This window comes from Vigna unguiculata, chromosome 2 (assembly GCF_037176805.1).
Source record: "Vigna unguiculata cultivar grain cowpea cultivar isolate G323 ecotype 2 chromosome 2, ASM3717680v1, whole genome shotgun sequence".
NCBI lineage: Eukaryota > Viridiplantae > Streptophyta > Magnoliopsida > Fabales > Fabaceae > Vigna > Vigna unguiculata.
In genome coordinates, this window is record NC_140793.1 from 34,667,877 (window position 1) to 34,807,257 (window position 139,381).

The window sequence follows — 139,381 nt, forward strand, 5'->3', positions numbered from 1 at the left end:
GGAGGTGAAAATGAAACAAGTGTTGACATGGGTTGCGAATGAAGAGTGAAAATTTTGGTGGAAGTTAATTTTTGAGTTTTTGTTGATCTACCATAATTAATGGATTTGAAAGTGAAGGTGGCCCCAAGTGCAATACCATGTTTGCCTGCATAAGTTTCGACGAACATACATAAATATAGAAAGATTGTGAGAGGATATTGGACCCACCACGAAACCAAAGCATTTCTGGTGGTTGAGAAAATATTAACATGGCGAATGATGATGCACACACACACCACAACTTTACTTTATATCTCATACTGCTTCTAATATTATTCATCTCAACCCATCATTCCATTTCCATAAGAGTCGAACCACACTAGAAAAAGAATACGCCAATGATGCGACGCTGAATATAATGATAAGAAGATCTTCAAAAAAATTCAATGCAAAGATTTTAGTTCTAGATTCCTAAGCATTTTAAAGGAGAGCATCCAATGTATATATCTCACGGAAACTTTTCTCATCACCAAACGCTTTTCTCCATCCATTCTTCGTATTTTCTTTTCCCCCATAACCTTACCTTAGTCTACCTACCTCCCATCTTCTCTTTTTTTATGTTCTCTTCTCCTACATGTACCTCTGTCTGCGCTTTAAATGTAAATAATTCAAATGTTAAATGATAAAAAAAAATTAAATAAAATAAATTTGAGGAGAAATTCTCTTTAGTAAAGAAAATGTGATAGATGACTATCTCCTAAAACTTCAAGTGGTATGAATTTGAGAACAATTTTCTTCAAGAAGAAAAATATGAAAGATGACTATCTCATAAACATATATAAGAAGAATTTGAGAAAAAACATTTGCAATTCAAAGAATGTATAACAAGGTCAAAAATCAAAACATATCTCATTAAAACCTGGAAACTTACAATGTTTCACTAGAAAATAAACTCAAAGAACGGGAAGATTATAAACATATTTGAAAAATAATTTTTAAAAAAAGTAATTTATGTTTCTATATTTTTGGACTTTGACTTTTCTTGTGAAGATTATATATATTCGTATGTTTTTATGTTTTTTTTTTTTAGAGTTTCAAGGTTTTTTCTGACTTACGTAGACACTTTTAGTTATATATTAAATTTTATTTACTGAAAATATTTTCCTAATCCTTGACTTACTTAGTATAAAAAAAACGTTAATGAAGCAATTTGAGCAGTGATAAATAGTAAAAATTATATTTTTGAAATAAAAAGAAAAAAGTCACACCGACAGACAGTGGAGGGTGAGTTGAAGAATGGGTTGAATTGAGTGAAGAATACAAGTGACTAGAAACTAATAATGAAAGCAACGTTGGAGAATGGTAGTTGTTTATGAGGAAGAAACAAAAAGATATAAGGGCTGGAAATGGTGGTATGTAGTGGATCTTATATTTTGCAGAAGGATAGTGAAAGAGTATGAGGTTGGCATGGAATAGAATATGAAATAAAATGAGAGAGATGGATTTGATATATGCAAGTTGAACAAAATGTTGCAAATTTGCAGTGGAGAGAGTAGTCTTCCATTTTGTCCCCTTCAATAGTTGACTATGGTCGGCCATGTTACCATTTTTGCTCTTAAAATAAGACCCTTCATCTCACAAAGCCAAACCAAATCTCAATTTTATTTTTCTGTAAAATTGATTCAAATAGATAAATTTTGTTATAAATGTAAAATATATTAATAAGGGTTAAATATGTTTTTGTCCCTTAATTTTCAGTGAATTTTGGAATTAGTCAATTTCAAAATTTTGAACCAATTTAGTCTTTCATCTTTCGAAATACGTGAATTTAGTCCTTTTAATCAAATTTTGTATGTTTCGTGTGTATTTCAGGATTGTATTTGAGTTGTTTATATTGTTTGACACAATTTTGCTTTAATGTTAAGTCAAATATTATTATGAAACACGCTTGAAATTTTAAATAAACCTAACAAAATTTGATTTAAATAACTAAATCCACGTATTTTGAAATATGAAGGACTAAATTGGTCTAAAGTTTTGAAATAGACTAATACCAAAATTCAATGAAACTTAAGGGACAAAAACATATTTAACCATATTAATAATTTAGTTTAGAGATATTTTTATTTATTAGTCTTAGAGAAACGAAAAAAAATATTTTGTATTTTACTTTGCTTGCAAAGAGGAAAGAAATGGATAAATTATGGTTATGGCTATACAAAAATTTTGTTTGGATATGTAATTTTATTTAAAATAATATTTTTGAGGAATTATTTTATAGTAAAAAGTTAAGTTAATACGAAAGAATTAAAACAATAAAAAACGTTAAGTTTTTCTAATTTAAAAAATAAAAACATAATTATGTTAAGTGATACTTAAATTAGTATGACGTGATTACAAAATTGAAGAACATATTTTATTTTGTCAGCACGTGATGAATCCTCCTTAAAATTGAAGAACATATTTTATTTTGTCAGCACGTGATGAATCCTCCTTTTCTCCTCCACTATTTTTAAAATAAAGAAAAAGAACAAAATTCAAGCTTCGCGTGTAAGATTTTACCCTTCTTTTCTACAAAAATTAGTATATAAATAATATGCGTAAATAAAAGTGTGCATTTATTGATTATAAATTTGGAAGATGAAGGTGAGTGTGTGCGTTTATCAGTTTCCACTACTAGTCCAAACAAAGGAGTAGGTATCCTAATACAAAATCAAGATAAATATAATTTTAAGGGCTACTGAAATAATTAATTTTAAAATTGAGGTTAATAAATACTTTTTTATAAAGAAAACAGTTAAAATATTTAATAATAATAATAATAATAATAATAGAAAAATAAGGTTACTTATAGAGAGTACATTTAAAACACATATTATGTAGTTTAAAATCAACTTATATTTACACTCTGTGGCATATGTTGATTAAAATGTTTTAATTTATGAAAAACAAATTTGTCAGAATTATAAATATTAAAAGTATCAATATCTATAACATAGTTTACTCACTTCAGTAGATGAGTACGAATGAAAAGAGCTGCAAATGAGAAAGTAGGATTTTGTTTGATAATTTGTCAGAATTTAACAAGTTAGGTTAGTGTTTTTAATTTGTCCGCTTGTGGTCTAACAATTAAATTAAAATTTATTTTAAGAAAAATATTATATTGTTTTGAATATACATATATACAATAATATTTTAATTTAAATCATTCACATTTATTAATTAAATTTTAATAATTATAGTAGATTAATTTAGCATATAAAATTATTAATTATTTTAAATTTTTTATTAAATATATTGATTAATTAAAATTTTAGAATATATTTATATAATTATATGTATTTTTAAAATCTATGTACAAATAAAAATAATTTTAAAAACAAAAAAAAAACTTAAAAAATAGTAAAATGTATTGATTTTCAATCCATTTTCACTGTAATGGATCAACTCGTTTTTGTCAATCTTTGAAAAGTGAAAAGTCAGCATGAATAAAAAAAAGAGTTAGACTAACTCATGATTTTTTACACTCATTAGAAGAGGCTAACACCCTTTTCCGATTTAAATGTTCTCTTGGTTAAGAAACATGGTATGGTATATGAAGTTTAGTCACTAAACAAAAAATATATATATTTACGAATTTAAAAAAATGTTAAATGGTACAAATATGATAATATCTAATTTTTCCAAATGCGAGGACGATGATAAGTACGTAAATAATTATACATTTATTTTTTTTATATAATTTCATTTAATAATACATCAGAATTGTTTATAAGATAAATATTTAATTATTTTTATTTATTTTATTTATTATTTCTTTATATCATGTAGAAACGTTATTTGGATGATTTTTTATATAGTTATATTTTTAACTTATCGTTTACAATTTTATAAACACAATTCATCTACTTCATTATTTTTTTTATTACCATCTAATGTGGATTGAAATTTAAAAGATAAAATTTAAGTTATTATTAATTTAATCTTTATTTTTATGAGATTTCATTAGTGTATAATAATTTTATTAAAGTATGAAAAATAATCAATTTCACTAAAATTTAGAAAAATAAAGTGTAAATACATTTAAAATATTTTTAAACTTGAATATATTTTTTTTAACTTTGTTTTCTTAATGTTTATAAAAATGATAAATATTTTGGTTCTCGTATTAAATTTTATGTAATCTTTGAAAAACATTTAATATTGAAAAAACAAATTGTCATATTTAAAATGTATATAATTATAAATATTTGATATTAGAAAAATAAGAATACTCTTATTTATATTGATTATTTGATAAATAACGATTACTTAGTATTTTTATTTTCTTAATAAAATTCAATTAGTTAATATTAAAATAGTAAAAAGTACACGTGCAGATAAAAATAAAGAAAACAAAAATTTTACACTTAATATATGGATCATTAAGTATGTAGATGAAATTTTTCTTTGAAAATAAATAAACATAATAAAATGCGTTCCTGTTTCTCCAATGTGACAACTACTCTCTTAATATTAAACTTAACATGAAATTTAAAAACTCTGTGACTAGAATTTTAGTATTAAAATTAACCTAACATAGTATATAAGTTTTGGTCTACGCAAACAAAAAGACTAATATAGATATTTGGGCACTTTAAGATTGGAGCCCATGTGAAGATCTAGAAAAAGCTACACAGCCCAGCTCAGGGTCAGAGGCCCAACTCCATTGCCCAGAAGCTACATAGCCGAAATTCCCAAACTTAACAAAACACCAAACAATTAATAATAATAATAATAATAATAATAATAATAATAATAATAATAATAATAAGTGGCCTCACACAGCTTGTGGGAGCTGTCTCTTCATTTTATTCATTAAATTAATTAACAGAATTTACAAGTAAATAGAAAAAAAAAAAAAACACAGTCACAATCCAGCAGTTTAAACACAGAGGCCTTTTTCTTCTTCTTCATAATCTAATTAAGTCATTATTGATAATCCAACCTGCATAAACGGTGTTATATATATATATATATATATATATATATAACACTCTACGACAATGTATGACAACATATGATGCAGTACCTCATTAAACTCACTCAAATCATAACAACTGAGCTAATATAAATCATTTATTTAAAATATATCAACACACTATAAAATGTATAAATGTTCCAGCTAATCAATCACAAGCTTTTGATGATTCGTATAAATATTTTATTTTTAATTTATATTTCTTCAATTTAAAAACATCTGTCCAACTAAGATCTGTATAAGCACACTTTAATTAGGTTATAAGCATATCTTCATGGTACTTGTAATGAAATTCTCAACTTAAAGAAACCAAATCTTGAAAAAGATAATAAATGTGATCTAACTTGCCAAATTTCTTTAATTTATGAAAAAACTTATATATGAAATTCCTTGTTTAGAAAAACAATACAACTGTTCAAATAAAGCTAAATAATTTTTATTTAAAACATAATTATATAAAAGTATGAATGTTTTGAAAATTTATTATCATTAAAGTAAGATTGAATTTGTATTTTTAAGTGAAAATTATAAAAATTATAATCTTTTAAAGGAATACATGTGGGAGATGCTTTTCTACCAAAGCGAATTGAACCAACCAATGATTACAAAAAGGTAACTGCATCGATGCATTGATTCTGATCAAATAAATCCAAACATGATAAATCTTTTGATGAAGCATTTATAATTTATTAAATAAATGTATCTTCCCATAAGAACGAAAGAGCAGCAGCGAGGATCATTCTGCATTACTGTGAGAAACGTGATGCTCTGATTCATTGAAAACCTCAAAAGCAAGGCATGACAGTAAAATCAATTATGTCCAGCACTTCCCCGCTTCTCACCTCGCGCCACGTGGCAGTGATCGGTGCCGGCGCCACCGGTCTTGTGGCGGCACGCGAGCTCCGACGAGAGGGGCACCGGGTGGTGGTTTTCGAGCGAGGAGACCAAGTTGGAGGCACGTGGGTGTACACTCCGGAGGTTGAATCGGATCCGGTAGGTTTGGACCCCAAGCGGAGCATTGTCCACTCGAGCCTCTACGATTCGCTCCGAACCAATCTGCCTCGGGAGAGCATGGGTTTCCGAGATTACCCTTTCAAGAAGAGGGAGGAGAAAGGGAGGGATTCTAGAAGGTTCCCCGGTCACAGAGAGGTTTTGAGGTATTTGCAAGATTTCGCAGCTCGTTTTGAAATCGATGAATTGGTGCGGTTCGGGACGGAAGTGGTGTTCGCAGGATTGGATAAGGGTGGAAAGTGGAGGGTGACGTCAGCATCACGGAATAGTGATCCTGTGGACGAGATTTACGACGCCGTTATCGTTTGCAACGGACATTATGTTCAGCCTCGTCTTCCTGATATCCCTGGTTCTTTCTCTTTCCGTCATTATTATTTACTATAATACTCACATTCCATTTTTCTATTTTTAAGAAAAATAGAAATATACTATAAAACATCATGTTACGTTAAACTGCAGAATACTAATGTATGCACATAATATATATACTTTTGTAGTTTTTTTTTTTTCTTCATTTTACAGTGTAGAATCTTTACAGGGATTAACGTGTGGCCAGGAAAGCAGCTTCATAGCCATAATTATAGAAGACCTGAGCCATATCAAGATAAAGTATGTGCTGTATTAATTCTTTCTTCGATTCTAAATGTCTCTGTGTTATGCATATCTGAAAGATTGTTTTTTCTTTTCTATAATTTTCGTTTAATACTTTCTACTTCCTCTAAAGTTTAGTTTTTTGTGTTTATATTTTTTGTATGTCATTTATGTATGTCCAAATTTTTAGATAATACTTTGGTTTGATGATAGCATATATGGATGTGTGTGCTAAGAAATGTAAAGAAAATTTGCGGTATTTCCATAAAAAATATCTTTCTCTCAAATAATGCAATTTGTATGGAAATAAATTTAATTTCACAATTTATTGAAGGTCAATTAAATAAAACACTTGGATCTTTTAAAAAGAATTAGGGGACGTGGATTGTGACACATTATTTAGATTTTTTTTAGATAAAAATGATTGATAGTTCTTTTTTGTAATTTATGAGAGATTTAATTTAATTTTTCTTTCTTTTACATTTTTAAAAATTTGTTTTTTACATGACCTTATTTTAAAAAGTAAAAAACTCTTTAAAGTATAAAAGTATCTAAGACTATTTTTAAAAAATATAAAAAATAAATGATAAGTATTTATTTTTCTTAATATTTAATTTTTATTATTAATTGAATGATCAAATTATCATATATTTTTATTTTATTATAATTATTAAACTATTCACAGACTCAGGAAAAAAAAATGACAAATATTAAACTTTAGATAAAGTGGTCAGTTTTGGACAAATATTTAAAACTAGAAAAAACATATTTAATCCTAACGAAAGGTACTAAATATTTTGATGTGGTATGACTAAGTTGGTTTGTTTGGGGTTGGGCAGGTGGTAGTTCTAATTGGTAACTCTTCGAGTGGGGTTGATATCTCTCGAGATATCGCAACGGTTGCTAAAGAAGTTCACATTGCAGCTTGGTCTCTCCAAGAAGATAAGCTAGGAAAGGTGTCTGGCCATCAAAACATGTGGCTTCATTCTATGGTGAGAATGGGATTACTTTCTTGTTAATGGCCACAACTGTTCTCTAAAATGATAATCTATGCAGGTTGACAGTGTTCATGAAAATGGTACAGTGCTTTTTCAAGATGGAAATGCAGTTGCTGCTGACTTCATCATACATTGCACAGGGTACTATCATACTATATCAGTATTCTCTATAAATGTTTTGGTTATTGTTCTCCCAAATAATCTTCAAAGTAGAAATCATACCTCTGTTCCTTTTCCAGATATAACTTTGATTTTCCTTTTCTTGAAACCAACGGGGAGGTGACTGTTGATGACAACCGTGTAGGACCACTCTACAAGCATGTTTTTCCACCAGCCTTGGCTCCATGGCTTTCATTTGTTGGGTTGCCTTGGAAGGTTGTTCCTCATGTCCATGGCTCTTCTTTATTATCGTCCTTTCCTTGAAAGAAAAATCTCAAACCTGTTTATTTTTTCATAAATTGCTTTAATAATAATGCATTTATGTCAGCAGATTGTTCCATTCCCTATGTTCGAGTTGCAGAGCAAGTGGATCGCTGGAGTTTTGTCTAACCGCATTGCACTTCCTTCAAAAGAGGAGATGGTAGAAGATATTCAAGCTTTTTACTCGTCGCTTGAAGCCTCTGGCACACCTAAGCGTCACACTCATAACATGGCGCTTCTTCAGGTGCCTTTTTTAACCTTCTTTCCGGCTATTGCCTTTTATCTTAGATATCTTAATCTGAGTTTAAGGAAACTATCGAGTTATAACATTAATCATTTTTTAAAATTTTTTTGGAGTTTTCCATTTATGATTAGTTATTTTTTTTAAGGTTGCGATTATGTTTTCTTGATCCAATCTTTAATTAGGATTTAAAAACGAATAAGAACTTCTGATTATAAGGAAATGTTTAAGATTGATTTATAGATCTGTCTTGGTACCGAAAGTATCGTGGTTGTCAGAAAAATATTTACGAACATGTGAGTGAAAAGTCTTTCAGTGTAGTCGACAAAATCTCAATACACAAGATCTCACATGTGTTTGGAATTGTATATTACAGTGGGAATACAATGATTGGATTGCGGATCAGTGTGGATTTCCTTATTTTGAAGAATGGAGAAAGCAAATGTACCTCGCCACAGGTAAGAGCAGGGCCTTGCGACCCGAGTCTTACCGTGACGAGTGGGAGGATGATGATTTGGTTCAGCAAGCTGAACATGATTTTGCCAATTATCTGATCTGATGTTTGTGACATGTCCTTAGCCAAGTAAAAAATAATGGGCTCTGCTCCTGATTCATTTCTCACGAATAATTATTGTAAAATCAACTTCAGGGCGTAATTTTTAAGGGTAGAAAAAATTATGACAGTGATTACACAATTACGTGTTCGGAACGCTTTTACAAATTCATCCATTAATAGCATGTGATGGAAATGTTATCACTAGTTATTTCATCTGATAATAGCTACGTGGCATGCATTACTAGTTAAACTATAAATCGTGCACCAAACTTGAAACAGCTTTTTTCTCATTTCTTTTCCCTAAATTTAACCTGTCCAAACAAAAACAAGTATCTACTTTATAACATAGAACAGCTTTTGACGTCCATAGTGCAGACATAAGTTTGGTTCCGTTTCCCCAAGGTGCGGCGAACTTCTATCTTTGAACATGGTGGAACTTGGCCAATTACACCATATCAGAATACCATAAAGTCATCAGAAAATAGTACACATGATATGTAATATCCAGCTGGGAATGTTTTTGTTCTTCCCGCGACAGAATTAGCAGAATCGCATGTCAAAAAACCAAACAGCTTCTTCAGAATATCCCATGAATAGCCCTTTTAACCTTAACCAAACAATTTCGTCGATGTATCAGACTACTGACTTCTACTTTTCCTCAGACGATGGATTTACAGATTGCCTTTGACGTGGTTTCTCTGAGGTATGATGCATATCTTTCTTTGACTCAAATGAGTTCCTTCTTTGCGGTTTAGTTGGTCCTTCCTCTGTGAAGAGATGGCTATATTTTGCCAGTACCTTCTCTTTCTCTTTAACTAAGCCTAACATCTCATATGCATTTGCCACTTTCTGAATGATAGTTTTATCCCGCGGTTTTCGATCAAAAGCTTCCAGCCCCTTGAAAAGCTTTTCACAAGCAAAGGAAAATGAAGAGAAGGTTAACTGTTAGTTAATTTAACTACAAGTATATGCAACTGTCGAACAGGATGCAAACAATACCTCTGATGTTACTACAATATGCATGCTGACAACCTCAGTCCACGAAAACTAATATAAGTATGTTACTTGATTTTTTTTTCCTCACAAGAAATGAACGGGTAAAGTAATCTTTGCTGTTCATCCAATCTATATTCAAATAATAATAATAATAATTTATTAATGACAGACAAGTTTTTGTATTATCCTCCGTGATGACTATTCAACTTTTCAAACTCCTTCATAATTTCCGTCCAGATTCTACCGGTTAACATTTTGAAGAAAAAATGGAAAGTACAATGCTACACATAAAACTCCAAATGAAGATTATCAGAAACAAAAATTGTATGGATACTGCAAATGATCATTTTGTATTATTTAAGCTCTCATTACTTATAGCTTATAACCCTTTTCAAGGAATGAAGATCATTTATGTCTTGCTACTGAGAGATTTATCCCATAAAAAAATCAAGAAAAGCATACACCAAAATTGTGGACATTTTAGAAGGGAACACATTGCAGATTAATATTAGCATACAATAACAGATTTGTTCTGAAGTCAGGTACATAGATTAATCCACAACATTGGAATGAAATCTATCAAATATCCAAATTTCCAATTCCATTTCGACAGAAGAATGTTCAGAAGTATCACACAGCCAAGCGAAGAAACATATTGGAAAATTATACGAATGACATATCACTAATTGGAAACATAAGAAATGTCGTAAATAATGAAATCTAACCTTAACAAGATCTTCCAGCATGTTGTTTCGGTAATATACAGATATCATGACATGACATAATTGCCAAGGAACTGAATGCAAATCAGAACCAATTTTCATTTCCCAGAATTTGTGGGCTTCTTCCACTCTATGGTCCATATCTAAAGCTCGTATCAGTTGACCATACGTTCCCATTGTCGTCCCCTGCCCTTTGCTCAGCATCCATTTAATTACCTTGGATAGGATATTAAACAACCCGAGTAATTTACTAACAGTGCTACCGAGGTAAACTAAAATTCAACCCTGGACTTTTCCTTTTCTCCCTAATGTTAAAAGTATTCCCAGACATCTTTTTTTGACTCAAAATTCACAAAAAAATCCTAAACTAACATGCTTACAGATCATACCAAAATCAAATAAACTACAAAAAGTTATATAACTTTATCAATAAAAGAAAGAAATCAACAAATGGACAAAATTTAATACTTAAAGAATCAGACTACAAAAATCTTCAACAAGCACAAAGAAATAGCTCGTCATGTAAATATTAAGTGAACTTTACAAAAATTGATAGCTTCATAACATGCTCTCATTTTTTTAAGCACCAAACAACCAACAGAATCACAAGAAAAGAAAGGCACATAGGTTTTTTTGGACAAAACTTCTCAGTAAAGACTTATAGAAGAAAATAAAATAAAATGGTAGATGAATTACAGTTTTCTCATAAGTTAAAATGACTGTCTCACGCAGATTAATTGGTCAGATATCAAATAGGCAACTTGAACCACTAACAGACATAGTTCATATTGACAAAGATAATGCATAAAAGAAGAAGAGAAAGTAGATAGTAGTGCTACCTGCACAACCCTATGCCACTGCTGCTCCTTCTCAAGGGAATTCAATATTCTTTTCAATGAGGCGACGGGGAAGTTTTGCTCCCACGCAACCCATGCATCAAGAGCACCATAAACAGCCTCCTTACTGTCGTTGAGTTCAAGAAGCTGCATTATTATTATTATTATTAAAAAAACAAATTCAGTGTCACTAACCTGGTTTAAACCTTAAAACACCAACTATACATAAATCTATTATCATGATTATATACTTACTGTAGAGTAAAGATATTTGTTCTTATCTTTTCGGGATACGTTTTCCCCAATATAACTCCTCGGAACTACGGTGTCAGGAGGGTCATATTCTGTCTGCGAGGAGGGAAGTTAATTGGATTTATATAACGGTAACGGCATTAAGCATGGGCGGTAACAAACTATGAACGACGAACAGAGACAAACCTGTTGCAAACTCGATGGAGGAGGCGACACTTGAGTTTGACAACAATGACGGTGCTGAACCTTCACATCACTTACTTTAATTTCATTCAATCTACCAACCTGATGAACGAAGTCACGCTAAAGAAAATGGAGGCGATTCCGAAAAGCGATGAGATAGAGAGAGAAAGAGAGACTCACGAGATGAGAGATTCGAGGTGACCTTAACCTCCACATGGTGCTTCGCGGTGGTGACGGACTCAACCAACTGAAACCGCCTTTCTCTCCTTCCTCCTCTCCTTTCTTCCTCCGCGCACTCCGGCCCTAATTCATTTGGCCCATTCCACATTTTTGGGTAACCAAAGATTATAAAAAGAAAAAAAAAAGCACTAAAAATTTTTCAGAAAGATTTGATGGGGTGCAAGAAGAAATTTGATGGGAATTTGAGTATTTTCAATTATAATCTGATCTTTAATAAATTTGATGTATTTATTGATTTTTTATTTGTTATTGAATATTTTTTTAATTGAATAATATGATTGTTATATTATTCAGCTATTTTAATTAATATCTCATTTTAATATATTAATAAATATGAGATCGTGTTATTAATATTCAAAATACACTTCTCGTGTTCTCTTGTTATTTGCTAAAAACTATACAATTATGTCTATTTTTTAAGTAAGTTTCACTCTAACTTAATTGTCATAATAAACTTTAAACGGTATAACATTTTACACTTTAATTTTCTCAAAATTTTATTGTTTTAATAAAAAATTATAGGTTTAAATATTATTTTGAGGTATATATTTAAAATAATTACAAAAATACATATTTTTGTCTGTTTATTTATAAATTTAACTAATTCCACTAATAAATAAATTATTTTTATCAAAATTTAAACTCAATTAACAATATATTTCATATCTTTTAACTTAATTTTTTTATTTAAAACAATTTCATAAATTAAATAATATTTCTAATATTAAAATATTTATATATATATATATATATATATATATTAAATTAATTTTATTTTTAGTCCATGTAAGATGTTCAATAAACTCATTTCACGTTTGTTTATAAAGTGGGATTTTCACTTGTAAATTGGTCTCAGCGAGAGAATATGAGACTTCCACCATAACTTCTATAAAAGTTTTAAATATTCACAAAGTCATAACATTCTCAAGTTTCGATGAATAATAAGGGGACTGCGTATAAATTGCATAACTCATAAGGAAGTCAAGAACAGAGAGACCAAGTAATAAAAAAAATGTTCTATAAATTGACAGCATTATAAAAAATATCTCTGGCTGTTTTTGATTCAAAAGAATAATCTGTTGGAGGATATGTTGTTAGTACAGTGGAGATCGATGAGGAACACCCTTTCTCCGGTTCACCATGGTGTACCAAATCTCTGGCACCAGGTCAACACTGCCACGTTTCTTTTTGAGTGAATCATTCACACTCTCTGCCACACTTGTTGACCCAGAAACTGTGGGTGAGTCTAGTTCTGAATCTGTTGTGATTTGGCTATCTTCAATTTGCTGCGCGTTCTCCCTGCTTCGTTCTTTGTCGAGCAGCACAGAGAATTCATACTTGTTGCAAGTTCCCTCCATGGTTGTGCTTTCAGTAATCAGTAGAAGATGTTGCTGCACCTGCTACAATGATCACGTGTCCAAATCAAGACCACCCAATTAGCATCAAAATATGAAAAGTGAAGACTTGAATTTTGTAATTTGTTTGAATAACACAAAAATTGAACCTTGCAAGACAGAGAGCAGAAGATGTAAGGGTCTTGGAGGTTACGGTCACACGTGATGCAAAGATTGCTAGAGCCTCTGTGAGAACGAGTGTGAGGCCTCTGTTTCAAAAACACAACCTTGGTTTTATTTGTTGTGTACGGCTGTTTATTCATCATGAATTCAGAAAGAGTTAGAATAACTATATCTATACTATGTTTTATAACATTCTGGCTTTTTCTTACTTGAACAAGGGAACAGTTCAACACTGTTTCAGCATCACCAAGCCGCAATACATCATAGTACATGTATCTTCGTATCTGACACAGGAAACACAATCCTGGGTTAAGAAAATCAATGTTTTTTTTTTCCTTTTTACGTGTAAGCAAAAATTGTTTTGCACCTGAAGAAAGACGTGCGAGCGGTGAAAGGGTAAACAGTGGAGGCAAATGCTGGTGCAGCAATCTAAACAAAAAACGTTTTTCTCATTCTTTTTTACAGAGCCATGACTCAAACAGCGAGTGAAAAATTTCTCCTCCTTCAGAATGAGAAGCCAATTAGGAACTGAGTTGAACCCAGCCTGAGCATCAAACAGCAAACACTGTAATAAACAACAAAGACTATAATAAAAATGATTAGAAACTATAGAAGAAAAAAAATTACCATCTTAAGTTGTTGAAGTGTGAGGCATGATGAATGATAGGAACATGATAAGTGTAAGGCATGGGTTTGGCATCCATATATAAGAGTGTGAGACCGATTTTTTTGGGTAAAAGGTTTAGATTGAAGGATGTTAAGTTTTGAGGAGGGTTGGTTGTTAATTTTGTTCAGATGCGGATGGTGAAATAACATGGCCAACTTTCCGCAATTTTAGACCATAATAGTACAGTTCCGTGTTGAACGTTGCAGGCACAAGGCCAGTGGCAACGCGTTGATATTATGTAGGGTTTGCATAGCTATGCCGTTTGTGAGAGTGACAAAGAGACATAAGGCAAAAATCACGCTTCCTTTATCTTCATTAATCTCAATTCATGCTAATGAAAAAGGGTCGACTTGGAAGATTTTTAGATTGAATTCTACCAACGAAATTCTGCAGCTAATGCGCTTGTATAGTATAAATCAATTAGGATCAAACAATTCAATGATTTGTATGCAATTTTTCTATACCTTGTCGATCAAATATTTATAACCAGGTATCATGAGTGTTACACAAATATTTGTAGACAAAAATAGAAATATATTCAAAACTTCAAAAATCCCACATTCTGTAATTATATGCGTGCGTGTTGGAACAGAAAAAAAATGTTTCCGATAGGCTATTCTGTTCATGGTAGATTGATTCAATTACCTATCTTCTCACTTTAGTGTATTCCAGTTACTAAAGTGCTAGAACTAATGCAAACTTTTAATCATGATGTGTTGTTATACAGCTGTTTTACCTTTGTATTATTATAGTTCACAGTTATTTTTATTTAACTATTAGGGTTTTGCCATGTATGTATATGAATGGGATTATGAACAGATATGAAAGAGAAGGAGAAAAATAGGTTTTTATGTAAAACTGGATTGGTTTGAATACGTAATTGATAATTGTAAAATAGGTAGTTGATTTTTTTTTAAAACTAGGTAAAGTCATCGGAACTCATGACAATACTCAAATTCAAATCATCATGAGTATAATTGATTTTTTTTTGTTATTTTGCAATAAAGTCGTCAGAACTCTTATACTGATATTAAAAAAAATACAAAACTGAATAGTCATTAGTCCTAATGATTTGAGTTTCCTGATATATGAAGATCGATAAGAGTTCTGACGATTTCACTTTTACAGGAAAAAAAAAGTAAATGGACCACACTTATTAAAACTTTATTCTGAATTTAGTATATAAGTCACCTTTTTTTCTTTATAAGTATTTTTTTTTTCTATAAATATATTTTAGTTTTAATTGTATCAAATATTTTAATCTCCACAATTAAAATCTTTTTTAATCTCTATAGTTATATTACTTTTTACTTTTATCTTGTTACCATCACATGCTTCTTACTTTTGATGAAATAAAAATTATCTAGACAAGTGCCTAGTGTGTATATCTCTCACTCTATCGTTTTTTTTTTTCTTTTTTTCACACATCAAACTTTTTTTTTTATATTCGTCATCACAAAATAATCTATGGGCCCGCGATAGGTTTGGACATTTTGTATGTGTGGGCCAATCGCCAGATCTACTTCTCGGGTAACGGTCATGGATTTATTGTTGTACAAAACTCAAAATTAAATGAATCTGTTTATAAATTGATGGGCCCATAAAATAGAACCGAATATTTTTCTTCTCCTCCAACATGCTTCCCAGGTTAAAAATAATAAATTACAAGAGTCCATGAATGCACAGTTAAACAGTATAGCGATTTTTACAAATACTCGTCCGTAAATTTTCATAAAATAATTGCATTGGTCACTCGTTATTATCATTTCTTTTTGGTATGTTTCAGGTTAAATTATATTAGCAAGTTTGTTTCAAGCATAATTCAACAATAATTTCTTTTACGCACTAGAAATATTAAATATAAAACTAGATATTTGTAAATAATAAAACAAATAAACTTAATAAATAATAAATTTTGATATCATATTAAAAAATTAATTTTAAATCTAATTTCATATCAAAAAATTGTTTTATAAAAGGATATTTACATGGATTTATAAATACGAAATCTCTAACAAATTAATAATAAACTTTAAATATATACATATAAAAGATTTTAGCACTCAATCAAGTTTTTTTTAATAAAATAATATTAACCTACAAACGCGTCTAGGATGTCAACGGAGTATGTAGGATACAAGTAGTAGCATCCGCTGGATAAATATCCATCCCATACCCGTATTCATGTCTGTCGGGTATCTGTTATGCAGATACACGCATAATTTTTTAATATTTTCGGGTACTCGCGGGTATTTATAAAAAAAAAATATTTAACAACATATTTTAATCGTAAATTCAAATAAAATACAATACATAACATTCATAATTTTTAAATAAAGTCCAAAAAAGCCATTAAAATAATGTTGAATGACCGTGTACAAAGAAATGAATTAAAAAAAAATTGATAAAAAAATAACTTATTCAAATCAATATATTAATATTTTAATCATGTTTTTTTTTAATTTAAATTATAGTATAACAAATACAAATATCCAAGAGTACGAATACTATGACATTCATATCTGTCTTGTTAACATGTGGGTATCAAAACTATCTCTACCGATTACTCACAAATATCTATTCCCTACCCATTACGAATTTTATCCACGAATACAAATTTTTTTCACATCTATAAATGTAGCCATGTTTGTTGTTATTTATGTTAAATCAAACAATTACCACTAAAAAATATTATAGTTTTTGTTGTCAGTAATAAACGTTCGATCTTACATGTTATTTGTTAATGTACGGCCACATATTTTTAATGCACTACTTCTTGAAAAGAAGAGAGAGTATATAACATGAATTAATTCAGTTCAAAACAAATCGTTTTCCAATTTTTTATTGTACGCCCTTTTTTATTAATTTTAAGTTAGTAATAGTAAAATGAAAAACTTATTGGAGTGAAATTTACTTTATCCGCTGCATGCAGCATGGTGAAGAAAGTAATTCTGGTATATTAATTTGCGTTTTTAGTCGAGGAACGTTCCATAACTTCAATGACGTTAACGTGGTGGTGGTTGGTTATCACATGCAGAAAAATTATGCAAACCAAACCAATGATGATGATACTTCTAAAAAAATTGCTTTTGGAGACACCAATGGGACATTGAAGCACTGAAACAGTATTTAATTAATTAATTTATTACAATACCTTGCATATATTTAAATAATGTGTATTATAAAAATATCCTATCAACTCTATAAAATAAATTTATAAGAAAAGGTTTATAGACAGTAATATTTTATATTTTTAGTGTATGTATAGTGTGCATGGAAAGAATGATGCAAGAGCAATAGTTTGTTAGGGTTTGGCACCCTGTCTTACATAATTTTGCTGGTTTGAGTATGTTTTATGAGACACGTAACCACCTTTGGTATTGAATATGATGCTGAAACATGACTTCATAATAAGGAACATTACGCAACCCACTCCAACAATATTCTGTACTACTCCATCAAATAAAGGATATATAATGAAGATTCTTTTCTACATTTCTATCAAAATCTAATGTAAGTTTTCAATTTCTACACTAAAATATTTTTAGTTGTTAATGTCCTTAGAACACCAATTAACAACAGTTTTTCAAAAGTTAATTAATTAATTTATTAAAAACATTGATTGATAATAGAAGCTTTTGGTTCAGAAGTTCCGGGTATGAAAAATCAAAAAGTATTTTTAAGGCTATTAAGAGATAGATAAAAGAAAAACAGGCTTTAAATTTTATATTATTATAATAAATTTCGATTTTTTTTCAGTTGAATTTTCATTAATTTTTTTTTTGTTTATTTGATACTAAAAAATTTTAAAATTTTTCAGTTGATTTAATTTTGTTTTAATTGGTGATGTGCTTTTTCATCATCTTACTTCTTTATCTTTTTTCTGTTAATAATTGTGAGATTCTATAATAAATATTAACAAGAAAACAATCACATCATCTAAATTGTAACAAGATTAAATGATAAAATTTAGGGTTAAATATGTTTTTGGTCCCTCAAGTTTGAGCGAAATTTGGGTTTAGTCTCTCATTAAAACTTTTGACCAATTTAGTCCTTCATCTTCTAAAATGCGTGAATTTAGTCCTTTTAACCAAATTTTGTTAAGTTTATCTGACATTTTAAGCACATTTCATGATAGTATTTAAATTATTTATACTGTTTGATACATTTTTGCTTCAATGTTAACTTAAATACTATCATGAAATGCGCTCGAAACGTCAGATAAACTTAACAAAATTTGGTTAAAAGGATTAAATTCACGCATTTTGAAAGATGAATGACTAAATTGGTCAAAAGTTTTGATGAGGGACTAATTCCAAATTTCGCTGAAACTTGAGGACCAAAAACATATTTAACCCTAAAATTTATACAAATTTTGAATACTCAATACATAATAAATTTAATAAAAATTTACTTAAAATTACATAAATTTATAAAAAATTTGAAACTTAATCAAATAAAAATAACAATAAAATAAAATAGAAATTTCTCCACCAAGGCATGACATTCATCTCCATCATGTACCCATATATGCAAATGAATGATGTCAGGACTATTAGATGAAAGTGTACGTGTCAACTTATTAAAACTTATAAATATATTATGAAACCAATGTTTTTATGGTTTGAAAAAAACATAAAGAACAATTACTCTCCTCCACTCATCTATCTATCTATTGTCTCAAGCATGTCTTTGAATAAACAATTTAATTAATTCTCTCTGCTTTTCTTTTAATAAATTACGCATACGTTTATTAATATTTTTTTCTGAAAATTATAAAGACATCATAAGACATTTATTTTTATCTAAATGATTTAATTATCTCTCACAAGGTTAACTATTAAATTCTCAATTTCCAACAATTTTAGACTTTTCCTCCGCGTTGAGGTTAATTATATACTTTACCTATAATTTGTAGGAATCTGATGAATATACTGATAATTAAATCTTTTCAATAATTGAAAACCATGGATAGTTACATGATTGAAATTATTAGCCTTTATGATAATGTTTTAAAACTCACATCTAGGACCAAATTTATTGATTAATAATATAAAAAAAAAACTTATATTAGTAATATAATAACAGCTCATTCTTTGTAGACATAACGATTTAAAGTGAGGAATAAATTAAGTTAAAAATTGGTAATCTTAATTTATTTTTCCCTGCTCTTGTTTGACTATTTTTTGAGCATAAGTGTAATTTCTGAACAGAAACACAAGTTTATAATTTAAATAAAAAAATAATTATCAGATAAATCGGCGGTGATTCATTGTACGAGAGATTATAATATATGAAAATCTTTATATAATGAAATGACGAGTGGAATCTTCCATAACACACGCCATACTGCACGCAATTCATCAGAATTCGGTGGTAATAAGAATGTTATGTTCCACCACCAAACATCATATCTCTTATAAGCGACAAATGTTGTTGAATTAATCGAATTACTATAAACAACAAAACTGATTGAGTGAAGTAAAGCATTAATGTCAAAATGATTTGTTACTCTTGAAGTTAACATTTAATTTACAGACAAAGTAGATACAAAAATAATAACTGATTAACAAAATTTCTAATGTTTTCTATACAATAATATATTATAATAAAATATCAATTAGTCATAAGATAAGGTAGACTTAGATTCAATTCTTGAACACATAAACTTTAAATCGATTTTGAAATGTTTCATCCATCTTTGAGAATCAGTTCAGACTCTGCATGATCGATACAATAAAGGAATTATAGATATAAAAACTAGGTAAAGTAGTTAGAATCTGTCAACTGCATTTATTACATTCTAACTTAGATTAAACATTGACTTGAGCGTTACAATGTTTTTCCGAAAAATCTAACAACCCAAAAAAAAACCGGAAGGTTCAAGACGAAAGACAAATTCATAAAAATATAAAAAAGACTTCATAGCCGGGATAAAGGTAGTATAGAGCCTTGCAACTACATTAATAATATTAAAAATTCAAGCTTAACAAAAAGAACACAAAGAAAGTCCCCATAATGATGGTGCATAATGACATAAGCGAAGGGTTTTATTGGTGTGTATGGGAGTTCTGTTTGATTAGTTTTGTTTCGTTGTCAATAATGAAACATTATTGAGGGATAGATGGGGCCGAAGCATTAGCAGCCTCACAAGAAAAAGAGAAAGTCTCGCACAGCGTCACCTATAAAGATTGAAAAAAAGCCAATAGGTTGTTTATGTGTGGTGTAAAACCTTCATAAAAATATTTGGTAAATAGGAAAGCCACGCCGATCTGTGATGGCAAATGCATTATTGTATGCAGTTGAAAAGTGACTGCGAAGATGAGCAATAATATATGTTCAAAACAATCATATGGAGGAACCTGATTGCCATGCTAGATGCTCAATGTTGGACTTGGATTTGGAATCATACAGAATAAAATAAGCATGATTAACAACTCTTATGATTGTTTAGTGAATTAGATGACAATTATTACTAATAAATTATAAACCTGATGATGCCATCTACCAAATTTTCTGAGGTGGCGCCCATGCTTCCTACAATACAAGTGTTTGATAGTAAAATCTAGTTTTCTTGTGTTGATTATCTTAAGTATCCAAGTGTGAGTCTAAGTCTCACATTAGGTAGAAATAAGAAAGTTTAACACTATATAAAAATAAAACCCATAAACTCATGGTTTTGAGTTGAGAGTGATGTTAATTTTTTATGTAAGTGGACTCAGGTCTCATTAATGTTTGTTCTCTCCAGCAAAACTTTCTCTCTAAACCTAATAGAGTACACTCCGATCAAATTAAATCAAAGTTTGAAATATTAACAAATTTTAATATTATATTTAATAATAAATTTTTATATGTCAAGAATGTAGGTTATGTGTGGATAATTGGGGATGTTTTACATGAGGTAGGTCTATTGTTATTTCTAAGTTTTCATTTTTCATTGTTTGTAAGAGAATTATTTCTCCACTTTTTAATATCATTGGCACACGTTATCATAATCAAGCAGGGGAAACAATATTGGCTTTACTGTCCGTCTTTGAGTTAACGTTCATAACTTCAATGACGTTTAAATGACGTGGTTTATATATTTGGGGCATTGTACAGATATATTGTTATTTAATTATCAATAATGTTGGTTTCTTTTACATTAATCAATAATGTTGGTAAAGGTTTTATAATAATGATGTAACTTTATGTTTATTACTGAAAAAAACAGTCCGGACAAAAAATATATGTTCAGAAAAAAATTAAATTCTAATTCTTATCTACAAATTATGAACTTCATTAAACAGGTAATTTATTTTATAAATAAAAAACAATTTGGTTAAGATTGTAAATAAATTTTATTCTTTTAATATTAACATATTGTACTTTGTTTATGAATTATAATTTTGATTAACTAATAATCACATGAATGTAGTCTGTGTAATATTACTAGTAAAGTGTTAGAGCGATACTCCCTTCTAGAATGTAGTTCAAGGAATAACGATTGCCTAAATCTTATGAGAACGAAAGAGACTAAAAGGAAAGCAAAGAGAAAGAAAAAATAAATCTTAATATAGGAGGAAAAGAGAGAAAAATTGTGTTGTGTATATTTAAAAAAGATAAATTATTATATTTTTATTAACTTATTTATATTATGTTATTTTATTTTTTCCTTTACGGAATCAAATTGAGAAATGATTTATTTTTCATATTTAAAGATTAAGTTTCTGTTTGTTTCAATGTATTCATCGTTAAGAAGTGATTGTGATTGTTAAGAAGTGAGCAAGAACAAGAATATTTCCACGAATCAATATTAAAATTACTAGATGGTCAATCTTTTCTTTGTTGCAGAATGCTAACTAGTGCTCTTAATTAGGACACATGCTCAGGAATAATTAATGTGCATTGGTATCATTATTTTTACATTGAAAACTGAAATAATTAAATACAGTAATTAAAATAGTATAAACGCATATAACAAATTTTATAGAGACAAAAATATTCTTTTGAACTTTTAGATAATAACTTTTTGATACAAAACAAAGACTTTTGAATTTTTAAGGTCTCTACTAAAAAAAAGGGGTTAATTATGTTTTTCGTCCCCCACCTATTGCTAATTTTTGGTTTTAGTCCCTCACCTAACGTTTGCACTATTTCAGTCCTTGACGTTTTGAATTGGATGGAATTAGTCCTTAATTTTAAACTTCGTTAATTTCAATTGATACCTGTCAAACGGAATGGCACGGATCCGGTTCTCAGTTGACTTAAAAGTGACAAAAACCAACACGTGGGCTCCACCACCTTATGCATTCACGGATGACCTTAATGGAAAGAGAAAAGAGAGAGAAAGATTCTAAAAGAAGTAGGATAATACCCACACATTCAACACTTCATCATAGTACACATGCAAACCACAACTTCACGTGAAATAAAATAAGGAAGAAAGAGAAAAGAATTATAAGAACCCACTCTCCTCCTACAAAGTGAAGAAAACTAAACCAACCCATGCAATTCTCCAATAACAAAACCAAATCATACTGCCCGAAAGGAATCCGTGAATTCCATTGCACCCCATGAACATGCCCTCTGCAGTTTATTATAAAAAGGTAAGCCAAAAGAGGAAAAAAAATAAAATAAAAGAACCACCGCATGAACCCATGCAAACCAAATCATATTGCTGCACCATGAACCCACTTCTGCACCATGAACCCGCTGCTGCACCGTGTATATTCATGAACACTGCACGTCACCGAGTCGTCAGCAGCCACTCCTCCGAAAACGCAACCCTCACACAGGCGGCCACTATCCACGTCTGCACCAACTCTGCAAGGTTCCTCTCCAGCAGCTGCAGTCTCGTGCGAACACACCACATTTCTTCTTATTCAACGTTACATCACCTAAGAAACCCCAAACAACAAGAAAAGTGTCAGGTTTTACAGAGGGGGTTTCACCGGGGAGAACAACACCAATGAGACCTGAGCCCAACCACATAAGGCATTGACACCACTCTCAACCCAAAACCTTAAGGCAATGGGTTTATGGGTCTTTATTCTTATATAGTGCTCTACTTTCTCATTTCTAACCATCGGCTCTGATACCACTTGTCAGGTTTTACAGAGGGGGTTTCACTGGGGAGAACAACACCAATGAGACATGAGCCCAACCACATAAGGCATTGACACCACTCTCAACCCAAAACCTTAAGGCAATGAGTTTATGGGTCTTTATTCTTATATAGTGCTCTACTTTCTCATTTCTGGTCAATGTGGGACTTAGACTCACACTTGTATTCCTAACAAAAAGAATGTACCCCACAACCCACTCTACCACTGTGATGCCAACAACTCAGTGAAAAAAACTGTTGCAGCGTGATCTATGGAAAACTGCACCCAGAACCCATGACAGTACACATATAGCACACCACAAACCAGACCAAACACAAAAACAAACAACAATGGTACAGGTTTATGCATCAAAAAATAAAACACAACACCACCATACGGGAATAACTCATTACACTCAATACAAGTTCAAAACCATGTACCAACCAATACAAAACAAGGAGAAGAAAGCAGGTCTCCTCCGTGCTTACTTCCTCGTGTTTTTTTCCTAGGCACCACGGCTTCCACGTTAGCCAGAGTCGTCTGTCACACATTACATGCATACACTGACACAGGAACACTGAAAACACAGAGAGAGATGGAGAGAATGTGGTGTGAGGGACCATCATTTTAACAAAACTTGTTTTACTTTATTACTTGCTTTGAAGCCAGAACTGAACTACTAATACTGTGTTTCTGTTCAGATTTATTCATGTCTCTTCATATTCTTCCCTTACCATTGTCTTTCTTCATTACACTTCGCTACATTATATAAAGTCTCTCAAGGTTTAAAAATTAAATCTTTTGTCAATTTTTGTTCTGGTCTGCTTGATTTTGTTTTGCTCATTTTAATTTTATTTATTTTATTTTTTTGTTGTTTTGTGTGTGTTTAGCTGAACATGTGCAATGATCATTGAAGCAGGAAACACCACTTATTTCTTAGAAATTAGAGCCAATGTTCTACTGCTTCTGTGGTTCTTCTTTTGATTCATACATGTTTTGTGTTGTGGCAGGTGCTGAGCTTTAAAGGAGGGACAAAGCTGCAACGTGGCTAGCAAAGGAAAAGGTGTGGTTGTTGAAATTAACGATGATACCAACCTATTAAAGATGCAGTCACGCCCTTCATAAGCCAGAAATTTCCGGTATTCAACATTGGTAAAAGAAATTACTTAACCCCCTTCTCCATTTTTCAATTTCCATTCTCCCAATCATACAATAGAACCCAACACGCAACATCCATTTAAAATTCCAACACCAACACCAACACAACACAACACTAGAAAAACAGAGTCCATGACCAATGAACCCATCATCACTCTTCACTATCAACAATCAATAACCACACAAGGAGAGAATCAGTAAAGAGAGAAGGGTGTTCTTCAGTTGTGAAATCTCCAACGAGGGAGTTGGTGGCAGACGACGCTGGCTAACATGGACGTTGTGGTGGCTGGGAAAAGAGCACACGGAAGTAAGCACGAAGGAGGCAAACCCTCGCCTAAAAGAGAGAAATCGAAGGAGGAGACCCCGCTGCCAACGCCGGCGAGGCACGCCTGTGGTGGGTGTTGCGGTGATTGTCTGTGGTGGTCATAGACTTTGAAGAAGAAGGCAAACCCTCACACGTTACCAAAAAATAATCATATGCAAAAAAAAATTAAGTCAACTGAGAACTGGATTCGTGCAATTCCGTTTGACAGGTGTCAATTGAAATTAACGGAGTTTAAAATTGAGGACTAATTCCATCCAATTCAAAACGTCAAAAAACATAATTAACCCAAAAAAAAAAAATAATCAATGAAGTTTTAAATTGACACTTTAATTATTATTATTTTATGTAAGATTTTTAGATATTTGACATTATTTTTTTTGTTGATTTTTCTGTTAATTTAAACTTTTTTGTGTTGTTTTTTTTTTTGTAAAATTTTTAGATGTTTAATACTTTTTTTTGTTTGTTTTTATGTTTATTTAAACTTTCTTATGTTTAATTATATTTACTTTTTAACAACATTAAAATATAGTTATTTTATTATTTAATTGATTTTTAACATTTATTTGTAACATTAAATAAAATATTAAAAATACATGTATAATATTTATAGACATTTTTATCCTTTAAATAAAATAAAATTGTATTAATAGTTATTATGTCCTCAAATATTAAAAACACATATATAATATTTATATAGATATTTTTATCTTTCTTTTAATCCGAACAATATCATCTCTTCGAATTTATTCATTAGTTTTCTCTCAAATCTTCTTTTTGATGCAAACACAACCTAAAAAATTATTCAATGATGTGAACATTTTATGTTTGCCCACCTAGATTCCAACATTTATTGTCAACTTTTTTAATGAAACAAAATTGAAAACATTTTCTTAACATATTTTGATATACTTGTTAGTGGGAGGAAGAGTAGAATCATGATTGTGTATCAATAAAGAACTTTCCAGTTGCTTTTATATTATTCTGAAGAAATTATTTTTATTTTCATAATCACAAAATTCCCGAGATAATAATAATAATAATTTTCTGTTGCTAACAAAATAATTATAATATATTTTGTTTTCTGAAATATAATCATGTTTGTGAGCTTTTGTTATTAACGAAATCAATAAGAAAGATTGCTAGTAAATCATAAAAATAAAATCACAATGTCATATATACACATTATATACTTTTATATTTCTTTTATTTAAATTTTATTTTTTAATAATTTTTTATATAATAATAATTTATTGATAAATTTCAGAATTTTAATCTAACTAAAATGTCAAAATTCATAAAACTTTATTTCTTATTCCAAATATATTTTATATCGATTACATTTAAAGTAATAAAGTAATAATATAATAATATTATATTTAAAACTGTTTATTTGTTTAATTTAATTAATATTTTAATAAAAGTAAACAGCTCATATTCACTCATTAAAGTACAGTAAATAAATTGTTAATTAACTAATAATTACATATTAAATAAAATATATATTTTTTAATTATTAGTAACATACACGTGTCACATGTTAATAAAAAATAACAAACTACAGAAGACAAAAAAAAAAAATAAAACACTGTATATGTATAAGTATAGATAAGGTTCGAAAATATCGTTTATATCAATTGTCTATAACCTATATGTTAATTAATAAATGAAACATATTAATATTCATTCAATGAATATTATCATATATATTTCTCAATTCAAATTATTGTTATAAAATACGTAACAAATATTAAATTATAATATACGGGGTTCATCAAAATAATAATTATATGAGAAAAATATAAATATGATAAATAAGACATACCGTAATTATCAACAGTGATCAATTTAAAAGTAGAGAATTTTTAAACTAGCTAAAAAATTGCCAAATTAAATTATGCAGTTATATTTGTATATCTATATATAAATATATATTAATATAATTGGAGACGTTTTAACAATAAGGGCTGAGAATATGGAAGAATAAGAAGATTAGTGTACAAATGATGCATATTTTGATATTCCATTTTAGCGAAAATAACAGATTAATTATTTGAATCTTTTGTATTTAATATTAAATCAGACAAACTATATGTCAATAAAATAAATTATTCTAAAAATTAAATTTTTATAATATATTGTTGTATCTCGTACTTTATTTTTTAAATCTAATAGTTTTAAATTTAAAAAAAATAATCTTTTTTCTTATACTTTATTTTATAAGTTAATGTTTTAGAAACAAATATATTTAAAATCACGTTTTTTTTTTTTAATTCTTGCATCTTTTTTGTATTTCACTCCTAAGGATAAAAAAATTATATGTATTTATAGTTCTTGATAAAGATATGATGATATTATTTGTACAAACGGACGAAATACTTATCAATTATCTAATTAGTAATTATTATCCAATAATAATATTTAAATAAATAATCAATTATTTTATTTTAAAAAATAAAGTTTAATAACGTTGTTTGTTATCTTTAATATATCTCTATCGTTTATCAATAAGGAATACCTTAATAAAAATAAAAGATAACATATAACCAACTGATACATAAAACAATAGAGATTTGTATATATAGTATATAAAAGAAGGATTGAAGCACTATTCACATCATAATTTCCATCGTGTGCTCAACTTCACACACAACAGTTCAAAGAGATTGAAGAATCATCTGGGGCTTCACTATTTGGGTAAGACCATCCTGTGTATGTTTTTTTTTTTTCTGTAAACTGTGTCCATAGCTTCTAACAATGGTGAAAAATACAGCGTAGAAGAAGAATTCATGCTTGATTTGATTTAGGTCATGCTATATTATCCATAGAAAAATTTATTTATGTTTCGAATTCGAGTTTTTCTCAGAAGTAATTGTTATCTTGATTAGGTCAATTAACATTGTTCCATCATGTCTAATTGCTCTAGATCATTCGATAGTGAAGACTGTTATGTTTACTAACATTGAAAATAAAATAGGAAAAAAAAAGCGGGAGGCAGTATCTGTACTCAATTATTTTGTTAAAATAGTAAACTGTTTTGGCTCTATTCAAGTCCATCCTGGCAGAAAAACCCTTATAAATATTGCCATGTCATCTGTGAAAAATGCATCTCAAAATTTTCTGATTAAGTTTACAATTTGTGCAGTTTTGTGTTTTGACCAGTTCCTGGTTTCTCCTTTGGTCTCTGGTTACCCAAGCAAGCATAGAAATTCTTCCCATTACCAATGGAACGTTCCCTCTCCTCTCATTCTGAACTTCCCTGTTCCTATGTTCCTATACCCGACGGACCCTACTCTCCGGCGGAGCCTGACCCTCCAAGACACGTGGCGGCGAAAAAGGTGCTTCTCATCTCATCTGTGTTGCTGCTGCTGCTTCTGTCCTTGGTGGCCTTCAATGCCTACTACCCCCATTTTTCTGGAGACGGAGATCATGCTTCATTAGCACCAACAACGCCCAATGAATTGAAGTTCAGCCCTCACACCGTACCAAGCTCAATGTTGAAACCATTTTCACGTGGTGTGTCTTCAGGGGTGTCGGAGAAGTCTAATAACTGGATGTTGAAGAGCAGCAATGGAGAATCCTATCCTTGGAACAATAGCATGCTGTCGTGGCAGCGAACGGCTTATCACTTCCAACCTGAGAAGAATTGGATGAACGGTAACTTCCTTTTATTTCCATTGCTCCGTCTTTTCCTTTTATTTTAAGCTTTATTTCAATGTAGAGTTGAACAGAGTGTTAGTAAGTTTTATAGAATCTTGATTGGGTCTCATCTTAAATGATTATGCATAGCCATTTATGATTGAATGGTGTTTTTTTACAGTGTCATTAGTCGTTTTATTATTTTTGTTTAGCTTTTATACTAGTTATAGTAGTGATAACATTTGACGAAAAAGACATTTTAAGTTTTCAAGGAAAACCTACCAAAAATAGACGGTTATGGAAATTAATTTTATAATCCCTTTCGTTGTCATGGTTGATTGTTACAATTAACCAGATGTATTAATTTTAGAGAAGACGATAGTCAAAATAAAAAATACTGTCTGCAAAGGATTTAGTCGGCGTATTTTGTAGTTAAAATTAATAATTATTGATTAAGATTTTGATTTAATCTATACAACAAATTTAATACAAAATTAAACTAAAGTACTTTGTCCAAATTATTCTTTCAATTTGAAATTGAAAAAATTATATTAGTGTTGTTGAATGTAAAGGATACTAACTTTTTTCTTCTCTCTGTGGGTGTGGCTTCGGCTTGCTGTGCTTGGGGAACCTGGTTTGTCTGCTTCAGATCCTAATGGTAAGAGCACCCTTACATTTTCCCATTGTTTTTACCTCACTTGCTTTAATTTATAGCATGAGAAATAGAAAAAAAGAATATAACATAAAATGAGTTGTGTAATGGAGAGATGAAGACAAAATGTTGTATACTTTTGTAGTATAAACAACATGTCACTTTCTTGAACGTTTGTTAAATTCTTCTCCCTTTTCTTTAGTAGCCCAATAATTGTCCCATTTTTTATACCTTGACTTGGCAAAATTCCTAACATTATTTTATTATGTATATGTTTTTTCTATACGGTCATTGGTCAATGGCTGTTGATCTTCTTATGTGCACAAAATCTAGTAACTTTGCACAATATGGAAACAATAATTAGACTTCCAATTTCTCATAAGAAGTTAGATTTTCGCAAAACTTTGAACGAAATGGATGAACCGCAGTTCTTAATAGTACTCTCCAACAGTCTGGTTTAGAACAGCTTGTTTGTATTACAAGGCAAAGCATTACAGCTATCGTTTTAATCTTAGTTGAAATGCCTCATATTTTTAGCTAATCTTAGATTACAAGTAAACAAATTTTACTTTATATATTTACTTATCTGTTAGATGTTTGGAATTATTGAAGTTCAAAAAATGGCGTTATAATTTTCCCTGGACCACCTTTTTGACACAGTTGTTACAATTTGGTACCGATTTCAGGTCCTATGTACTACAAAGGGTGGTATCACTTCTTCTACCAATACAATCCGGAAGGTGCAGTTTGGGGTAGCATAGTTTGGGGGCATGCTGTATCAAGGGACTTGATTCACTGGCTTCACCTTCCACTTGCAATGGTGGCTGATCAATGGTATGACCAAAACGGTGTGTGGACTGGCTCTGCCACAATCTTACCTGATGGTCAAGTCATCATGCTATACACTGGTTCAACCAACGAGTCAGTGCAGGTCCAAAACCTTGCATACCCTGCAGATCCCTCTGATCCTCTCCTTGTTGATTGGATCAAATACCCTTCAAATCCAGTTCTGTTCCCTCCACCAGGCATCGACACCAAGGATTTTCGAGACCCCACCACAGCTTGGCTCACCTCAGAAGGCAAGTGGCGCATCAGTATTGGATCAAAGCTTAACAAAACTGGCATAGCCTTGCTTTATGATACCAATGACTTCAAAACCTATGAGCGTGTGGAGGGACTGCTCCGTGCTGTGCCTGGCACTGGCATGTGGGAGTGTGTTGATTTCTTCCCAGTATCCAGTGAGGGTGAAAATGGCTTGGATGCTTCAATCAATGGGGAGAATGTGAAGCATGTGGTGAAGGTTAGCTTGGATGATGATAGACATGATTACTATGCAGTGGGGACTTACGATGAGAAGAATGCCAAGTTCACACCAGATGACTTGAACAACGATGTTGGTATTGGACTCAGATATGACTACGGTATATTCTATGCATCCAAGACATTTTATGATGAGAGTAAGGGGAGGAGAGTGTTGTGGAGTTGGATTGGAGAGTCTGATAGCGAATATGCTGACGTAGCCAAAGGTTGGGCATCAATTCAGGTGTGTTAACCTAACCATGATAATTTCTCCTTTTTAAACTACTGCTGTATAAGCCAGCAATAACATTGATTGCATTTTTTTTGTATAGGGTATTCCAAGAACAGTGACACTTGATAAGAAAACTGGTAGCAGCTTACTTCAATGGCCTGTAGCAGAGGTGGAAAGTTTGAGATTGGGAAGCAATGAGTTTGAAAATTTGAAGGTGAAGCCAGGGTCAGTGGTGCCACTTGAAATTGGAACAGCTGCACAGGTTTGGGTTCATGTTAATTTTTTTGATTGACAAGTAGTTAGGAGCATGTAAAGTTGAATGTTATAATTCAATGACACGCAATTTCATCTTCCAATGCAACAGTTGGACATTATAGCTGAGTTTGAGATAGATAACAAATCCTTGGAGATGACTGCACAATCCAATAAAGAGTACGAGTGTAGCACCAGTGGTGGAGCAGCAGAACGTGGTGCCTTAGGACCATTTGGTCTTCTAGTTTTGGCTGATGATGATCTTTCTGAATACACTCCCACGTACTTTTATGTAGTTAAAGGAAGCGATGGACAACTTAAAACTTCCTTTTGCTCTGATCAATTAAGGTATTGGACTAATATTCTGTTCCAAGCTTGTAGTGGCATTGTTTGTCTCTTAACAAGAAAATGAAAGTGTGAAGTTGTGATTAAATACACTGTTGATTAAGTTACATCATGTTTTGTAGGTCTTCTCTAGCAACTGATGTTGGTAAGAAAATCTTTGGAAGCTCTGTTACAGTACTAGGAGATGAAAAATTGTCAGTGAGGATATTGGTAAGCTTTCGTGATTTTCTTGCTCAAAATTTTGCTATATGAAGATGAAGTAGATGAAGTAATGAAGTTGAATTTTTGATGTTGAAAATTAGGTGGACCATTCTGTGGTGGAAAGCTTTGCTCAAGGTGGAAGAACATGCGTTACATCTCGAGTTTATCCAACGAAAGCAATCTATGGAGCTGCTAGATTGTTTTTATTCAATAATGCTACCGAAGCCACTGTGACTGCTTCAGTTAAAGTTTGGCAAATGAATTCTGCATTCATACGCCCCTTCAACCCACAAGAAAGTAATTCAATTTAAGGGACTTAGGACTCAATAACCTTCTGTTCTACTAACCTAAAGGTTAGGGTTATTGAACAAAGGTCCACTCCTGCCTCAATTTTGTCCAAATCTTTTTTCAGTAGGCTTGATTTTGTAAAATAGTTGTGATATTTGTAAATTGTCATGGCAATGAAAGAAATATTATGGTTCTCCCTTTCAATGAAAAAGTTGCTGCACAATATTGTTTCTCATAAATGAAATACATTTTATGATTCATAATCAACCACAATTAGATGTTACTTTTTAATTACCTTAATGTGTAGATATATGTTTTATTATGAGACAAATTAAAAAAAAAAATTAAACTTATCATAAACATCTATTATGTTTTAATTATTTAAAAATAAAATGAAGCTTGTCATAACGACCAAATATTTCTACTTATTATTTTCCTAATGAGTACTCTAAACTCCTTAATCACAAACATAAAAGTTTTGGTCTAGTCCCAAATCCCATAATTTACGTGGCATTTTTTGAAAGCGGATAACGCTTGAATACGTGTGCTTCTACTTACCACTTCTCCATTCTTCTTCCACTTTCACCATGAACAATTGAACTGCGACATCTCTTCAAATCGCTTCTCCTTCCTCGTTCCTTTCGTGGACAACCACCGGTTACGATGATGGCGCTCAATTCATTGTCACCACTTTCCGTTAATTCTCTTCTCATATCTTCAAGCTCAACTTCCATGACTTCGGATTCTCATTCAAAGCCCTTTTCCGTTGCCTGCCAATTGAACTCAAACAGAGATCACTGTGAAGAAAGAAGAAAGAGTGTTGGTTGTAGTACAGTGGCTGCCAATGCAGAATCCGGGAAATGGGGGAAAGTGGTTTCGGCCACGTTGGCGGCTGCCGTTATTGCCTTCAGCTCTGACATGTCTGCCCTTGCTGATCTCAACAAATTTGAGGCTGAAATGAGAGGTGAATTTGGGATAGGATCGGCTGCACAATTTGGCTCTGCAGATCTCAGGTTGGTTTATTTCATTCCATTTTATCTTTGCGGATTCATAAATAACACTTTCGGACTAAGTTTTAGGCAACAACAAAACTGAATTGTGTTCGCTAATTGTTTTGCAGGAAAGCAGTGCATGTGAATGAAAATTTCAGGTAATTTTTTATTTCAATTGGCCATGCGTTATAAAGAAATTAGAAATGAACATCATGCAATTTTATTGTTCTCCTTCCTACATTAGCTTTATCAAATTTGTAATCATAAAAGATATAAAAGAGGAAAGGTGGAAAATAGAATAGAGTCAATAGGATTTTTCTTTTTTTTCACTTATGTTTGGTGTGGTAGACATTCATCTTTACTTATTCCTTTGGCCAATGTTCTTTTTTGTTGTTTCAATTTTACGTATAACATATAGAAAGTTTGAGTTAGCGAGACCCTGTAGTTTTCCTTTATCTAATGCAACGTTGTCAAGAAACACAAAGAAACTCTACCGATGTAGACATTCCATACTGAAGATTAGTCAGTTTTGTTATGCTTTTTTCAGCTCCATTGGTTCCTCGGGCTGATGTTTTACGGGAGGCTTTACTTTCATATAGAAGTACTTATCTGGCGACTGGGAAAGTAGCTACAATGTTTATTTCGAATTAACATTAGCAATTTTATGAAGTTCACTATTTTATGCGCACACACACACACGCGATTAAACATAGTAGAAAAGTGTTACTTCAATTAATTTGAATTGTCACTTCATAGAAGTTTATGGAATCTAATAATGTATAAATTTGGAGTCCTCTATTCATAATGATTCTGAATGACTGATACAGAAGAGCCAATTTCACAGCTGCTGATATGAGAGAATCTGATTTTAGCGGTTCAACTTTCAATGGTGCATACCTTGAGAAAGCTGTTGCATACAAGGCAAATTTTTCAGGTATAGGCTTATTGCAATATAAATTCTTCACATCATGTTTTAAATGCAATTCTAAGTTTCTGTTGAGATAAATAAAAAAAGTCTGATACTCAAGTTATCTGATTCATTCACATAATAGATTCTATTGGACCCAAGGTTGATTTCCGTTCAAAGTCATGGTTAAGCCCTGTATATGCTTGCACATCCGAAAAGTGTTTATTCCCTAAGTTAAAAAATATAACCATATATAACTGCAAAATGACATAAAGAACTCGTTTATTTTCTTTATTCAAAGATTGATGTACAAGAAATGTTAAAACATTTGCACATTTGTTTCCTTCACTTCATACATTTCCTGTACTCATGTATACCTTTTACTTTATCATTCTCATGTATCTCCTGATTTTCTTTGCAGAAAATTTCCTGTGCTTCTTGTGTGTAATTTTTGACAGTGACTCTAATTTTTAAATGTTTTCACAGGGGCCGATTTAAGTGATACATTGATGGATCGCATGGTAACTGCATCAAGTTGATTTATTTTATCTATATGTTTGATTTTCTTTTATTTTATTTTAATTTGATTTATATGTGATCTTCTTACCTTTGGTTTACAGGTTTTAAACGAAGCCAATCTCACTAATGCCATCCTCCTTAGAACAGTCCTCACACGGAGTGACCTTGGGGGTGCCATCATCGAAGGTGCTGACTTTAGTGATGCTGTGTTGGACCTTCCCCAAAAGCAGGTATGACCATTGATGTCCTATTAAAGGAATGGATCCTCTAATGTGAATTGGAAGATGATTTAATTCTCTCAAATTTAAGAATTTCCAATCCCCTCATCCCTTTCCATTCCAAAGAGTAACAAAGATCAATCCCCGCATGTTTTCTTCCATTATCACTTTCCTTTTTTATTGTTCTCAAGTGACACAAATATTCTAACATAGACTCAATCATGACCTTATAACAACAACCAGATATCTTTTTTTATCAATTCTTTTGCTACCCTTTCAAATAATAGGATCTTTGTAAAAGGATAGATAATTACTAAATCATAAATATGGTTGTAAATTTTTCGACAGATTCTTATGTTCATATGGCCCTTTTTAGTTTCTTTTCTCTCTTCCATGATCTCTCCTATGTACTGTTGTGATCGAAATGCTTTGTCAGAGCATAATTTTTATCCAAGGTGACACTGATATGACGTAGACTGTTTGATTAATTTGTATAGGCTTTATGCAAGTATGCCAGTGGCACAAATCCTGTTACAGGAGTGAGCACAAGAGTAAGCTTAGGTTGTGGAAACAAACGACGAAATGCTTATGGCTCCCCATCATCTCCCCTTTTAAGTGCTCCACCACAGAAACTGCTTGACCGAGATGGTTTCTGTGATGAAGCAACAGGACTTTGCGATGCAAAGTAGTTACTCAGAGTAATCCTTGCTACAAGGCCATAGTCGTGTAAATATATCAGAGACTATAATTGAGGTCTGTTTGCCTTTTGGACTTCTGAGAGCATACCCGCATTCATGAAATGATGCCACTTCTTGAATCTATGTTGGGTATTGTTGGCCTCTGTTTAACAAGCCAGAACCTATTTTGCAAGTCATCTTACTCCTATACTATGTAAGATCTATGGATATAAGATTATGTTTCGTCCTTTGCACATAATTTCTCATCATTTTGACGTTATGAACCTTGTAAGTCCCATTTCTTGTTTAAGTTTATCTTGCTCATGCACTCACATTCCCTCTTTAGATGCTTATATTCCCTGGAGATTAATTCCACAATTGGAATTATAGCATGCATTGGGCATCTCTTTTAAATCATTTATGATATTTAATTCCTTTATCAAATCTAGCATAGTGATTATTATCAGAAAATTGAGGTATGAAACACAATGCGAAGAGATCATCGTTAACTTTCTATAATCATCAATCAACTTTCATTCAAAACCTATAAGAGCTTGCGTCTGGTAAGACTTTTAACTTATTTGGTTATATAAAGGATTTATTTCAAAGATATTTATTCTTCAATGATTTTAATTAACAATAATAAAATCAACAAGGAATAACAATATTATTTTTAATTGATGTAATTTTTTTCATAATCATAACTTTGCATATTACATTAATTTATTTATCTAAAATACGATAAAGAAGATGGATGTAGGTAACCAAAACATTTACCAAAATTGCACAAGAAAGGAAAGATTTAAAAATCAAAATTTTAAAATAATATTTAGCTAATTAGTAATCCGATTGGTTTTAAGTTAAAAATAAATCAATTCACAAAAGGAATAATTTCAGTCAGTTAGGTTTTAGTTTAATGAAAAGTAATCAAATCAATGAATTAATATAAAGTAATTTAATGAGCATATGTGATTATTGTTTATGATATTCTCATAAGAAATAAAAAAGTACAAGTAAATTATATGTTTGTTTTTTCACTATATTTCTAATTTAATTGTCCTTTCATAAATTAATTGAACAAATTTGACTATGAACTGTTTGATTAATCCATCACAATTTAATTTATAATATTTTTAAAAAAAATAATTTTTTAACGACTAAATTTTAACAATTTTTTCTTACAACATGAAATGTCATTTTGTAAGTGATTTCTCATTTTTTTATTTTTCTATTTCTCTATATTTCTAAACCATTTAAAAGATGACATCTTAATTTGTAAAAGAAAATTATTAAAATTAGTTGTGAACATATCATTATTTTTTTTAATTACAAAATGTTTATTGAGTTTATACTCATGTAATACATGATAAAAATGTTTAGTATTGAGAAAGAGAGACAGATATAAAGAAAGAAACTATTTTTCAGAAGATATAAAAGTAAAATAAAAAAATATGACCTGCTGCATCCTCTCCTTTTGCAATTAGAGCTTCCTTAGAAGGCAAGGTCAACTCAGGGTGAAAGCAACTTTATACTACTTTAGCAAAAAACATTTTTTTTTTTTTAATGTTACAATTGCGTAAAAGCAGTTCACCATTTTTTTCTCTATTTTTGTTATTGTATCAGTCATTTTGTTCTGTATTTTCCATTCTTCCATTTTATCTTTCACCAATTTACGATGCTTTTTGGAGAATTAAACAAGCTCATGTGCGATGATACGGTTATGTTCACATATATTCACATACAGTGGTCTGTAATAAAGAAATCTCACATAAACCCCAATTATCATATTCTCACTATAACGCCGCCTCACAGTGCACATGGCCACTCCTTGTTTTGGCTATGCAATTGATTTCATCTTCTCTGGTGTGACAGAGAAGTGTACCAAGTCAAAGGATGTCAGAAAAAACACTTTTTCATACATCCTTTTTCGGCTTTTTTATAAAGATCAACTGATAAAAAATTTGTAAAAAAGAGTCGTTTGATTTTTTTTTTTTAAAATAGGTTCAAGTCGTCATGGCAGACGACATTAAAGATGAAGTCGTTCTTTACCGTGTCGATTTCTTTTTTTTTTTTCCAAAAAGTGAAACCGTGTTTTCGGAAGCCGGTTTCTATATATTTTAAAAGTGAAGTCGTCCTTGGACTTGACGACTTCACTTTTTGGTTTTTTTTTTCTTTACACATTCAGCTTTATATATATATATATATATATATATATATATATATATATATATATATATATATATATATATATATAATTATATATTATTTAGTTTTTTTTAAATATTTGTTTAAGTAAAAATATGAAAAATAGTTTTAAAAAAATTCTAAAATACTTCATCATTAAACCTTAATACAAAATTAAGAAGATAAAATGATACAAATTAAAAAAATATTAAAAAATTCTTCGATAATTATATTTGAATATTTAATTTGTTAATGTTTATTTTATTTGTGGTTTAGTTAGTCTACTAACTATCAAGTATCATTTAATAAAATACTAAATTTGTAAAATCAAACGAAGAAGTAGAGAACGTTTTGACCAAATCAGAATAAACTGGCGAAAAAATCGCCATCGAGGATGTCACTTTATTTCTCTACTGTAAACAAATATTTTAAAAAAAAACTAAATAATATATAATTAAAAAAAATTATATATATATATATATATATAAAGCTGAATGTGTAAAAAAATAAAAAATAAAAATAAAAAAAACCAAAAAGTGAAGTCGTCAGGTCCAAAGTTGACTTCACTTTCAAAATATATAGAAACCGGCTTTTCAGAGCACGGTTTCGCTTTTTGAAAAAAAAAAAAAAAGAAACCGGCACAGTAGAGGACGACTTCACCTTTAATGTCTTCTTCCACCACGACGACTTGACCCTATTTTGCAAAAAAAAATTCAACGGATCCATTTTTACAAATTCTTAGTCAAAGTGGCCCCTTTTTACAAAAAAGCCTCCTTTTTCCCTTCTTATCCTCCAGCCAAGCATGCCTACCTCTCCATTCCTCTCTTTTTGTGCAACTAAACATTCATGACTCAGACTACAGTTTAAACCTGCATTATCATTAACTTCATGCCCGCACGCCTAATCATTCTGTCCTGCCATTGCTTCAAAGCAATTTTAATTCTTCACTCCGACACATATACTTCTTGCCTTTGAAAAACCATGCATGATTACGTGCTTTAAATTAATTTTCTCTGATCCAGGTATATATATATACATATAAGCCATTTACTTTTGAAAGCACACCTCGGTGTGGTGGCACTTTCGAACGCACGGTTCTGCCTAGACCCTCTTAGGTAGCCCCAGCAACTGGTGAACCACCACAAAACTCCTCTGGTAAATATAGAAATCTTTCACTAACTAAGAGAAGCCATGTTTCACGCACAGGTACGCGTAGGTAAATAACAAAAACTAGCTGCTTTAAATATTCTTATCATGTATTTAGTTTATTGCTTCTTATAACTATTAACTGTTTATATAACAATATACCCACAAGTTCTTAGTATAATGAAACCATGTTCTCAAAATAATTTGTTTTTCTTCTTTAGTTTATGTTTACTTCCTGTGATTTGTGTGCGTTTAAACAACATTATGTTGTAGCTTATATGTGCAGAATAACTTATCACTGATTCTATACTCAAAATAAGAAAATACTTCCTCTCTTCTTTCTTTCTCTGCTCCTATTTCTCTCTATATCTCCATTTTTCACCTTCCCTCTCTATCCTGCTTTCTCTCTCTGCTCTCAAATCATTTTTCTTTTACCAAAAAAAAATGGGAAATTACTAAATAAGTTCTACTTTCAATTTTTAAAAGAACTATTTGAAGGTTAAAGAGTGTCTCACTGTCACCTCCCTAAGAGTGTTTCCTAAGTTGCCAACCCTGTTGAAAGCAAACACGTGTAAGTAGAATTTAATTTGTATGTAATATAGATGTTAAAAAGTTATACTATCAATGTATAAAAAAGAATTATTAATTTAATTATTAAAAAAGTTGATAGAATTCCTAGTACCATATGTGATGAGATGAGAGTGTGAAAAATTGTGTTAGTTTCTTATCTACTGCATTTTCAAAAATGGTGATAACGCCTAATAGCATTATTTATTTTGTTATTACTTTTCATTGTATAAAAACATTACATTATTTTTACTTTATTTTAAGTCTAAAAAATTATTTATAATGATTGAAATAAAGATGTAGTTATACAGACCGATCGTTTTATTAAACAATCCAATAACGCTAAGGGAGTGTGACTTACTTATTAATTTTTTAGCCATTTCTATGTTTTTTTGTTGGAACTATGACGAGTCTCTATATTCATTTTTGTCCTATTATAAAAGACAATCTTTTAAAGCAAATAGCCTCTTAAATTTAGATTTTCAACCTCCCTTTATGCACTTGCATGGAAGAAAAAGAGGGAGATGTTACATATTCAATGTACAGTAAAAGAAGAAAAATTGTACAAATATTCTGTTGGTTTAGATTCTTAAGCATTTCAAATTCATGCTATAGACAGAATCAATGAACGGGTTTAAAATACATTCAATCTGGAACATGTTTATGTCAGTATATATAACCTTAATATATTTGTATCACATGCAAATGCATATTCAATTAATGATGAAATCTCTAATGAGCTCATTACATCAAATCTTGCACTGTTCATTAATTGACACACTGTTATCATTAATTGACACAACTGCTAAGAATAATAGTAATACTTTAGGGTTTGTAATGTACAGAATTTTCGTTTTGTCATTGTGGAGAGTGCTACACTGTATAATTAGTATGCATCTTCTAGCTGTAAATTTTCATTTCCACAGGTCAATCTGGCAACCGGAGATGGAAGTTGAAGCACTTTCCTGACCAGTTTCTGGTTTTGTTGATCCGTTTGCTATCACCTTCATCTGTTGAGCCACACTGGAAAAGTGTTCATGGTGACTCAGCTGATTATCCACAAACTGGTCAAGAACTCGCCAATCCATAACATGGTCCATAGATTGATCATTACTAGCATAATGAAACTGTCGATGTTCTTGGGTGAGTGACGAACACTGCAATGCATTTCCATTGTTCTTGCCACCATAAGAGACAACTGGGATAAAACTCAAACCAGTCACAGATTGAGGAACCACGGGACTGTGAAGTTGTGGAAGTTGGAGGAAAGCGTCGTGAGGAATATTGAATTGCAATTCCAACTCCTTCTTGCATGGGTAAGGGTGACGATTTGGTGCATTAGGGTTAGACATTGGCATTGGAGATTCCAGTTCTTGCATGAACGAGACTTGGTCATCATACCAACATGGCGACACGTAATCCCCCATTTTCCTCGCAGTTGTCGTCCGCTTTTTGAACACTCTACACACAACCCACCCTTCTTCCTGGAAACCATTTACAGAAATTAAGAACACTAAACAATCTGGTTATTTCATTTCATTGTCTTTTTCAATCAGAGATGAAGAGAGGAATTGTTACAGAAATTAAAAGAAGGAAAATGAATTAATTACCTGAGGAGTTCCATTTTCATTGGTTTGTAGCCGATACTCATGCATGATCCAGTCAGATTTTTGTCCATTGGGTGCTCTTCCTCTGTAAAACACAAGAGTCTTTCTCATTCCAGTAAGAAAATGTTTACAGTAAATTGCTTTGTCTCTCCCTGTAGCTTTCCAGAATCCTGCTTTTGTAGCTCTATTGGTACGAGTGCCTGTTGGGTACTTCTTGTCCTTGTGGCTAAAGAAGTACCATTCATCTTCTTCATCGTTTCCAATTTTGCATAATTCTATGACACAGAGAAACACAAGTTATCAGTACGTGGTTTATGTACTAATTGTTGGAGTCGAATGATAGGGTTTATCACAACATACCTTGAAGATCCCATGGCTCGATTTTATAGAGATCGATGTCTTTTATCACATCTGGGTCAATCCTTTTAGAAGCTACTTTTTTCTTAAGGTAGTGATGAACAAGTTCTTCATCAGTGGGATGGAAACGAAATCCAGGAGGGACATGAGAAAAAGTGTTCATATCAGCTCTTGATTTAATTAACCTGCATTTGAGGGAGGAAAACTCAAAAATTAAAAGGATCACCATTTTTGTAAAAGGTGTCAAATATATATTAAAAGTTTATATTTTATAAATTGTTCAACATTCATAATAAAATTAGAAGTCTGCATTTTTCTCCAAGGTTTCTACAGATACGATAAAAGAAAGATCTCTACAAGTTAAACTTCACTAATGCTTGATAAGTTTTTATTCTTCAAAATTTTATGTAAATATTTTTTAATTTATTAAAAGATAAGTTTTTATTTTACCTTTCCAGAAGTCTTTATGAGCAATTTTGCGATGTGCTAACAATAAATACGTTACGTTTCATGTATTTATTCAGGCCTTCTATAAAGTCACAGTGCCTATATTATTTAATTAAATAAATTTGTCTTTTATCTTTGATACTTTTATTTAATATCTTAAATAAGTTTCTTAATTATTCAAAAAGATTTACCTTTAAGAAATTGAATGTGTTGTTAAAAAAATAATCAAAGAAGGTATAAACTTATGAAGGATCCAAATCAAAATTCACAGACATGGACTTGGAAATTTTGCATCAGTAACTGCAATTGTAAATCATTCTGCAACATTAGAGGCTGAAGCTTAGAAACCTAGGTTTAGTGGAAGTAAAGAAAAGATTTCAGCAACCGTTCCCTTCCTTAAATGTTTATTCGCCATTTAACTTTCAAAATACTTACTAATTTGCTCTAAATTAAGAATATATACAATACTTCAGGTGGACAAGGTGAATAAACTACCTATATATAAAAACAAGTACAGGTTATATATAAAAGGTAACACAAAAACAAAAATACAAATGATAAAAGTACAGGTTATATATGAACACGTTGATAACTTTATCTGGGAAACATTAACACTCTTTTTCGTAAAAAGACAAACTGAAATGAGTTGTAACACTTAATAGAGAAAGATAATCAAGGCGCACTTTTGTTAAATGCAATGATGCAGATGAGGCATGAACTCACAAGATCACATAGTCATGTGTGAAGAATTCAAATTTATGCAAATGAAGTGACATTTAGCATTTCACTATATATCTTCTGTTTCTGTTTTGGACTTTATTGTTGACTTGAACTAATAATTAAAATCAATTCCACCATATATTTGCATGCCCTTAATAAATTAGATACATTCGCACAATCATCTGCTATATATTGTAGATAAAGCAGGAAGGTAAATTTCCATGTTGAGCGAGACCAAGTTAAAACATGAATCAGATTAAGAACAAGAAAACACAAGTTAGAAACTTGTGCAGATCTGATGAAACCAACCTCTTTTGCAGCACGTATTGAATGTATGCTAGATTGTGGGGCGCCTTCGATGGACAATCTTTATAAGAAATATGGTGAAATCGAACGAAAAAAAGCAAAAAGGGAAAAGAAGCAGCGCTGAAAGAAAGACGAGGAAACACGAGGGTACAAGAAAAGAAGCTAGGTTGGTGGAGAGAGTAGTTAATAACGATCCTCGGAAATTGAAGTGAATCCTAAATGTTCTGCAACGAGGAAGTGTCTGAATGTTGGGTTAAAAAGGAGAGAGATGAGATGAGATCCCGAGAATCACTGAAAAAGAGAAGGAAAGGTTGAAGAATGTGAAATGGAGACGAGGTAGGGTTAAATAGAAAGCAAAAGCATAAGAAGTAAATGAAGAATCATGGAAATTAAAGTAAAAGAAAAAAACATCACTCTCAAGAGTATCTCTCTCTCCTTTCTAGATTACCGGAAAAGCTTTGAGTTCATAAAAGGTGGCGATAAAACGGCCAGAGAGATGTAAACCTCTATCTCCACCCACCACCAAGCGATGGTGACGACAAAACAATCTTTTTTTTCTCCCAAAAATAATCGATGGATACGTAACCCTAGTTCAGAACCTGAAAATTATAGATCCAATAAATCTCCAACCATAAATCACCCATATATAAAAAACTTGGAGATCATATATTTAACCTAAAAGCTTATACATTACTCACATTTAACTCACTGTAAAGCTTCGTACTAAAATTCGTAACTTAACTTTCCCCGCTCAGTGAAAAGGTGACCTTGTGTCACAAAAGTGCAAATAAATAAGTAAACGGATAAGACAACAGTTTCTACTATTAGTAATTTTTAAGGTCATGTTACTTTTGTAATATATCCTTATAGTATTTTTACTACAAAATTTATGTTAGCATTTATTTTTTGGCTTCTTGTCACTCAGGTTTTCATCAGAGAAATAATAATTATTGTTGAGTTAGAAGGATGAACCACCGCACGCGGGCTCTGGTTGTTTGCATTGCATAGTCTGCAATATTTTATGCATAAGAATTTGTGTCTGCATTCAAAAAATAAAAACAAATAATTAAAAAATATTAAAAAGCTGAATTAAAAATAAGTAAAAAAAAATAGATTAAAATATTATTATCTTTATTAAATCAGCTCTTAAAAGCTTCACAACAGGGACCATCCACCGACCTAAGGAATTCAAGTGAGACACTTCTCCATATACTGCGCGCATGTGTCTTCTAGAATATGTCATGTTTACAATCACTTTATTAAAACGCACAAAAATTTACGTATAATTTTAATTAATTAAAATAATGTTATTTTAATTTTTGAAATAATCATTACGGAATAATTATAATTTTTGAATTAATAAACGTTTTCTCTTCATTTTGATTAGTTTTGTAAATGTAAATGAATTGTGTCGTGGTGTTTTTGTTTCGCGGTGGAGAGTGAGCCCCACGGTCCCGCGTGGGGATGTTCATTATGATTAGACTCACAATGTCGCAGGGAACTCCTCGTATGTGGGATCCACTCCGTTATCCCAATTTACCAAATTTTCAATTTTCTCCACCACATATGTTTTGATTTTTTTTTCCACTCGTTTATATAGAAAGTTTCAGTAATTTACTTTTATATAATTGAAATTAAACATATTTAATATTAGTAGTTAACATTTTAAAGATATTGGAATATTAAATTATTTGGTTATTATTTTCATTTTTTATTCATTGTAACTATAAATAAATATACTCAAAATTAATAATTATTATTATTGAATGTTCGAAGTTTTAAAGTGACTGAAACTTTAAGGCGCAAACGTGTTTATCCTCTCTATGGGGCTGCTTCTCCGCCTAAAGAAATGGTAAGTCCGGTTTTAACTTGTTTAGTTTCCTCAACTGAATAGAGACGAAAAACGATATCAGTTTTTCTGTTTTTTTTTTTTTTGTATTGTTTTCTATTATGTTTTTGAAATACAAATTTTAATAATAATTTTTAATGAATTTAAAAAGAAAAAAACGCAACAAAAAAAATCTAAATTCAATAAAAGAAAATAATAAGAGGATAAAAAAATGGATTTTGCTTGCTGTGCCTATGGGACTGGCAAAGAACTGAAGCAAACATCTCATACGTGATCCAGTGTCATCTTGGCCCCACCATTCATTCATGAAAATCGGATCTTGGAAGATTTTTTTATTATAATGTTTTTTATAAAATATTGTTTTAAAATTAAATTTAGTAAAGTTTGAGCAATGAAAACATTTCATACGTATTGAAGGTGAAAGTGGGTATACATCAAAAGGAGGAGTAAATACACAAGTCATACCAGCATTGAAGTCAAAGCAATTACACGTTAAGGTTCTCTCTATGTTTCACAGAACTCACTTGTTTATAAAAGTGATTTTTAATGTTTTTAAATATTTCTTCATTAATAAAATTTGAAATCACCTTTTTTTTAGTCTTTATAAAATATATGACACCTTCCAGACTTATCCTGCTCCTGCATTGTTTATTGCTGGGGTACATGGTTGAGCATAAGAATTAACTGGGCCCAAAAAAGCCCAAGTTAGTTTACTTGGTTGCTCCTTCTCGTTGTTTTCTTTTGTTGGTTTCTTGGGCTTCTACCCTTTTATTTTTTTTGGACTGAATGTTTGGGCCTTCTGTTATTCTCAGATCACTTATTACTATGTTCACACCTCAATTTAAAAAAAAATTAAAAATATGAGTTACTCTTAAAACCTCCTCTTACACCCTTCACCCTCTTAGAATATCCATTTTATATCTGTAAGTTACATTTTTTTTCCACGTAAATAAACTTCGACTACCATGTGGACAAAATCACATAGTTGTTGCCAATTCTCCAATGCAATTATACTCTTGTGATAAACCTCCCTATGATCACAACACCATATCGTAATGCATTATAAATGAATTGTTATATATAACATAATTATGAATTTATGAATTTATTAATTTTTTTAATATCTATTTATGTTATATATACAACCCTTTACCTTATTTATGTTAATATAAAAACGTTGTACTTTTCGCATCTGAACTTCCCTGTAGTGACTGAATATTTCATATACTTTAAGTTCACAGCTCACATTCATATAAGAAAAAATAAATGAACTTAATTTATTGTTGTCTAAAAAAACATGAGGTATACAATATATTTATGTTTTTCCCTTTTTATGCAAAAATTATGCCAATATAGCAAAGTTTGATCCTACAATAAACAATAATAAAATATATTTTACTATGAATATTTCTAACTTCTAAATCAACAAAATAAGAACGTGTTTATTTTAAAAAAAATATAGGTCAAAAAAGATTTTTTAACCCAAAATAAACATTAATACAAATTTAAAAGCGACATCAAAGTTAAAACTCTAACCAACCTAGTTGTTTTTTATAACTCACCTGTTTGTTCTCAATCTGAAGCTTGAGATAAGGATATATAGAGAATTGGGATATTATTTACATGATAATTTTTTGTAATGTTTTTACGGTGATAATAAAAGTGTTAGATGATTTTCTGAATATAATTTGACATTAGAATACAAAAATACGCTTTCGAATGACTTCATTGAAAAAATCACGTTCTTTTCATAATTTTTAAGTAACTGCTAATATGTGAAATGATCTTATAAAAGGAAATGTTAGTTAATCGTAAAGAAAGACATTGGTTATACATCTATTTGAATTTACAATTATTACACACGGAATAGTTGATACCAAACAAATATTATTTTATCTCATATTCAAGAGAGTCATGATTTTAAAATTATTAATGTAAATTAATTAGATCCATTTTGTGATGTTAATTTAATTTATTTTTCTCCAATGCATGCTAGAAAAAACTTATTTGAATATATAAAATATTAAGGATAAATAATTTTTTATTTCAATACCAAAATTCAATGTATTTGTTTGTAACATTATCACATAGAAACATATCCTTAAATCATGTAATTAATAACCTTAAAAATAATAATTTGTACATGTTTAAAACCAAATCTCAAAATAAAAAACGACAGTGGTAGAAGATTCCAGAAGAAGCGTCCTCGCATCCGAGAAGTCTCTAGTCTCTCTCAGGCGCTTTACATCTCATATAACCCCTTCCCCACTCTCGACACAATCAAATTCATTCCTTTTTTCGAACCCTTAGTCACTCCTATGGCCGACGAAGCCAAAGCCAAGGGCAACGCCGCTTTCTCCTCCGGGGACTACGCCACCGCTATCCGCCACTTCTCCGACGCCATCGCCTTGGCCCCCGACAACCACGTCCTCTATTCCAACCGATCCGCCGCGTACGCGTCCCTCAAAAATTACTCCGATGCCCTAATCGATGCCAAGAAGACCGTCGAACTCAAACCTGACTGGTCCAAGGGCTACAGTCGTCTCGGCGCCGCGCATCTCGGCCTCTCCCAATATGAAGACGCTCTTTCGGCTTACAAGAAGGGCCTCGAATTCGACCCCAACAACGAGCCCCTCAGGTCCGGTTTAGCCGATGCGCAGAAGGCTCTAGCTGAGGCCTCCAGGCCCCGCTCCTCCGCCGCCAACCCCTTCGGCGATGCATTCTCAGGGCCCGAGATGTGGACCCGGCTCACCGCGGACCCCACAACTAGGGCTTACCTCCAACAGCCGGATTTCGTGAAGATGATGCAGGATATCCAGAGAGATCCTAATAAACTCAACCTGTATTTGAAGGACCAGAGAGTCATGCAAGCCATAGGGGTTTTGCTCAACGTCAAGATTCAAACCTCTCCCTCCGCCGACGTCGACATTCCTGATTCGCCCCCTCCGTCCACGTCCGAGAGGAAGAGAGCCGCGGAAGCTGAACCCGCCAAGCAACCCGAGCCTGAACCCGAACCTGAGCCCATGGAGGTGTCTGAGGAGGACAAGAGCGCGAAGCAGAAGAAGGCTGAGGCTCTGAAAGAAAAGGAAGCCGGCAATGCAGCGTATAAGAAGAAGGATTTTGACACTGCAATTCAACATTACACCAAGGCTTTGGAGTTGGATGATGAGGATATATCGTATCTTACCAACCGCGCTGCTGTGTACTTGGAAATGGGAAAGGTATGCTTTCTCTTTTTAAGTTTTTGGTTTGATTGAGTTTCTGTTGATTTATATTTGTATGGTCATTGTCCACTTTTCGAACTAATTGTTGGGTCTGGTGATCTATTGGAATGTTGTTCGACTGCTTGGCTATTGTATTTAATGAAGTTTAAAATTTGGTTGAAATGTATTGTATTTATGCATGCTATTCTTTCGAATTTTACATAGAAGAACAGTAAGTGAGAGAAATGGGATCACCTGTTGTTCAAAAGTAACGTTAGAACGATGCTGATTATTGAACGAACTTAACATTTCATTTTTTAATTGAATGTTTGGTCTTTAACTAAATTGAATAACCTCCTTTATCTAAGTACCCTCCATATTTATTGTAAAACTTGTATTTTCAATTATTGTGCTTCATGCAGTTGAAAATCGAACTGCTGAGAACCCAATTGAGATGCTCTGAATAAGAATATTTTCAGATGCGATTTCGATATCATCTTATCTATTTACGGGTTTTTGATTTTGGTACTTATATCTGTCAGTCGTATGGAATAAGGTAAAAGAACACTTCCTTTAGCAAGTGTTTTTAATTTTTTGAAAATGATTTATGGTGTGTGTGTGTGTGTAGAAACTATTGCATGCATGAATTCATCAAGCCTTCAAAATTTTAGCATAAAATTTAAAGATTACTGGGATTGTGAGATTTTGTATCCTTTTACCTACATGTGCTGGATGCTTTGGTGTGCCCAAAAACTGAACAACTCCATAATGTTTGTAACTAATGATACTTGAGATTTTGATAAGGCCATGTTTAGTACGATGCATTTAGCGGAGGAAGGTGTATAAATATTAAAGTTAGTTTTCACACTGAATATCACAATATCATTACCCAAGTTTTGCTGCTAAAACATGTATGTTGGATGGGGAATTTGGTCAAATTAGTCTTTCATTGTCATTACTGTGTCTCTGAATATCTTCGTAGGGTCTTTGATTTTATTGGAAGTACACATTAGACTACGGAGTTGTGAGAATTTAGAAAGAATTTAGGATGACCTATATTTTAGTTAGGAAAAGTGGTATCTCCCTGAAATTTACATTCTTATAACGATTCCTGGTTTCAGTATGAGGACTGTATAAAAGATTGTGACAAGGCTGTTGAAAGAGGAAGAGAGCTAAGATCAGATTTTAAAATGATAGCTAGAGCTTTGACAAGGAAAGGAACTGCCTTGGTGAAAATGGCGAAGTGCTCAAAGGATTACGATCCTGCCATTGAAACATTCCAGAAAGCACTAACCGAGCATCGCAACCCTGACACTTTGAAGAAACTTAATGAAGCTGAAAAGGCAAAAAAGGATCTGGAACAACAAGAATATTTTGATCCAAAGTTGGCTGATGAGGAGAGAGAAAAAGGTATAACGTCTTTTAGTTGATTCTCTGGGCTTTTCATTTGATTTCACCAAGCATCATATCTTCTCTTGAAAGAACTCCTATAACTACGTAACCTTTTGATTCCGTCAACTTCTTATTATATACTCTGTATTACCGGAACTGCTATGTAGGAAATGAATTCTTTAAGCAGCAGAAGTATCCCGAGGCTGTGAAGCATTACACAGAGTCTATCCGAAGAAATCCGAAAGATGCTAGGGTAATAAATCTATTTGAATATAATTAATAATACTTGTATTTAATGGAAAATGCTGGTCTTTATATGTCTAAATTGTTCAATGCCTTCAGGCCTATAGTAACAGAGCAGCATGCTATACCAAGTTGGGGGCAATGCCTGAAGGTTTAAAGGATGCAGAGAAGTGTATTGAACTTGATCCAACCTTCGTGAAGGGTTATACCAGGAAGGGTGCGGTGCAGTATTTCATGAAGGAGTATGACAAAGCTTTGGAAACATATAGGGAGGGATTGAAATATGACGCTAACAACCAGGAGTTACTTGAAGGCATTAGAACGTATGATATTGATTTACATTTCTGAATTGTGTTTTAATATTCCTGTTCTTCCATTGAATGCAAAATGTGTGGCCTAATAATCTAATATCCATATCAGTTGTATACAACAAATTAATAAGGCTAGCCGTGGAGACTTAAGTCCTGAGGAATTGAAGGAGAGACAGGTATGACATAATTGTGTACTTTATTATTAACTAAATCAACGTATCTAAAAATGATGTTAATTTTTATACTTTGTATTCTTGCAGGCAAAGGCAATGCAGGATCCAGAAATTCAGAGCATTCTCCAAGACCCTGTTATGAGACAGGTTTGATTCTTTTTTATCTTAAATATTAGATGCGTAGTTCGGTAGACGTGCTTATCAGACTTGGGTGTGTACTGTCGATGCAGGTGTTGGTTGATTTCCAGGAAAATCCTAAGGCTGCGCAGGAACATACGAAGAATCCAATGGTGATGAACAAGATCCAAAAGCTGGTCAGCGCTGGAATTGTTCAGATGAGGTAAATTTGTGGAAGAAGGGCACAGTTCTTGTGAAAGGCAATCCACAATTATGTCTTTGGGTGTGACTAGTTTAATATTTGAATAGATTTGATTGGAAAAAAGTTGGGAAATTTTGACTTTTTTTACTACGTTTTGTTTTAGTGGACTTCGTATATGATTATCAGGTACACACCATTTTAATATTTCATTTCGACATGATTTTATTTTAATTCAACCGGGAATGTGTTGTCGCTCTTTAATTTTCCATGGCTGAATCATTCTATACACAGTTATGGATGTCGGATCTTTTGGTATAACGAAATTTGAGAAAATGGTGGTAGTGAAACGTAAATTTGTTAGAAATTTCACTTATATTATTATTGACACACCCTGAATATCAGTATTAGACACAAGATGATATATTAAAAAAACATAAATTTTATATTATTTAGATATTTATATAGAGTATTTAAGTGAGAAACAACCTTTATGTTTTGTTTGATAGATATAAAACAAAGGAAAAATAATTGTATTCACTATTAATAATTTTTATTACCATTTATTAATATGAATATCAACATTTTAATTATTTGACTTTGTAGAAAAGAAAAGAAAAACTAATCGAACATAAGTCTCACATTAGAAAATTAAAAAACACTTATTTCTCTTAATTTTCATTGTGTTATTTTTATTTTCTTTCACTTATCCACTCTACCAAATTCCATTTCTTCACACATCTATGGTTCTCCTTTTGTTCATCATTCTTTCCAAGCTGTTCTTATCATGCAAGGCAATGTTATAGAGACTAATTAACTATAAATTTCGTTATAAGATGTATGAAAGAATAAAATAGTTTCATTACATACTTTTACTTTAAATCCTTCTTTACAAACTCTTAATAATAGTAGCATTGGTTTATTCCACGAAAAAGAATAGGTGCAGTTGATAGTTAACCTTGAATAAAAGAATTTCCCAACCAATTTTGGCCTTATTTTGGACTTAGTTCATGTGGGCTTTTCTGGCCCCTTTATTTTCTTGACCTCCAAACTGCCTCTTTCTCCTCTCGCTTCTCCTTCTCCATCCTTTCCTCTCCCTCCCGTCCCTCCGGTGAAGGCCTCGTCTTTCTCATTGCTTCCTCCACCCATTTTCCGGCCTTCTCCATGGGTCTCTCTCAACTCTCCCAAGCTCAACCTCCTTCGTTGTCGAGTTCGACATTACTTTCGATCCCTTTCTCAACGACATCAACGACAATCACGTTTTTAATTTTAATTTTTTTAGAAACGAATTTTAAAATTCGTTTCATACTTTTCTAAAACGGATTTCGATGTCCGTTTCACAAATTTTAATTTTTTTTGTAAAACGGATGTCGAAATCTGTTTCAGAAAAGTCTAAAACAGATTCCGAAATCCATTTCACAACACCTTTACAAATATCATTGAGATGGTATCATTTATAAGATCACCAAAAGTTAGATGTATCTTTTTTAATGCATATTATGTCAAATTAAACAATTGCGAGTCAACAGTCACTAAAAGGATATCCACCCCAAAGAAAAAGGCTGTTTGCTTTGCCACAGCATGTTAGCTCTATCAAAATGAATACGTGTTGTTCTAGTTCTAGCTTCAATTTTTTTACTATTTTATTTTTTAATTTAATTAACATACACTTTCTGGTTATCATATATTTAAAATTCTCTAATTTTATGAATTTTTTAAATGACGTTATTTTTTATTAATTAGCCGTAAAAAATCACATTTTTAGCATCTTAAAGTTATAATCTTTAATCTATGTGCATTCTTCTTATATTTTTTCCTTCCAAAAGGAAAATTATGAAAAAATTGGCAAGCATAGCGTCATTGTTCAATCTCAAAATTACTTACCTTTATTCATTAAGCTTGGGATTTGAACATAATTGATAAACTTTGAGTAATTCATGCTTATCCGCTTCATGCAACTTTATCTTTTGCAAATTGAATTCCAAAGTTATTCTTTTCTTTCGCTTTCACAGTTTGAAATTTTGTTGGTTCTTTTCCTATAACAAAGACTGGCTAATCAAATAAAATTAAAAAACCATTCGGTAACTAACTAACCCATAATCACCAAGGCACTTAAATCGAAGCATTCGGCTTTTTGATGACGATGCAACTTTCACCTATAATGGACAACCATTAAGCACAAATCATGATAACAAATATTAACGTGGACCCGGAATAACAGGCTCTTCAAATGTGATAACTGTACTAATGTATGGCATATAATAAATAAATTTGTCATTTAAATGCGTAATTGGGAGTTTATTTTTAAACATAGGTGTATTAACAAATATATATATATATATATATATATATATATATATATATATAATTAAAGAATTAATATTTAGTTTTGAACTAAAAAAGAAAAGAGTGTGGTAATATGTTAAGATTGTGCATGGAAAAAGTTGTGGCGAGGAACTTATAACTCAAGTCGAGTGCGAAGAAAGAAAGTCAAGATTGTCCGAAGATGAAAAGAAAAATGAAAAAACGCGCTGTTGCAGAAGGAATAATGAACAATAACAAAATTTTCACTGAAACTCTTCCTGCTTCTTCATCATCACCAGATTTATCTAGAAAACAGGTTCAGTTTTTCGATCCATTCACCATACGTATATATGTGTATAATTCTACGTATATATATATATATATATATATATATATATATATATATATATATATATATATATATATATATATATATATATATATCCCCGATGTTCTTGCACGGAAAAATCTATATTACCCATATTTTATCCACATGCATTACAGGGAAACAACCTAAGACCAAATATATAGGCCTAAGGGAACAGTGTGGGTTCCAACGTTGGAAGAAAAAAGAGAAAGACAAGAAACTTAAGAAATAGTTGGAAAATGATTGGAGAAAGAAGAGATTAGGGAGAGTGAGTAGCGTGGTTGGAAGCAAAGCGATTAACCAAGGCGAGAGCATTGCTAGTGACCTGGGCAACGTGGACAACCCTCTCCGTTATATCACTCTTCACGTTTCCGTTCATGGCGGAACCGGCGAAGCCGTCGAGACAAGTGTTGTCGTCGGTTAGGGCGGCGCTAACCCATGTCTGGACGTTGCTCATGTGCCATGCGAAGTCTTCTCCCAACCCCGTTCGCCCCAACTCCCTAACCGATTGCTTCAGACGCTCCACGCTGTCACCAACGGTCTCCACACAATCTTGCACCGCTCTCCACTCCCTACCCTTCATGCCTCTCGCTTTCGACATCTTCTTCAGGAACGAAGCCGAGGATCGGGTCCTCGATATGCTCACCGACAAAGCGGTCATCGCAAGTTGCCGGTCGCTACGGTGAATGACGGCGGCGTAGGCCAACAGCGAGTGGACGCACAAAACAGGGTACCGTGTGGCCCTGCACGACGACTTCACGAACTCTGCAGGGTTAGGGTGTGAGTGTTTGGTTATGGAACATTGTGCGGTGCCACTCATGTAAATTACAAGGTTTATGAGAAACAGTGGAACAAGTTTCACTGTGGTTGCCATCTCTAACTAATGTACAAGGATGCAGATTCTGTAAGTGGAGGGTTATGTGTTGTTACATGCTCAATTTTCTTTATATATAGATGCTGGTAACTCCAAGAAATTTTCTTTTTCTTTGCGTCCCACGAAATTATGTGGCGCGCAATAGTAGTACAGGGACGTGGAGCACTTCAAATGAATGGAAATAAAAGATTGATAAAGGAAAAGAAAAGAAGAAATAGACGTGGCAAAAATAAATGCAATAGAACAATAAAATTCGGATTCTAAATAGTGCTGAAATTTACGAAATATAATTGCTAATTGCTATTTCACAAGTTAAACATATATTGTTTGAATTACAAAGATTTGTTTCCGTTAGTTTAGTATTGTAAATTTCTCGATACCTATATTCAACTTTTGTGAATAAAAGAATTTACATGCTACTTTATTGTATCAATAAGTAATTCGTGTTAGGGAGAAAAAAAAAGGTAATAAACTTAAGTTGTTAACTAATCGCATTTGTCTCCATTTGAGCCGTTAATAATTTTAACGTTTTTCTTTTAAAAATTATTAGGCTGTTTCTTTACGAATTCGAAAATTTAGAAAAACTCTTGTCGCACTACCACAGTCAAAGATTCTATTTTTTATTTTAATTTTAAAATTAAAATTCAGCTAATAAGTTTTAGTTGCATTTAGTTATGCTATGTTTGTGCAAAAGTATACAAAGCCGAAAATATTACGGAAGTAGTCAAGTTGTTTTCTCATCAATTTGTGTAGTTTGTTTTTTTCTTTTTTAACTTTGTTATTATCTAATGAAATGAAGCCAAATTGGATTCCATATCAGTTTGTACACAAATTATTTGTTCCACTAAGGAAGGCTCTTTACCGGATGAGAAGACGGGTTGATGTTAAATATACTTTCTTTTATCAAATTTTTATACGTTTTTGCAACGGATAAATTTTTAGTATTTAATAACTTTTATAGAAATTATTGTTTATATAGATTAGAAAGGAGACAATTACAATTGAACATCATATAAGAATAAAGACTCATAAATCCATAAATTTATCATCTTTGATTCTTTATCGAAAGATCTAATAATGGTATTAGAGTTTGGTTGTATGGTGACCGACTCAGACGAGTCCCTGTATCAAAAGTCTTCTTGATGGAGGGTCAGACAAGTGTGTTTTCTCGAATGACCCAACAATGGTATCAGAGCCTAGTTCGCGTGATGACCCGCTCAACGAGTCCTTAGTATCAAAAATCTTCCTAAAGGTCAGACAAGCATGTCCCATGATGTGAACACATGTGAATGGCGGGGTGATACAAGTAAGGGTTTTGAGAGAAGATTGTTACGAATCCAAGTGAGTCTAAGTCCCAGATTGAGTAAAAACAATAAAGTTGAGCACCATAAATTATTAGAATAAGATTTTGAGTTAAAAGTAATATCAATTACCTATATGTGGACTGTGAGTTGGATTCATCTTTCATTAGTTTTATATCTTTTTAGTAATCTTCTCTCAAAAGACCTAATAATCACATCATCAACATTTATTGATAGTATCTATATTACATTTCATAATCGTTAGTTTCTTAAATAAAGAATCAAATTTTTATTTTTTTAAAGAATATTAAATCTTATTATAATGAAGTGATCTATTTATAATAGTTTACTTTAATTAGTAGTTTCATTCTTATATTTTAGTTTTTAATTTTTTTACTCAATTCAACCTAATTTCTTTAAATAGAATGGAGGTAGGTCCTTTTTGTTAAGGTCGTTTAAAATGTTTTCATGCGTCAATTTAATAAATAATTTAATCTTTATAATGGTCTTTATATATTTTTCTTTTTAATTAAATATCCATATTTTTATAGAGATAGTGTTGTATCTTTCCTTAAATCAGCATTAACATCGTTATTAAGAGGTAACCATGTGAGGTAGGCAAAGTCCTCTTCTCCCACTCAAATCCCTTCTTTTTTAACAACACAATATCACTTAAATCGTCTCCTTGAAATTTAAGATAGACACATCAACTCAATTATGACTTTTGGATTCATTATCACGTTGTTGTGGACAACATTGACAAAAAATAGATAATATTACCTTTACGTAAAAAAAAATTGAATTAAAAGAAAAATATAGAAACTAAATTACTAATTAAACATTGTAGAATAACACGTGAACAAATAAAAACCTAAATATTAAAGACTAAATTACTAATTAAATCTAATAGATTTAATACAAGTTTTCAAAGTTATATCTCGTTATTAAAATTAAAATTACAATAACAATATGCCTTCCTGAGATACCATTGTGATAATGTAGTTGGAAAATAAGATTACATTGCAATATTGTATGCTAGCGATTTAATCAGTATTTTCATCTCATCTTACTAACATTGAGAGTTTATCATGTAGTCGCATTCAATGGGTAGTTTAAATAAATGCACATTCGAAAATTAAAGGAAGTAAATTTAACATTACCGACTAAATTGTACCCCGGCATTAATGATAAAATTTCACATAGAAACTAATTGTAAGTTGCCCATGTAAACCCATTTTATTGACACCAAGTACAATTGGTTCATCCACCCTTCAAGCTAGTGCAGAATCAAGATAGGAAGTTTATATTCTGGTTCTAAAATCACTTTTCATCAAAATTTCAGTGAATGATACACACAGGCCGTATTTCAAAATTTACAATTTCTTAGTTCAGATATTACAGTTGCTACCGCAACATCTCAGTTGTTTGGTACTTTTTTATTTGATACATTTATCAAAAATACAATTTTCACACAAATTAATAGAAAAGTGGGAAGAAAAGTACTATATGCACTAAACTGTCATGTACCTAATAACAGACCCCCGGAGCTTCTCCATGTATTCTGCAGCCTTTTTCTGCAACAAGGAAATTAACATGTAAATATTTTCATCACAAAGCATATCTCAATATCTTATGCACCACAGCACCACAGGTTTGATTGTGAAATTCATCATCAACACAAAATCATCCCACAATCCTAAGTCCATTAGTGGAGTTGAGGGCTTTGAATCTTATTTTTCTAGGCCTGTGGCATCAAAATGTTCCAAGAAGGGTCCTACCATATTGGTTACAATACAACCGAGTGATACTAGGATTATTTGGCCTTAATATTGGGAACTCCACTCGCAGTTTATACTAACAAATGGAAAAACATTCCGAAATTTATCGCCTACCTGATTACCCTTATGTGCATTTGCTATGTTTTCATCTAGAAGTGCCAACAAAGATCTATTAATTTCATTCTTTTCAACCATATCCAGCAACTGCATTGAAGACAAATTAGAGTGAGCATAACTTACAACAAAACCAGCAAACTTAAAGGAAAACGAACAAGACTTACAGTTGCTTGAACATCCTTTGATGTCAAGATTTTGGTTAGGCTTGCCCTGGCTTTAATGAGTTGACCTTGCATCTTATCATAGGCCTCTGCATACAAGATAGGAACAAGGAGTGAACTTACATATTTGGCAAATTCCTAAACCATCTTCTTCTTTTTTATTATTATTTACAAACCTATTCCTTCTTGTATGGCTTTCTCTAGAGCCTCTAGTTCAATCTGTCTTTCCTCCATGTGCTGCAGAACAATCGGTGTAAAATAAGCAGACACGATAATGTTTTGCACAGCTCAAACATTTTTAAAGATTGAAAAAACACTAGTTACCTCTGTTTTGTTAACAGCGAACCGAAGCTGTCCTAACTCGAATTTCAGTTGAGCAAAGAATCCCTCATCCAATCTGCAGAGTCAATAGAAATGGGTCATAAGAAAGTGATTGAGTTAAATTAAAAGGAAACAGAGGGTTAAAGATAAAGTAGGAACCGCGGTCTCATTCTCGCAATCTCAAACTCAATCTCCTGAGCTTCAGTGTCAAGAAAGTATTCAATGAGCTCTTCTGGAGTATCGGGTTCAATACGGGACTGAGAAATGCAAAAAAGAAGAAGAAAACGAATGAATAATGCAAGAATTAGAGAATAAAAACAAAAGGAAGAGGAAAGAGAAAGAAATACTTGTCGAAGGGTTTGACGGCGTTCTTTCTCTTCTTGGACTTGACGTTGGAAGGCTTCGCGGGCTTCTGCGTCTCTCTCGAGGCGTCTTCGAAATTCGAGCCCGGCGAGGTGGCCGGTTTGGGGTGGACCAAACACGCCTTCGGGGTCCTTCCTTCGCACAACAAATTTTCAAACACAAGTTGCAAGACAAGACCATAAGACATAAGAGAAGTGGTTTGGTTTAGTTACCCATCCAACGGCCAAAATTGTGGGTTTGCGCCACCTGCAGTTGCTTCTCCTGCGATAACCAGCGGCGGCACTCACACTTGTGGTAGCAAAGCCAAAGCCAAGCGTGGCCATTCAGATTGAACCTACACGTCTCTCTCTCTCTCTCTCTCTCTCTCTCTCTCTCAATAAACTCTCCACCTTGCAACTGCAACTTCCTTCCCCTTCCAAATCAAATTTGCGTTATCCTTTACAATTTCGGATAGCTCTGTAATTCAATTTGTTCCACTCTCCCTTTGTTTCTTTTTTGTCCATCTTTTGCACAAGTTTTTTTCTGTTGGGTTTTCCAGGATGGACTGGGCCATTTGGCACCCACAATATTCTTTCGTGGGTCGATAAAATACACTAATCCAATTTGCTGGATGTAGCACCTTTTGTGCATGGAACGGTTGTTCCTCAGTATTACGTTCACTCGAAGAGATTTAGTGTCGAGAGGAATTAGAAAAATATGATTTGAGGGTAAATTATACTTATAACAATAATTAATATTTCAAATTTCTAAATTATTTATCAAAAGAAAAATGAAGAAGTAAATATATTATATTTTTTTTAAAATATTTTTTTAATTTATTCATTTAAATATTGTGTATAAAATAAATTTAACTATATGATTTTATATTATTTTCAACATTAAAGGTAATTGATAATTTTGTTTTTCTTTCGATTAAATTTAATTTTTAATAAATTACATCAATCAAATCATTTATTTACTTTTCCAAACTATACTTTCAAATCTCTTAAAAAAAATAACACAAACATCATCCTCTAATTCGCTCAAATTCATCATCTCCTTCTTCTCCAAATCAGTTTTTACAAATAAAAACATCATAAGGGAACAATCGATTGCATTGAAAGTTCAAAAATCACCCTCAAATTATTTCATCGTCAGAAACAAAGATAGGGTTAAAGTGAATATGTGAGGATAAATTTGTGAATGTTTCGTAAATTTATTTCAGTGGATTTGTAAATATTTGGAAGTGAGGATTTACGAGAGTGAAGGAGTGAAGCATCCGTACATGAATGAGGATTTGAGAGAATGTCTTGGTCATGGACATATCAAAGACTAAAATAGGGGCCGAAATTAATTATGTTGGTGCTAAAATCGGTTCATTGTATTTGAAAGGAGGTTGAAATCAATTTCCATCATGTGTTGATAGCATAATTGATTCTATGATTTTTTGTTAGATCGATCGATTACCACTTGGTCAATAACTTTAATTCATAGTCAGGGCACAACTCTTTTTATTTAAGAGTGTAACAGTCCAAACACCCGATTCGATTGTGACCTAGTCCACCATGGGACAATTGATGTCACCTGCAACAATCTCTCCCTAAACAATTGTCCTACTAGAAATCTCACTCTTAGATTAATACCAATTGTCAGGAAGAAACACTTACCACTTTGTTAAAAGCTTAACTCATAGTCAGGCACAACTCACGTGGGTGCTTAGTGTTTATATTATCATAATAATTAGTATTTTATGTTAAAATACTAATAAATTTTATAATAATATACATTTAATAACTAATAACATTATTATTATTTTTAATTCAACGAACAATTAAAATTAGTTTTCCGCAAACCATATTTTATTTTAAGTTTATTACACCTACTAAAGTTTTATTCCAACTAAATATATTATATTTTCTATTAATTCTAAATTAATTGTATCTAAATAAATTTTATTTTCTATTCATTTTAGTTATTGGGAAAAAACAATTTTATATTTTAATATATTAAAATATTATTTTATTTGTCATACCAATATAATTATTCAGAAATTTATTTTCAAATCTCTTCATTTATATGTTCAAATAAGTAATACTATAATCATCTTTTTATCCTTTTAAATTCATCTGTATACCTTATCTTAAATCCTCCTTCCCATCCAAACACTTAATTTCTTCCATCCTCCTTACTCATCTGTTTCGGAAATCGTGAAGAATTGTTTTTTAGACATTGTTGAGTGAGCCAAAAGAATAAATTACACATGGTCTTGTAGAGGATATACTTGTTGTAGTGGATTCAATATCTACAGAGAGAGCTTAAAAGTTGAATTTGATTTGTACCCGCTCTGATCTCTGGAAATTCAGAATATGTTTCCCATTAATTATAGGAAAAAATTAGCAGATTACTACAGTGATTGTGTTTTAGACCTTCAAGATGATCAAAGGTCAAGTACCATTAGGCAACAAGTTGTAGGGATATGATGGGTTGCCAGGAATCAAGGAGAAAATCATTTTTTATTTTGTTTCTGGCATTATTATTAATTGGAATCTTATCAGGATTATTAATAATTTGCTTATGCGTCATTTTCAAACGTTGAAAACCCCCAATATGAGACATTTTAATTAAGCGAGGACGTGGGATCTCGTCTTGTGATTAGGGTTGAAGTGAACATGTGGAGTCCAGCGAGGCAATCATAGATTTGGAGGTATTTATAGAAGAGAATGGCGAAACCAAAAGCAGAGAAAGAAAAAGAAGAAGAAAAGGATGATTAGGGTTTGGAAATTGGTTTTGGTGTTGAGCATCACTGTAATTGGGTTTGCGAATGGACAAGGTGTGCCACCATGCCTGGGACCGCTATCTCCATGCATTGATTTCTTGAACTCCACTAAGCCACCACCTCAAACTTGCTGCAATCCAGTCAAAGAAGTGAACGCAAACCAGAATTCATGTTTCTGCGAACTTGCATTAACTCCTGGAGCACTTGAAGCTTTAGGTACCACTCTCTCTCACGCTATTCAACTTCTTCAATCTTGCGGCGTCAACTTCAAACTCACCTCCTGCAAAGGTTACTCCTTATTACTGCATTCTAATTTCCTCTTAGCTTCCAAACCTTTCTATCTTATACAACATATCAAATTTTATTTTATTTTACTTTTTTCAAAATTTCAGCACCTTTCTCTTCGGCTCCGCCTCCAGGTAAGAATTCTCTCAATTTTCTTTTTCTCATTCATCACCATCATTTTTTTTCATTTCTTCATCCATGATTTTGCAGCAACGGTGGGAGGTGATGAAGGAGGCACGAGCAGAGCTACGTTCAGTGGACTCTCCTTCGCACTGTTCTTGTGTGTTTACGCTATGTTTAATTAGGAGGATTAATTTTCGCTTCACAAAACCTTGCTTGGATTGGAGTTCATGATTAATTTCCATTCTTCATCAATACAAATCCTGCAATTACAATTTCCTTTCTTTCATGAAGTCGTCTCTCGTCATTGTTTCTAATATTACTAATTTATTCAACAACTAGTCACAATTTATTTACTAATAAGTTTAATTATTTTTTTCATTTTGAATCAGTTTCTATTTATTAATAAGAATTTAATTTAAACTATAGTTAAATAAATGTCCGAATGTCTTGATAGATATGTTAACGTGGAGGTGACAAACAAAACGCAGAGTCTCTAAATTGACGTGTGCGAATGTTTGCGGAAACGGGTTATTGTGATAATTTTATTGTTGTCTTTGTTCAACTTGGAATTTTATAAAAACCATTTAGTTGAATCTCACTTCAACTTGTTTAAGATCCAAAATTTTTAGCAGGACGGGGTTGACCCAATTTCTAAACCTTTTTTTGTATCATGTATAATTAAATCATAAAATTAAAGAGCACAAGTTAAAATTAAAATATACTTTACAATATATATATATATATATATATATATATATATATATATATATATATATATATATATAACTTTGATACAGACAAGTTTGTGTAGTGGAGATATTGTCATTTAAATTAGTAACTGAAACAAATAACAATCCAAAATTATCTAATAATTTCCGAAGATAGAGTTGTTGCGTGTGTATGTTCGATTAAATCAGCCACAGTTCAGTAATAAAAAAAATTAATTAAGTTAAATTCTCACACGTCAAATGTGTGAACAAGTTAAGATGTGCATGGTCATTTAGATCAGTTTATTTTACGAAGGTTTTTTATGTATGGTTCTTTTAATAGCTTTTTTTTTTTCAGAATACAAAGTTACTAATTAAATATCAAATATTATGATATCGTTTCAAGGATTATAAATGAACATCTTTATGACGATTTAAGATGTATAAGCACATAATTTATAGTTAGCTTTTACTAATAATGTTAAAAGGTACAATTAATACATAAAAAAAAAAGTAAATGTACTACAATGATAGAATATCAAGTGATTTTCAATTTACATAAAATATTTTTTAATATAATCTAATTATAATATAACCTCTCATACGAATAGTTAACGAAATTTAACGTCTTTGAAACTTATTTAGTATAATAAATTAAATAATTTGTTTGTGCGTGTATGTAAAAAAATGATTGGACGTACTGTATTTGTAAATTTTAATACCTTCACGATTCATTTGTTATACATGTTAATATATTTTCTAACAATTTCAAATGATTAATTTCCTAATAAAGAATTAGAAGTATGGGTGATTTAATTTTAAAAAGCAGTTAGAGATGAATTGATATAAGTTCCTATATAACTGTTATTGAGTATGATAACTGTTTATTGGTCAACTAGTTTACATTCAAACTCATACTTGATCTCAAATACGTAGCTATACTTTAGCTAAAAAGTTGCTATAATGTCACCATGCTGATTAATTATATCATCACGTCATTGAACCAAAGATTACGCCATTGAAAGTTTGAATCTCTTCATCCAAAGTCCAATCCAATTCTATCTACTGTTCCAATGTGTTGAAAAAAATTAAAAAACCTTTTCTGAGGCTCGAGCGTGCACAGCACTAATCCACGATACCCCAAAGTCACTAAAAAAGAATACCAATAGCACTCTAAATTCAACTTTTAAATAAAGTAGCCTTGTCTTGTCGATGTTCAACAACGATAAGTCCATCTGATTTGTTTATATTTTCTTAAATGTTTGTCTCAGTGAGACAGTGACGAATTCATTACTCTGATTTTGAAGTTACTTTCTCAAATACTTCAATCAAGTACACTGTTTATCATAATTTTTTACAACACCAATTCTTTTGTTAGATACTTATTAAACTTGTTTTTAAATGAGGCTTGATTGTGTTTTTACATAAATAACATGGTTATTGAATTGACTTTTTTAAAGGTTGAGAAAATAATGATACACATGCTTTTAGTTTGAATTAAATTTCTTTATAAATTTAATATATTCATATGTTTTAAATTAAAGAAAAAAAATGATATTTGTATTTTATATTTATGAGTATTTATGAATACATATTCTTAAGATGGAGACAATCCCCGATAATTTTTTATTAGGAATCAAATTCGTCACCGTGATTCTCATATAAATTGTTAGGATCTAACAGTTACCAAAAATTATAATCATTAGTTATGATGTAATTTTTTTTATTCAAAATAGAAAATAATTCAAATATTGTGATTCGATTACGATCTAATTCACTTAACGTTATAATTAATATCACCTACGATAAATAAATAAATATATATATATATATATATATAATTACTTTTTATACTAATATATTTTTTTTCCTTATTTTTTCCTCTTCTATCGTTGATGTTTGGCATCATTACACTCGGGCATCTTCCATGCAAACAAGAGTTGACAACTCAAGTGCACAACCCAACAGAGCTATTTCACCTAACTCCTATCATTAGATGCTTAATGGCTGACGAAAACCAAGTCATAATCTTTATATTAAATTTGAATTCAATTATATTTTGGTTTTAAATGTTTTATAATCAAGAGATATATAAAATAATACTATCCGACAGATAATCAATTCATGTAGTACATGTCTGATTTGCTTAAAAACTATTTACAAATATAAACGTTATATATGTATGAAAAAGAAAATCCCCATAATATTTGCAACTTGCAACTCAATCATGGAGATCTCCTTGTTTAAAAAACTTAGATGGTGGGACGAATTATGACGTAATTATAATTTTTTTCCTGTAGAAAGCTAATATAAAATTGAGTATTGTAATGTCCCACAAAACTTTCTTCATACAAAATTTAAGCTAAATCAGCCTCTCTCTTTATTTATTTTTTTTTGGAAATGAATTCTCTATTTTGATATTTCGGAATTTGCCTTCCAAATGAAAATACAATAAGCTAATGTGTACTTATTTAAAATTGCTGTATGTATGAATTAGCATAAGTATTCCTAGTTTGTGGTTAACTTTTACTAATTATCCAAACAAAGTCTAAGAACTAAATTAAATTATTATAAAGCTGAATTAAACTTTTAAAATGTTTAAAAATTTAAATTTAAGCGTATAATAATTTAAAGGAAATTAACTATTTCACGATTTGATTAATTTTAACCAAATTAAAAATTTCAAAATGTTTTTAATTTTTTAAACTACTTGTTTTTTCAAATATTAGTGACAGATATTCTATTTTAAAATACTTTTTTCAATCTTATAAAACTAAGCTAATATAATAATTCAGCACAATTCTTTTAAAAAATTAATATTTTTTTATATAATTCAGCTTAATATACATTATTGAGTTGAACTGATTATCCGTGTAAAACATGGTTATACTTTGGTACTGATTATTAACAACAAAGTCACAAAGTGACACGGAAAAGGTGGAGAGGAAGAGAAATTTGTAGTCATTACTTTTTCATTACCAACTTTCCCACCAATTGACAATGCATAGAACAGCACTAATTGTCTTTGATACACAAATCTAAGTAAATAAAAAATAAATAAAAATAGCATACTTCATATTTAAGAAAAACCAAACGGTGACACTGCCATTTTTCATATATTTATAGCTCTTTGAAGTTTTAATAGGTAATTATTGATGTAGTTTTAAATTAGTAACTATGATTTGGAGAGAACATTTCTTGGTTGTTCATTCTAACACTTTTAGAAAGAATAATGAAAAAAAAAAAAAAATAGAAGTTGGCAACTACTCCTAACCTAAGTTGAAGGTGGCATGTAATAAAATGTTATATTAAAGAGTCACATGATAGATCCAACAAAAAGGCTGTGTATACATCAAGATTAGGGTATATCATCTCCTTCGCTCAGAATTCAAGTTATTGGTGTTTTAAGCAAAATGATTTTTTTTTCTCATAGAAAACACTTGAGGTGTTTTAAGCCTTTTATAGAGAATATATACAGAATTTAAAAAAATAAAATAAAATTTAGCATTACATAGCAAAATTTTGGTGCTCTCTCTATCAAGTTCTCCAAAGAGTATATAATGTGTTTTTCGATTATAGCTAGAATAAATAATTTTAGGATCAAAATAAAGTGATTGTTATTTATTTATGTATAAATGACGGTTTTAGTTTCTGAAAGTGTGTAATGGTGTGTGTGACTTTACTTTAATCTCTGGAAAAAAGTAAAGTTATGACTAACTTGAATGTAAAAAAGTAATGAATTTGGTTTTCTCCTTAATACAGTTCCGTCGAGATTAATGTCTATGTACACGTAACATTGCTAGATGTACTTCATATGTTGCTTATACAAGTGGATATACCAAATTTTTCTTTAGTCACAAAGACAAATTTAGAGTTTTCAAGCAAAGAAAAAGGTGATATTTCTAAACATATACCAGCAACAAATTCAGGATAACTTTTTTTCACTGTAAAATGCTTCATCCTCACTATTTGGATACATACCTCAAATATTGTAAATTTAGAATTGTTCCAGCCAAGCAGTTCCACATGTTTCACATAATTTCGAGGTCGAAACGGTATAAATACTCATTCTTCTTTTTATTCTTTGATATACCTTTTAAGAATAAAATTATAATAAAACTTGTCATTACAAAACAGATAATACCTCTAATACATGATAATTTTAATAGTCTCACGCTAAAATGTATTTACTGTGTTATTTGAATGTTATTTCTTATCAGCTGAGGCATGTACAAACCAGAAAGCATTTATTTTGTTTTCAATCTTTTGTTCATTAAGTTATTAAATATTCTTCAAAAGATACCAAAGTCGTGGCTTGTAGAATGGTTCTATACTTCGACTAGGCATATTCCTTTTGTCTCTACTCTCTAACTTTCCGCAGTACTGTGCATTGATGATAGGCTAGAGAAAAGGAAGTTGGGAATTATTGCTTTGTAGCATGGGAAAAATAGAAGAAAAACAAAACTGCGGCCCCGAAACACACGAGTTCATTGTCCATTACTGAATAACAAGAAAGTTAAATATACAAAAATCTCAGTGAGTTTTTACACTAAATTTTTCAAACTAAGAGCAGCGAATTGTCTCACACGCAGCATAGATGATCGACGATTTTACTGCGTTATATCAGTCCCCTTCAACCACATCCAATTGCTACAATTTCATTTTCATCCCATCAAACGGTTATGTTGCACATGCGGACCAACCAATTGTAGCAATCATCCACACTCTATCACAATCTACCGCTAATGAGGACACGTAGACGTGGTGATGACGAAAAGGTTGAGTAAGAGTGCAATTAGGGAAGTGGTTTTGCAAAGGAAAAATCGAAAAGGATCAATCATTTTACACATTTTTTCCCTCTGGGATGCTTACATGTAGCTCTGCCTTTGGGTCACCAATTCTTGAGCATCACCCATTTTATGCAGTGAGAAAAAAACACCAGAACATCCCATATTGGTTCCCACATAGCTTTCACAACACCTAGGTGGGACCCGAAATACCCTCAGTTTTTCTGTGTCCCTTATTTGAGTGTTGTTTGGGATGCATCTTTTCTGTTTGATATAATACTCAAGCAGTAAAAGGAGAGAGCTTTATTAATATATAAAGGTGGGTGTGGGACTTTTGAGTCGTCTCAACAAGAAGCTAGTGTTGGTGACACTTTCCATTGGCTAGTTTGAAGGTTCGTATCGGTTAGTAGCAGTTGCTATGGGGAGACAACCTTGCTGTGACAAACTTGGAGTGAAGAAAGGTCCATGGACTGCTGAGGAAGACAAAAAACTGATAAACTTCATTCTCACCAATGGCCAGTGCTGTTGGCGTGCTGTTCCCAAGCTTGCTGGTCTTCGCCGTTGTGGTAAGAGTTGTCGTCTTCGCTGGACTAATTATCTCAGACCTGACTTGAAGAGAGGCCTCCTCACACAGGCAGAAGAACAACTTGTTATTGATCTCCATGCCCGTCTTGGAAACAGGTTAGTAATATTTCTTCTTTTTTCACTACCTCACCTTCAACCAACCACACTTCCTTCTATAAATTTCAACAAAAACCATTACATGCTCCGCTACCCTATCATCTCTACTGATATCCACGTAACACAGGTAACTACATTTTCAAAACACGAAGAGGTATACTAATAACTTGTAGCTTTAGCTTGGTTTCTCCTTCAAACAAGTTTAAAGTCCTAGTCTTTTCATGCATATATGTTCAAGAAGGAACTTGCATTTGAAATCATGTTTCTAAAGCTGGATACTTAAGCAAAGTGATTAATTAAAGGTTTATTATTAGTATACAGACGTACAAGGATGACACTGTAAAAGTGGAGTAAATAGTGCATGCGTGTGTGAAGTGTTTCTACAAGGTTACAAATTATTGTATGTGATGTATTTATGATATAGTTTTTCTAGTTTATACTAAAAGTGCATAAAATTTAAAGTCATAAAAGTATGATAACTTGATAGCACGAAAAAGTCAATAGACTGAGGATGATTGTTGAGTAAAGAATAATGACGTATTGTTATCAGTTAGTAGATAATTCCTCACTTGAAGCTACCTATGCGGTTTGTTTGATATGGGTACTTACCTTTGGGACTAAGAAAGAGCCGTACAATGTTGGGACTTAACTTACGGAAGGGGTCATGAGTTTTTTGGATATGCAAGTGATTGTTGTAGTTTATCTATCTCAGGTGGTCCAAGATTGCTGCCAGGTTACCAGGAAGAACAGACAACGAGATTAAGAATCACTGGAACACACACATCAAGAAAAAGCTCCTTAAGATGGGTATTGATCCTGTTACTCATGAGCCTCTCAACAAAGAAGTCACATCACAGGATAGTTCTTCCCCTGCAGAGCATTTTTCACAAGTTGATAATACTAATATCCATCAGGTTAAGGAAAACAGTGTGGCTCTCAACTTGGAAGAGAATTCCACCTCATCACCAGCAGAAAATTCTTCTGGGGAAGAATCCCTTTTGATGGATAGCATTTGCAGTGATGTGTCTTTGATGAACAGTATGTGGCTGGATGAAACTCCTCTTATGGACATGTTATGGGACAGTACACCTAAATTGGAGAATGAAAAGTTGCCAATGTGGGAGGATAATTGTCCTTGGTTGTTGGACTGCCAGGACTTTGGTATTCATGATTTTGGTTTTAATTGTTCCAGCGAGATTGAATCAAATGCACTGCAAACTCTAGACATGGACAGAAAAGGGCTTTAGAATGCAGTCCATCTAGTAAAGTGAGTTATCCTTAAGAAACAGAGCTAAAAAATATGTACTGAGATAAAATGGGAATAAATCCTCTGGTGTCCTTGTCACGTTCAAATTTTGTGTTTATATCTTTCTTGATGAATGATAAGGTCTCCTTGATTATTTGTCAAGAATGTGATACACAAAAGATTTGAACGTGATACTGTTATGTTAAAGTTTGACACAAGAGGATTAACAAAACACCATGGACTTGAATTTAGGTTCTTGGTGTTTAACTTTTATCTAGCTATTGTATTGCATAAAACTCCTGGAAGGTGTACTACAAACCTTTTCTCTTGTGAGGATAGTCACCAACCCAATCATACAAATGATTCCGAACATAATCCCCCAGATACCGCATTAAGTGGATTCTTGTAAGTTGTAAATGATGTAATCTTTTGTGTATGGTAGGCACAAGAAAATGGAAGATGGCATAATTGTGTAAGTTATTGTACATAGATGTTCAGTTTGAAAATACTGTTAAAATCTTCTTTTTACTGTGCTTATAAATTCTGCAGCAATTTTCTGATTTTCTGGTTTGTGTCAAAGATATATGGATAGACAAAAAAGATTGGGGAGATTAAAATGATGACTTTAGAATAACACTTTTGGAATTCTAATTCTAAAGAAACACAAGGGAGGAGGGCATGTTTTGTCATGCAGATGAGTGCTTTAATTTTCCTTTTGTTTTGTTTTTGTAATGTATCGATAGTGCTTCAATGCTATCATATCCACCACAAGCTGACAAATGATAACATCACCCTCTCATTGTCGCCCACTCTTCCTCACCTTTTGCTGTTTCATCACTTTACTTTCTTTAATTATGCAGCGAGGCCAATTACCTTTTCAGAAATACACCAAACTATTTTCTAAATGAAAATGTCATCATTTTGTGAATAAAACTATCAAGGATTTTTACTGAAGATGTCAGCATTGGATAAAGAAATTGCACTTTGAGGAACATTTTGATTCATTGTGCATCTTGGAACGTGGTAGTACTCCCATTAGCTTAACTTGTGAAGAAGTTAGTGGAGTTAATCATTATAACATTTTAGAAAGCAAACAACACCATTAACCCATTTCACTCTATATTTTTTTCATTCCACATTTTATGTTATCTTCCAGGATTGTTCCAGAGCTTTAGAATCGGTGGAACATTGAACACCTGTCTTATGCTACAGTCATAAGCATTTATCTTCCTGAGATTCTTGGTTTTTAAATTATATATTAATTCGACTCCCAATTAATCCAAGTCAAGTTAAAAACATCTACGTTTTGAGAGTATACAATTTCGGGAATCCAATTTCTTTCCAATCAAGTTTAAGTATACGATTTTTTCTCCAATCACTGTTCAGCCTTATGGGGGATTAGCTCCAAGCATATCGATAACATTTGGTATTTGATACATCGGACATAATTTCAGTAATACCTGATACGTGTATTTACTTCAAATTCTTTTTTTTTTTCCATGCTCCGTTGAGTTTTTGGTTATTTTCCTATTGTTCCTTATTTATTTATTTCACACATTTAAAAAAGAAATTAGAAGTAAAATAAATATAAAATAAGTAAAATATAAAACACATTAAACTTGATGATAAAATAAAATAGACGTTGAAAGTTTTATATTAACTAAAAATAAGATTTATTAACAATATAAAAGTGAGATACAAACTTATTTTACAAGTGTGGGGTTTAACATATCCTAATAAAATTGTTTAGATATTCGATTTCATGAACCGTTAATGAAACATCAACCAGTTTCTAACCCCACGTTAAAAATTAAAATGAGTACTTATTCATTTTTAAAATAAATTAGTTATACATGCTTATTTTTATTAAAAACACTTAAAAAAACTGAAACAAACCCATCTAATTTCAAAAACTACTATAAAATAAAATAAATAAAAAACATTAATCTATAAAAGGAAAAAATTTGAAACCCTCTCAAAGATAAATCCTTTAACGTTTACCCTGTTTCTAACAATTAACCTAAATGCCTCCAAAAAAAAAAATCATTAATTTGAAAAACCTGAAACTAGCATACCCTAACATTTGAAAGATCAAAGTGACAAGAATGGAGTAGTGGAGTGTGATCCAATACAATTTCCTTAATCTAACAGTTCTGACATTGTTTCCGGTTAACCAGGGACCAACAAACTACAGAACATGCTCCTAGGAGTTGTTATTATGTCTTATTCTTCCCTTTCATCTCTCCTCATCAAATTCACACTTACTGGGTCCATGCCCTTTCCCTATGACCCCTCTCTCACTACCCCCTTCAGCTTCATCATCCCAAGGACAACCATGCTGAAAATCTTGTGATTTCACCTTCATCCAATCACTCCCATTCCTAATCTTTTCACTTTCTCTCCTTTCGTTCTTCCAAGTACCCCACTTTTCCAAGTGTTGCCCACCACCAATATAGCTATATTTTTTGCCCTTTCAATTTCTTCAACTCATCAACTCCAATTTCTCAAACCTAAGGCCTCTGAGCTCCCCCTGCTATTTTGTTCCCAGCATTGAGATCCTTCGGGTAGTTTATCCCCTTCATGAGTTCAGCATCTTATCTTATCTATGTGCTTCATTGCCCCCTTTGTCCTTCGTTTTTTTATCTATTTATCCAATTTTATTTCTTTTTTTTTGTTTTCCTTTTTCCACTTTCGATGTGAACAGATTTTGTCAATTTAGGCCAATATATTGTGTTTCTTTACCTGTCATGAAATGAAGTGTCTCCTAGTAATGAATCACGAGTGGTAACCAGAAGACGAAGTTATTGATTTAATTTATTCCTTCGGGTTATTGAGCAGCTGAATGATTATTATAGAAACCCTAGGTGATGCTAAATCATTACAAGCTGATGCGAATTTATTTTTGTGTCGTAGTTATTATTGTTGTTGTTATGAAATTCAAAGTCCATTTTTTGTTTGCTAAGTTTATGTGGTCCTGGATCATGTATAATCTAAGTTGTATATAGCTAAGCTAGGGATCTTTCACATTTGACTGCGATAATGCATAGTATGCTGTGTTGTTGACGTGCTCATCTACACCAATTCTCTCCTACCACCAGGATATAGATTTAATCAATAACAGGTGGAGAATATCTTGTGAAATCTCTTTCTTTTTTTCCAAGTTAGCAAAGATATCCTATAATCCAGTGCTTCCGAATGAAAAATAGAGAATTGTTACTTTTGGAAAGGTCAAATAGGATGGAAAACGGGAATCTAATTTATCAGGCAGGTTTGCTTGAAATTGAGCAATTTTGAATTTGGAACTGAAATTAGATATAATACATTCACTGTTCAGTGGGGAGGCACTTAATTCAAACACATATGTTTAAGCAAGAACACAATTAACATGCACTACTTGCACTTTTGATCTTCTTACTATAGGCTTCTTATCAATGATTCTTCTCTTGATGTTGCTCTCTTCCTATAGTCTTCTTTATTCTTTACTGAACGAGGAAATAGACTGTGGATTGCGTGTTTTGTTTGACTATTGTAATTTTGGTTCCATAGTTTGTAGTACTGCTGAAAGTTATTGTTGATTATCCTAGAGCAAGATGAAGTTTGCTTGCTACGTGGACAGATGTTATGGTTATCGTAAGATTCTGTTATGCTGTGTTTTAATGTGTTAGATTACTTATTGATATTCTTTTGATTGTTACATTAAATCATACACCATTTTATTCACTATATCCATCTTGTTGGGCTCACTTGGTGGTGATTCGTCTTCAGTAACTTTTTAGTTCTTTCCCATGTTCATATTTTGAACTTGTTTGAACATGACAAACTTTTACAACAATCTTATTGAGTCAATCTGCATTTTAAGATAATGGTTCGTGGAAGAGATGCCTGTTGGGAACACTGTGTCCTGGTTGATGCAACTAAACAAAAGGTCAGATGTAATTATTGTCAAAGGGAATTCAGTGGAGGTGTATACAGGATGAAATTTCACTTGGCTCAAATTAAAAACAAAGATATTGTTCCATGCACCGAAGTTCCAACTGATGTACGAGACCATATTCAAAGTATATTAAGTACACCCAAGAAACCAAAAACTCCCAAGAAACATAAGGGAGATCAAGCTGCTATTTCAAATGGTCAACAGAATAGCTCGTCTGCTAGTGGTGGATTGCACCATAGCCATGGGTATAGTGGACAGAATGGTATTGCTTGTCCATCTTTATTATTTCCACTTCCTTCGCCATGTGCGCAGCCAATAGTGGATGATGGAAAAAAGCAAAAGCAGGATGATGCTGATAGAAAACTTGCCATATTTTTCTTCCAGAATTCTATTCCTTTTAGTGCTGCTAAATCAATGTATTATCAGGATATGGTGGACGCCATAGCTCAGTGTGGGTTAGGCTATAAAGCACCAACTTATGAGAAATTAAGGTCTACTCTTTTGGAAAAAGTGAAAGCTGATATTCACAATGATTATAAAAAATACAGGGATGGGTGGAAAGAAACAGGATGCACAATCTTATGTGATAACTGGTCTGATGGTAGGCTCGGATCACTTGCTGTGTTTTCTGTTGCATGCCCAAAAGGAACATTGTTCTTGAAGTCGGTTGATGTTTCAGGTCATGAAGATGACAGTACTTACTTGTTTGAGCTTTTGGAGTCAGTTGTGCTGGAAGTTGGTTTAGAAAATGTTGTTCAGGTTATGACAGATGCCAGTGCTGGTTATGTTTGTGCTGGAAGGCTTCTCACAGCGAGGTATAGTTTTTTGTTTTGGTCTCCTTGTGTTGCTTATTGTATCGATAAGATGTTAGAGGATGTTGGTAGACAAGATTGGGTTAGCACAGTCCTGGAAGATGCAAAGACAATCACAAAGTACATTTATAGTCATGCATGGATTCTGAATATAATGAGAAAGTTTACAGGTGGAAAGGAATTAATCAGACCAAAAATTACTAGATTTGTCACTGATTTCCTTTCCTTGAGATCTATAGTGATGCAGGAGGATAATTTGAAGCACATGTTTTCTCATTCAGAATGGTTGTCTTCCATGTATAGCAGACGTTCAGATGCACAAGCCATTAAGTCATTGCTATATTCGGATAGATTTTGGAAGTATGCGCATGAAGCTGTGAGTGTTTCTGAGCCACTGGTTAAACTCCTAAGGATGGTTGATGGGGACATGCCTGCTATGGGTTATATATATGAAGCAATAGAAAGTGCAAAAGTTGTGATCAAGGCCTATTATAAGGGAATCGAAGAGAAATACCTCCCAATCTGGGAAATTATTGATCGAAGATGGAACATGCAACTTCATTCATCATTACATGCTGCAGCTGCATTTCTTAATCCTTCAATTTCTTACAATCCAAACTTGAAGAAAGATTTGAGGATGAGGAATGGGTTTCAAGAAGCCATGCTGAGGTTGGCAACTACAGATAAAGATAAAATGGAAATTACCAAAGAACTTCCTACTTACATCAACGCCCAGGGTGCACTTGGGACTGACTTTGCAATCTTGGGAAGAACACTGAATGCTCCTGGTATGGCTCTTTGAAAGCATCTTGAGATGACTTTCTCTTTCCTTTTCTCATTTGAACAAGCATCTTGAGTTTTTGGTGTTTTGACATGCTTTTGCTTATGTCTAGGGGACTGGTGGACTAGTTATGGTTATGAAATTCCCACGCTTCAGAAAGCTGCAATGAGGATACTTAGCCAACCTTGTAGTTCCCTTTGGTACAGGTGGAACTGGAGTACTTTCCAAAACGTACATAACAAAAAACAGAACAGAGTGAAGCTGGAAAAGTTCAGTGATTTGGTTTTTGTGCATTGCAATCTTTGGTTAAAAACCATTTTCCAACGTAGGGAAGCAAAATGTGGGCCAATTGTCTTTGATGAAATAGATTGTAGCTGTGAATGGCCCTCTGAGATAGAATGTTTGCCCCCACTTATGGATGATTCGTGGTTGGAGGATCTTCCCCTTCAATGCAGAGGAAGTCCTTAGCACTGTGAGGTAACGACAAATTTAAGCTAATCGTGTGGTATAATTCTGTACATTTGGATAATTGTTGAAATCTGTGTATAGAAATGTACAGCCAGTGATTAAATTGATTAAGGATGGACACGATCCCTTTACCTTTACTTTCTTTCTATGATGTAACTTTCAAAGCAGTTTATTTCTGATCCGGCTTTTACTTACCAAGTATGAAGCGAATTTCTTTTGGTGCGGTTGGTAAAACGTACCAGAGGACATTCTCATAAACTTACTTTAATAGTCAGTTCAGACCAATTGATATTGATATATTTTGTTTTTGGTATGATAAAAGTTAATAATAATTTTAATATAAATATTTTATTTTATTAGTTTTGTTTAAAATATTTAATCATTAAAGTAATTGAAGATGTATATACTTTTTAATAATCGCCACGTATTTGTTAAAGTGAAAATTAATAGTGATATATAATTAATCTTAAAAAAGTTATTAAAACTTTAAATTTGTAAAGTGAAGAAAAATCTTTAAATGAATTATATATTAAACATAATTATCTGTTTGTGTTGAATTTGTGTTGAATTATCTTAACTATAACTAAAATCTAAATAAAATTAAAATTATAGTATAACGTCTGACTAATTTATTTATTTATTTTTCTAATTATCTAGAATGTTATGCGTTGCCCATTGTTTTACTTTATTTCTACTACGTTGACCAGATAAAGTCTAATCGTGCTGATTTCTATTGCATCGATGACTTTCTTGTGCACTCCGTAATTACTGCCGACAAAGGTTTTGGGGCGTAAACTTTTGAAAGAACTTTACAATTATTCATAGCAGACAGACATGTTCCATTTATTTTTCTTTTCCAAATAAACAAAAACTGAGGAGGCATGGTAGCTCTAATATTGAATTGAGTAATTATAGATAGATTCCATAGCATCACAAACGTTCTATTATCCCTTCTTACAATTTGTATTTCTATACTCGAACCGTACCATATAATTTATTACAACTATATTTTTCTCTGAGTATTTTTATACTCTAAGAAATACGGAAATTCCTTAAGTTAGAATGTTCACTCTTATGTCATGTTTTTACTTGGGTTTACACCTTGTATTTATAATCACTCTCAAAGTTATAATTAACAATTTTTTTTATTGTGCTAATTATGTTAATGTTGACTATTTGAAAAGCAATTACTCAAATAGATTTTAATTAATAGTCCAAATTCATTTTGTAATTACGATTTAAAAGTGATTAACTTTTTGCTTACATTAAGGGTGGGGTCTCTCCACCTGAATCTTCCTATAAAGTATCTTTTCTTTCCAATCTGAACTTGGAGAAGATACCTGCTTCCATGTCCATCAACTCCCATAAGCGAAAACCTGACAGTTGCATAAACTGACAGATGCATCTATTAAATGTCTGGCACCACAGGTAAAGCACTTCTGTACAATTTTCCTTTTGGATGCGCTTCCAATACGCACGACGAAGACCACCCCATTAGTATTTAATTGAAAAGTAGCTGTGATGAGTAATTAAAGAAGTTTTCATTCACAAATGCAAATGCAATGAATACATTTATTTTTTGTTTGTGGACATGGTTTATAAATATCCAAAAACTGACTATCATTGAATAATCTGTGCTCTAGGATATGACTGCAACTACAGCTGCCAGACAGAAATACTAAGATACTTCTAAGTAACTTTCGATAGTTTAATATATTTCTTCAAGGTAAAATTATAAACTGCAGTCAAAATTACTTAAAATCATGATATGCTACAAGTTATCAGATGCAGTACCAACACAGTGAAGTTTCACACCAGAGCAGAGCACTCAACACCCAAAGGGCGCCATAGAAAGCAACATACAAACGCTCCTATCAAATATCAAATATAGACTCTTGTACTCTTTTAAGTCCATATTGAAAGTCAAAATGCGAAAAGTGGTATTTACATGCTAGATTACGATATATGTTGCTTCTTAAAAAGGGGCGGCTATTTTTATGCAGTGCTTAAATCATAAAAAAAAAATTCCTACAGGATTAGTATTTCATATTAGAATAATCTCCTAATGTCATGCAATTTACAACAACTGTACATGGACTACAACACCCAAAAACGTGGCATTGTTAACACAAGATTCGTTTTCAAAGATTTGGAAGAAACGTATTAAAGGTGAAAACAGATTTTTATTGTGTTCAGGATTTCCTGTACAAAAGACTAGTTTTGCAAATACTATTGAAAACAAAAACGTTTCTTAAACCATATAAACCCTAATTAATCTTTTGGAATGCTTAAATCTATTTAGGTTATCTAAAACTTTAACCAAACCCTTCGGATACTGAATCCCAAACAAAACAAGAGCTTGGTATTCAAATCGCAGCGAATGCACACAATCAAATAAAATATAAAAGTACAGTCACGAACAAAAGACAACGGAAACCTAAAATCTTTGTAACTTAAAACAATAACTATACCATGAGAGTCAAAAAGGCTTACGAGCTGCAACAAGTAACCACAGCAGAACATACGAGGGTTGGAACAAATTGAATTAAAATCGCGAATCAATAACCCGCAATACTCACAAAAGAGAAATGAAGTGTCAGCACATATAAAAGAAACACGACACAAAATATGACACGGCAATAGCAGAAATGTAAGGCTACACAGTACTAGGTAAAACACAGAATGAGAAATTCACATAAAACTAAACTTGCAAGCAGACATGGACACAGACAAACACATGCACGCAAGGAAGAAAAATCAATCAAGTCCCAGCTCATCTTCATTTTTTCTGTTCACGAGAGTCATCAACAAAAAGTTTAGGAAGTTCTAAAATGGGCTTGAGCATCTACTTTTAACAATCGGTATTTTCCACTCCAGCATTCAATGATCAATAGCCTCATTGGAGTTTATCCTGGCATGGAGTGGACAGTTATTCAACACTACAATTATCTTTAGATACCATACAGTTCACTACTGCTATTATCTTGAAGCTCAACATTTCAGAGGTAATTATGAATTAATCGCTACAAAATTAGAGAATTTAAATATCCATTTATACAATTTAAACCCACCAATTCCTGCAAAAAGGGGTAGGGATGACGACCCACAAATCATTGTCGACTTCAAACCTAATTCAAGAAAGACATAAATGCAACAAGCATGCAGACATTTATAGTGTACGAATTTTACACGAACTGGGATTTCATTATTCGGTAAGCTTGTAGAAACGCTCGCTCAGTCTAATTCATCATTTCCCTTCGCTCGAAATCGGAACCAGGTTTGATTCATCAAGGGAGAAAGGACTAGATATAGAAATACTTGGTCTGGATTACAGCATGCATATATAAACTAACTCAAAATCAGATCTCATAATACAAATAAACCCAAACGAAATAGGGCAAATTAAATTGAGTAGCCACCGTTTCCTAAAACAACCCTCGGTTAGCCACAAACCATAAAAATAAGCACAGCACGGTTAATCGACGGGTCCACTCAGAAGCAAACACGACAGAGTAAACAGAAAAGCAGTAATACCGAAACAACGGAGAAAAGAGAGAAGAACACTCAAAAGAGATTCCTACTACTTAGCGACCATTCTGGCAATGAAATCCTCGTAGCGGATCTTGCCATCAGAGCCGACGTCGACTTCCCTGATCCACTCGTCGAACTCGGAGGGCTCCAGCTTCTCGCCGATGTTGGTGAGGATGTGTCGGAGCTCCGAAACGGAGACGAAGCCGGTGGAATCCTTGTCGAGAACCTTGAAGGCGTCACGCAGTTGGCGATCGAAGGGTTCGGGTTTCATGTGCTTGGCCATGAGATCAAGGAACCGGGGGAAGTCGAATGGTGCCGTGAGATTCTCTTCGGCTACGATGGACTTTAGTTGGGCCTGGGTCGGGTTGCCTCCGAGTGACCGCATCAGGATCCCGAGCTCCGAAGGCGCGATCCGACCGTCGCCGTCTGTGTCGAATAGAGAGAAAGCCTCTTTCATCGCAGAAACTTGCTCATCGCTCAGATCCTTACCCATCTTCGTTTTTCTGCTTTCAACCTTTCTTCTACCTTCTCTCTTCTCTTCTGAGCTACAGTGTAAGGGCTAAGACTCAAATTGAAATTGAAATTGAAAAGAAAATGTTTCTCCTGTTCCCTCTCTCCTCAGATATGATGATGATGATGATAATAATAATAATGAATGGGTCGCATCGCATCATCCCATGTTATTTTTTCCGTTTTTTAATTCGCTCAGCTTTACGACGTCGTTGTAGTCACGTAGCTTTGTAAGCAGTGTTCTCTAATTGGGCCCGTAGAAGTAAGCCCGTGTAGGACCATGGAAAACAAGGTCAAGTCCAATATTGAATTTTGTTTTAATCACTCTTTATTTGCTTATTTATAGGGTTATGAAGCTTCTGATTTTTTTAACGCAGCACCAATTTTATTTTTACCTTTTTATTTTCTTGAAAATTGGAATAGAATCAAAACGATCATTAACCAACAATTTATGGACAATGATGTTTGGTGTTTGTTTAACAGTATAAATTGTATTGACTGGTGTTGGTTTTTTATTTGGATAAAATGGAAAAGTGAAGAAAAAAAAAAGATGATAATGAAAGTGAATTATGTTTGGTTGGCATGAGAAGCATTTAAAGATTGGATTGGTAATAATGTGTGGTGAAGGAAGATGATGAGGGTAGCTAATGAAGCCCATAAAAGTGTACAAACCAAGCCTGTCAACATGAGTCCATTAGACAACTGTAATCACTAAGAAGCGCATGCTTAAAGCCCTATATTGTTATTATTATTATTATTATTATTATTTTATTTCAGTTATTTAAAAATAATTCATGTTATTATAAATATATAAAGTTGGAATGCATATGTAGTCTCATGTGGATTTGTACACACATACCTACCTTGTACTTTAATCTACTTCGCATTTGTATTACTTTAGTTTAATATCCTTTAAAATGCATTATCTTGGTTTTTATTCACAGTATATTGAACACCAAACCTGCTAAAAAATTATAATTATTTCTTAGTAGATTCAATTCTCCCGAATTGGAGGATGCAAATGTCAAATGCGTTTTATTCAAATTATTATTATTAATATTATTTTATGTTTGGTTAAAAAAAAAGAATTATTTTTATGACATTATTTAATCCTATGTTCATGTAAGACATATAACTATTTATTTTTCAGATAAACACTCCTAAAATCCTACTTAATATCATTTTTGTTATGAAATAAAGTGAATAATAGAGAGAATAATAGATAATAGAAGAAACAATAGAGAATAGAGAATAGAGAGCAACTCATCTATCTATTATTATTGATAGGAAGAGTCCTATTTATAGATACAATATGTAATCCATAAAAGAAACAAATCAACTTAGTTAATACAAATATTTATCATAAAGAGTAATGAATCATATGAGTAAATGTATCAAATCAATGGACAATCATTAATTCATAACACTCCCCCTTGAGTGTACATTGATAAAGAATGTGCCTCGTTAAAACCTTACTAGGAAAAATCCATTGGGATAAAAAACCTAGTGAAGGAAAAAGAGTACAACATTCTGTATTCTTTAATACAATATTGTTCATCACATATTCTATTTCTCCCCCTCATGTAAACTTACATCATTAAGGTGACAGAGTCCAAATTTGTGAGTCATTTGCTCAAAAGTTTTTCTTGGCAAAAACTTTACAAATAGACTTGTCATATTTTCAGATGAACGAATTTTTGGATATCTATATCATCCTTTCAATTGAACAATACACTATTGTCTTCATATATGGTTGTTGATTCCATCTTTCTCGGGGATAGTCACAAGTTTCTTGCACATGTTGAATTATAAACCTTAACCAAACATATTCACAACTTTCCTCGTAATTTTGTATGATTAGACGATGTTGCTACTATGATTTGTTTCATATACCTTCATGAAACCATTGTGCTACCACATGTGAACAAACATCTTGTTTGTGATCAACCATTGTGACATTGTAAGAATATGTAAAATAACATGCATATCCATAACCCATTGGTCTGAATCTGAATCATTTGGATGGAATAAGGTCATATTCGTAGTACCCTTAAAGTAACGAAGTATATGTTTTACTCCAAACCATTTTCTTCTTGTAGTTGAAGAATTATATCTTGCTTAACAAATTTATAGCAAATGCAATATTAGATCGAGTATAATTCGCAAGATACATTAGTGTTTCTATGACACTAAGATATGGTGCTTCTAGACCAAGAAGATCTTCATCATTTTCTTGAGGTCTAAGAATAGTCTTTATCAACATCTAACGACCTCACAACTATTGGAGTGCATAATGGACATGACTTGTCCATTTAGAACATTTTAAGCACCTTAATCATATAAGCCTCGTGATGTATAAAAATACTTTTATTTAAATACTCAATTTCTAATTTCAAACAAGACTTTGCCCTTCAAAGATCATTCATCTCAAATTCTTTCAATTGCCTTGTGAGCTCATTAGTAGTTTCAACGATGTTTATGTCATCTACATAAACAATAATTATGAAAAATTGATTTTCTAATATTTTCATATAAATACAAAGACAAAAAGGATCATTTCCATATCCTTATTTTAATAAGAACTCAATAAGATGGTTATACCACACACATCCTTGCTTTAATCAATAAAAGAGCATGTTCAATTTTATTGAATAACCCTTTTTAGAATTTGTCTTGTTGGGCAAATAAAATCCTTCAGGGATTTTCATATAAATATAATTCTCAAAAGAACCGTACGAATAGGTTATAACATCATCCATTAGATGTAAATGCAAACCTTGTTGTGCAACTAGGATAATCGAATATTGCAATGTTGTTGCATCCAATACTAGTGAACATGTTTTTTCACTAATCAATACAAGGTTTTGTGAATAACCTTGAGCAACCAATTATGCTTTGTATCTAACAATTTCATCATTTTTAATTTGATTTTTGCGCAAAAATCCATATGTACCCAATGGGTTTCACAACTTCAGGAGTGTGAACTATACGTCCAAAAACCTTTCGTTTAGCAAACAAATATAATTATGCTTCTTTGCATATTTTCATTTTGGCCAATCTTTTCTTTGCCGACAATCTTCAATGATCATTGTTTATTGATCCTCATTGTCATTCATAGCATTCATCGCTATGTTATAAGTAAAAGTTTCGTCAATGTTAACTTCCTTTTGGTTCCATATTATATGATTCATGACATAATTTATTGAGATCTCATCATTTTCAACCATTTCAGGTACCTGAGGTTCTTTTGGAACCGAACCATTAATTATGTCAAATGAATCTTTTGGGATTTCAACCTTTTCGATTAGGTTATTTTGCATATTAGCCCCCTTTCTCATTCAAGAGTTTTTATCTTTGGAACCAATAGGTCTACCACGCTTCAAACGTGTTCACATGAGTTTTTCAACCCTTTTTTTTTTCGCATCATAATAACTGATCATGTCAAACAAGACAATCATTTTGATTTGTAAACTTCTGGTTTACCATGACATGCATTTAAATTGTACTAATAAACTTGTAGTACAAACTATAAGAGAATGTTGATAATTTCTCCAATACACTTTCTTTTTCAACTCAATCATAGAGATATAAAGATATTTCATATCTTTTTCATTGTTTGTCTCAATATAATATCCATTTAGACAAATATCATTGAAACTTAATAAGTTTCTATTCAACTTCTTGGTAGAAGTATAGTAGCTCTTTTAGAGTCTTCAAATATATTTGTAGTACTATAAATAATACTAACATCGATGTCTCACATTATCAAACAAGAGAAAAATTTATTACTCTTGAGAATTGTATAAGTTGTTGCACTATCAATAAGACACATATCTTTTGGTACTAGTGCAAAACATTCGTTTTTCATATAAACGTAAATATCAATATGAGATTTTTTTTTTCAACACTCTCATAATCAATTAGGTGATCAATGCTTTCATTTGTTTTAGCAAAGAAAATAACAATATTAAGATGAGTAGCATCCATATGGCCATAATCAGAATCACCATCTTCATAAGCAAAGTGTGTTTCTATGTTCTTCTCATTATTTGTAAGATGCTCTGGTGTACAATAAGTACAACTCAAATGGCCTTTACCATCGTAATGATAATATATACCTTCATCTTTTTGTCAATATTTTCACATTTTCCTTTTCCTTTTTTTTCACATTATCGTGCCACTTCTGGTGACAAAATGTGTCTTTGAAATTTTCTTTATAACCATGTCCAAAATCAAGATCATGATCGATCATGAAAATATAAATAAAATGTTGCTGCATTCACTTCTGGAAATGGAGCAGAACCAATTTGGACAGGTTTCATGATTTTTTATCAAAAGTTCATTGCTTTGTTCAGCCATACAAAGGCATGAAAGAAATTCATAATATTGATTGCTGCATTCACTTCTGGGAATGGAGCATATTAGGCGGATTTCATGATTTTTCATCAAAAGCTTTATTGCTTTGTCCAGCCAGACATACATAGGCATGAAATAAATTCACAATATTTGTGAAATCTCTTTTCACAATATTTTTGTCATGTTGCTTAGATGCTTTATTTCTTTATTTAATGGTATCCTAATATCCATTGCATCTAAATATATTCCAACAGTTAAAATCCAATATAAGGAATTCTTCCTATCAAGGGTCACAAATCCAAATTTTGCAACATTTCGTGTGTTTAGAACTAGCACATAAAATAAAATAATTATATTAATAATAATAATAATAATCACCGTCAAAATAAAAATAAAAATAATAAGACGAAGATGAAAATTGATAAAGTTAAATAATTCTTATCACAAGAGGAAGAATATAAGGTAAAATTATAATTTGAGAAAGGATTAGAAAGAGCCTGGATTGAGACACGCATAACACTGTCGTTATAGAGAAAAAACTTTCACTAGTCCTCAATTGGTTGGAGCATCGTGTTGATAACGTGTTATGAAATAAAGTGAATAATAGAGAGAATAATAGATAATAGAAGAAACAATAGAGAATAGGGAATAGGGAGCAACTCATCTATCTATTATTATTGATAGGAAGAGTCCTATTTATAGATACAATATGTAATCCATAAAGGAAACAAATCAACTTAGTTAATACAAATATTTACCATAAAAAGTAATGAATCATATGAGTAAATGTATCAAATCAATGGACAATCATTAATTCATAACAATTTTAGAATAATTTGGCAATGTTAACATTGTAACAGCACATGGTATTAACTCCTCCATTGAATATTTTCTTAATAAATGAAAAATACCAAAATATTGACTGTATTAATGACATAAAATTCTATATCATATATTGTCATATATGTTAAGTTTTTTAATTTTCATAATAAGTATGTGCAATTTGTGAATATATATATATATATATATATATATATATAAAATTTTATTTGTCGTTGTTAACATAAAAAGTTATTTGGCAGGATATGATATGATGTTAATTTGGTGTACAAAAGCTACTAAAAATGTTGATCTAGATGGTTCCTAGAATTTATATATGTGAGTTTGAATTGTGCAAGTGTTTGCTATTTTTTCTCTCAATCAAGTCGAGAATGGTGGAAGATTGCGAGAGGCTCCACCATGCTTCCATCACAGACATCATTTTCATGTTCTTAATGGCAGCTACAGAAACAAACCAAGAGAAGACAGAGACCGTCCTCCATTACTTTTTCTTCATAAATATCATACTCACACTTATTCATGGCACAAAAATATTTCATAATGTGGAGCATTCCCAAAAATACCCTTTTACATTTCTTAAGTATGTACCAAGTAATTAAAATGTATCATATCATCAACTTAAATATAACAGAAAAATATAGAATAAAAGTCCATCTACCAACAATACAACGTAGCACTAATATATTTGTTATTTCAGAGCGGTCAAAAACGGATAATTCAATTCGATCCGATTCGATTCATCACGGACGAATTGATGATTTAGTGAATTAATCTAACTCGGCTCATTTTTTAACAGTTAAAAATATTTTAATCCAGCCCGAGCCACCATGGGTTGACGGATTAAACGGGTTGACTCATAAGTTCACTTAATTAAAAAAAATACATTTTTTCTGTTAAAACTAAATTATAATTCTAATTAAAATCTAAATAAATTTTAATACAATCCAAATACAAACCAAAATAAAAAAATACAAATTATTTATGTGTTAGCTAAAAAAACAATATGACCCAAATGTAAAACTCAATTTAATAAAAAACATTCCTTTATCTGCGGGTTAGTGAGCCAATCCAGCTCACCACGAGTTCAACTTGAATGAATCGAATTTTAGATGAATCAGGTCAAAAATCAATCTATATTAAAATTTGTAAAAAAAATTTAACCCAATCCAAACTCGTGATGAAACGTTGGCTCGTGAGTTCTAAACTATTTTAACAAATGTAATTATAAACATGTTATTATACATCTTTAAATATTATTATTTTTGTTTCTGTATTTGTAAAAAAATGTTATATATATTTATTTTAGTTTGATAAGAATTAAAAATAGGGTCTGACAAGAAAAAAGAAAAGTAACAAATTGATCTGTAGGGTATTATATGTTTGACAACCCACCCTTAGGTTGTGGTATGTGTTGATAGATGATGTTGTCAGTGTTTTTTCCATTGTGGGGTTTAACTCTTAATAAATAAATAAATAAAAATAACAGTTTAAGAAACATTTTATATTTCTCATAGTTCTCATTATTAGCCTTCATTTATCTTTTACTATATTATAAATATAAAAGTCTCGACATTAATGTGTGTTTCATCTAAAATAAAAATATTAATTATTTTATTGTGTAAATACCTTTTTTTTTATGTATCGTGTTGATCTTGTTTTCTGGAGAGAATCTTAGTGCCAGAAACAGTTGTGTTTTTGTCTCTTTGCATAACCTTGTCAAATAGTTTATTTTAGAAGAGGTTGGAATGCAGTTGAGGTTTGAAAATTGGAGAGTAGTCTAATTAATCTGTCAACTCTCTCTTTCATATAAAATTCTCTTTCAAATTAGTATTATCCAGCATTATAATTAATAAATAATTAATCACCCTTAATTTATGGAGATAGGACTAAATGACACTTAACAATCTTTCATTTTCTTCTATTTTTAAATAAAATTATATTTTTAGTATTTAAATAGATAGTCACATTTTTCTGTAATTAATTCCGGCTTCTTTTTTATATTTTATTAAAGTGGTATGTACTCTCTTTACTTTATTTGAAAATGTCAGACAATAACTTAAATAAGAAATTAAATTTTAAAAGGTTAAAAATTACAAATAAAATAAGAGAATTGAAAGTCATATCATTAAAAATATAAAATAAACAAGTGTTATTTAATAAAAACACGTTGGGATGTTTGAAAAGTATAAAATATATGAATGTAATTAGATTAAAAGAAAGTGAAAAATGGATGTACACGTTAGAATCAAATGTTAGAATCAAGAAGGTTAAAATCTTTTTTCTTCTAGTTTTTATAAAAAATTCAATTAAATATTTAATTATTTTTCTTTTCAATTCAATTAGATTTTTAATTTTTTTTTTCAATTTAATTTTTTAATTTCAAAAAATAATTTAATTAAGCTATTTTCATTAAATTAAAATTAAAATTTTTAAATTAAATCATTCTACATAAGAAACTTAAATTAAATCCTTCTTTTATTATTACTTCAGAGTTTTCTATTTTATACTTCCTTCACTGTTAGCTGTAAAGTTCCAATAATAGGTGCCAAAAGTTAGGTTAAGGGTAGGTTACTTTCCTTGACCTACAAACTCTTTAAATATGAAAACACACACATATATACACCACAAACCCAAAAACTCTTATAAAGTATATGTAATGTTTTCCTAAGTATTATTTTCTAAGAGGAAAACTTTAAAAATAAAAAAGAGAGAGAATAAGATCAACGACACAAACCATTTTTTTATTACTGTTACTCCTAATATTGCTTTGAGTTTCAAATATGAATATGATTTATATTTTTAAAATAAACTTAAATCATTTAAGTAAAATAATTTGAGATAAATAACTGTAAATATCTATGGGTGGAAATGATTTAGGTTCATAATAAAATTAAATTTGAATCACTGTATTTAATTTGATTCTTTTTCTCAATCAACCCAATGGACACGTAAACCATATTTGAATTTATTTTGATGCAGAGAAATAATAGCAGGAAATAGGGTTGAATGTTAAAAAAGTTGGATGAGGAAATAGTCAAAGGTGGTGGGGTCCGCAATACCCACATAATAATTCAGACTTTAATTAGACGATACAAAAATGTTTGAGAAACAAGGAGTGGGGATAATAATAAGTGATATCTATGATTAAAATCCTATTTCCCCCCAAAACCTTCTTCTCTTGCAACAGTCACAAAGATGATGATACAATGTGAACCCTGCTTCCCACTGTCACCAACTCATCAAAAAGTTACTAAATCACTCAATTAATTATGCACCCTTTCTCAGTATCCTTCTCCTCCATACCCTCTTTCTCCGTCTATAACCACTAACTAACAAAGTTTCACTCTAACAAGTCCACAAACAAAGCTCAAACAAGTTGACCAACAACATGTTACATTTTTTACGGCACATTTCAAAACCAAACTCAAACTTAGATTATTCAAACCAGAGATAAAAGCTCACACGCGTGTGAGTTCTCTCTCCTTCCAAAATCCACACTCAAAAACCAGATATGGAAGTTCCTCGCTTTCTTTCTCTGTTTCTTTTGATTTCATTTGTAATTCTTCGTGTGGTTGCCGGAACTGCGGAGCTTAGAGCTCTGATGGAGTTGAAGTCCTCTCTGGACCCAGATGGCAAGATCCTAGCCTCGTGGATCAGTGACGGTAACCCATGCAGTGGCTTGTTCGAAGGGGTTGCGTGCAACCAGAACCAGAAAGTGGCCAACATCTCCTTGCAGGGAAAGGGTCTTTCGGGTTGGCTATCTCCAGCACTGGCTGAACTCAAATGCTTGTCAGGTTTATACTTGCATTATAACAACCTTTCCGGTGAGATACCCCCACACATTTCAAATCTCACTGATCTGGTTGATCTCTATCTCGACGTCAATAGTTTATCTGGAACTATTCCTCCTGAGCTCGGCAACATGGCTAGTCTCCAGGGTAAGCTATATACAATTGTTTTGGTATAAGGTTTTTCTTCAGAGGTTTAATGTTACGAGATAAGTTGTTGCGAGTCTTGAGTTTATTCTGTATGAACAAGATGCCTCTAGTGCTGCAAATCGCTGGTGGTTATGAAAGTTTCTTGAAATGAACCCAATTAATAGTTGTGTCCTTTTTTCTTTTTTTTAGTGCTGCAGTTGGGTGATAACCAGTTGGTGGGGAATATACCGACACAGATGGGTTCCTTAAAGCAGCTTAGTACTCTTGCTTTGCAATATAACAAGTTAACTGGTCAGATTCCTCTTAGCTTGGGGACGTTAGAGAAGTTAAGAAGGCTAAATTTGAGCTTCAACAACTTTAATGGTACTGTTCCGGCAACACTAGCACATCTTGAACATTTGGAAGTTCTAGACGTTCAGAACAATTCTTTATCAGGAATTGTTCCTTCGGGTATGTCTCTCTATCTTTCTTTCCTTGTAACGAAGTTAACTTATTTTCCTCGCACTTCTCTCTATCTTTTAGTGTATTGTGTATAATGATCGAATTTTTTATCATGAAAATGAAGCATTGAAGAGACTTGGGGAAGGATTCCAAGGTGCAAACAACCCGGGTTTATGTGGAGTTGAGTTTTCTACTTTGAGAGCATGCAACAAAGATCAGGATTTAAACGTTAACCATATTGATACCTTGGATCGAGATCAACACAAAAGTCGTAATTCTTCGAAGGCTCTCCCAGAGCCTGCAAATGTTCAGTTGCATTGTGACCACACCCATTGTTCAAAATCAAGGTTTCCCCAAATTGTCATCACAGGAGGTGTTATAGCTGTTAGTCTTACATTCATATGTGCTGGATTTTTGACATTCTTCAGATACCGCCGTCAAAAGCAACGGATCAGCAATACATCAAGTTCTTCTTCTCAAGGGAAACTTAGTCCTTACCAGCCTAAAGAATTGTACACAAAAAGTCCTTCTGCACTTGTTAATATTGAGTACTATAGTGGGTGGGATCATTTGTCTAACGGTCAAAACGCCGATGCCGGTGGGTTATTGAATGATTATCTAAGTCAATTCAGGTTTAATGTGGATGAGGTTGAATCTGCAACACAGTATTTCTCGGAAGCCAGTTTACTTGGTAAGAGCAAATTCTCAGCAGTTTATAAAGGAGTTATTAGAGATGGTTCTCTTGTGGCTATTAGAAGCATCAGCGTGACATGCTGTAAAACCGAGGAAGCCGAATTTGTAAAGGGGTTGAACTTACTAACCTCTCTCAGACATGAAAACCTTGTTAGGCTGAGAGGTTTTTGTTGCTCAAGGAGTAGAGGTGAATGTTTCCTTATCTATGACTTCGCCACCATGGGTAACCTTTCCCAATATCTTGACTTGGAGGATGGAAGTGACCATGTGCTTGAGTGGTCCAAAAGAGTTTCTATCATCAACGGCATTGCAAAGGGTTAGTTGCTGCTATTTACCTACCTATTCAGCAAAACTTAAATACGCATCACATGTGTTATTGGTCTTGTTATCTTATCAAAATCGGTATTTCATCTCATTAAATTCTGCCAATTTTAGTTACTGAAATGAAAGCAACAGTTATAAGATGAAATAGTGATTTTGATGGGATAACATCACACAGTACCTGTATGTATCTAGATTTTTTCCTTACCTGCATTCTCTTGCAGCATACGGTACGGAAGAAAATTTTCCTGCCAAAAAGAAAAGTCCAGTGATGTCCTTTATGTTTATGCAAATGAATTAGAGCTGACAAAAAAGTCCAGCAATAATCATTGTGCAGAGAAGACATCGGAGGAGACTAATTATTACAATGCAATAATTCAAACAATTAAGACTGTCTTACAATTCTGAAGTTCAGGAACACTGAATGACACGCAGCATCAAATTTATTACTCTGTATAATATCTGCTTTGTGTATGACATTTGCTTATCATTTATGACCAGGAATTGGATATCTTCACAGCAATGATGCAAGCAAGCCTACAATAGTTCACCAGAATATTTCAGTGGAAAATATTCTCCTAGACCATCAGTTTAATCCATTGATCATGGATGCTGGACTACCTAAGCTTCTTGCAGATGATGTTGTTTTCTCAGCTCTTAAAGTAAGTGCTGCAATGGGATACTTGGCTCCCGAATACATTACCACCGGACGATTTACTGAGAAGAGTGACATATACGCATTTGGAGTTATTATTCTTCAAGTTTTATCTGGCAAGACGACAATAGGTAGTTCAATACGGACAGCAGTTGAGTCTTTCAGATTTGATGATTCTGTGGACGCAAATCTTAGGGGAAGGTATTCTAAATCTGAAGCAGCCACACTTTCGAAGCTTGCAATACAGTGTACTCATGAGTCTCCTGACCAAAGACCAACCGTGGTGGATGTGATTCAGGAGTTGAGTGTGTCTTCTGCTCATTTGTAATCATATACTACTGTCTATTGGTATTGGGAGACGTTTAAACACTTCCCGATAGTTGGGTTGGGTTTCATACATGCTACTATTTCGTTGAGCTATATACTCTAAAACTAGCCATTGCCAAATAATTGTGGATCTAAATGGATTCCTTTCCTGTTGTTACGAACTGGGATAGTTAAAATATGTTAATTCAGTTTTTTTGTAAATTACAGTGCTTCCTGAGATCTCAGCCCACTCTCGTGGTTTATAGTTGAATAGCTTGAAATACATTCTTCTTGATACTGCGAGAAACTTTACCGTGAGCTATATACACATGGAAACTTGTATAATTGAAAATTAATGTTCTAGAGCTTTTCTGCCGCATAATTACTAGCTCATACCTAAACAACGTTGAAACAACTGGCAAAGTATTGTTTTATGTTAATGTGTGTGGTATAGTATATTCCTTCCTAATAGCTACGCAAGCAAACACAAAATAATCCTATTTTAAGGTTCTATGAAGAGAAAAGTAACATGCAATCATATTCCTAAAATGAAACTCATTCCGCAAGAAAATTCACAAGAACTTCCGTCGTTATCGTTTCCCTTTTTTACCAACCACTCACCCACAGGAAGCCTTAGGATTACATGAACGCTCCCATTCACAAATTATTCGTAAATTACTTGCGCTTTGAACGACATTGGGCATCCTAGGCAAAAGCAGCGTGCTGTCCATGATCTTGAAGCCATTCAGAAGGCCACCAATCAGGTCTACTAGCGACAACCTTCACATCCTCTTGTCCCTGAATGGACAAGGCACTGGACCCCTTTAAAGCTTCCTCTAATCGCAAGAGCCCCAGACCACGACATCCTAGGACAGTAGTCACTGTACCAGATTTTTTGCCGGATGCTGTGTTTATTACTTCTGAGCCTGGAATGACTTTGCTTACTAACTCTGGAATAGCAGAAAAGGAAGGCTAAGAGTACATCATTATAATAATATATAACGCCAAAGAAGCCATATACTGGTTGTAGGATTACCTTTCCCATCGTTGTCCAAAAACTTTAGAGGAACTATCCGCTTCCGAATTACCCCCCTGTGATGTGTACGAGCAATGAGTTCTTGGCCAACATAGCAACCTTTATCAAAGCTAATTGCATTAAGACCTGCAAGATTATACTCCAGCGGTACCGCCTCACCTGGACGTGATCACAACATATTTGAGACACCGAACTTTGATCAAATGAATTCAATTGAGGATGAGTTTTCACAAGGAAACCTACATACCTTTTGGAATCTCTGTTGATCCTTCAGCAACTCCCTTCTCTATTCTCCACATAAAGAAATTCTGTTCATCGGTCTCTTTGTCAACCTCAATGAGAGGGGCTGAAACAGATAGAGATGAAGGAGACTCTTATTGACTAAATATCTGGAGATTTGTCACAATAGTACAAAAGATTGCATGATAAATAGACACATTTTGTTACTAGCAGCGAAGGAACAGCTAACTAACGAGTTATGGAACAGCTAACTAACGAGTTATATTCGATGGGAAGATCCCTCTGAAACCAAGAGAGGTCAATCTGGGATCCTTGAACCATTGCCACCCACTATCACTCCCATGCGAAGATGACATTGCAGTACTATCGACACCAGCACCCCAGCCAACAGAGGCTGCTTCTGGTTCTTCTACTTGTGAAGACTTCTCGGGAAGGCCAGTACCATAACGTTGCCAGCATGAGAAATCACTTGAAACATCATCAATGTCAACCTTTGACCTCAACCGGTATCTGCAGCACTAAAATGTTATGGTTTCCGCTCAGAAATAAGAACCAATAAATCAACAAGGAATGAGATCAACTGCAACCCAAAACCACAACCAAAGCATGAACCGGATTGCTCTGATCACGTCAAAAACAAGATGCCAAGGCAAGTCAGACGATCCACAATATTCAGAGGCTAAAAAGCTAGTTCATCAGACTTTATAGCATGCATATTCAGTGTAATGTAACCACACTTTATACCATGCATTTTCGGTTGTAATACAACCGGTATCTGCAGCACTAAAATGATAGGTTTCTACTAGGAAATAAAAACCAATAAGTGTAGGAAGAAGATCAACTGCAACCAAAAACCATAACCAAAACACGAACTTACTTGTTTTGATCACGTCAAAAACAATATGCCAAGGCAAGCCAAACGATCTACTTTGTGCACAGCTAAATATCTAGTTCATCAAAATTTATAGCATGCATATGCAGTGTAACATAACCACGACAAATGGATGCAATAAAATGGTATATGAAGGTGCAAAAATAGAGAAGTAGAGATGGGAATTACGTAAAAGGTCCCTATAAAAGAGGGACAGAACAATTGAGAGGAGGTTAGGCGGTTACTAATTAACTGAGACTTTTAAGGAGAGGTCTAGGGTGCTCTGGAACCTCACCTTCTCATCCAATGTGTTCCTTCTGAGATTGCTGAATAAGATTGTTGGGATATATCTGTCCAGTTCTTTTCATTGTTTCTTTTTCCTAATCCTATTAGATTTTAACAGTTCTATACCATTCAGTGTCTACCAGCTAAAGATTTAAGACAAATGCTAGGGCACTAGTCACGGAAACAAAAACGGAGTATTATTTTATAAATGGAAAACACAAAGATTGTTCAATGCTCCTTAGTGTGTTTGGAAGACTCATTAGTGGTTGGCATGAGGTTAAGCTTGGTGACAAGGATTGAACACAAGAACAATTCTATATTCTTCTACTCGTACTTGCTCCTCTTAAAAATTAAAAATTCATCTAATTAATAAGAGTTTGATTTCTATGTACTTTTCATCTTAAAACTTATATTCTGTGAATCAATCAATCAGAAATCATGGTAAATATAACCTTTTTAAGGCCAGGGATATATAATTAGCTGTCCAAGTGCGAATTGCGAAAATACTAATAAAAATGAGTTGCAAAAAAAGCAAAAATTAACTGTTAATGGAAAGTGAAGTAACTCCTCTCTCTCTCTCTCCCTTCCCATACATGTATCATCTATCTTTCTAAACACACAGAGGTGAAGTTGAGAAATTAAGTCTAAATCAAAGTAATGGCACGAAAAGAAACAATGATACATAACAGAGCAAATAAACCAAACTAAAAGACAGAAAGCTTAAACTCACTTGTTGAAGGTTTGCAACAATTCATCCAACACAGAAGCATCCACGTCAGCAAACAAATGAAAGGGTCTATCGGAATTGGACTCAGGAGCAGAACCGGTGTTATCGAGCTTGGTGTCCGTCGTGGGAGGCTTATAGAGAAAGAGGTCGTAGAGGAATCTCCCTTGAGGGGTCAATAAGGCAGCATAAATAGGAGGAACCGAAGTAGCAGGCACGTTCGGCGTGGGCAAGTTTTCGGTTTTCTCACCAATGGGGTCACCCAACCTCCGTACATCGTTGGTAAGGAGGCCCTGTAGGAACTTGAGGGTGTCAGGCCCGCGGAACCGTATAACGGAACGGGACTTGAGAAGAGAGCCCAAGGGCCCGGCACTTTGGACCTGGCTTTCGCAACGGTTACCGAAACTCTTCCACGTAGTGTGGTGAATGCCTCTGCAACGGCGGGCAAGGGATTTGGCCAATGCTACGCGATTCATGGGGATTGGTGATTATGGGGAAAGAAGGAGAAGATGGTAAAGTAGAAGAAGGTGATGGTGAGGCACCACCGAAAGGAGGTTGGGTTTGGCTGGGTGCGTGGGTTGTTGGGCGGTGGACACGTTGCTGGAGATGGATAGGTGTTCGATGAAAGTCGTGTGAGAGAATCCACTCGTCCGCTCCTGACCAGGCTAGAGCCTTTACTCAACTTCGCGTGGCTTCTTACATTTATTTGTGTGTACCCTACTTTTTTTAAGAGAATTCTTTTACCCTGTGAAATCAATCCTAATTAACCGTTTTTCTTACCGAGCATGCAAAGTGACACCAAGGAGAAATGGTGGAGTAAATATATTCGAGGATTGTTTTCAGTGAATAGTGCTGAGTTGCACATATATATTTGAGGGAGAAGGGTTGAATTTCATTATCACAAAGGTGAAGGGATTAGCAGTAACTATATTAGCGAAAATACAGACCTATTGCACAGCGCATGTATGTTCTCATTTTTTCAATTTTCATAAAAATTCATCAATAATTAAATTTTAAAATAATTATTAAATAAACTATTTTATAAAATAATTAATTTTTAAAATAATAAGTAAAATTGAAAAAATTAAATATATATACACAAAAAATATTTTCAAAACAATTGTTAAAAATTTATTTTATAGAAATGGTTAAAAATTAGTTATCTATAAAATAATTAATTTTTAAAACAGAAATTAAAGGTAAAACTGGGAAATGAGATGTAAACACAAAAAAAAAAGAATTCTCCTACTATATTGTTTTATATATATATATATATATATATATATATATATATATATATATATATATATATATCATTTTACATACATGTTCTTTACTTTTAATTGAATTCTTTAACTTTTATTTAAATTTTAATTATATGGTGAAATGTTTTTAAATATGGTGAAAAAATGATACTAATTGTTAAATTAAGAGTATTGAAAAAATTAATAATTTTAATAATAATATTGATAATAATTATTATTATATTTTATTTTATAATAATTTTAAGGTATATTTACTTATTTATTCTTCTAATTTAGTTTTGTTCATTTTGGTCTCCTTGTTATTTTTTTATTCAATTTAGTTATCAAATTATTTAAAAATGTTTAATTGATAATTTCCCTTAAGTTGATGTTAACAAGTGACACAAAGTCGTAGATTTTAAAAAAAATTTAAAAATATATAAATTGTCATGTGTCAGATTATAATAATGTCACGTGACAGGTTATAATCGTGTCATGTGATAGTGTTAGTTGTTACTTTTAATTTAGTCATTTATATAAATTTTTTATTCAATTTAGTTCCTTTATTTTTTAAAACGATCTAATTTTATCATTTCATATTTGGGGAAAAATTAGTTATTAAGTTTGATTACAACTTATCTATACATGTAAAATATTTTTTTTTTTTAATTCTTACATCAAATCACTTCACCTCAATACTCAAATTAATTTTTTTTGCAATTTTACCCTTGTAATTTTTTACTCTTAAAGTTTTTTACACTTGTAAGAAATAAAATAATTTGAATATTTAAGTATAGTGATTTGATGTATAAATTAAAAAATAATATCTTAAAAAATATATATAAATTGTAATTAAACTTATTTATCAATTTGGTCTCAAATCGAAAAAGACAAGATTAAATCATTTTAAAAAATATGGAGTTAAATTGAATAAAAAATTAGATGACTAGATTGAAAACAATTCCTATCATATCCATTCAATTATTCGCAAACTTTTGTGAACTTTATTTTCAAATTTTTTTTCAAAATTGTAATCTTACATTTTAATTTATTAAACTTGCTTTTATTCTTTACATTCATCAAATAATTCATTAATTTCCACAAAATTTACTTTTAAATACTTTCATTTTCACCTCCAATAATAATAATAATAAATGTTAATAATTATTATAAATAAAAATAAAAATAACAATAATAAATAATAAATAATAATAATATATCAATTTTAATTATAAGTAAAAAATAATAATCTATTAAAAAAAATTATCTAGTTAATTCATTCACAAATTTCATAAACCTTATCTAAATACACTCACTTACTTTAAAAATCCTTAAAATAAATGAATAAAAACTTTATTTTCACATTTATTCGCTCTTCCTCTAAATCCATCATTTACAAATAAACACACCATCGTGTCATTTAAAATTAATTCATAGTAAACAACTTATTATTACAAGTCATGAATTAAACCGATGAAAATAAATTTGATGTTTAATGCAAAATGTGACCACTTTATCTTTTATGATCGGTGATAAACATCTTTCCTAATAAATTTATATTTTTAACTAGTGTTGGTTGAGTTTTCTTATGTTATTGTCGGGGTTAATAAATACTAATATTATTGTTTAAATAATTTAATTTTATAAAAATAATATTAACTTTACATAAGCATTTATTATGGGAGGAAGTTATGACCAAATTTGGGGAGAAGTGATTCTTTCCCAATACCTTTTTTCTGCTGCTGCTGATCAAAACCCAGTGACTGACAGATTTAGTAGGTACCTCCAGAAAAGTAAGTTCTGTTGCGCAATGTGAGCGACGACGACGCGTAGCATTGTTGTTTCTGTTTCACTTGAACACTATCTTCTTTGTAATTAATTTCATTTCATCGTAGTAAATATCTGTGTTCATTGTACAACAACCAAAAGGATTTGCATTACATGTGTTTGCTTTGCATGTATGCATGCATCTGTCATAAACAAAACTCACACAGCATTAGTGCATCACCACCCACCCACCACCACAAATCCACAGAAAACACGTTACATACAATAATAATATTAATCTCGTTACTTTTCACATCTTGTTTTGTCTAACTTTCCCTCACAAGTTTGATACTTTGCGTATGGATCAGGTTCTGTCACCAGAAAAAACTTTTCAAAGTCACTTCTCATGTCTCATAATTCAAAATGTGTTTCAATCAATATTTGAAGAAGAATGCTTGTGGTTTTTTTTTTTATTTGATTTTTGTGAAACAAAATGGAGTAAATAAGAAAATAAAATAAACAAGTTTAAATAACAACTAGATTAAAAAGTTAAATGCGATTTTGAGTGACAAAGTGAAATATTCTTTATTGTTATTTGGTTTAATTGTATTTCAGTGTTGAAATCCAAACACTGATTCTTTCTCCGCGGAGAAAACAAATATAGTACTACGTTGAACTAAGCCCATGGTTTAAATTTTAGCAGATTATAAATATGAACGGCGGAAGAATATATTAAAAGTACGGACTGAGGCCGGTTGTTATAAAAGATCAGGGTCAACAACCAAAAAGTGTACGCTGAATGTTCATGATAAAATTTATTTTAAATATCAAGATTGATATTTCTAATGGATTGATAAAAATTAATGGATATAAATATTATATTATTTAATATTTGTGAATTTAATTTTATAACTTCGTAATTTTGTATTTTTAATTACTTATAAAACTAATCTTATATTTACAAGAATTTTTTTTTTTAAATATAAAAAAATAAACTTTTAAGATACTCAATAGATAACCCAACATATCTTGTTGGATGATTCAGAGTAGGAAAGTTGGTCACCATTTATTGCGTCCCGTTCTTTAAGTCAAAGAACCCCTTCTCTTGTTCAGATTGTAATTAAAAAGAAAAAAAAAATCTTAATAGTAAAACGTACTTTTCCATCTCGTGGAAGTGTTATTTTAAAAATTTAAGTAATTATATAAAAAAAAATAACGACTTTTACAAAGAAACTTGTATTATTAGTATTATAATAAAATAGAATGGCACTTTATCTTACATAAAGATCAGAGAAAAATAATTAATATGTAAAATTTATTTTGGAACAATTTATTAGTATTGACGGTAATACTTTTAGATCAATATTAGCAACATATATATTTTTCAGGGTTTTAACACGTTTTTTAACATAATTTTGCTATTTATTAAAAATTGGATAAAAATTAAAAAAGGCCATTTATCAAAATATTAAATACATTCAAAATTTTAATTTTTAATAAATTCAATCAATTAGATAAAATAAATTTAAAAAAAAATGCGTGAAGCCTTTTTAACTTTATCTTTCTTTTTGTAAAATTATAATCTTTTAAAAGTTGTAATCTCAATTTTTTTATATTTTTATTCTCCTCGTGGAGGTGAAAAATGATATTCTCTCGACAACATGTGAAGTTATTTTCTAATACATTGCTCACTCATACTTTTACTTATTTTTAAATTCTCTGAATTTTAAACTAAAATTGTAAAAGTTTCAAGAAATATTAAAATATAACTAAACATTTCTTTTACAATTTAAACATTTTTTGATATGTAAAAGAACATTTAATATTTTCAAGATTCCATACAATAGGATACTTTTAAAGAAATTATTTCTATTTATTAATTACTCTTTCTGTTTTTTAAGTGCCTTATTTTTAGATATTTTTTATTTATTTAACAGTTAATTTTATAAAATTCAAATAATATTAATATTTTTTTTCTATTATTAGAAATAAAAAATCTTATAAATATCATGAAAATTTATTATGTTTGTATTTCTCTAAAAATAACTTAAACAACGCTTAAAAATATTGGAAGGAGTAATTTGTTGATATTGTATTATTCAATACTAATAGTAATTAAACAAAATATAAAGAACAATGACAATTAAAACTTATTTCATTAAACATATTTAACTAATTGATTTAGTAAATTTAGGGCAACCGGTCAAGTAATTGTGATAAAAGGAACGTGAGAACCTAAGTGCTGACGTTAATTAATTAACATAGCCAACATTGACCTTTTTTTTCCTGTATGACCAGAATTAAAAGATTTTTTTTCCTGTAGGTTGCATCTAAAATTTAACAAGTCTCTCTTCTATTTTATAATTTTTTAATTAAATCTAATTAACAATAACCTTTTTATTAAAATTAAATTATTAGAGAATGTTATCAACTATACTGAGTCTAAAATGGCTACATACAAGGTTATACACGCTTCTAGGTTCAGAAGTAAAGTTAAAGATGTTAGTCAGAGTTGTTTATTGGCAAGTGCTTGACACGTTTGAATAAGACCTAGGTCTGTATTCTTGGTAGATAAATTATATTTTGATAATTTTTTAATAATAATAATCCTTAATATTTTTCTTAATAAATAATTAAATGAATAGTTATTAACCAAATATCATTTACTCAATAGCCTTTTTCTTAATTATTAGCTAGGGATGCAGTGATCTCGATTCAATTTCCTTCTGGAACCAATCTTAATCCTCTTTCCACTTTGTACTTCCACGTATTCGTACCATTTCACTTTTGACCCTTGTTTTTGCATTCTTCTACTGTCTTTTTCTTTCAAGCCTGTAAAGCTCTTATTCGCAAACTGAATCACCTTCTTTAACGTGAACCCAAGCATAAAGATAAAACATTTCTTCACATTAGCTAATAAAAAAATGAATTAAAACCAACCAAATTATAATATTTTTTTTATGTAAAATATGTCCTCCAAATCCTCAGATAAGTATTAATAGATTGTTCAGTGATAAACGGTATATTCTGCATAAACTGTTTTACTGCTTAATAAATATCCACATTGGCTAAAGTATAACCACAGTTTATGTATTTTAACGTTCGAATGTTAATAATATCAATCTAGATATTAAATTACTAGTTACATATATTAGTAATCTACGCTGTTTGCTTAAATATCCTAAAATTCTAATTGTAGTGATGTCACTGACTTATATGTTGAAAAAGAAATATATTAAGTCACATTTTAATACTGTAAAGATGAAACAGAAAACATAGAAAAATATTTATATATACAACATTCTTCATACGGCTTTTTTTATTTATATATATACATGTAATAATGATAAAATTAAATAAATAAAAAGTAATATGATACATGTGTGAACAAAATGAAGTTTGATACTTTGTGGAACGCGGATATTTTTGTTGCATGACCAATATGACGAGAGTCGGATTTATCGGCAAGGCCGCAAACTGCATCTAAAACACGACTTATGAAAAGGGCATGCCAACCACGAACAATCTAAAACCACCAAAACATAGGCAATCAAAAATTTGGAAACTAGTCACTGTTTTTTTTCGTTCCAATAATATTTATATAATATATATTGACCATTTTCAAATTTATTTTGTTAAATAAAAAATGAATTTCCCCTCACAAATTGCCACGTCATACACCTGAGGAAGAAAGAACCGAGAAAGAGATGTGAGTGGAAAAAGGGTGTTGGTCTTCGCCCCCAAACCCCACCGCCATCGTAATCCCATACGTTAGTTGAATCAGCAAAGCATGAAAAGTCAACGGTCTCTGTCTAAACCCAACCCTTATCCCCTGCGCCTATCCTACATAAATTAAACCCACACCCTTAATCCTTCTTTTCCAAATTCACACTCTCACCAACACAAACACCAACACCAACACATCACACCCAATATGAAACTAACCTGGTCACCTGAGAGAGCATCCAAAGCATACATCCATACAGTTCAATCTGTAAGTATAGATTATTTGATCGATTCAATTCAAACGTTGCTTCTTTTTTATTCTTTTATTAATCATTGGTTATTGATTACCTCCGAGTGTTGTGTTCTAAAGTAATTTCTGTGTTTCGTGTCGTGCAGTGTCGGGTTTTCAGCGAATCGGGAGTGGCGGAGTTCATTTCCGCGATGGCAGCGGGGTGGAACGCGCAGCTCATAGTGGAGACGTGGTCGCAGGGAGGGCCTATTGCCACCAGCATCGGGCTAGCCGTGGCGCGGTCGCACACGTGCGGAAGGCACGTGTGCGTGGTTCCCGACGAGCGCGCCAGGTCGGAGTACGCGGAGAGAATGGGCGAGGCAGGGGTCGCGGCGGAGATCGTGGTGGGGGAGGCGGAGGAGGCGATGCGGGGTTTGGTCGGCGTGGACTTCTTGGTTGTGGATTCCCGGAGGAAGGACTTTCCGCGCGTGCTGAGGCTGGCGAAGTTGAGTAACAAAGGCGCTGTGTTGCTCTGCAAGAACGCGAATTCAACCTCCAAGGGTTTCATATGGCGGAGCTTGGTGGCGCAGGGTTCTTCTCGGCGCGTGGTTCGTTCGGCGTTTCTTCCGGTGGGGAAGGGACTCGACATGGCACACGTGTCTGCCTGTGGAAGTAATAGCACGGGACGTAGATGGATTAAGCATGTTGATCAACGATCAGGGGACGTGCATTTCATTCGGAGATGAACAGTATATATATGTTCAATTCTTCTCTTATGTAAATAGAGATTGTGCATATGTATGGATATAAAGCAAAGGATCCATGTTTAAACATGTTATTAGACGGTGAGAAGGGGGCAAAAACTAGTAGTTATTTTTATCTGGCTTCTTTTTTTCTTGTAACATGATGAACTTTGGTGTATCAGAAACCATTGCATTTATTTGTTTATTTATTTAGAAAATGATAAACATTCCTTGTTCCTCTGTCTGTTCTTTTGTTTGCCCTGCGGTCGTGTTAGAAACAGTCATGCATTTAGTTGAAAAGTTGATCAGAGTTTTGACGCCTTAAGATGCAATGTTCAATTATGTTATTTGTATTTGGAAAAGTCGTGGTTTCCAGTACTCAACTCAGGGCATCCACAACACGAAACAACTTTTCAGATCCTTCCAGAACACTGGCTGCTGAATAATGGTTGTAATTGGCAAAATCATGTAACAGAAAATATGAGACACAGTTGTTACTGGAATGAGTTGAGGCAGTGAACTATGTTGTCATTATTAGGGGAGTTAAGTTCACTTTGTTCTTGGATCTCACCTTTCTCGCTTCAGAGTCTCACACTGTTCTGCACTTGAGGCTTGACTCTAGAGGATTGTAACCACATCTACTGAGGAATATATATTGCATGCTCTGATTTAGGTTGCGTCTGATCAAACTTGTATACCTGAACAATTTTCATCACTGTCCCTTTGAATCTGTGTATGTGTGTTGTATTGAACATTTTATGACTTAATATTAATAAGAATGACATTATTATTTAGTGAAAGTTATATGATTTATTCTTCATCAAGTTTTATGTTCATTTCTCTTTCTCTTATAATAATATGTGATATTTTTTAAGTGGTTTTGCACTTTTTCATTTTTTTATTAGCAATATTTCTAAAATCATTTAAAATATGTCATTGTAAAATAAAATTGTCAAAATTTAGTAGTCAAAATATCATTATTCTTTTTTACATGATCCATCAGAAAAAGACTCCAACAATTTTTATTATTACTTTTTTTTTCAGAAAACACGTTAATCCGATTTTATTGATACCTCAACAAGTGTTCATTGATAAATAGATGTTACTTTGAATATGTTCTATTACTAAAAGTGTCACAACATCAATGATAAAATATAAAAACAGAGGACGAGTTATCAATTCTTTTAATGGACCGCGTAGTGGCATTGAGCAATTTTTAGAAATGCTTGTCAAAATCATATTGATATTTTAATAAATACTTCACAATGCCAATATTGAAATGTGATTTTTTTTTGGGATAAAATCATATGATTCCTGAATAGCACAGTAGATAAAGAAAGTTTGAAAGGCACAGCTAACTATAGTTGGAAATAAAAATTAAAACTTTGACTACTCATGTCACTTCGATGAATACAAAACTAGACACATCTCAATAAATCATTCAGCAATTTCATTATTGATATTGGGTAATTGTGAAAGAATTGAATCTGAGTAATTTTGCTTTAAAAAATATTGATATGAATTAATGGAATTCATTCTCCCTTTTTTATTTTGAATGGTGAGGTAAATGTTTATCTGTGTTAGATGTAATCAATCCGGTTTATACGGGTTAAAGATAAAGTTAATTTTAGTGTTTTTTAATTACATATTTACATGTTAAAATAGAGCAGCGGCTTCGTAATAAATTGTTAATTTTGTTATGAAATAAAGTGAATAATAGATAATAGAGAATAGAGAATAAGGAGCAACTTATCTGTGTATTATTATTGATGGGAAGAGTCCTATTTATAAATACAATATGTAATCCATAAAGGAAACAAATCAACTTAGTTAAGACAAATAAATATTTAGCATAAAGAGTAATGAATCATATGAGTAAATGTATCAAATTAATGGACAATCATTAATTCATAACACTCCCCCTTGAGTGTCCATTGATAAAGAATGTGCCTCGTTAAAACCTTAATAGGAAAAACCATTTGGGATAAAAAAACCTAGTGAAGGAAAAAGAGTACAACATTATGTATTCTTTAATACAATATTGTTCATCACATATTCTATTTCTTCCCCTCATGTAAATTTACATCATTAAGGTGACAGAGTCCGAATTTGTGAGTCATTTGCTCAAAAGTTTTTCTTGGCAAAAATTTTACAAATAGACTTGTCATATTTTCAGATGAACGAATTTTTGGATATCTATATCATCCTTTCAATTGAACAATACACTATTGTCTTCATATATGGTTGTTGATTCAATCTTTCTCGGGGATAGTCACAAGTTTCTTGCACATGTTGAATTATAAACCTTAACCAAACATATTCACAACTTTCCTCGTAATTTTGTATGATTAGACGATGTTGCTACTATGGTTTGTTTCATATACCTTCATGAAACCATTGTGCTACCACATGTGTACAAACATCTTGTTTGTGATCAACCATTGTGACATTGTAAGAATATGTAAAATAACATGCATATCTATAACCCATTGGTCTGAATCTAAATCATTTGGATGGAATAAGCTCATATTCGTAGTACCCTTAAAGTAACAAAGTATATGTTTTACTCCAAACCATTTTCTTCTTGTAGTTGAAGAACTATATCTTGCTTAACAAATTTATAGCAAATGCAATATTAGATCGAGTATAATTCGCAAGATACATTAGTATTTCTATGACACTAAGATATGGTGCTTCTAGACCAAGAAGATCTTCGTCATTTTCTTGAGGTCTAAGAAGAGTCTTTATCAACATCTAACGACCTCACAACTATTGGAGTGCATAATGGATATGACTTGTCCATTTAGAACATTTTAAGCACCTTAATTATATAAGCTTCTTGACGTATAAAAACACCTTTATTTAAATACTCAATTTCTAATTTCAAATAAGACTTTGCCCTTCAAAGATCATTCATCTCAAATTATTTCTTTGAGTAATCAATTGCCTTTGTGAGCTCATTAGGAATTCCAACGATGTTTATGTCATCTACATAAACAATAATTATGGCAAATTCATTATTTGGATCTTTTCATATAAATACAAGAACAAATTCTTTTAATAAGTACTCAATAAGACGGTTATGCCACACACGTCTTGATTTCTTTAATCAATAAAAGAGCATGTTCAATTTTATTGAATAACCCTCTTTAGAGTTTGTCTTGTTGGGCAAATAAAATCCTTCAGGGATTTTCATATAAATATGATTCTCAAAAGAACCGTACGAATAGGTTGTAATATCATTCATTAGATGTAAATGCAAACCTTGTTGTGCAACTAGAATAATCGAATATTGCAATGTTGTTGCATCCAATACTAGTGAACATATTTTTTTTCACTAATCAATACAAGGTTTTATGAACAACCTTGAGCAACCAATTATGTTTTGTATCTAACAATTTCATCATTTTTAATTTGATTTTTGCGCAAAAATCCATATGTACCCAATGGGTTTCACAACTTCAGGAGTGCGAACCATACGTCCAAAAACCTTTCGTTTAGCAAACAAATATAATTATGCTTCTTTGCATATTTTCATTTTGGCCAATCTTTTCTTTGCCGACAATCTTCAATGATCATTGCTTATTGATCTTCATTGTCATTCATAGCATTCATCGCTATGTTATAAGTAAAAGTTTCGTCAATGTTAACTTCATTTTGGTTCCATATTATATGATTCATGACATAATTTATTGAGATCTCATCATTTTCAACCATTTCAGGTACCTGAGGTTCTTCTGGAACCGAACCATTAATTATGTCAAATGAATATTTTGGGATTTCAACCTTTTCGATTAGGTTATTTTGCATATTAGCCCCCTTTCTCATTCAAGAGTTTTTATCTTTGGAACCAATAGGTCTACCACGCTTCAAACGTGTTCACATGAGTTTTTCAACCCTTTTTTTTTCACATCATAATAACTGATCACGTCAAACAAGACAATCATTTTGATTTGTAAACTTCTGGTTTACCATGACATGCATTTAAATTGTACTAATAAACTTGTAGTACAAACTATAAGAGAATGTTGATAATTTCTCCAATACACTTTCTTTTTCAACTCAATCATAGAGATATAAAGATATTTCATATCTTTTTCATTGTTTGTCTCAATATAATATCCATTTAGACAAATATCATTGAAACTTAATAAGTTTCTATTCAACTTCTTAGTAGAAGTATAGTAGCTCTTCTAGAGTCTTCAAATATATTTGTAGTACTATAAATAATACTAACATCGATGTCTCACATTATCAAACAAGAGAAAAATTTATTACTCTTGAGAATTGTATAAGTTGCTGCACTATCAATAAGACACATATCTTTTGGTACTAGTGCAAAACATTCGTTTTCTTTTGGTACTAGTGCAAAACATTCGTTTTTCATATAAACGTAAATATCAATATGAGATTTTTTTTTTCAACACTCTCATAATCAATTAGGTGATCAATGCTTTCATTTGTTTTAGCAAAGAAAATAACAATATTAAGATGAGTAGCATCCATATGACCATAATCAGAATCACCATCTTCATAAGCAAAGTGTGTTTCTATGTTCTTCTCATTATTTGTAAGATGCTCTGGTGTACAATAAGTACAACTCAAATGGCCTTTACCATCGTAATGATAATATATACCTTCATCTTTTTGTCAATATTTTCACATTTTCCTTCTCCTTTTTTTCACATTATCGTGCCACTTCTGGTGACAAAATGTGTCTTTGAAATGTTCTTTATAACCATGTCCAAAATCAAGATCATGATCGATCATGAAAATATAAATAAAATGTTGCTGCATTCACTTCTGGGAATGGAGCAGAACCAATTTGGAGAGGTCTCATGATTTTTTATCAAAAGCTCATTGCTTTGTTCAGCGATACAAAGGCATGAAATAAATTCATAATATTGATTGCTGCATTCACTTCTGGTAATGGAGCAGATTAGGCGGATCTCATGATTTTTCATCAAAAGCTTTATTGCTTTGTCCAGCCAGCCATACATAGGCATGAAATAAATTCAAAATATTTGTGAAATCTCTTTTCACAATATTTTTGTTATGAGCAAATTAGTTGCTTAGATGCTTTATTTCTTTATTTAATGGTATCCCAATATCCATTGCATCTAAATATATTTCAAAATTTAAAATCCAATATTAGAAATTCTTCCTTGTAATATCAAAGGTCACAAATCCAAATTTTGCAACGTTTCGCGTGTTTAGAATTAACACATAAAATAATAATATTAATAATAATAATAATAATAATCATCAAAATAATCATAATAATCACCGTCATAATAAAAATAAAAATAATAAGACGGAGATGAAAATTGATAAAGTTAAACAATTCTTATCGCAAGAGGAAGAATATAAGTTAAAATTATAATTTGAGAAAAGATTAGAAAGAGCCTGGATTGAGACACACAAAGCACTGTCGTTATAGAGAAAAAGCTTCCACTAATCCTCAATTGGTTGAAGCATCGTGCTGATAACGTGTTATGAAATAAAGTGAATAATAAAGAGAATAATAGATAATAGAGAATAGAGAATAAGGAGCAACTCATCTGTGTATTATTATTGATAGGAAGAGTCCTATTTATAGATACAATATGTAATCCATAAAGAAAACAAATCAACTTAGTTAATACAAATATTTACCGTAAAGAGTAATGAATCATATGAGTAAATGTATCAAATTAATGGACAATCATTAATTCATAACAAGTTTTATTTATATTTATGCATTTAAAAATAAAAATAGTGCAAGACATGACTTCTATTTTAGAATAAATGTTAAATGAAAAAATATTAGAAGCTCTACAAATAAATTTAATGGTAATTTTCTATACAAAAAAATTATCTATCTACTTTTTTTTTTAATTCTCTTTAGATTTAAAGAATAACAGGACAAAGAAAATAATATAGTTATGCAATGTTTGTTCTAGTAAGTTGATAAGATTTCCTTGTTTGTGCCGTTAATTTTGAGAACTTGTCGTAGTTGTTCTAGATTTTATGAAGAGTCAAAAAGAATTTAAGCACGTTTCAATCTAAGTGAGGATAGTTAATTATTATCTTTACACAATAATATGATGGTGTAAGTTATGTATATAAGAATGAAAGTATAAGTAGTAATGTATGAAATTAAAAGAAAAAATGTTTATAGTGTGAATATGAGTTTATTGAAATGTTGGATATATATATATATATATATATATATATATATATATATATATATATATATATATATATATATATATATATATATATATATATATATATATATATATATATAAAAGAGAGGATTATATGTATATATTTGCATGTTTCATGTGGAATAAAACTAGGGGTGACAATGCAAGTCGATCCGACCCGTTTAGGTCTGATCTGTACTTGATCAACAAAATGTAGGTTGGGTCGGATCGTTTCGCATTTTTAACGTGGACTGAAAAGTCAGGTCTGTCCAGCATAAGTGTGGGCCTGCAGGTCAGTCCGTCTTTTTAAAATAAAAAAAACATTATGATAACACTTTCAATATTCAATAAATTGTGAAATTTTAATAAGTTCAAAAAAATTAAGCAAAGACTTGTAAAGTTGGATGATAAGTTGATATTCTCACATTTTTAATTATATTTATATTTGTACTTTAACATTGTTGACATACACAATGTATTTTTCAAATTCAAGCACATTCAAAAATACATAATAGTTGTTTTTTCCAATCACACAAGATTTTGGAACGTTCATACAGAAGTTCAACGGGTCAACCCACATGGGTTGTGAACTTTTACGGGTTGGACTTTTACGGGCTAATAGATTCAATTTTTTAATATGTTCCGTGTTTTTTTATAGGCATGCGGGCTGATCGATATGGCGAAACCCATGTTGTCATTCCTAAATAAAACTGTAAATTTTAACACTTTTTTTATGAGAATTTTCAATATAAATAAAAATATCATTTTAGTGTCAATTCTACAAATATAAATTCTTCAAAGTTGAAGTGAATTATTCATATATGTATTCTTCATACTTTAAGAAATTCATATTTATAGAATTTATAATACTTGTATAAGTAAAAAAAACTATTATAAATAATTAAATACGCTGTAATGAATATAAACAAAGTTTTCTAATGACAAGGTGGGTGGGTCCTTCCATCTTGTGGACGCTCCGCAAACTTGCAACCTATCCGCACATGATTTGCTTGTCAAACTTTAAAGGTGTGACATGCTTGTAATTTACTAATTTATGGGTAATACTGTTTAGATATTTATAGAATAAATAAAATTTGTTTAATTATTCTTTACTTTTTCGAGGATCAGGCTCACCCCTCTTTACGAGAGCTGAAAATAATTGGATTAAAAAATAAGCTACCTTAATATAAATAACTGAAAAAATTTCAAATTAATCACGATTTCAATAATTATTCCCTAATTAATCTACTGATCACATTCCTCTGGCCAAATCCGGAAAAGAAAACTCGCCGGACGGCTAGCCATTTGGAGCTTCGATTCAACTTTGCATTTTTGACAATTTTCCAACACGTCATGAATAGTCATTGATGATTTTTTAATTTAAAAAATAATAATTAAAAAAATTAAATATAGTGCATGGGTATTAAACTCTTTACACATTCAAATTAAACTAAATCCTTTTCTCTCTTTCGTTCGTTATGCGTGAAAGCGTGTTGGTGTTGGTGCTGGTGCCTACGCTTTTTCATCGTGATCAATCCACGATCCGTGGCTGTGCTCGTCGTCTCTGAAGCGATCAATCAAGCGTGAGAGGGCGGCATAGCAAAGCAAACATGTCTATGTCCGATTCCGATTCCTCCTCTTTTTTTGGCGATTGCAAAAGTTTCAAGCTAATTACCCGCGAGCGTAAGCCCCTTTTTCTCCTCATTTTTTTTTTGTTACGTTGCTCATCAATGATTCGTCACGCCTTTTCGACTTGTGGCATTTCGTTACTATTGTCAACAAAATCTTAGTGTCCGAGTTTATTATTATCATCTTTGGCGCATGGTTTCTACTGCTCGACCTTTTATCAGCTACATGATAAGCACGTTAGGGCAACTAGCTTATGGTTTCGTGTATTGAGTTTAGACTTTGGAGTGTGGTTTTTGGGTGCTTGTGGTTGGAATGGAGTGATTGAGTTTTCTGGATGGTTTTGGTTCCGTTGCCTATTCCATGGGTGCTCTCAGCTTATGATTATTTCAGGGTTGTCATTTGTATGCTCCACGGCCACGATGGAAATTTTCATGGCATGCCTTGATCAATTTTTATGCAGACACTATTCATAACATGTTCCATCATAATCTATCTAGAGAATTAAGGTAGAATTCGTGCACCTGGTGTGATGAATGACTTCATCTTTGTCTTTGCATTTAGTGAGAGAATTCCTTCCCATAGGTGTGAGAGAAAACACCACTGAGAGAAACTCTGCCTTTTCACTAGCACACATTCAGTTTATCATTCAACAATCAACAAGTTATCCCAACTCATTATGGGTCATTCACATCGAAAACTCAATTACTTAAATTCATCATTTAAGTACCAGGATATCAATTTTTGATAAGTGTTATTCAATAATCTAATAATATTTATAATCAAACAATGTTAATTCAGCAAATAACAAAGATAAAGTCAATATAGCAGTCAGTGCACACGTATTACCCCTTCATTTTTTAAATAGCTTATATTATTGTAATTCACCGTGCTTCTTCACTTATATCTTTTGTATTAGTAAATAGAAAGAAAAAAAAGAGGGAAAGTTGCACGATGGATGAAATCACACCCCGAATATTTTAATAATTATTTAAAGACTGATCGGATCAATTTGTTACTTTATAAATCATGAGAACTTCTCTACAGTTAGTATTTCAGAATTTAGGATCATCGCCAAATTCAATGTGGCACTGTTTTGTAATGTGAAATTGCTTATTTTTTGATATATTTCCTAATCTTTTGTCAGTATTGCAATCTTTATGGTTTTCCTCTTGTTTCTTTTATATTTTAATTGGTTATGATCAGATAAACTTGTTCAATTTCTATTTACTGACTTATTTACAGGATTATTACATGAAATGCTAAGGTCAACAAAAGCAGGGGATTCCAGATCAACTTGGAAGGTATACATATTTATTTACTTAGATGAATCCTACCTTGTTTCATATATCTTTCCTCAGGGTATAGAAGGAATGAAGGACTCGCACTTCTGTATTATTTATTTAAAGTTTGTAGTTTACACTTAATTATAATACAATTCGCATGTCTAAAGTGCTTTATTAATCAATTGGAACTGCAATCATCATGTGTAGTATTTCATCAGTTTTCTCTAGATATCCATATTGATATGCTATGTACTATACTTTATGGGCTAGACTCCGTACATGTAAGATACACATTCATGTTGTAGCCCCAAGTATAAATACAACTGGCATAGATGTAGCCCCAGATATAAACATATTTTACATCTGAATGAAGCATTGAAGGTAAATTAAAGAAACTAAGAAGTACAAGGTAAAAGCTGAATTTATTGAGTACCATCTCATACTGGTTCATGGGTTACTTGCCTGCAGGTACTAATAATGGACAAACTTACTGTAAAGATAATGTCTCACGCTTGCAAGATGACTGATATTACCGATGAAGGCGTTTCATGTAAGCTATCATTTTTCTTTTTACCAAGGAACAATGAGTTGTTTTCCCCATAATTTTCTCTTCTCTTATTTTAGTGTGCCATGATGAACCTGAAATTACCAAGTAGGGTAATTATTCCCATCCCATCCTCTTATTACCTCTTTCGAAAAGACTATAGGAGTATGTTTGGCACCCACTTTTCTCTTTGAGAATTAAATATTCTCTAGAGTTTGATGCTGGTTTTTTTCGTTTTGAATCTGAATTGAAACTGCAGTTGTTTTCATGCTTACCAAACTTGAACTGACCATGTTTATTACATGTCCTTGGTATGTCCGAAGTCTTGGTACGTTCTAATTGTTCTATTAAAATAAATTATTTTCACAAATATTGATAATTTAATATTGAATTCTGTCAATTTGGAAATAGAAGGACATTTGTTGTGGGTTTTTTACAATTTTTATTTCTTATATAAAGGATGAGCCTTTGCAGAAAATAAGGAGTGGTCTGTTATGTCTTTAGAGGAGGCATAAATATAGATAATTTTATGTCCCCAATTATCTTGTTTTCTTTTTATCTTGTTTTGTGGATTTGTTAAAGATGCCGTATCCTCTTTTGCTCATTCTTTATTACTACTAATTTTATCAATATAAAACTCAACTATATAATAAAGTAAAACACCTTTATGGATTGATTTATGATCACCTTTACATAATGGCAGGAGCCTCATCCATTAGACCTCCAATTTTTAATTCGTTTGTTGTATGTCATGAAACTTTGCTTCTCTTTTTGTAGTGGTTGAAGACATATACAAGCGAAGGCAGCCATTGCCCTCCATGGATGCCATATATTTCATCCAGCCAACCAGAGAGAAGTAATATATCTGCTCTATCAATTAGCTTCCCTTTTGTTTTATTTTTATTAATCTTTTTATTTAATTCAACCTTATGCTTACTTTCAAAGATGTCATGAATTATTTCAGCAGTTTTTATCTGTATTACTTTTTTGCTCTGTACTAGTTACATGATGATGCATTACTTTGTCTCTCCGTCTCTCCAAATTGTTCATTTATAATTTAATTTGTTGAATAATTTAATATGCTGCATCCTTTGACCGTGGAACAATCTCAGTTAGCTTTAATGTGTAACTTAGTTATCATTCCTTTTTGAGTTGGTCCATATTTAGTGATTTTCTCCATTTTTATTTGCAGTGTAATTATGTGTTTGTCAGACATGTCCGGAAAGACACCCTTATACAAGAAGTACGTGGTGGTCATTATATTATCTCCCTTGTCTGTTATTCATCAGGGCTTCAACAACTTATTTGTTTTCAAGTCTGTTTTCTGTGATCTTGTAGGGCATTTATTTTCTTCAGCTCAAGTATTTCCAGAGAATTAGTTTTGGATATTAAGAAAGATACAAAGATTTTGTCTCGATTAGGTGCACTGAGAGAGGTGAGCATTTTTTTGTTTCCAAGCTATGTTGTGCTTGAATTCATAATTGTGCCTAATTGACATTTGTTTTGTGCTTTCCCTCCTCATTTGGATGGCACATGCAGATGAACTTGGAGTATTTTCCCATAGACAGCCAGGTTTGCGGCTGCTCACTTATACTTTAATTTATTTCATCTTCCATCTATAATATGTTTACTTTTTTATCATGAATATAATCATATTCCTGAAGCTTTGGTTTTAACCATGCGGAATAGCATCATGTTACCATTTAGGTCAATAATAAATATCAAAACTTATGACATGTAGAAGTGTTGCTTGTTTTGGTCCAGTTCCACACTTAACCATGAATTAGATTCAAGTGATGAATCAATATTTCCTTCCCGTTAAATTAATTATAATCTATTAGCTGTTGAAAGATCTTTCCCAGTTATAAACAAAGACTTTGGTTGAAAAAACTGAATAGACTTAGCTAGCAATCTCTGCTGAATTTGCAGATTTTGAAGCTTGATGTAGAATAAATTTAAGTAGAATCCAAGAAGTTAAAATTTAACTACCAGTATGTGGATTAGGAAGTCCATCTTTGCAAATGGGCAATTTTGACCATTCATGTCTATCTTCTTTATTATTTAGGAACTCACCATTCGTGAACTGGGTTGTTGAGATCTTTCCTTTTTGAATATCAATTTCCAATTGTGCTTGTTAGGAATTCTTTATTATTTTCTAATGCCATCATCATTCAATTAATGGTTGCCTTCAATTTTGGGGTTTCTTTTTGTCATGTTAATACAGGGTTTCATCACAAATAATGAAAGGGCATTAGAGGAGCTGTTTGGGGATGAAGAGGATAATCATAGAGGTGTTGCATGTTTGAATGTGATGGCAAAACGAATTGCTACAGTTTTTGCTTCTTTAAGAGTATGTGAATAGTGATCTTTGACAAGGATACAAAAAAATGTTGTCATTGTTTTATAATTTTCCAACTTGTTATTATGAAGTCTAATGAAGTATGTAAATATTTTTTTAAGGAATTTCCTTCTGTTCGCTTTCGTGCTGCCAAGTCCCTAGATGCAACTACAATGACTACTTTCCGTGATCTTATACCTACAAAGCTTGCTGCTGGAGTCTGGGACTGCCTTATGAAATATAAAAAAAGTATACCTAATTTTCCTCAGACAGAGACCTGTGAATTGCTAATTCTTGACAGATCTATTGATCAGGTATCTTAACTGCATTTTTTGGCCATCAACTTACAACATTCTTTTGACAGACGGTCATCTTGTTTACATTGAGGATTATGTTCTGATTTTGTAGATAGCTCCCGTGATTCATGAATGGACTTATGATGCCATGTGTCATGATTTGCTGAACATGGAGGGAAATAAATATGTTCACGAAGTAACATCCACACCCTTCTCTTATCACTGTGAATTTTTTGTGTCAACTAGTGACTAAGCACAAATCTACTGTATTTCCAAGGTTCCTGGCAAATCCGGTGGTCCGCCAGAGAAGAGAGAGGTTCTTTTGGAGGATCACGATCCTATATGGCTTGAACTTCGCCATGCTCATATTGCAGATGTACGTCCTGCTTTTATGCATTCATTACTAAACTAGATTTAAGCGAGACGAATACCTTTTGATATTGATGACCATGCCAGGCTAGTGAACGGCTGCATGAGAAGATGACCAACTTCGTTTCAAAGAATAAAGCTGCACAAATACATGGTTCAAAGTGAGTGATAACTATCTTGTGATTTCTCATAATGGCATTGTTATATAAGAGGATAATTGATGCTGAACTTATTGGTTTAGTTATTATCATAAATTAAATATTTGCCGTTTTTTATTTGTAGATTTTCCTTTATGAGACTGTATGATTTGACTCAGTTATATTCCACACTGTGTGATATGAAATTGACGCTTTGCCTATCATGGTTTGCTCCGATATTACATATTTATTCTTGAGTTTTATCATACATTTTTGCGACTGCCCATTTATTTTTGAGAAGACCACCAAAACATTCCCTTCTGGTTTGAACCACAGGGATGTAAGAAAGGAGCAAATGGTTGACGGCAAACTGTTGATTGTTTGTTCCATAGGACAAATTAAATTGGACCAATCCATAGTCGAGAAACTGAAGTTAAATTTAGCTTCCACTACTGCTTATGTGGTTTTATATTACAAATTAAAGGAATAAACTTGACGGTGCTTTATGATTGGAAGTAAAACATTTGAAGCCATTTTGTATTTTACCATAGGGACAAGGAGAACATGGGTTAAACTACTGGGTGAGATACTGTAATTACCTTCGGAACTGAGAATCTGAATTTAATATCCAGCTTGGATATTTGAGTGTCTTAGCCTTAACGTAGTATGATCAATTCCTGCTCATTAACATGGGCCATGTTGGAAAGAAACTTTATTTCCTGGATGGTGAGTCAATGGTTTTGTTTGTGTGGTTATTAAATATTTGTTCTTTCTCTAACCTCCACTTGCTACCTCAACTTTCACAATTATCTTAGTTGTGCATACCATGTCAACTTAGTGTATGTCCTGCATAGTGTATTTTAATCAGTTTGAGCTTCTTTAGCTCCCTGGCTTCAATTTAGCATTAATCTCCTCGAGCATGATAAAGATGTTCAAGCGCACCTTTATCCTCCTACTTGATCATCCAGTAAGACATTCAGGTTTTGGGCAAGATTTTGCAATATTCCCTCACTATAGTAGTTAAATTTTTTTAGCATTTATTTTGGGGGTAATTTTATATTAAAAAATAAACTTATTTACCACTGGGAATTATTCTTAAAGGATTGCAAGGATGCCATGTATGTTTTAAACTTCCTGTTTTCTATTGAATCATTTAAAAACAGTGCTTGCGTAAAATATTTAAGTCCCTGATTGATAATTAAAGCTATATTTTTGTGTTTTAACCATGCCTAAATTTGCTGTTTGGTGGAAGTGTTCATCTATTCATCTAGTTTTCATCATAACAAAAATTATTGGACTGTGTTGTATGTATAGGGGTAGTGGTGATATGTCAACAAGGGACATACAAAAGATGGTTCAAGCACTTCCACAATACAGCGAACAAGTTGACAAACTCTCCCTCCATATAGAGGTAGTTCTTTTGTAATGCAATTCTTACACTGCTTGGTCTTCTTCTAATGATAATTTGATATGGTTTGCACAAATAGATGTATCGTACTCTGTTACTGCCAGATTTTGAATTGCCTGATTGGATATCATTTTAGTTCTGTTTTTCCTTTTCATGACCTCTCTGCCTTCTTAATTATGCAATATTATTGCTACTGTCATGATTCTTGCTGATAGATGATAGAATAAATGAAATTTTGCACTTGAGTTTATTAGATATTTCTGAAAGTTAATTATTATTTTCTTTACAGTTGATTAAGATAAAGTTAATATTTTGTCAGTGGATATAATAAGGTTAAATTAATTTCAGGTCCTGACTGATAAAAAACTACTATCAATTTTGGATAAACTTTATGGGAGAAAAAAAATGAATTAAACTCCTCTAGTGAGATTAACTTTTGCATCTTTAATTTTGAAGAAATATGGGATGGTTTCTCAAAAGTTGAGGTGAATAGGTTTGTTGACTTGGGGAAAATGTAATTCATATTATCTCCTTTTCTCCTGTAGCTGCTATTTGAAAAGTAATCCAAACTAACCCTATTCTACAAGTTCCTATATACTTGAGGGTAAATTCAGTGTACCATTTGTTTCATATGGCTTACAGGGAACCAGCTGATTTAAAGACATTGGTTAGAACTTATTTACAGTTTTACTAGATAAAGGGGCTGTTAAATCCTCAAGTATGCATGGACTTGTAGAATAAGTTAACCATTAAACAAGACAGTGAATCTGATTATGATCTGGGTGCAAATTTCCACATAGATATAAAAAATGGCTTCTTCTTCCAGATTGCAGGAAAGATTAATAGGATCATTAGGGAGTCAGGACTACGGGAAGTTGGCCAGCTGGAGCAAGATCTTGTTTTCGGAGATGCGACAACAAAAGATGTGATCAAATTTTTTACCACGAAAGAAGTAAGAAATTCCAATAGGGAAAATAAATTAGGTTTCATATAATCAATGCTTGTATCAAAATGAGAAAGCTTTTCAGTGTTCGATGAGTTGTGTGATTAGACACGCAACTTGTGCTGTTTCGTCTTTTAAACTTCGCATAAATGATGCATTTGTGCAGGATATAACCCATGAAAATAGGTTGCGCCTGTTAATGATTCTTGCATCTATTTATCCTGAGAAATTTGAAGGAGAAAAGGGCCTGAATTTGATGAGGGTATGGTTTCTTTCTGATTACAAACCTAATTTCCACTAGCTAGCTGTTCATTTTTTATTTTAAAGATATGCTATTAAATAGACTATTCCTATCTACTGCAATGATGTTATCCAATTTTTACCTTTTATGTGCTTCTCAGCTAGCAAAATTGACAGAAGAGGATATGAGTGTTGTGCATAATTTTAGAATGCTGGGGGGACAACCAGTTGCCAAAAAAAGTAAAACATCTGGTTTTGGTCTTAAGTTTGAGATCCATAAGGTAATGACAGTAATTTCTTGATGAATAGAATGTGGTTTTTCAATGTTACGTTTTGTATGAAAAGTGTTCTTTTAAGTTGTCAGAAGAAGCGCGCTGCAAGGAAAGAGCGTCCTGGTGAAGAAGAGAAATGGCAGTTATCACGCTTTTATCCGATAATAGAGGTACAAATTAGGTTAATCTCCGTATAGAATATGCATTCATTCACTGATGACAATTCCTCCGACTGGATAGCATTAAAATAAAACTCGAGTATAACAATTTCAACGAGTATGCTTCATTCCCACACTGCCGTTTTAACGATAATTCTGGCTGCAAATATGTGAAATAAGCAGACAGCTATTTACTATTCTTTCTCTATATAATTATGATTGACCAATGCTAAATATATAAGAATATCTTTATGATGATCCTCGAATGCGATGACTGGATTTTATTCAGGAACTCATTGAAAATCTAGCGAGAAATGAATTGTCAAATGAGGATTATCCATGTTTGAATGATCCAAGTCCATCATACCACGGTTCACCTTTTTCTGGGCCTGTAAACCAAAATCCTCACTCGATGAGATCAAGACGAACACCATCTTGGGCTCGACCGCGAGGTTCTGAAGATGGATATTCAAGGTTTAATTTTTCTTTCCTCATTAGTTCCCAGTAATCTAATTGCTTAGGATGAGATTAGTTTGCTTTTCCTTTGTCTCTCTGGTTGGTTATTATTCCCCTCACTTCTCAGTTGTGTAGAAACTTGTTTAAGCTTGCTATTATTGTAGATATTTTGTTGGGAAATTGCCAATCATGAAGGTGACTTTCTCACGTATAAATTTTATATTTTCTTGATGTCACACAGCGATTCCGTGCTTAGACTTGCATCGAGTGATTTCAGGAGGGTGGGGCAACGAATCTTTGTATTCATTGTTGGTGGAGCAACTAGATCTGAGGTTTGATTTGCATATAAAATGAGCTTCTATAATTCAATATCACCCCCCCTTGCCCCTCTGATTTTCTGGTCTGATACGTTTCTATTTTGAATACGCAGCTTAGGGTTTGTCATAAGCTTACCGAAAAGCTAAAGAGGGAGATTATTCTCGGTTCATCGAGTGTTGATGACCCTGCACAATTTATTACGGTATTGTAGTTTTTACCTTTTTTTAATGCAAAACATAATATGTTTCTTAACCGGGAATTGCCACAACCATTCTTCCGTGCTAATATTCCTCTTTTTCAGAAATTAAACATGATGACGACGCATGAGATTTCATTAGATGATATCCAGATATGATGTTAAGGACTTCAACTAGAAGATGGACCTCCGCATACTTGTAAATTATATTTATGTTGTAATCACATAGTTTAACCATCATGTTATATTATTCTGTCAAAAAAAAAATCATCATGCTGTTACAAATTATTTGGAAATTTGATACTTCAGACTAACATGAATAATGCTCATTGGTTACTGATCAGAATAACTTCAGTTTTCTGTGGATAGACTGATTTAGACTAGAAAGAAACTAGTTAAAGACCACTTTGTGATAAATAATAAATACTTCCAACTCACTGGATCGTTTTAACGATGGAAAGTTTAAGTATTGGGTTAAATTATATTGTCGCTGTTGTGAAAGAATAACAATGAATACTTCCGACCATTAATATAAGTGAATATATAGTAATACGTAATATAATAAGTCATGAAATTGTTACAACATTTTTTGTTTATTATCGGAGGATATGTTTATTTTTTGCTGCACAAAATACTACTGCATTCTCCGTGTCGAAATACCAGATCTTTAAGTAGCCATTATTTTGTCCTACTGACAAAAATGCACTTTTACGTCAAGCATCGCAAAATGTGTAGATTAATTAGATAAGGGTACTGTTTATCGGTGTTCTAAGAGTACCGGTTAAGATAATTAATATATATTAAATTTTATGAAAAATATATAAATAAGTGTAATATTAAATTAAAAATCTAACTTAATTACCATTAATATAATTTTATTTTATTTAAAAGACAAAAATGTCCATAATTATTATACATGTGTGTTTTATATTTTATTTAATGTTCATCAATAAAAATTTAAAAAATAATTAAATAATAAAATATGTTTTAATATTGTTAAAAATTAAACATAATTAAATATAAAGAAGTTTAAATTAACATTACAACCATAAAAAATAGTGTTAAATAATTAAAAAATTTATAAAAAAGAAACAAAAATAAAATGTTTTAGTAGAGACCTTAAAAATTTTAAAATCATTCTTCTGTATCAGTAGATTATTGTCAAAAACTTTAAAAGAGTATTTTTGTCTTTATAAAATTTGTTATATACATTTATACTATCTTAATTAATATATTTAATTATTTCAACTTTTAATATAAAAATAAAAGAACCAATATAAATTAATTATCCTTAACCAATTCTCTTAAGTCACCGATTAACATTCTCCTAAAAATAATGTTGTTAATTGCATTAACTAGAGTAGTAATGAATTATGTTATAACGCTTCACACAATCTATAATAATATGTAATATGTAGTGAATTATATTATAACGTTAACATAATCTATAATAATACTTTTTTTTTCAACATGTTATTTTAGTTTAATTTTTAATTACTATTTTAAAAATTTATTATTTTATAAATAATTTATTTTTAATTATTATTTTAAAACTCTCGTTTGTCTTTAATAATTATTTAAAAAAATTGTATACATATTTTATTTTTTTAATTTTATATTTAACAATTTTTATAAAAGTTAATTATGTATTTTTCATTAATTTTAACTTAAATTTTTAAAAATTAAAAAATACAAATAAACACAATGTACCCAAATTTCTATGAGAATTAAAAAATGCGAATAAAAAACACGACACACCTGGTTTTTGTCAGAAATAATAATAATAGTCCATAATGTATTATAACAATCAAATCATAATTATAATAACTAGCTAAAAAGCAGAATGAGTGTGTTCAAGTTCTTAAAATCTAATGGAGTTATTACTGTATGTTATAATTAAAAAGCTATAAAGACAATATTTTAAAAATATTTTGTAATTAATCCTCTCTTTGGTCGAATATATAATATGTAGAAGAATAAAATTTATGTTTATATTAATTTAAATCCTATTTTATTTGACGTGTAATTTATACTTTGAATGAAAAAGATATATTAAAATAACAATACAGATTAGAAATTTATATGAAAGAGTAAGAAAAAGAAAATTCTATACTGTAGAATAATGATTTTTGTAGTGATTATGTTAAATGGAATAATTTATCTTTATTACTTTTCTATTATTGTATTATTATATTATTATAATATTAACAATTTTAAAATTTTAAACATAATTAAAGAAAAAACAATAACAACATAGAATGAAATATATATATATATATATATATATATATATATATATATATATATCCCAACATATTAGACATAATGTTACGTATATGTAGGGATGGCAACGGGTCGGGTCGGGCACGGATAGTATGATACACGTACCCGACCCGCTAAAAAAAATCCATCCGTTACTCGCCCATTTACCTGTCAGGTATCCGTTTAAAAAATACTCTCGGATATTTTTAAAACCCGCGGGTACCCGTGGATACCCGATACCTGCAAATATTTAAAAAAATATGTATTTTATAAATTTTTTAATATCAAATTATAAAAATAAAATATAAATTAAATTAAATTATAATTATAATTATAATTATAATTATAATTATAATTATAATTAAATTTGACATAATAAAATATACTGTTACTTCTAATTTTAATTAAATTTAACTTAATAAAATATAAATTAAATTTTAATTTTAATTTTTTTGCGAGTAACGGGTACCCGCGGGTACAGATAGTATGATACCCGTACCCGACCCGTTTATAAGCAGGTATTAAAATACCCGCTACTCGCGGGTAATAAATACCCGCGAGTAGTAACTATCCATCGCGAATTTTATCCGCAAATATCCATGGGCACGGATATTTTTACCATCCCTACATATCTGTTATAATTTTAAAATATTTTTCAAATTAACTTCACAAAGCAAAAGATTGAAATGGTAAAAGGGACTAAAAAAATGAATTCTCATTACTTTAAAAACTACTCAAGTAACTTAATTACTTTAAAAAGCTACTGATGTAAAAAAGATAATACTTACAAAACAAAATTAAGGGATTATTCTTTTTCTTCCCATATAAACTATTTTGGAATTCAAAGTTCACATTGAAAACACAAAACATATCAAGATTGTTTATAAAATTGAACTTCTGATAGTTTACTGAGCTAGATTTTCTTCAAGCGTGACCCTTTGCTAACTTCAACAAAAACATGAGATGAATTACCGAAGAATTGAACTAAAAATAAAACGAGAAAATATGTAATCCTAATTTCCCTACGTAAGCCAATAGTAATGCTATAAAAGTATCTTAAAGATCACAGTGCAAATATTAGTGGCTAAACACATGATAATATGATATGCCTAGTTTGCTTCTTCAATCTTCTGGAACACAACTGCGAAGAACTTTTTCCCTCTGAGACAGCAAGTTTTCAGCCTTTCTCTTTTTAAGATCACGAACTAATTTATTGACATAAGCAATGTATTTATCGACATCAAATTTTCTTTTGCAGCCTGCATAGTTCATGTAACGAATTTTCCCAAAAATGGGCCGCTCCTTCCACCCCTGAAATGCATCATAACAATGTAAATGCCAAAACTCGGAGCTTTGGAACAAAATTTAACAATTCTGCTACTTTTTAATATGATCAAGGAAACACCCAGCTCTCAGTTCATTCAATTTTCGTGAATATAAAAAAGATCAAATCAATTCTGCTGAACAAAAACACAATTTACGAAAACCACTCTTCCTCGACATTGAAATTAAAATGTAACGAATGAGAATGACACAATCGAACCTGATCATGAACCCCGCATATTGACCACATACAGCCAACATAACCATTTGGATCTCGCCCATCTAATTCATACTGCAGTCAGTCAAAAAATAGTGTAATAAGCTTCATTTCATGAAATCACACATACGCTGACCAAAACTATGCACGTTACCTTGTCATTTAAATATAGAGATATCTCAAGGGCTTCTTCAGGTCCTCGTGTCCACTCAAGTATCTTCTTTGCCCAATACATTCTGTACATGAGATTTTATAATTGAGGAAACAAAATAAGGCTCCTCTTGGAAGCTAAAGTTGATGGATTCTCTTCTTTTCATGACAACATGTATAATAAGCTTAGAATGAGAATGTGCAACATAAGATACTTCGAAAGGAAACAAACAAGAGACAAGAATTCATCAAGAAGCTACGTACCGCATAAATCCGTGCATTTTCCCCTTGTGAACCATCTCCAGCTGAGAAGCATTCCAGAGCTGATGTTTGCGAGAAAACAATACTTATTTAAGGCAAATGACAATAAAAAAAGCAAAGATTTAGAAAGAGCTGAAGCGTAACAACGCATCAAATATTAATTGAGGCACTGAGAAAATTAGTAGGGAGATAGTAAATTATTATGTGGAAAAAAGTACGAGAATCTTCGAAGGTTTCAGGTTTCAGGTTTCTTCAGTTGAGAATATAATTATTATCCATGAAACATTGGCTTACAGGATCAGCAGTTTGTGCCTTCTCCAATTGTTCCCTCCTGAAAAAATCCGAAAACTATTTGAACTTGCAAGTAAACAAAAACAATAGAGTTGGAAACAAACCAAAGTGACTCACGTGTAAACATGTTCACGCTTATCAGTGGCATGTTCGGTTAAGGTGTTCCGAGCCCAACCCCATGCTCCTTTTATTGAATCATAGTGGGGCTCGTAGAAGCAATAGTTATCAGCAAGCTCCCTCCGCACAATCAACTCCTCCAAGAAAGTATCAATGGCCTTTAAACCACAAGTTAAAAACAGGAAATTATACTAAACATTAGTATAAGATGTTTCAATGTTTGTCTATTATCACAATTTTGGGGAAGAAAAGAACATCGAGAAACAGAAAGAATCAAGTGCAGGGCAAGTAAACAAACTTGAGGATGTGAATTTCGCAGCTTACGTGCTTCAAAAGCACATCGCTGAGCCGATATCTGTCCAAAATGCAAATAGGGAGATAAACCAGAAAGTGCATTGGGGTTGCACGGGTTGTTGCGATCTACAGAGTAACCTTTCAACCTTTTAGTCAAGAATCCATTTTCACTTCCCATCAGCACATCCCTTGCCGCAATTTCCCCCGGCTCACACCAATCAACTTCAGGAACCTCAGCTCCTCTCCTAGTAATTTGACAAAAACAATCATCAAGGCAGGGTCATCATATCCACATAATTTACTTAAGTGCAAACAACACTAACCTTAACACATCAGCAATGAGATCATCCCAATCAATGGAATGATTCTCGGGAAGGACCCACATCCTAGTTGGTAGATTATCTTCGATCTCAGGGAAATCGATGAGATACTCAGAAAGCCTTTTGTTTATCTTTGTCCTGATTGTCTTAGCACTGTACTCCAATTTATCAGAGGCAACCCAAAGTGGCACAACGTTGTGAGCGTCCACTTCATGCACCGTAACTGAATCGCTTACCCTCTTGCAAATCTCTTCTTTACACCTTCGAATTTCCCGCAATGGTGAGAAATCCGTTACCAAAAGTGAAGCTCCACATTCTCTAAGAAACGTTGGCACGGTCTCTTCCGCCTCTCCCTACATTAGAGTTTGAAAGTATAAACAACATCTTAGTAGAGCTAAGACCTTGTTTAGTTAACGGTCTCATACAAGAGGTAAAACGAATTAGTTCGAGTACAAATTAATATCAGCTTTTGAAGAAATTAAGAAAAAATGTTTCCATAAATTAGCTTCAACAGAGGAGACCGCCACTGATTTTGTTGATCAAATGCCAGACTAGTTTAGCTTAAGAAGTTATCTTGAATTCGAGTTTTCATATACAATGACTCGGAGGAAATGTTTTGTCCTCTACGGTGACTCTACCAAACTCGTGCATGATTATTTCAAATGGAATGCAGTTAAACATCTTCTACAGAAGGAAAATTTATAAATAAACTAATTCTTACTTAAGTTTCATTTGAGAGTTGAAAAGTTGATGGAGACCTAAATATTATTTAAAAAACTATCCAAACAAAAAGCGAAACTTTAATAACTGTGCAAGTTACCTGGAACAAGAAAAATGGAATTTGAAGAGTATTCTGCATACGGTGGCCCAATTGGCGCAAGCCCCTGAGCATGAACCCTAGATGACGGGATTTGGCGTCGAGAAAACTGTGGAATAAATTGAAAACAACGGCAACGGGAACGTTGGCTTTGTTGGCCTCAGCAACGGCGTGGATCAGAGCCCAGTTGTCTCTCACCCGTTGATCCCTGAACATCCAGTACACAACGGGACCCGAACCCGCTTCTCCAGACGAACTGGTTTTCAGGGTCCGAATCCGACCTGCCTGAAACGTCATCGGCGACGCTAATTTGGAAGCCATCGTGTTCAACCAAGCGCCTCTACTCCACAAGTCTTGGAGGGAAATTCAACAGTTCCATGTGTGGTTTCAAACCAACGTACGTGGTTCCACTCTCTCTTTGGCACGTGTACAATACTATTTATTATTATTTTGTTTATCATTGCACATAGGCCCACATCAAAGATGGACCTCACCAATCTATACGAAAACAGCCCTAAAACAGGGTAGGTCAATCTTCAAGGCCCAACCCAAGTAAATCCAACAACAATTAACGGTGGAGAAAAAAATAACAAAAAAATGGGTCACATGATTAGGTTTTGGAGCAGAAGAAGATTGTTGTATATAAAGAGTTTGTTGTCTTCATACATTAATCATTGTATTTCTTTCTCTTTTGCGTTAACCCACAAGCATATACACAGACATAGAGACAGATAGATACGGAGAAAGTGAGTGAATGAGTTTTTGGTTGGTGAGTGAGCCATTAGCTATCATTTCTGTCTCTCACTTATATCACTAATTACAAGACCCAACTAACTCTCATCATTCTTCACTCTGCTTTCAATAATTTAAAATTTTATCATAATGTATTTTTGCTATATATTTTATGCTTTTAAGTTATAAATCTATTTTCATTTAATATTACTAATATTCAATAGAGGATTTGTAAAAGATTATGGGTGTATTTTTTACTAATTGAACTTTTATTTTTAAATAAAAGATTAATTGAAACACATTGGTAAATTAGAAAAAATTATCGAATATTAAGTATGGTTTTAGCGGAAAGTTGATATGAAAAGAAAAAAAAAAAATCAATCTTGAATTACTCTCGTATCATCCAAACACAAATAATTACAATAGGTTGATATTCTAAATTTGAGATCGGATTTTAAATCATCTTACAAAATAAAGATATATAACATTAGGATAGATCCTCGTAAAAGAATTATAAATATTTAAAAATGGTTTTTTTTATGCTATCATACTTAAAAATTAAATTACGTAAGACAACGGGATCTTTAAAATCTACAATAACAGTGCTCTTATATTCTAAAAAGAAACTGGAAAAATATATATAGAATGGGATAATTGTCTTTATTAATACTGTACATGTTTTTTACGGCAATAATAAATAATATATATATATATATAATAAAAAATTAATGATTATACTAATTATTAAAATAAAAATTATTATGAAAGATTTTTTTTTAATTTTTATAATATTGTAATTACATATCATTTGAGATAATTATTATATATCATAAACAACAAATTCTTATCTTGATAAGGATAAAATTAATAATAAATTGTATATATTGAAAATGGTTGCAAAATGTTATAAAAATAAATTTATTATAGATTATTGATTGCTATATCACTTTCTCATAAACATACAGGGGTTTTTTTTCATGTATTTCTTTCGATACTTGAAAAACATGGTACTCTCTTTAATTTTAATATTCTCTTGGTTTTTTCACCATACTAATTAATTAAAGTGTATTTATAAATAAATTTAAAATGAATTTCGTACAATAATCAATGATGTTACAATACGTAATCATTTTAGAAGTATAAACCATCTTTAAACAATCAGTATATTTTAACAAAATATTTATTTTAAATTATGAAAGAGAATTAGAAACTTTCCATATCTGGCATGAGTGGAGAGGTTTTGCCGACTTAAATACTCTAACAAAAACGAGAGGTCCCAGGGTCCCCATATCCATCATCAATGGCAGCATAATTGCCACATGTGAGCTAATAACCACACTATCAATTGAGCATTTTTTAAACTGAAAAAATATAAATAGTGTAAATAGGTATAGTTAGTTGGATAATATGATGCAGAAATATGATACGTCTATTAGATACGATACGTATCCGATATACTGATATGTTTATTTTTAAATTAATAAGATATGATACGTGATAGATTGTGATATATGAATATTGAGAAGTGTATAATAATTTTTACAAATAAATAAATATATTATTATTAATGTGTGAATTTAAATTTTTTAATTAGTGATTAATTATTTTGGTAATCAAAACTTTGTAACTAATATTAGTGACCAATTTAAAAATCAATTCGTAATTGAAACTATTTTAATTATCAATTTATATATCAATTATAATCTTTTTGAATTATTTTAGTTCTCAATTTGGTCATTATATAGTGACTAATTATTTTTTCACTAAAATTTGTCACTATTCAAATATTTTATTATATTATACTATAACTTTATAAATTAAATATTTCATTGATAAATTTTGGTAAAATATCAGACACGATACATGTCAAACACATGTACCTAAAAATAAATCCACAACAGAATTTACAAGAAGATAATAAATTATGATTGAAAGAAATGGTACATAACTTGTTACTAATGTGAAAAAATGCAAGTGAATTTATTTCGATCTTAGATCTAATTGAATAAACTGCATATACTACAGAAGAAAATAGGTTTTTTAAATAAAAACTAATCTGAACAAGAAATAAAATTAGGTATTTAATTATTATTTTTATTTCATGCAAAGGCATTGAATTATATTTGAAAAGAATAAAAGTTAGAGTCCATTCAAATCTAGTTTAGGTCACTCTTTCACGTTAAATGTTCAAACTGTTACATTTTTATTTAAACTGTCACATATCTTAGAGAGCGGGTGGATTGGAATAATAAGACAAAAGAATTTCAAAAACAAAAAAGATAATGAACATTAGAATGATTCTAAAAATTAAAATTAGTATGTCTTAATATTTTTTTATTAGTTCGTCCGGAATAATGATTATGTTTTGAAGTATTGTTCATCTTAAAAGGTAAAGATTTATTATGATTTTATCCTTAACAGATGTATGTAAGATGAAAAGAATAAGTATTTCAACTACGACATCAACATATAAGTGATATGAAACTTATTAGATATACTTGACACCTTAAAGTTGATTTGAAATGTCATTTGACACATTAACAAAATTTAACACAATTATATTAAAACAACTATATCTATTTATTTTTAAAATTTAAAAACTAAATTATATCAAAATTTTTTAAAAAAAATTGTCTTAAAAGTTGGAACTAAAAATATATTTAATTTAAATTATTATTCAAAGAGAAAAGAGAGTAAAAAATTAAAAGTGATGAAGAAAAAAGAAAGGAAGAAAATGAAAAATTGTAATTGTATTGTTGACGTCAGGATTTGATCATATGAGTACGACCTTCCCTTTTTTGATGTGCAATATACTGTTACAAACTTACAAGCAACTTTGTTGTGGCGCTTCAACACCATGTTCCCCGAAGCAAATTAAGACATTGAACTTTTTGCAAATAAAATCAATGTTAATAATTTCGTTCCAACAACCCCTTCTGAAATGGGGAAAAGGTTTGAAAAAAGAAAGAAGTCGGTTGAGATTCGTTGTTGAAGAATCGCTCTCTCAAGCATTTTCTGTGTTACTTCATGCCGACACCCTTCCTTTCCTCTGCCTCCTCTCTTTTTCTCTCTGCATCACACATCACAACAATGTTTAAAACACAAGTTACCCAATCTTTTTTTTCTTCAACAAAACTTTATTATATATTTTGTATTTATCCATGTTTTGGATTATGTTATTGATTTCACACTTCACCCGCACTCAACTTAGGAATCCTATTTTCATTCTCAACCCATTCCAACTGTCTCTGGCCCTCACCCATAAAGACATTTAAAATTTCAACTCACAAGGCTCAGAATGAGACCTCCTAGGTTTCTAGGTTGTCTATGGTCCAGTAACTTCTATAAACAACCAATAATTTCATGGCCAATGCTATCACAGTATCATTCTCCACTACATCAATTTAACGTGATAATAATAGATTGTTCTCAAGTGGATATTCATCGAAGTTTCACATCGAATAATATAAAGAAGAAAATAACAGAAAAATACTATAAAAATAAAGAGTTGATTTTAAAGTTATCACTACAACTCAATAAGTGTCTTGGGTGTATGAAAACTTGTATAGTCGTTTGTTATTAGAAAGTTGCACTATGAATTGTTTGAAGTTTTAGTCCATAAAAATTACAAATTGTAAAAAAGTTTGTAATTTTTATCCGAAAAATTACACTTGGATAATAATACTTCTGGTTAAGTATTTGTGAATGTAGATCTTGAAGTGCCGAAGCAAATTAAATTTCTTTCCTTGTGTGTTTTTAGAATTGTTCTGTACCTATACAAAGTTTATTTTAAGAGCTGAAAAACATTTTATGAGAGAAGCTTGAACTAAGGATTAGAGTTCTACAATTGCCAGCGAAAAGAGAAAAAGAATTGGGACCCCATGAGTTTACGTCCATGTTCGTGTTGGCTAACAAACAAAGCCCATGGGGTAGGGCGTTGTTTATATTCTGCTGACAAAACAATCGAAAGAGTTTATTAAGAATCAACACCCTGACTGAACTTGAAAGCAATGGCCATTTGTAAAGTTGCGTGTTTGACGTAAGTTGAACAAGACTTCGGGATCATTAATGCACCAGTTTGACTTTAGGAAGAAAGCTGAACGACTTTGGACTTTGGAGTGGAAAGGATTCACCAATTTGGGAGTCATGAAAGCAGAGTAACAACTCGGTTTTTTACGAATGCATCGTCATGTCATGTGCCATTCAAGATTCTCTGCAACAGAAACAATATCTAATGTCACATTCCATTAAGACAATTTCTCGTGCCAAACGTTACACATATTATAGGAGAAAAAACTGCAGCTGAAGTTAACAATAATTCCAAATTGCTGATAAAGTTTGAGCATAGATTCGATCTTAGATTATAGGAAAACTGACAAAAAAAAAAGTTTCCCCGTCTACGATTATATTATTAATTCTCAAAATTACTACAGGAACATTGCAACATACATTTTCTACAACACTCTTCTGGCATTTACAAATAAGTGCTGGTCATGCACTTTCTTCTGTAGCTTTAGGAACAAAGAAAATACATATCCTTTCTCAGTTTCCAGGATGTTTAACGACTTGAAGATAAATCATACGAGTGGAAAGAATTGAATGAATCCTTAAAATTAAAATTCCTAAAAGAATTGTCACGCTGAGGAAGTGTCCGCAAAAACCTCGTTTAACACATCGTCCTCACCATTTGCCATGCTGAACAGCTCTGCATTCTTCTGTTCATCACCTGAAAAATCTTTTCTTTCCAATTTGGAATGAGCTGCAGTAAAAATCAACTTGTGAACCCTATCCAGTGCTTCTCTGGAGTGTCCTTGTGCACACACCCATCTCCAGGAAGACCAATTGCATTTGAAGCCAAGGGAAGTTGCGTGAAGGAAAATCAACCTAACCGCAACTCTTCCCAGAGACTTAAACTCTGTGAGATGAGTTTCCCACACAAGTCTACTGCTTTGGGGATTCACAATCTTCATTTTCCCAGTAACAGGATCCCTCTCCTTCATCTGCACAGCACGAGCGTAAACCGGGTCAAGCCCCTGCGTTCTCCATTTCATGAGCTCCATTAGAACAATATGAGCCTCGTCCCTTGAAACGAGTCTTGTTATGAGTTTATCCACGTCTTTCTCTTGTTCCGGTGTCAAGTACTTAAACGGTGGAAGGTACTTCCCACTCGTGTCCCTCACCAAATACACAGGGTCAAGAATGTAAGCTGCGGCCCAAGCAGGGTGGTAGTTTTTCATGAACCGTTTTTCAATAATTTTCTCCACCGCTCCTTCCGCAACCTGGGATTTGGAACTCCAGTCCTTCACTCGTGCCCTTAACTCACCCCATATCGGAAGGCATTGCCCTACAAGAGGCCTCTCTGTCTCAATCTCCTGAGCCATCTCCTTCACCAACTTAACCAACGAATGAACCGCTTCCAACTCATTCCAAAACCCCACATCTCCAATCATGTCCCCGACTTCCCTCGCATTCGGGTCTTCTACGGACGCCATTTTCAATGACTCGTCCAAAAGCACCAGCTGTAACGCCCCAACTGAATTCAACAAGTCCTCCATCATTGCATACACAGTGTCAAAAGACTCGGACTCGCGCGAGGGCAACGGCATTCGGAGCAACCACGCATGTCCGTACTCCTGCTGTTGGTACTTGTGAAAACTGTTCCTCACTCCAGTTTCGTAGTTAACGAAAGTCGCGAGCTTGACACAATTCTGAGTTACGGTGCTAAACAGCGATAGCTCCTTGTTGAAGTCCTTGATCAAACTGTTGAACCCTTGGTACTGACAAGAAAGGTTAACCATCCCAGGGTTTCGATTCTCCAAGTTTCTCAATGCCGTCTTCTTAAACTTGTCTGCAACAACGCCAACACATTGTTGCCCGACATTCTCACAAATGCCGGTAACTGTCTCCCAAATAACTTCTTCCGCGTAACTGGGAGGAGCAGAACCGCCAACAAACAATGTCCTTCTGTGCAAACTGGTCCCATTGGGAAGATTAACGGTCATGTTAACCAGCTTTTCTTCGCAGTACTTCTTCCCCTTCCGTTTCCACCCATCCGAGGCTACTTGAAAGAACAAAGCGTCTCTGATTCGCGCTTCTGAATCTGCTTTAGCTTCTTCAAACTTGGCGTTCAATCTACTTCCAGTGAACTCTCTGACAGACACCGAGGGTAACCCAACCTGATTAAGAAACGCTCTGAACTTGGGGTGCTCCAGAGAGGAGAAAGAGACAGAACCACAGGATTCGTAGACCCAATCAGCGAGACAGTCAAATGCGCTATCGACTTGAGCTTTGCTGAGAGTTGGACCAGGTGAAGTTTTGGGACTCTTTAGCTTCTTCACACTGTCTTCCAACAAAGCTAAGGCGCCCAAATCCTCCTTCCCTCCGGACAACATCAAATGCGGTTGCTGCGGCAGCGCGTACGTCAGCTCTCCGAAGAATCGCAACGGATCCACTACGGCCAGCGGCGACACTTCGTAGGATGAAGCGGGGCCGGATGCGGAGGTTCTCTTGCGGTGGTTGTGGTTGGTCGGGGAAGGTGGTGGAGAGACGGCCACGGTGGCAGCGGCGGCGGAGGGGGATATGGAGGAGATTGGTTTGGCGGCGGAATTGAAATTGGGGCACGTTCCGCGCTTTAGATGCTCGGAGGCCGTGCGAGAGGGATTGGAAGCAGAGAAAACGGCGTCGCACAGGGAGCACCTGAGTTTGACGGCTTTGGGGAGCCCTGTTTCGGTGTTGTTCAGCAGCATGGGTTCCAGGTGCGCCCAATACCATGCCCCTTTGCCCTTCATAGCTTTGGTTCGAACCGTCATCAACCCTTCGTAGCGCTTGTGCGCAGATTTTGCAGTGAGTTCATCGGCTGAAGCTGAGTCGGCGGAGGGTGTGGTACTCGCCATCGCAAGTGGGAAATTGAAAAGTGATGATTTTCAATAGGAAATGAAAACTGTAGTTTCCTTTAGCGAGGATGAACGGTTTTATTTTATTACATGTTCAAAGGCATCAAGTTCTGTGCATTCAGTCGGGAAAAGCAGGTGGTAGCAGCGGCCGGAATTTGAATTTCCGGTGGGTTGCCATGGAACTAAGCGGCCATCTCCGTTAGGGGGAAATGGAGTTTGTTGTTTGAAAGATGTGTCTTGTTATTCTGCAAAATTTGAGAGATTTAATTTGTTGAGGGAGAAAGAAGAGAGCCAGAAATAGTAAGGCATATGAGGCTGAAAGAGAGAACAAGAACAAATTCCGTCACCTTCACGCGGAAACCATCTGCGAGTGGGGGACATTCTTCAGGAATGTTGATGGGAACTGCTACAACGAGGTAACGCTGGAATAACACCTGTTACTATCCCACGAACAAAACCATTACGTGATGATGGCTGTCGCAGCCCAATTCCCACTCACTGGCAAGTGGAAAGCACGCGCCCTGGACGAGGCTTTAGTTTTGAGTTTCCACATCTGTTTCACGTTCTATAGTTTTGCTCTCTTTATTATTTCTCTGCACTCAAATTCAAATTATATAAATTTCAATTTCCTACATTGTATTAGTAAATGTTTATTTAATATTATTATTTAAAAATAAGTTTATGTTATATAAGAGATAATTTTGAAAAAGATATCTTTTTATTATACAAAAATAAATATAAGACTAATTTTAATTAATATTCTTAATCACTATAAAAGTATTTAGATTTACTCATAATAAAGTATGGACAAATATTTATTTATCATTTTCCCTTTTGCTTTCCGGGCCCTTGTTGTGGGTCTGTTGCCTGTATTTTATTAGCATTTATTCTATGGTTTAATTTTGACAAAGAAAAAGGGGCTTTTTAGTCTTCATATTTTATAGTCTTTATTCGCATTTGTTAACAAAAATGGAGAATACAAATATATGGTTACTTTATGATGAATACGTAGCATCACTTAATTCTGAATTATTTTAGATGGGATTTTAAGATAATTAATACGAAATAAATTATTTATATATCAGCATATAATAAGATTTCGTTTATGATTTGCAGTGGTTCTTTTAAATTTAATAAGAAGGCATCTGTAATATAAAATCTTTTCGCACGGTCATTTAATAAAAAAAATGTTTTATATGATCATTCAATTGATTTTTATCATTCTATTTTAAAAATATTTTTTGTATATGGATAGTATAACACTTATAAGATATATAAATAATTAAATTGTATTTTTAATATTATTTTCATCAATTACGAGTTCGATACTATATAATGTCATCGTCGGCACCAATTTGTAGAAAACTATGAAAATATATATTAGAATTAACTTAGCATAAACCAGCGTCAATCTCATGAATGCTATAAGGCCCCATTTCCTTTCTGTCCTAGAATTTGTGGGCTGCTCTTGTAAGTGGGCCTAAGGGTTGGCCCAATGTATATAGACCCTTAGTATTGCCCTAATCCCATCTCACACTCACACTTTCAGAAAACCAGCCGTCAACCCTTTCTCCCTCTCACGAAAAGCTCTGCTAGGGTTAGGTTGCGCCATCTTCAAGCTAGCTCGAAGCTATTCCCTACTCCATCCCTGTAGCGCATCCTTGGAGCTGCCGAGCTCGTGGCCACGTAGTAGAGGTCTTCGCTAAGCTTTTCCAGGTACGGGAAGCTAGGGTTCTAGTTTCGAGTCTTTTTAGAACTGTTTCTGCGTTGGTTGTTGATTTCATGGTTGGATCTGTTGTTGTGATGTGTGAAAACAGCTTGCATGTGTTGTTTGGCCGGAAAACATGGCGGTTCAGCGAAGAACAGTGGCGAGACCTGTTAATCTCGCCCAAGCGAGTCCATCTCGCCTAGGCGAGATGAAACAGGGAGCTCGCCTAAGTTTTTTGCGCGAAAAGTCGCCCGGGCGGCTCGCTCAATTTTTGAGCGAGCAGGCAACTCGCCCAAGCGAGAGGGATCTCGCTTAAGCGAGAGGGATCTCGCTTAAGCGAGATCCCGTGTTGCCATGCCCTTGTTTTCTTTGTACTCTCGCCTAGGCGAGGGGGGGGGCTCGCCTGAGCGAGCACGTCTCGCCTGAGCGAGACCCTTCAGCCTGAGCGAGGGGTTTGGGCGAGACAGCGTGATGTGGGGTTGCATATTTGTTCTCTTGTGCTTGGACTTGTTTGGGTATGACTGCTATGATAAGATGCATGTACTGATGTATGAATATACGCCTTGGGTATGACTGCTATGATAAGATGCATGTACTGATGTATGAATATACGCCTAATGGGTTGCTATATATGCGTGACATGATTTATGAATGATGAATGGTGAGTGTGGTGGGGACTTAGCATGTGAAATGAATGAATGGATTTGAACTAAAGGAAACATGGTATTATCATGAAATGAGACCCCAGACTCATTGGGACGGTGATGATCAGAGGTATGAACTTGAGAGGTGATGCATATGAGGAATAAATTTCAAGGGTTGTTATGGGATTGAAAAACATGATTTAATATTCTCTTATGGCTGATTTATGAATGTTGGTCCGTGTCAGCGTGTAATTCCTTGGGGTCTCTAGGTGAGACCTCCGGGGTCGCGCTTCAGTGGTCGGGACGTAATTCCATGGCCCTTGCTAGTGGATGTTCATGGTGGTGCCCCATCGGTATAACTAGGTAAGGATTCAAGGTAAGGTTGCATCCTGACGCTCCTAGGAGCCAGTTAGTCTCACTTAGAGTGGACTGACTCTTGTGGTGGGAGTAGCAGGAGGCCTGAAACTCACTAAGGGCTAACCTTGTGGTGGGAGAGATTTTGATTCATTGTAACACTGGTATCACATAGCTCAGGATCGAGCAGCTCAGGGTCGAGCAGGGGTATCCACCACAAGCGCAAGCATCCGCTGAATCCGACTAAGTTATACGTATCCGGATGAGTCGAGTCGAGTCGTAGTGTATTGAATGAAGAGTCATAACATGTTTGGTTGCTATGTGGATGAGATGATGAGAATATATTTGATTGCATGTTGAATATGTTGATTGGCTCTAGCTTACCCGTTTTGTTGCATGGTTGTGATGTATGTGGCTGTTCTTTCTTGCGATGATCATCGACTTGGTTGATGGGAGCAGATGGGCGAAGTTCTCGTGGTCAGCAGGGAAACGGTGATCCAGCAGCTTAGCCATCTGGGCTAGATCTCACGCTTCTTCTTTTCATGTTTTCCTTAGGGCTATGGCCCCTGTACTCGTAGTTGTTAGATTGTAAACTCTTAAGTAAACGATTATCCTGTTTTTAGTTGGCATTGTGGTGTGCCTGGTTTTGTAGGGGTGACGTCATGAACCCCAGGACTGCGTTGTTATACTATCTTATGTGTGGCGTTTCCTTTAATTTCGTTTATAAATTAAATGGGACGTTACAAATGCTACAAAATTGTTGCATATATATTTAGACTCTCAGAAAGCTGAACTTCCGTAAAATTTAGGTCGATTTTAAATAAAGTCATTTAATTTAAAAATAAGAGGAGATAATATTTGTTGGGTCAAACTAATTTATTTAAAACATATAAAAACAACAATATAATTGTGTAGAAAATTGTTTGAAAAAGGATAAAAGAACGGATAGACTTTTATGTTTTAAAAAATATTCCAACATATGGAAATGATATATTAGTTAATTTCTATTATAGATAGAACTATAAAAAAATACGGCATTAATAATACATTGTTTTAAAATAAAAAAATACATGAAGTTACATTCACTTTATGTGGAAAAACGTGGGTGAGAGGGAGCATCAGACCTACAGATACAACAGCACTAATGTAGATATTTCATATGTAAAAAGAAAGAAGAAAAAAGAGAGGCAATATTGGCCCACAGAGATCATCATGTTGTATAAAGTAAATCATTTTATCTGGAAAACCCTCAAATTCTTACCATAAACATCACAATAACCAAATCAATCACTTTATCTTTGCACATAACTGCCGTATGAACTTGTTGCATTAGGAACACCGTATGTAATAAGTATTAAGTTTGATGGGAGAAATTTTATGGGAGGGAACGAACGTCAATAAAATATGAGTTTAATTATATAAAATATTGACATCAGTTTTAATTCAAAATTTTAAGAAAAAAATATATGAGTCTTTATTTATAAATAGTGCTAAATTTTTTCATTTTTAACCAATACTAGATTTAAACTCACATTTAAAATTTTACCAATAACTTTTTTTTCTTGCTCAAATAATCGTATGTTAGTAATCTTTATATACATTACCAATACACATATTTTTTACTAAATTTAATCCATCATAAAATTTTATTAGTTCTAAATTTTGAAATATCTAATGTTTCTTCTGTACACTGAATTTCACATCATTATTTAAAAATTGAGAACAATTTAAATATATATTTTTCTAATTCTTTAATTCATACGTAGAAAATAATTTAAATATAATGATGTTATCTTGATGATTTTGGGAGCCGAACGTTATTATATGTTATAGGTGAGAATGAAAAGGTGGTGGAAAGTGAAAAGAAAGAGGGGAGAAAAGTAAGAAGATACATAAATGTTTTTAGCGGTCATGATCTGAAATTCCAAAAATGGATGAGGTGTCTTCCCATGATCACCACGCGTACGGCGAAGATTCAAAAACTCAAATTCCTAATTATGCCATAAAAAAAGAAAGCCATAAAGTATGAAGAACAATGACAAAGCTCATTTCAAATTTCACTCACTTTATAAAAGTGGTTCAGGAAAAAGCGAGATATGGGACAACAAATAACAAAAATTGGAAGATCAAATTTGAGTGCATGAGATTAGTCTTCAATGCCAAACGGCAAAGAATAGTAGAAAAAGATAACATAGGGGCTCGAATCCACGACCACAAGATTAAGAGCCTTGCACTTTACCAATTGAGCTAGACGGGCTTATATTTTATTTCTGAAATCAATTTTTATTCTTCAAAGTTTTATCTCATTTCTTCTTTCCAAACTTCTCTCTTTTGAAAATATACATTATAAATATAATTTCATATATATTTTTATTCAAATATTATTTCTCATATTATATATATATATTATTATAATTTATCATAAGTTTTGATCACTTTTCTTAAAATTTGTAACTTTGATATAAGAGTGATAATATAGGTTAGTTCTATTTGTTTAGATTTATCCTGCACTTAATTCACAAAATATAAGTTGGATTACTTCATCACACTTTAAAAATGTAGACTCAGTCAAAAGTCTAATTCGTCTTGCTTAGGTTTTAGTTTAGAGACTCTCAAACTAACATTTTTTTTTATTTCTTATAATAAATATTTCAATGTTTAATAAATTGAAAATTTTAAACAAGTTTGTAAAATTAAGCAAAGATGTTTGGATTGAATGATAAGTTGATAATCCAATATTTTAATCATATCCAATTTGGTATCTTAACATGGATGATACATTTTTCAAATTTTAGCATATTTAAAAATATATAATATTTATCTTTTCTACTCGTTAAAAATTTGAAACGTCAATCAAAAAATATAGGACGAAAATATTGATTTTAATTGTTTGAAAAGTTTATATTATTTTACCAAATGTCGATTTTTTTATTTTTTTTTTCAATTTTGTACTTTATGTTTCGAAATTAAGTCACGTATATCAGAATACACAGTTTATAAAATACCACTTTCACATTTCTCATCGTCTCAGTATTATTTTACCTCTGTGTTTCTTGGTTTCAGTATACATTTCACACAACTCTCGCAATTATTTATGTTAAATTGAACATATTATTTATCTTTAAGTATATTTTTTATTACGAGTTTCATTATAATGCTTTTATGAATTTTAATTACGGTGCCATTTACATGTTTAATTGTTTATTTTTTTTATATAAACAAGTATTTACATGTTTAAATATTTATTTTGGTTATATATTTCAAAATATCTAATCATTCAAATTTATTGATATCATTTAGTTATTAGTCATATTGATAAATGCTTAATGTTAAAGTATTTAAAAAACTATTTTAAATACAAAGAAAATATTTTATCTATAAATTAAAATTAACTTACACATAAAATAATCCCTAACAATCTTTTATTTATTTTAAAATAGATTTGAATTGTGAGGTAAAAACTCAATTTGTTTTAATATTTTATTTCAATATATTATGAAGATTGTGAGATTATGTAATGAAACTGTCGATATTTATTTACATATATTCTGGATATATAGATATTTGAGCCGGGACGTTTTTAGTAGATATTGTGTGGTTTGATTGGATCAATCGCATTCAATGGGTTTATTTGAGCTGGCATATCCATCGGCCCAATATGATTATTGGGCCAGGTATATATATATATATATATATATATATATATATATATATATATATATATATATATATATATATATATATTTAACTATTAGAAAATGAAGAATAATTTAACTCTTACGATGAAACCAACCCGTGATAAATATATTATCCCGTTGGAGATATCATATTCAATTTGAATATTTTAAAACTGTAAAATTAGGATTTTATTCTATTTTGTTTGATGTGTTAGCATGTGAGCCAAATAAGCTTAGGTCAAATCCATATGTGGATATAATTTGATGGACCCATAATGATGTCGGTATATTTTATAAAACGATATTATATTTTTAAACTTTCATATTTAAATTTAAAATTATTTTTACTAATATGATTAAAATTTTTAAAGTACACACACACACACACACACACACACATATATATATATATATATATATATATATATATATATATATTATTGATTTTTTACTTTTGAAACAGGTTAGAACAGCATTAAGCCATACAGGACCAGGTCAATCTATTAAGAAATGGACCAAATTGGGCTATACAGATTTGTCTAGTGAGGTGTATATGTGGGCCGGACGGACCATTGGGCAAATGAAAAATAGACAAGATTTCGTAAAAAAAAAATGTTTATTTTATCACCAAAAATCACTATATGCATTATTACCTAGTGGGAAAGAAAAGTATATAAAGTAATGGATGGTCGGTGCCGAAAGCTTGGCTTGTTCATAGCTCATAACTACTTTATTTATACTGTATATATTAGTTTGGAATGAAATATACTGTAATTTATGTTTTATTGAGATGTTATTATAATGAGAGAAAACTAAAATTTAGTGTTTATTAACAGTTTTTTACTATCATAAAATGGAATTGGGAGAAAACTAAACTTACCTGATATATGACGTTAATATTTTTTATGTCGAATTTTTCTCCTATTAATAATTTTTCCGAAAATTGACATTTTCCGAAAAAAAGAGTAATAATTAAAATTTAAAATAAAGAAGCCGAAAAGAAGTATATGAAATTATTAAATAATAAAAAAAAGATTGCGGGACCATCTTGCAGGTGGGGGCAAGGAATGCAAGATATGAAGAATGGTAGATTAGAGATATTAAAGAAGAGAAGTTAATGGAAAGATAATCAGAAAGAAAGTCCACATCAACAACCATTCTCTGTTTAACCTCACTTCAAATTCTATTCACGCAACTACCGATACATTCTCTTTTAACTTCTATTCACGCATCCAATTCAATCCCTCTAATTTGACTCCAATTCTATGTCTCCAAGGACAAGTTCGCCGGTTGGTTCGGTTCGGAGAAATAAGCCGCGGCAACCGTTGCCGTCGCCCCGTCGCCGGACGAACAACAAGCCGAAGCCTGTCAAGGTCTTGAAGCGCTGCTCATCGGCGCCTCTGCTTACACGACGAGAAAACGGCGATGCTCACGGCCATTATTGGAATAGTGGAACGTTTTTCCGACCTAAAACGTTTTCTGACGCCTTTCTCTCTTCCCCTTCTCCCCTTTCCTCTCCGCGGATTCACACTAAACAGGTTACTCTCAACTTTACTAAACGCTCCTTCTTCGTTTTAATTAATTAATTAATTACTTATTATTATCATTGTCATGAAAGTAGAAATGTTCGCTTTTTGCAACGATTTTCAACGAACATAATTTGCTCTCCGGATAGGGTTGAATGATTATAAATTGCGTTGGTGGGATGGGATAAACATCTAATTTTGATAAATCCTTTCATATATCTTGCATGACAAGGTTGCTTAATCTGCTGTCTGATCAGCGAGAGTCTGTCTAAGACGTTTCTTTTCGTTTGAGGAAAACCCGAAAGGGAAGTTTGGTATGAATAACTAAGCTAATCTAAACTGTATTTCTTTTATCATGTGGTCCAAAATTGGAATCAATCCTGAAGTTTTGGCCAAGCACTGTTATTGTTCTGTAAGGTTTAAGACAGAGCAGGGTCAAACGTGAGGGAGAGAGTTTTTTTTTTTTTTTTCTCTCGTTGTCTCTCAAACTTGCCATTGGTTTTGCTTTTAGTTTACGCAAGAATATTAATAGCCTGAAAAACTTTAGAGATGGCGTGAAGAA

The 139,381-nt window shown here is 32.2% G+C and overlaps 20 protein-coding genes and 1 long non-coding RNA gene across 31 annotated transcripts in view; 12 read left to right on the forward strand and 9 right to left on the reverse strand.

Annotated features, from left to right (window-relative positions):
- Nucleotides 1-5,589: 5,589 nt before the first annotated feature.
- LOC114173697 (flavin-containing monooxygenase FMO GS-OX-like 4) lies at nt 5,590-9,020 on the forward strand. The gene is made up of 7 exons (XM_028058238.2): nt 5,590-6,359; nt 6,549-6,619; nt 7,441-7,593; nt 7,658-7,740; nt 7,839-7,974; nt 8,090-8,263; nt 8,637-9,020. The coding sequence occupies exons 1-7, from the start codon at nt 5,798-5,800 to the stop codon at nt 8,817-8,819; spliced, it is 1,362 nt and encodes a 453-aa protein (XP_027914039.1). The 5' UTR covers nt 5,590-5,797; the 3' UTR covers nt 8,820-9,020.
- A 66-nt stretch (nt 9,021-9,086) lies between these two features.
- LOC114173698 (PPR containing-like protein) lies at nt 9,087-12,141 on the reverse strand. Its single transcript, XM_028058239.2, has 6 exons — nt 11,986-12,141; nt 11,809-11,907; nt 11,626-11,718; nt 11,374-11,517; nt 10,538-10,750; nt 9,087-9,722 (listed from the first exon to the last, which is right to left on the reverse strand). Exons 1-6 carry the CDS (start codon nt 12,019-12,021, stop codon nt 9,465-9,467), a joined length of 843 nt encoding a protein of 280 aa, XP_027914040.1. The 5' UTR covers nt 12,022-12,141; the 3' UTR covers nt 9,087-9,464.
- Nucleotides 12,142-12,961: 820 nt separating this feature from the next.
- LOC114173273 (uncharacterized) lies at nt 12,962-14,414 on the reverse strand. 4 transcript variants are annotated; one of them, XM_028057557.2, is made up of 5 exons: nt 14,190-14,414; nt 13,930-14,106; nt 13,772-13,846; nt 13,550-13,648; nt 12,962-13,442 (listed from the first exon to the last, which is right to left on the reverse strand). In XM_028057557.2, exons 1-5 carry the CDS (start codon nt 14,376-14,378, stop codon nt 13,140-13,142), a joined length of 843 nt encoding a protein of 280 aa, XP_027913358.1. In that variant the 5' UTR covers nt 14,379-14,414; the 3' UTR covers nt 12,962-13,139. The 4 variants fall into 4 exon arrangements, with proteins under 4 accessions (XP_027913358.1, XP_027913357.1, XP_027913356.1 ...); XM_028057556.2 differs by having other exon boundaries at nt 12,962-13,445; XM_028057555.2 differs by having other exon boundaries at nt 13,550-13,690.
- Nucleotides 14,415-27,898: 13,484 nt separating this feature from the next.
- Nucleotides 27,899-31,914, forward strand: LOC114167327 (acid beta-fructofuranosidase-like). The gene is made up of 7 exons (XM_028052387.2): nt 27,899-28,452; nt 29,084-29,092; nt 29,773-30,629; nt 30,718-30,879; nt 30,982-31,217; nt 31,337-31,424; nt 31,517-31,914. The coding sequence occupies exons 1-7, from the start codon at nt 28,020-28,022 to the stop codon at nt 31,724-31,726; spliced, it is 1,995 nt and encodes a 664-aa protein (XP_027908188.1). The 5' UTR covers nt 27,899-28,019; the 3' UTR covers nt 31,727-31,914.
- Nucleotides 31,915-32,218: 304 nt separating this feature from the next.
- Nucleotides 32,219-35,348, forward strand: LOC114170260 (Pentapeptide repeat-containing protein). 2 transcript variants are annotated; one of them, XM_028055747.2, is made up of 6 exons: nt 32,219-32,716; nt 32,824-32,853; nt 33,523-33,629; nt 34,089-34,123; nt 34,223-34,351; nt 34,837-35,348. In XM_028055747.2, the coding sequence occupies exons 1-6, from the start codon at nt 32,367-32,369 to the stop codon at nt 35,026-35,028; spliced, it is 843 nt and encodes a 280-aa protein (XP_027911548.1). In that variant the 5' UTR covers nt 32,219-32,366; the 3' UTR covers nt 35,029-35,348. The 2 variants fall into 2 exon arrangements, with proteins under 2 accessions (XP_027911548.1, XP_027911552.1); XM_028055751.2 differs by having other exon boundaries at nt 32,440-32,716; nt 33,540-33,629.
- A 2,921-nt stretch (nt 35,349-38,269) lies between these two features.
- On the forward strand, nt 38,270-40,657 carry LOC114173284 (uncharacterized). The gene is made up of 2 exons (XR_003602482.2): nt 38,270-38,406; nt 39,840-40,657. It is a non-coding gene; the product is annotated as an uncharacterized LOC114173284 (long non-coding RNA).
- LOC114173283 (NAC domain-containing protein 7-like) lies at nt 39,565-42,936 on the reverse strand. The gene is made up of 4 exons (XM_028057569.2): nt 42,354-42,936; nt 40,881-41,062; nt 40,524-40,795; nt 39,565-40,397 (listed from the first exon to the last, which is right to left on the reverse strand). The coding sequence occupies exons 2-4, from the start codon at nt 41,038-41,040 to the stop codon at nt 39,828-39,830; spliced, it is 1,002 nt and encodes a 333-aa protein (XP_027913370.1). The 5' UTR covers nt 41,041-41,062; nt 42,354-42,936; the 3' UTR covers nt 39,565-39,827.
- A 3,478-nt stretch (nt 42,937-46,414) lies between these two features.
- Nucleotides 46,415-50,076, forward strand: LOC114173579 (hsp70-Hsp90 organizing protein 1-like). Its single transcript, XM_028058065.2, has 7 exons — nt 46,415-47,420; nt 48,524-48,812; nt 48,962-49,047; nt 49,137-49,360; nt 49,458-49,524; nt 49,609-49,668; nt 49,752-50,076. Exons 1-7 carry the CDS (start codon nt 46,518-46,520, stop codon nt 49,863-49,865), a joined length of 1,743 nt encoding a protein of 580 aa, XP_027913866.1. The 5' UTR covers nt 46,415-46,517; the 3' UTR covers nt 49,866-50,076.
- A 2,517-nt stretch (nt 50,077-52,593) lies between these two features.
- LOC114174191 (pectinesterase inhibitor 9-like) lies at nt 52,594-53,437 on the reverse strand. Its single transcript, XM_028058982.2, has one exon. The coding sequence runs from the start codon at nt 53,380-53,382 to the stop codon at nt 52,768-52,770; it is 615 nt and encodes a 204-aa protein (XP_027914783.1). The 5' UTR covers nt 53,383-53,437; the 3' UTR covers nt 52,594-52,767.
- Nucleotides 53,438-56,045: 2,608 nt separating this feature from the next.
- LOC114172987 (dimethylallyl, adenosine tRNA methylthiotransferase) lies at nt 56,046-57,892 on the reverse strand. 2 transcript variants are annotated; one of them, XM_028057167.2, is made up of 8 exons: nt 57,636-57,892; nt 57,408-57,554; nt 57,220-57,317; nt 57,064-57,136; nt 56,916-56,976; nt 56,743-56,828; nt 56,576-56,665; nt 56,046-56,257 (listed from the first exon to the last, which is right to left on the reverse strand). In XM_028057167.2, the coding sequence occupies exons 1-8, from the start codon at nt 57,744-57,746 to the stop codon at nt 56,195-56,197; spliced, it is 729 nt and encodes a 242-aa protein (XP_027912968.1). In that variant the 5' UTR covers nt 57,747-57,892; the 3' UTR covers nt 56,046-56,194. The 2 variants fall into 2 exon arrangements, with proteins under 2 accessions (XP_027912968.1, XP_085525756.1); XM_085669630.1 differs by having other exon boundaries at nt 57,408-57,558; nt 57,636-57,812.
- Nucleotides 57,893-60,116: 2,224 nt separating this feature from the next.
- LOC114174253 (non-specific lipid transfer protein GPI-anchored 8-like) lies at nt 60,117-60,876 on the forward strand. 2 transcript variants are annotated; one of them, XM_028059052.2, is made up of 3 exons: nt 60,122-60,466; nt 60,571-60,597; nt 60,674-60,876. In XM_028059052.2, exons 1-3 carry the CDS (start codon nt 60,166-60,168, stop codon nt 60,766-60,768), a joined length of 423 nt encoding a protein of 140 aa, XP_027914853.1. In that variant the 5' UTR covers nt 60,122-60,165; the 3' UTR covers nt 60,769-60,876. The 2 variants fall into 2 exon arrangements, with proteins under 2 accessions (XP_085524523.1, XP_027914853.1); XM_085668397.1 differs by lacking the exon at nt 60,571-60,597 and having other exon boundaries at nt 60,117-60,466.
- Nucleotides 60,877-65,900: 5,024 nt separating this feature from the next.
- LOC114172969 (MYB-like transcription factor ODO1) lies at nt 65,901-68,483 on the forward strand. The gene is made up of 2 exons (XM_028057138.2): nt 65,901-66,761; nt 67,474-68,483. Exons 1-2 carry the CDS (start codon nt 66,499-66,501, stop codon nt 68,006-68,008), a joined length of 798 nt encoding a protein of 265 aa, XP_027912939.1. The 5' UTR covers nt 65,901-66,498; the 3' UTR covers nt 68,009-68,483.
- Nucleotides 68,484-70,086: 1,603 nt separating this feature from the next.
- LOC114173735 (uncharacterized) lies at nt 70,087-74,139 on the forward strand. Its single transcript, XM_028058311.2, has 3 exons — nt 70,087-70,571; nt 71,867-73,541; nt 73,647-74,139. Exons 2-3 carry the CDS (start codon nt 71,870-71,872, stop codon nt 74,000-74,002), a joined length of 2,028 nt encoding a protein of 675 aa, XP_027914112.1. The 5' UTR covers nt 70,087-70,571; nt 71,867-71,869; the 3' UTR covers nt 74,003-74,139.
- A 3,141-nt stretch (nt 74,140-77,280) lies between these two features.
- On the reverse strand, nt 77,281-78,180 carry LOC114174684 (putative calcium-binding protein CML13). The gene has a single exon (XM_028059512.2). The coding sequence runs from the start codon at nt 78,024-78,026 to the stop codon at nt 77,583-77,585; it is 444 nt and encodes a 147-aa protein (XP_027915313.1). The 5' UTR covers nt 78,027-78,180; the 3' UTR covers nt 77,281-77,582.
- An 8,217-nt stretch (nt 78,181-86,397) lies between these two features.
- On the forward strand, nt 86,398-89,833 carry LOC114173392 (Leucine-rich repeat protein kinase family protein). Its single transcript, XM_028057759.2, has 4 exons — nt 86,398-87,177; nt 87,367-87,627; nt 87,743-88,627; nt 89,134-89,833. The coding sequence occupies exons 1-4, from the start codon at nt 86,751-86,753 to the stop codon at nt 89,613-89,615; spliced, it is 2,055 nt and encodes a 684-aa protein (XP_027913560.1). The 5' UTR covers nt 86,398-86,750; the 3' UTR covers nt 89,616-89,833.
- A 278-nt stretch (nt 89,834-90,111) lies between these two features.
- On the reverse strand, nt 90,112-93,445 carry LOC114173393 (Glycine cleavage T-protein family). Its single transcript, XM_028057760.2, has 5 exons — nt 92,756-93,445; nt 91,126-91,379; nt 90,877-90,975; nt 90,630-90,788; nt 90,112-90,543 (listed from the first exon to the last, which is right to left on the reverse strand). Exons 1-5 carry the CDS (start codon nt 93,223-93,225, stop codon nt 90,299-90,301), a joined length of 1,227 nt encoding a protein of 408 aa, XP_027913561.1. The 5' UTR covers nt 93,226-93,445; the 3' UTR covers nt 90,112-90,298.
- A 6,134-nt stretch (nt 93,446-99,579) lies between these two features.
- On the forward strand, nt 99,580-100,694 carry LOC114172972 (uncharacterized). The gene is made up of 2 exons (XM_028057146.2): nt 99,580-99,754; nt 99,883-100,694. The coding sequence occupies exons 1-2, from the start codon at nt 99,695-99,697 to the stop codon at nt 100,459-100,461; spliced, it is 639 nt and encodes a 212-aa protein (XP_027912947.1). The 5' UTR covers nt 99,580-99,694; the 3' UTR covers nt 100,462-100,694.
- A 7,397-nt stretch (nt 100,695-108,091) lies between these two features.
- Nucleotides 108,092-117,599, forward strand: LOC114174176 (SNARE-interacting protein KEULE-like). The gene is made up of 21 exons (XM_028058958.2): nt 108,092-108,329; nt 109,518-109,576; nt 110,027-110,108; nt 110,880-110,958; nt 111,295-111,345; nt 111,441-111,537; nt 111,642-111,674; nt 112,327-112,452; nt 112,563-112,754; nt 112,849-112,932; nt 113,014-113,112; nt 113,193-113,266; nt 114,557-114,653; nt 115,477-115,602; nt 115,760-115,855; nt 115,995-116,114; nt 116,198-116,275; nt 116,553-116,737; nt 116,961-117,051; nt 117,150-117,239; nt 117,339-117,599. The coding sequence occupies exons 1-21, from the start codon at nt 108,257-108,259 to the stop codon at nt 117,390-117,392; spliced, it is 1,986 nt and encodes a 661-aa protein (XP_027914759.1). The 5' UTR covers nt 108,092-108,256; the 3' UTR covers nt 117,393-117,599.
- Nucleotides 117,600-120,348: 2,749 nt separating this feature from the next.
- On the reverse strand, nt 120,349-123,689 carry PHR1 (photolyase 1). Of its 4 annotated transcripts, none has more exons than XR_014992278.1 (9): nt 123,289-123,689; nt 122,472-122,821; nt 122,153-122,393; nt 121,855-122,012; nt 121,741-121,777; nt 121,450-121,531; nt 121,190-121,344; nt 121,039-121,110; nt 120,349-120,806 (listed from the first exon to the last, which is right to left on the reverse strand). XR_014992278.1 is itself a non-coding variant. In XM_028056714.2 (9 exons), exons 1-9 carry the CDS (start codon nt 123,604-123,606, stop codon nt 120,618-120,620), a joined length of 1,506 nt encoding a protein of 501 aa, XP_027912515.2. In that variant the 5' UTR covers nt 123,607-123,682; the 3' UTR covers nt 120,349-120,617. The 4 variants fall into 4 exon arrangements, 1 of the variants encoding a protein (XP_027912515.2); XR_014992276.1 differs by having other exon boundaries at nt 121,450-121,508; nt 123,289-123,688; XR_014992277.1 differs by having other exon boundaries at nt 121,190-121,271; nt 123,289-123,687.
- A 4,125-nt stretch (nt 123,690-127,814) lies between these two features.
- LOC114171130 (uncharacterized) lies at nt 127,815-131,514 on the reverse strand. 2 transcript variants are annotated; one of them, XM_028056348.2, is made up of 2 exons: nt 128,702-131,514; nt 127,815-128,230 (listed from the first exon to the last, which is right to left on the reverse strand). In XM_028056348.2, the coding sequence occupies exons 1-2, from the start codon at nt 130,908-130,910 to the stop codon at nt 128,205-128,207; spliced, it is 2,235 nt and encodes a 744-aa protein (XP_027912149.1). In that variant the 5' UTR covers nt 130,911-131,514; the 3' UTR covers nt 127,815-128,204. The 2 variants fall into 2 exon arrangements, with proteins under 2 accessions (XP_027912149.1, XP_027912143.1); XM_028056342.2 differs by lacking the exon at nt 127,815-128,230 and having other exon boundaries at nt 128,391-131,155; nt 131,258-131,513.
- Nucleotides 131,515-138,399: 6,885 nt separating this feature from the next.
- The window catches only part of LOC114174349 (PPR containing protein), a 2,250-nt gene continuing 1,268 nt past the window's right edge, over nt 138,400-139,381 (forward strand). The window contains exon 1 of the mRNA XM_028059186.2: nt 138,400-138,831. Coding sequence (XP_027914987.1) covers nt 138,559-138,831 — 273 coding nt within the window. The 5' untranslated portion in view covers nt 138,400-138,558. The remainder of the gene's footprint in view (nt 138,832-139,381) is intronic.

Bases quoted from the DNA above. Each gene is read 5' to 3' on its own strand.
- LOC114174176 (XM_028058958.2), top strand. From the start codon at position 108,257: ATGTCTATGTCCGATTCCGATTCCTCCTCTTTTTTTGGCGATTGCAAA. The intron at 117,052-117,149 runs GTTTGATTTGCA...TTGAATACGCAG, and splicing joins GTGGAGCAACTAGATCTGAG to CTTAGGGTTTGTCATAAGCT. The intron at 117,240-117,338 runs GTATTGTAGTTT...CCTCTTTTTCAG, and splicing joins ACCCTGCACAATTTATTACG to AAATTAAACATGATGACGAC.
- LOC114173283 (XM_028057569.2), bottom strand. From the start codon at position 41,040: ATGAACACTTTTTCTCATGTCCCTCCTGGATTTCGTTTCCATCCCACT. The intron at 40,796-40,880 runs GTATGTTGTGAT...TCTGTGTCATAG, and splicing joins CGAGCCATGGGATCTTCAAG to AATTATGCAAAATTGGAAAC. The intron at 40,398-40,523 runs GTAATTAATTCA...AATGGTTTCCAG, and splicing joins ATGAAAATGGAACTCCTCAG to GAAGAAGGGTGGGTTGTGTG.
- LOC114173579 (XM_028058065.2), top strand. From the start codon at position 46,518: ATGGCCGACGAAGCCAAAGCCAAGGGCAACGCCGCTTTCTCCTCCGGG. The intron at 49,361-49,457 runs GTATGATATTGA...TATCCATATCAG, and splicing joins TTACTTGAAGGCATTAGAAC to TTGTATACAACAAATTAATA. The intron at 49,669-49,751 runs GTTTGATTCTTT...CTGTCGATGCAG, and splicing joins AAGACCCTGTTATGAGACAG to GTGTTGGTTGATTTCCAGGA.
- LOC114172969 (XM_028057138.2), top strand. From the start codon at position 66,499: ATGGGGAGACAACCTTGCTGTGACAAACTTGGAGTGAAGAAAGGTCCA. The intron at 66,762-67,473 runs GTTAGTAATATT...TATCTATCTCAG, and splicing joins CATGCCCGTCTTGGAAACAG to GTGGTCCAAGATTGCTGCCA.
- LOC114173392 (XM_028057759.2), top strand. From the start codon at position 86,751: ATGGAAGTTCCTCGCTTTCTTTCTCTGTTTCTTTTGATTTCATTTGTA. The intron at 87,628-87,742 runs GTATGTCTCTCT...ATGAAAATGAAG, and splicing joins ATCAGGAATTGTTCCTTCGG to CATTGAAGAGACTTGGGGAA. The intron at 88,628-89,133 runs GTTAGTTGCTGC...ATTTATGACCAG, and splicing joins CATCAACGGCATTGCAAAGG to GAATTGGATATCTTCACAGC.
- LOC114173273 (XM_028057554.2), bottom strand. From the start codon at position 14,378: ATGTTATTTCACCATCCGCATCTGAACAAAATTAACAACCAACCCTCC. The intron at 13,847-13,929 runs GTGCAAAACAAT...TTCCTGTGTCAG, and splicing joins GCTCGCACGTCTTTCTTCAG to ATACGAAGATACATGTACTA. The intron at 13,446-13,549 runs GTTCAATTTTTG...TGATCATTGTAG, and splicing joins TCTGCTCTCTGTCTTGCAAG to CAGGTGCAGCAACATCTTCT.
- LOC114174191 (XM_028058982.2), bottom strand. From the start codon at position 53,382: ATGGCAACCACAGTGAAACTTGTTCCACTGTTTCTCATAAACCTTGTA.
- LOC114172972 (XM_028057146.2), top strand. From the start codon at position 99,695: ATGAAACTAACCTGGTCACCTGAGAGAGCATCCAAAGCATACATCCAT. The intron at 99,755-99,882 runs GTAAGTATAGAT...CGTGTCGTGCAG, and splicing joins ACATCCATACAGTTCAATCT to TGTCGGGTTTTCAGCGAATC.
- LOC114172987 (XM_028057167.2), bottom strand. From the start codon at position 57,746: ATGGCCACGCTTGGCTTTGGCTTTGCTACCACAAGTGTGAGTGCCGCC. The intron at 57,318-57,407 runs GTATTTCTTTCT...TGCATTTCTCAG, and splicing joins GCCGTCAAACCCTTCGACAA to TCCCGTATTGAACCCGATAC. The intron at 57,137-57,219 runs GTTCCTACTTTA...TTGACTCTGCAG, and splicing joins ATTGCGAGAATGAGACCGCG to ATTGGATGAGGGATTCTTTG.
- LOC114173698 (XM_028058239.2), bottom strand. From the start codon at position 12,021: ATGTGGAGGTTAAGGTCACCTCGAATCTCTCATCTC. The intron at 10,751-11,373 runs GTAGCACTACTA...ATCCTATCCAAG, and splicing joins AGTGGCATAGGGTTGTGCAG to GTAATTAAATGGATGCTGAG. The intron at 9,723-10,537 runs GTTAGATTTCAT...GCTTGTGAAAAG, and splicing joins TGCTGGAAGATCTTGTTAAG to CTTTTCAAGGGGCTGGAAGC.
- LOC114173735 (XM_028058311.2), top strand. From the start codon at position 71,870: ATGGTTCGTGGAAGAGATGCCTGTTGGGAACACTGTGTCCTGGTTGAT. The intron at 73,542-73,646 runs GTATGGCTCTTT...GCTTATGTCTAG, and splicing joins AAGAACACTGAATGCTCCTG to GGGACTGGTGGACTAGTTAT.
- LOC114174684 (XM_028059512.2), bottom strand. From the start codon at position 78,026: ATGGGTAAGGATCTGAGCGATGAGCAAGTTTCTGCGATGAAAGAGGCT.
- LOC114171130 (XM_028056342.2), bottom strand. From the start codon at position 130,910: ATGGCGAGTACCACACCCTCCGCCGACTCAGCTTCAGCCGATGAACTC.
- LOC114173393 (XM_028057760.2), bottom strand. From the start codon at position 93,225: ATGAATCGCGTAGCATTGGCCAAATCCCTTGCCCGCCGTTGCAGAGGC. The intron at 90,976-91,125 runs GTTAGTTAGCTG...TATCTGTTTCAG, and splicing joins CTTCCCATCGAATATAACTC to CCCCTCTCATTGAGGTTGAC. The intron at 90,544-90,629 runs GTAATCCTACAA...CTGCTATTCCAG, and splicing joins TTTGGACAACGATGGGAAAG to AGTTAGTAAGCAAAGTCATT.
- LOC114167327 (XM_028052387.2), top strand. From the start codon at position 28,020: ATGGAACGTTCCCTCTCCTCTCATTCTGAACTTCCCTGTTCCTATGTT. The intron at 30,630-30,717 runs GTGTGTTAACCT...TTTTTTGTATAG, and splicing joins AAGGTTGGGCATCAATTCAG to GGTATTCCAAGAACAGTGAC. The intron at 30,880-30,981 runs GTTTGGGTTCAT...CCAATGCAACAG, and splicing joins AAATTGGAACAGCTGCACAG to TTGGACATTATAGCTGAGTT.
- LOC114170260 (XM_028055747.2), top strand. From the start codon at position 32,367: ATGATGGCGCTCAATTCATTGTCACCACTTTCCGTTAATTCTCTTCTC. The intron at 32,717-32,823 runs GTTGGTTTATTT...ATTGTTTTGCAG, and splicing joins TTTGGCTCTGCAGATCTCAG to GAAAGCAGTGCATGTGAATG. The intron at 34,352-34,836 runs GTATGACCATTG...TAATTTGTATAG, and splicing joins TGGACCTTCCCCAAAAGCAG to GCTTTATGCAAGTATGCCAG.
- LOC114174253 (XM_028059052.2), top strand. From the start codon at position 60,166: ATGATTAGGGTTTGGAAATTGGTTTTGGTGTTGAGCATCACTGTAATT. The intron at 60,467-60,570 runs GTTACTCCTTAT...TCAAAATTTCAG, and splicing joins CAAACTCACCTCCTGCAAAG to CACCTTTCTCTTCGGCTCCG. The intron at 60,598-60,673 runs GTAAGAATTCTC...ATGATTTTGCAG, and splicing joins CTCTTCGGCTCCGCCTCCAG to CAACGGTGGGAGGTGATGAA.
- PHR1 (XM_028056714.2), bottom strand. From the start codon at position 123,606: ATGGCTTCCAAATTAGCGTCGCCGATGACGTTTCAGGCAGGTCGGATT. The intron at 122,013-122,152 runs GTTTGTTTACTT...TGTGGTTTAAAG, and splicing joins TGCGAAATTCACATCCTCAA to GCCATTGATACTTTCTTGGA. The intron at 121,509-121,740 runs GTAAGCCAATGT...CGCAAACATCAG, and splicing joins AGGCACAAACTGCTGATCCT to CTCTGGAATGCTTCTCAGCT.
- LOC114173697 (XM_028058238.2), top strand. From the start codon at position 5,798: ATGACAGTAAAATCAATTATGTCCAGCACTTCCCCGCTTCTCACCTCG. The intron at 7,741-7,838 runs GTACTATCATAC...TTCCTTTTCCAG, and splicing joins TTCATCATACATTGCACAGG to ATATAACTTTGATTTTCCTT. The intron at 7,975-8,089 runs GTTGTTCCTCAT...TTATGTCAGCAG, and splicing joins TTGTTGGGTTGCCTTGGAAG to ATTGTTCCATTCCCTATGTT.